This window comes from Colobus angolensis, unplaced genomic scaffold (assembly GCF_000951035.1).
Source record: "Colobus angolensis palliatus isolate OR3802 unplaced genomic scaffold, Cang.pa_1.0 Scaffold562, whole genome shotgun sequence".
Classification (NCBI taxonomy): Eukaryota; Metazoa; Chordata; class Mammalia; order Primates; family Cercopithecidae; genus Colobus; species Colobus angolensis.
In genome coordinates, this window is record NW_012119177.1 from 889944 (window position 1) to 1000546 (window position 110603).

The 110603-nt window shown below is 37.7% G+C and overlaps 2 protein-coding genes across 3 annotated transcripts; both read right to left on the bottom strand.

Moving 5' to 3' along the window:
* Nucleotides 1–7370: 7370 nt before the first annotated feature.
* KIAA0408 (KIAA0408 ortholog) lies at nt 7371–42747 on the bottom strand. Of its 2 annotated transcripts, none has more exons than XM_011961679.1 (6): nt 28346–28557; nt 23306–23560; nt 18941–19303; nt 18773–18852; nt 15344–16676; nt 7371–13237 (listed from the first exon to the last, which is right to left on the bottom strand). In XM_011961679.1, exons 2-6 carry the CDS (start codon nt 23438–23440, stop codon nt 13064–13066), a joined length of 2085 nt encoding a protein of 694 aa, XP_011817069.1. In that variant the 5' UTR covers nt 23441–23560; nt 28346–28557; the 3' UTR covers nt 7371–13063. The 2 variants fall into 2 exon arrangements, with proteins under 2 accessions (XP_011817069.1, XP_011817068.1); XM_011961678.1 differs by lacking the exon at nt 28346–28557 and adding an exon at nt 42503–42747 and having other exon boundaries at nt 10692–13237.
* SOGA3 (SOGA family member 3) lies at nt 42408–91645 on the bottom strand. Its single transcript, XM_011961677.1, has 7 exons — nt 90570–91645; nt 87475–88666; nt 86779–87003; nt 84533–84691; nt 52181–52252; nt 44722–45897; nt 42408–42814 (listed from the first exon to the last, which is right to left on the bottom strand). The coding sequence occupies exons 2-7, from the start codon at nt 88573–88575 to the stop codon at nt 42704–42706; spliced, it is 2844 nt and encodes a 947-aa protein (XP_011817067.1). The 5' UTR covers nt 88576–88666; nt 90570–91645; the 3' UTR covers nt 42408–42703.
* Between the last annotated feature and the right edge of the window lie 18958 nt (nt 91646–110603).

The following is a 110603-nucleotide window of genomic DNA, read 5'->3' on the forward strand; positions in this document are numbered from 1 at the left end:
CTTTCTCTCTCTCTCTCTCTCTCTCCTTCCTTCCTTCCTTCCTTCCTTCCTTCCTTCCTTCCTTCCTTCCTTCCTTCTTTCTTTTCTTTTTTTTTGAGATGGTGCCTCACTCTGTCACCCAAGCTGGAGTGCAGTGGTGCAATCTTGGCTGACTGCAACCTCTCGTGCCTCAGCTTCCTGAGTAGCTGAGATTACTGGCACCCACCACCACGCCTAGCTAATTTTTGTGTTTTCAGTAGAGATGGGGTTTCACCACGTTGACCAGGCTGGTCTTGAACTCCTGACCTCAAGTCATCTGTCCACCTCGGCCTCCCAATGTGCTGGAATTACAGGCATAAGCTGCCACACACAGCCAGATCAATTACTTTTTATCAATAATTCTGGGGATATTGTGTATCCACATCCAAAATCATGTAGTTAGACCTGTACCTCACACCATATACAAAATTAACTAAAAATGAATCCAGGCCTAAATGTAAGAGCTAAAACAACGAAATGCTTATAAGAAAGTATAGAAGCTAATCTTTATGACCTTACTTTAGGAAATAGATTTTTTAATATATGACATTAAATGCACAAGTGATAAAAGGAAAAAAAAATCCATCAATTGCACTTCTTTATAATTAAAAACTTTTGTGCTTCAAAGGACACAATAAAGAAAATGAAAAGACAGCATACAGAATGAGACATAATATTTGCAAATTATATATCTGATACAGGATTTATATCCAGCATATAAAATTTAAAAAGATAGGCTGGGCATGATGGCTCATGCCTGTAATCCCAGCACTTTGGGAGGCCAAGGTAGGTGGTCAGGAGGACAGGAGTTCAAGACAAGCCTGGCCAGCATGGCGAAACCCCATCTCTACTAAAAATACAAAAAATTAGCCAGGCATGGTGGCACATGCCTGTAGTCCCAGCTACTCGGGAAGCTGAGGCAAGAGAATTGCTTGAGCCTGGTAGGTGGAGGTTTCAGTGAGCTGGGATTGTGCCACTGCACTCCAGCCTGGGTGACAGAGCAAGACCCTGTCTCAAAAAAAGAAAAAAAAAAAAACCAAAAATGAAAAATACAGACTTAAAGTACTAACATATCAATAATTACTTTAAATGAAAATGATGAAATTACACCTATTAAAAGAGATTGGCAGTGTGGGTTTAAAAAATGAGCCAAGTTTATTGTTGGCTACAACAAACTAACTTCAGATAACCCACAATGTAAGTAGGTTGAAAGTAAACAGATGGAAAAGATATGTAAACATTAATTTAAAAAGAGCAGAAGTGGATATATTAATATGAGATAAACTAGAAGTCAGAGAAAAGAAAGTTACCAAGCACAAAGGGAGATTATATAATGATAAAAAGGTCAATACACCAAGGAGACATAGAAACTGACTTCAAAATACATGAAGCAAAAATTGATAGACTCTAATCCAAAATTATAGTTGAGGATGTTAATGCCACTCTCTCAACAGTTGGTAGCAGGACTAGATAGAAGATCATCAAGGTTATAGAAAACTGAACTACACAACTAACAAACAGGATCTAATAGAGATATACAGAACACTATACATCAAAAAGCAGAATACACATTCCTTTTTTTTTTTATTTGTGTTTTTTGAGACCGAGTTTTGCTCCTGTTGCCCAGGCTGGAGTGCAATGGCACGATCTCGGCTCACCACAACCTCTGCCTCCCAGGTTCAAACGATTCTCCTGCCTCAGCCTCCCTAGTAGCTGGGATTACAGGCATGTGCCACCACGCCCGGCTAATTTTGTATTTTTAGTAGAGACGGAGTTTCTCCATGTTAGTCAGGCTGCTCTCGAACTCCCGACCTCAGGTGATCCGCCTGCCTCGGCCTCCCAAAGTGCTGGGATTACAGGCATGAGCCACCGTGCCCGGCCACACATTCTTTTCAAGTGCGCATTAAACTTCCGTTGATACGGATTATATCCCAAGAAACTAGAAGAAAAATTAGCAAAATTGGCCCAAAGCAAATTGAAGAAAGGAAATAATAAAGGGCAGAGATCACTGGAATTGAAAACAGAAAGTAGAGAAAATCAATGAAACAAAAAGCTGGTTATTTGAAACGATCAACGAAATGAATAAACTTCTAGCAAGACTGATAAATATTAAAAAATAGAAGGCACAAATTAGGAATATCAAAAACAAAACAAGCAATATCTTTACACATTATGCAGCCATTAAAATGATATAAAGGAAGCACTATAAACAGCTCTGCATATACAAATACAGCAATTTAGATGAGCTGGACCAAATCCTCTGAAAAGTCAAACTACCAAACATCCAACCTGAGTGACATCACCTAATTAGTCTAACAATTCCAAAAAAATTGAATCTATAGTCTAAAAATATTTTAAAAAGACATCTCCAGGTTCAAATTATTCCACTGGAGAATATTACCAAATATTTAAGTGAGAATTAGTATTAATTTCAATTCTATGTAATCTCTTTGAGAAAACAGAAGTGGAGGAAACACTTCCCAACTCTTTTTTTTTTTTTTTTTTTGAGACAGGGTCTCACTCTGTTGCCCACTACTTATTCTGTTGCCCACTAAATATTCTGTTTTGTGTGTAGTTACCATTTTTTTCCATTTATACATTTAAAGTGTAATAATTTTAAAATTATATTTCCAATGGGAAACAGATATTGTGATTTAATACAGAAAGTTTGAATCATAAATTTGATATTGGGTAAAATAGGAAAGATAATTAAAAAATTTCAGTACAATCAGAAATCTGCAAAGATTGGAGAGATAAGGCTTTCCCAAAGAAATTGATGGTGAAAAATATCACAGACAATTTTCTTTACTACTGGTAGTAGGTGGATGCCATCTAAAAATAGTAGATATACTGAGAGGCATATTTAAAATAGCTTTAATATTGTGTAACTGCCAAAGGTTTGATACTTTATATCTTTCAGTGGATAAAATCCTGAGAATATTACGTAAATCTTCATTGTTTTTTGTGGGTAACATAAAAACAAACTATTCAAACAACCAGAAAACATTGTATTAACAAAAGAAAAAAATATTCACTAGGAATGAAAACCACAATTGAAAAGCCGAAATTACTTGATAATTAACTTAAAGTCTATTTACACTAACAACAACAACAAACCCCAATCAAGCAAAAACTTGGTAAATTCCACACTGAAGTTAAGGTCAAACTTGTGTAAAGCTTAACAGTAAACTGACAAAGGCAGGGTGTGGTGGCTCACACCTGTAACCCCAGCACTTTGGGAGGCTGAGAAGGGGCAGATCATGAGGTCAGGAGATTGAGACTATCCTGGCTAACACAGTGAAAACCTGTCTCTACTGAAAATACAAAAAAAAAAAAAAAAAAAAAAAAAAAAAAAAAAAATTAGCTGGGCATGGTGGCGGGGGCCTGTTGTCCCAGTTACTCAGAAGTTCAGGACCAGCCTGGCCGACACGGTGAAACCCCGTCTCTACTAAAAATACAAAAAATTAGTCAGATGTGGTGGTCGGAGCCTGTAATCCCAGTTATTCAGGAGGCTGAGGTGGAAGAATCACTTGAATCTGGGAGGTGGAGGTTGCAATGAACTGAAATCCAGCCACTGCACTACAGCCCGGGCAACAGAGCAAGACTCTGTCTCAAAAAAAAAAAAAAAAAAAAAAGAAAGAAGGAAATGGGAGATGAGTTTGAAAACTTGCTCTTTGACATATGTATTTGCTGGTTTAGGCAGAGAAAAACACAGATCAGATTTTCAATTACTGGAATTACTCTTTTAAAAGTGGAGAACTAAAAAACTTTCCATAACAATCCCTAAAACATAGGTTAAAATGCCTAATTATTGTTTTGCCTAATGGTAAACTGGTTCTCAAAGTTGGCTTACTCAGCCAAGACATTTTAAGGGTAACTTCTCTGTGAAAGCGAAATTGTGAAAGATTTCATTAGTGAATTACATTTCACTTTTAATTCTGTGCAATAAGATTGCAACAGAATTAAAGTGTGAGAGCTGTGAAGTTTTTATCAATAATAAAATTTTGAACACTTAATTCAACTACACAAAATTAAAGTCTATGTAATTTGTTATTTTTCCTCCTTTAAAAAGGCCCTTCAACTATTGTTTTCCTAAGACAATAGAAGAGACAGACTTATGATATTTCATATGTTGCAAGTCCTTTGGCCTTTCGTTATTAATTTAATAATAAAATTCATATTATTTTATTATTAATAAATATTAAATAGATATTTAACAAGATTAAAATCTTTAATTCTTCTTTAATTCTGTTAAATAACAGAATTTCTACCAGCAGTCATCTGAAATATTACAGTGTGCTATATCTTTAGTAGTATTCTGATCATCTTGTCTTAGTGATTATATTATAAAAATTTCAAAACAACAAGAAAACAGTTTCAATTTGTGTGCACATTTTTCAGTGGATTCGGGTTCTGAAAATATAGTGACACCAGAACAGAAATTACTCTACCATATATATTCAGGTCAGCTCAAGGTTTTGAAATAAGTAAATTTAGTGGAGCTAAAATCCTGCACTCTTAATCCAGCTGTGACTAAATGAAGAGTCAGAGAAGAAAAACAATTTTTTTTTTTTTTTTTGCTGATAACAAGTAATTAAAATATGTAAAAATTTCATTAATTCACTCTTCCCCTAAGTGGCCTGAGGTGATCTATGAAAATGGTTTGTTACTCACTTGACCCAGAAAACTCCACAAAATCATGCAAACCAAGACGTTCAAATCTTTGTGTTCATTTTAAGAACACTCATAAGTCTGCCCAGGCCATCAAGGGCATGCACATACAAAAAGCCACTAAATATGTCACTTTATAGAAACAGTGTTCACTATTCTGATGTTACAAGGGTGGAGCTGATAGCTGTGTCCAGGACAAACAGTGGGGTTGGACACAGGGTCAGTGGTCCAAAAAGAGTGCTGCATTTTTGCTGCACGTGCTTTAAAATGCAGAGTTATGCTAAGTGAACCTAAGATTGTAGCAGAGATTCTCTGGTCATCGAGCATATCTAGGTGAACAAAGCACTCAGGGTGCACCGTTGGACTTACAGAGCTCATGGTCTGATTAAATCCATGCATTAACTCCTCTGCCACACTGGGATGATCCTTACATAAAAGAAACAGATTGTTCCTAAACCAGAAGAGGAGGATCCACTGGAGAAAAAGATATCCCAGAAGAAACTGTAGCAGCAAAAACTTATGGTGTGAGAATAATAAAATACATGCAGACAAAAGTTAAAAAGAAAAAAAGAAATCTTGTTAATTTTTTTTTTTTTTTTTAGACAGTTTCAGGCTGGAGTGCAGTGGCGTGATCTCGGCTCATTGCAACCTCCCTCTCCCGGGTTCAAGTGATTCTCATGCCTCAACCTTCCGAGTAGCTGGGATTACAGGTGTGTGCCACCACACTTGGCTAATTTTTGTATTTTTAGCAGAGATGGGGATTCAGCATTTTGGCCAGGCTGGTCTCGAACTCCCGACTTCAAGTGATCCACCCACCTCTGCCTTCCAAAGTGCTCAGATTACAGAGGTAAGCCACCGTGCCTGGCTGAAATCTTAATTCATTCAACGTAATCTCTGCTGGCATTTTTCTAAGTGCTTGGCATAATCAGTGAATGAAGCAGATAGAATACTGGTTTGTTTATAAACATTTTCAAGTTAAAACCCTTCAAAGTTAAAGAATTTTCTCTTAACAATGGGCTGCTTTAGATACTATCAGAGACCTTTGGAGAAAAAACTTTCTGGAAACAGTCAAGAAACACTGATTTAGATGCTCTTTAATTTCTCTAAGGACCTAAGTAGTTAATCTGAGAATCAGAAGGCTCTTAGGATGAGTGTGAAAGAAGTCAGTTGATAGAATTGGGTGACCTCCAGGGATACCTGTCTGGCACAGATCCATCTGGAGGCATCTCCTCTTCCCACAACAGAAAGAAGTAGCCGTGTGGCAGAAAGTTTCTGTTCTCCGAGCCTAACCTTTCTCACTGGACAATAGTGGGTCAACACTGGATATTCTTGCTCTTGGGGTTCCTTTTCCTGTGCTGCATGCAGCCCATCAGCCCACCTGTAGCTGGAGCTCAGGATAGGTCGATTCCATTTCACTGCCTTTACTTATACTCACATGGCATTTCTTTCTCCATGAGACTGTATTTATTCTTACCAATGCAGTACAGGTGTTGCTATGCTAATCTACTTCATATTTATAGTGGCAATTTTGAGTAATTTTGTAAGTTATAAAAATGGCCCTACTCTTTAATTATGTGCCCATTTTTTATTTTAATTGAAGAAAAATATATTTTCTAATTTTTGTTTTTATTGTCAATTATATGAAAGTATAGATGGTTTATTTTATTATATTATCAGGTAAAATTTTAGGTTCTGGGGATAGAGTCACAAGAAAATGACAATAAATGGAAAGTGGAGAGAAAAGAGAGGATCAGTCCCCACCTCATCATCTTTGTATCTTTTCCAGTCTCTCACAGTGAGGCCTCTGATGGTTTCCTATAATTTTTTTTTCTGAAAATATCCCAGATGAGGGCTCAAGCTGCATGGAGCCTCCATTTATTTCAGCTTAGTGGTGATTACTCTCCTAGTTGCCTACAAGAGGGTCCTCATTTGCCACTGTAGTCTTTTTAGGTTCCAACTTAGATGTGATGTGCTGGTAAAGACCTCTCAATTCCTATCTCCAATGGGCCTGCCTCCATACCTCAGGCTGTATCTCTTTTCCTACATGCTGGTCCCTAGGACCGGGATTCTTGATCTTGGATCTTGCATTTGCCAATTTTCCTTTTTTTTCCCCCCCTGAACTCTTTATTTCTACCCTGGCCTCTGCAGAGTCAGGTCTCTGCTGTCTTAGGAAGAGATCTCCTTGAGGACAGACTGTGTGTCTGACCTTTGAGCGCTGTCCACCCTGGAGTCCTTGATGTAGTGCTCTTCCCAGCCCCTGAATCTGTCTGGGAAGCCTAGATGCTTGCTTTTGCTAAATAGGATACCTCATAAATTCATTTAGCTCTGGCTCCGTGGGCTACATGGCCACTATCTTTAACTAGGTGGCATGCCAGCTCTCAGTATCTCTCTCATTACCTCTGCTTTTCTAGGAAGAATCTTTATTCCCAATCATTTATCTCCTGATTTTTCATAGATGGAGACGTTTGCCCCCTACATGTAGCTTCCTCTAAAGAATATTGTGGGTGCTTCTCTGGCTTTCATTACAAATGAAGTATTTTACTACAGATATCATTAACTCAAAAAATCCTTTACTGGGTTAATTTTAAACATAAAATTTTAATAAAATATTTAAATCAGGTTAGACAATTTGGTATTGAGACTGATCAGCATTATGTAAGACAAAATCTGCAGATCCCAAATAGCTGGATGAAATTTGTTTAATGATTCTTCTAAAATTGCCATGAGTAAGTAATTGAAAAATAAAGCTTCAAAAAGAAACTGGCAGCAGAACACAATTACAGTCACATTGCTTAACAACAGGGATCTGATCTGAGAAACGTGTACTCAGGCGATTTCACCACTGAGCGAAAAACCTAGATGGTATAGCCCAGTACATACCTAGGCTTGATTGTGTTATCTATTGCTCCCAGGCTACAAACCTGTACAGCATGTTACTATACTGAATACTAAAGGCAATTGTAACACAATGGTATCTGTATATGTAAACATAGAAAAAGTATAGCAAAAATGTTGTATGATAATCTGATCATCATATATGTGCATTGAAATTGTTTTGTGCAGCATGTGACTATAATTTTGAGTGAGGTTTATATTGGAAATTACTGTATGCTTGCTATGGTTTGAATACATACCTCCAAAATTCATGTTGAAACTTAATCTCCAATATTTAGAAGTAGGGCCTTTAGGAGGTAATTGGATTATGAAGGCTCCTCGCTCAAGAATGGGATTTAAGGCCCTTATAAAAGAAGCATCACACAGCATTCAGCTGCTTCTTGCTATTCTGCTGTTTCTCCATTGTTGGCCCCTTCTGCCATAAAAAGACATAGCAATGAGGCACCACCTTGAAAGCACACAGCAGCCCTCACCAGACACTGAATCTGCTTGCAGCTTGATCTTGGACTTTCCAGCCTCCAAAACTGTAGAGAAATAAATTTTCGTTCTTTTACAAGTAACCCAGTCTCAGGTGTTTTGTTATAGCAGCACAAATGAGTCAAGATAATATTTCAAGCGAACTGCTCTCATTTATTCTGGAGTATATGTAACTTATGAAGTGTGAAACTATTCTCTGATTCTTTTGAAGATCGAGGTCAGGATTCAGATGATGCTATAGACGAATACTGCTTGGTTATTTATTGGTTTTAATTCAACATCATGTCCTACCTAAAAATTTATATAAAATCAGAGCATAGGCATTAAAAGTGGAAATATTTTGTTAAAGCCTTGTTCACAACTTCTTGAATTTCATAAAACCATTTAAGTCAGGGCTGATGACTTTTGATGATCATTGAAAGATGAAATCAACAGAAACTCTCAATGAGAGCAAGATAAACATTTGTGTCATGTATAAAATGAACAAAACAAAACTGACAAAGAGCTGGTCAATTGTTTTGTTTTGTTTTGTTTTGTTTCCTTGTCTTCTCTTCCTTGGGAAAAGAAGGCTGGAAAAAGAGCCTGAGCTAGGAGTCTGAAGAGAGATCTATTTAACTATTATCTTCAAAAATACTTATTCTAAATATTATCTTGACTACTTAATTTTTCCTTCTTACTTAGAAATCACAATGCCTGCCTTGAAGTTTGTTATAAGAAGCAGACAAGTCATGAAATATTAATGTGCTTTGCAAACAATAAAGTCATGGATGCACAGGGGACATCTATACAGGAGAGCAGAACATGAGTGAGCCCAGGCCTGGATCCTGTCCCTGTAACCTTGGCAGTCATGCAGACCTCTTTGAATCTCAAGTTTCCCACCTCGAAATGAACTTGTTCTGAGTTCGTAGGTCCCTCAAAATCTAGACTGTTACCTACTTTCTAGATTTCTCCATAGTTTCATATAAACAGATTTTTTTTCTCAGAATTTGTTAATTTAACCTATTGGATTAATAAGATCATTGAAATGTGTATCAGATTTTAAGTATCATGATTTTAATCCCACTAAAACAATTATTTTTTGTGATGAATATGCATACAGTAAAAATGATGAGAAATCATTTTTGATACTTGTCTGAAGAACCTCCCATACCCAGTTTTTGCCTTTTTTGCTTTGCAAAGCACATTTTCTTGTAGGAACATATTTTCAGGGTAAGATGAACAAGTCATAGTTATGAGTTCTTTTTTTTTTTTGAGACAGAGTCTCACTCCGTCACCCAGGCTGGAGTGCAGGGGCTTGATCTCGGCTCACCGCAAACTCTGCCTCCCAGTTTCACGCCATTCTTCTGCCCCAGCCTCCCGAGTAGCTGGGTCTACAGGCGCCTGCCACCATGCCTGGCTAATTTTTTTGTATTTTTAGCAGAGATGGGGTTTCACTGTGTTAGCCAGGATGGTCTCGATCTCCTGACCTCGTGATCCGCGCACCTTGGCCTCCCAAAGTGCTGGGATTACAAGCATGAGCCACCGCGCCCAGCCAGTTTTAACTTCTGATGCACATACTTGCCACTTAAGAAAAACATGCCGAATTTAAAGCAAATAGTACTATAATAAAAAAATCTGATTTTCCTGAAAATGATTTAATTTTATGATGTAAATGCAAATCTTAGAAGTGAAAACTTTTTTCAAAAAAGACTTTTATCAGACTCAACTAACAGTTAAATGGGTGCAGAGAGGATGTCAGTGTACAAGAAGCCATATGGAGTTTTGGGTGGCCAGGAGCAGGAAGTCAGGCAGGTTTGGCTTCAATTCTACTATCTAGAGATATTTTGGAAGAGGCTAGAGTGAACTGTGTACATATTTGAGTTTAGATTTCATAACACACTCAACTTTACTGGAGTTCACTGCAGAAAAGGAGATAGAGAAAAATGTTCTCGATGTATACAAATGCCACAGACACTTGTTTTTACGCCTACTTTATTTGATAGCTTCTAATGGCTGAAGATTTCAATATCAAGTAATTGTTTATCACAAATGTGCCTAAAAATAATTTTAAAGATCTTTGTAGGGAAGCAGAAACTCTTTGAAGTCCAGATGTTTTCTCAAGATAACTAAATCTGGTAAAATCACCTATGTAGAAGTAAATAATATTTTATGGCCACATCTGCAAAATGAAATATGATCATCTTCATTGTCGATATAAAAACAAATGAAAGTTTTGGGTAATTTTTGATAAAATGAATTACACAAAGCATCATTTATATTTTTATATTTGGCTTTGGGACATAAGGCAATATGGAGAACTTATGTGACACTGACACAAACACAAACACTCGCACACACACACACATACACACACAGAAACTCAAGTACTCCTCTCTGCCTCATTCTTACTCCTTTCCGAGATCAGCCCATAGTATCAGTAATCCTCTGCTGAACTAAAATAATATTTTTGCTCCAAAAGTCTGCTAGGGAAAACATCTATTAATATATGTTTTTAAATCAAATATTTCCAGAAATGCTTAGAAGTTCCTTTAAATCTAGCAATGATAGCATAATAAAGGGTATATTCTAAGGAAGAAAATGCCCACCTAAAGTAGAAAGTTACCAGTTAAAAATCACAAAACATCAAAAAATATTTTCAAAGATTATTTCCATTTACCCAATAGGTTTTTCTATTTAAAAATTATAAAATATTTAAAAAGAGAAAACAGAACATTCAAATAATCTTAATTCAGTTTTACAATCAATGAGTTGGACTAGATGCTATTTTTTTTTTCTCAGCTCTAACTATAACTTTAGTCAACATAAAAAGATGTTAAAATGTGTCCCACTGGTTCATTGAACTGTTAGTAGAAAAAACTGGCTTAAAATTGTGAAGTCTGAAAGTACAGCCGTTCTAATTTACAGACAACAAAGGCAAGTCCTAGGAAGAAAAGTGACCATCAAAGGGCATCCATCCATTCAGAGATCAATCATTATCACTGTTTTCAAATCTGCCTGATCATCAATATTTTGCTTTGTTTTATTTTATTAATGGTTCTGGAGTCCCCATCCCTACCCCTGGAAATTTTGCTTTAGTAATTATGGGGTGAGATCAGAAATTTCATTTTTTAAAAGAGATCCTCAATATCCTAAGGAAACACAGATCATACCAGACTACTTGGGAAACAGTGCTGGAGAGGAACAGATAGGTTGCACAGTCCTTGGGCAGGCTCTCCACTGTCACACAACAGCATTTTCCTAACACATCCGTCATTTTATGACCCAGGGTTCCACTTTCCTGGTGTTTTCTCCCCTCTAGCTGGAAAGCATATTATGAGAATGATATTACTTGGTGTCTAGTTTACTTTTCTTTGATAGCTTCCTGTGGAAAAGGATCTTCCTGAAGGAAATGAGAATTAAAAGAGTAGATTTATAGACCTTAGTTACCATCCAATCCAAATCACTCTAGACCTTTAATTCCACTTAAGTTCCGAAACTGTCCTTACAGTAAAGTATGAATCTAGACATCACCATGCTATAGTCTTGAACCTTTCCAGGAAGTCTGCAATTTGAAAATTATTTTCTTTACCTCAGGTCATGGGGTACAATGAAGTGAATTTCTCTAAATGGTTCGAATACATCATAAAGAGATGGCTCTTGGAATACGTTTGGCATAAGAATTTCTTAGTAAAAGAAAAGCTTAAATAGAATTAATATCTAATAACATAACATAATTGGTTTTACATAGTGACAGTAGAGAGCAAAATTCCTTCTAAAATCTTCCATTTAGAATTCCAAGCCTCTCAACATTCATATTTGTCAGTTTTCAATATAAATTTTATGTGTTCGCTGTATGCAAACTGTAGCCAAAATATACATTTCTATTCCTGATGCTACTGTGGATGTCAAGGTTTAGTTTAAGCCTTTTTTTGTAGCAAATTATGAGAAGTATAATTCAGCTCTCAATGAAATATTATTCCTGATCTTCCTTGTTAGTAAAAAAGTAAATTAGTTTGTTATCTATCAATTTTAAGGAAAAGGTTAGAAAAAAGAAGAAAATAATAAATGACTTACCTCTAAGTATGTATGACTCCATGTTAAAGCAGCTAAACTAAAAGCTTACCACAACTTTAAGAAAAACTAAAATTCATCATAATTCAGTTTCTTTTTGCATCTCATTTAGGATATGTTTGTTACTGAGGCTGACAAAATAAATTCATTATTTGATCATGTCATTTATAATGCAGTCTCATGATACTGTCTCTGAGGATCAAATATTCAGTTAAAGCCATACTAGACTACCAAATAATATACAAAAATTTATGAACATTTTATGCTTGCTTTACAAGGCTGATCTATTAAACTTGTGACATTTTTATTTAAAAAGAATAAACAAGGATATCAATGGTATTATTTTACCCTTATATGGTTTTATGTGTGCCATAATCTACCAATGTTAGATGTGTGCATAATTCTTCTTTTTCAATGTAGCTGGGGGCCAAGGAAGTGGTTAATTAATATTTGTACTGCAAATGCCTTAAGTGGATACCTATTAAAAGGTATACAAAATATAAACAGTACTGTATATTTTCAAAACTTTTAAATAAACACAAAGAATATATAGGTATACATGTTATAATTTCAAAGTCAACACTAGCACATAAGTTTTTCCTATCTAAATACATACTAGGATACTTCCTATTTCAACACATGCACCTACAAACACATGGCCATGCACATAACCTTACTTTCTGCCACTTGCAAGAAAGAATATACAATATTGTACATTGTTTCAACTTATATTGTATTGGAAAATTAATGAGGATGGTATTAAAAAATTCTGACCTAAGAAATCAAAATACAGGAAGATAATTATTCCTTAGATTAAAAACACTGAAGACTGATGGAAAGTTAAGATTTAAATTGCTTGTCGGAAGAGAACAGGTCTGCCTGTAAACACTCAGAATGCTCTGTTTGACAAGTGGACTAGAACTTCTGTAATATAGCAGTCCAGGCCAAAGACTTAAGCCATTGATACTTCGGATCGCAGAGAAATGGTGTAGTTGTGGGTAGATCTTCGCAAGGCAGGGGGTGCAGATGGAGATCTGGATGCCCATCTGGAGGGGAGACGACGATTTGCTGGTCTAGCAGGTCGGGAAAATCCTCTTCCATGTGAGGCGTTCACTGACATGGATTCCTAGGACGCAAGTGAAAACATTCCTCACTCTTTGACTACCAACAATAGGCTTCATATATGATGAGTTTCAACTATAAAATTAGTCTGTTAGTAAATTTACAAGAAAGAAAAAGTATTGAAAACTAAAGAAGGTACTTGTCTAATATTTGTGGTTTTGAATGTTTTCAAACAATTCAATTTTAATACGGAATATGACATTTGATAATCTTGTCCCTTTCCTCACACTGACAAATTTTAATACGGTTAATCTCTTTGTAGAACTAATGATGAGCTCAGGATTTAAAATTTCAAGTTATGTAACTTGAATATCATGGAAATACAGATGTTTCTTAGTGGGCGATGAGGATGTTACAGTGTTATTTAAAAATAAAAAGATAATTTATAGAAGAAACCATTCATGTCAAGTTACTGACACTTTTCGAGGTGATAAGCAAAAGGCACACAAACCAAATGATTAATCTGATGCTTTTTTTCACTTTTTTTCACTGGCACTATCAAAACCTCAAAATTATCATTAAAATACTTTTAAATACGTCTTCATTCTAATTACTAATACAAAATTCCTATCTCTTGGGCATATTCTGATGAGAGAAAACCTTTTCTTTCACTTTTCTTCTTTTTCTTTTATTTCCTTCCTTCTTTCCTTTTATTTTAATGGCAAAAAAAAGCCTTCCTTGGTCCTTAAAATTAAAACAAAAGTACAAAGCTTCTATGACAGACTTCATACACTTGATTCTTATTGATCCTTCTTAGACCCCACAAAGCCTGTGCTCTTTCATATGAGCTAGGCAGTGAGGATGGCCTCCTATTTCTACTATTTTAGCCATGGTCTGACAGTAACCTGCAGTTTCTTTTTCTTTTTGGAGACCTATTTTTTAGATTTGTTCCCACAGGGGGAAGAACAAAAAATGAAAACAAAAGCTGCTCCTAAGGATCTATAGTAGAGGACCTCCCTGCCAAACTCCCAAAGAATGCAAAAAGGGAAACCATTTAGTATTACTTCTTGTTAGTTAACGAGAATTTTGTTTGGTTATCGAACAGCTATATCTATTTCCCATCTTTAGCTACAGGACCTTGCAGGCATTGATGGGCTCAACTAAAAAGCAGAGAAATATAAAAGCAGGATACTTTTTGCACCTTATAAAGACAGGCAAGATTTCTCATAAGATGGATGATAACTGATATTTTTGCAGAGTTTGAAATCCACATAGCAATTTTTTACAACAGAAGGAAGCAACTTGCATAATAGTTTAAAACCATGCTGCATACCCACTGCATTCTATGAAACTAGGAGTTTTGAAGTATTGGTTAATAATAACAATATATCACCTTGTAACTTTTTGTTAGGTTCTTAAACATTATATGAGTAAAACAGAGTGTTGTATAACTCTTCTTTGTAAATACCAATTTCTTTGACTTCTTTTTCTCCTATAACTAATGAAGATTAAACTCTTTCATAAATAGACAAAAAAGATAACAGTTTACTTAAAATGTCCATTTGAGTGGGGTTTTTTTGGTCAATGTCTATGCTAAGAATACATAGAAATAAGAATGACCTTATTTATATATACTATCTTTTAGTTTCACAGATAAGAGGACTCTATTAGGTCCTGTTAAATGATGTGTATTTCCCATATTCATATTAATGTGACTAATCCTATGAGAAAGAACATGAGTCAAATGCTGAGAATGACTGAACCAATCATAGTTAATAACTGAAAAGTGAAAACGATTTTTAAAATATTTTCCATACACTTAAAAAGAACCTTTAAAAGAATGAAATTCTACAAATCAAGAAATGTCCATTCTGAATATTTTTTCAAGAAAGAACAAACATTTGATCTTCTTCAGTTTCCTAAATCCACTTACTGTATTTATGTTATCTCATTTCAGAATTTTTCAAAAGTTACAATGTACTATTCTCAGTCTTAAAAACTACACCTTCAAGGTTCATGTTGAGTTATATTTATTTACAAACAGGGTCAAGAGGCTAAGAAGAGTCCAAAACTTGTGCCCCCATTCTGTTTATATTAATGGGACATATAAACAGAATTCAGAGCCATTGCTAATATGGATGCTACCAAATTATGTTATTTGCTTTCTCACCTCTGTTATCTTTTTCCGATCTATTCCTTGCTTCACTTCCTGTTCCCCCCACACAGCTGTCTTTTGCTGAAACTCTTGTTCCATTTGGAGCATTTCTAAATGCTGACTTAATGTGGCACCACCACTGCCATCAGAATTACATTTGGTCCAGTTATCCCGGAAGCACTTAGAATTTTGCAGTGCAGACTCTGTTGCTGTCTCATAGGTTTTCAGCAGCTTTTCCACAACCCCATAATTTGACCTGGGATCAGCTGACCTTGGACGGCCAGACAAATTACTCGGTCTCCAGTCATGCTCGTGGAGCATATTCCGATAACTGCGAGGACTTAGGTGTCCCTGCATTTGTCTTACTAGGCCTATTGTGGATTTCTTGGTGGGATTATCAGGCACATTTTCCATGGGCACAGGCATGCGGGCATTGGTTTTCCAAATACCAGTCAGATCATTACTTTGTGATATGCTACCTGTGTGAGTAGATGAAGTATCACAGGGCTTGAGATCCTCCGATGATTTTGAGCAGCTTTGATTTGGCTGTATTGCCTGACAATTTCTATCTGTTCTAAATACAGTTCTGTTAAATTCATCAGTCTTTGCTGCCAGCTTCTCGTTCCTTGTAGTCCTTTCAAAGCCACAGCTGAAGTTTCTAAGTGGGCTACTGCTGTCTGCCACTGAGGAGTTACAGTCATTACTTACGTGAAGATCGGGATGAGATTTAGCAGGGTGATCTGGGATCACCATTTCATATTTTGGATTACTGGGGGTAGAGCAGGTTTTCTGAAACCATGAAGTAGAGGGGCTCCTTTTTGCACCTATCCCAATGTCATATGACCACATGCTAAGTCCAACATCCTCATTACTTGGAGGCTTGCTATCTATTTTGACTTCTGGTACCAAAGAGGAAAAGATGATACCATCTTTCAAAGTTTTCCCTTCATTTGGATACAAAATAGACATCTCATGTTGTCTCAAAGGGAAGTGAGGGTTGTAATTTCTTTCACTTTGACCCTCATGGGGCACCCAGCTGTTGTGGTCTAACCTTTCCTTCCATCTTTCATAGGCTTGTTCAGAATCCGAGCTGGGAATATTTCGAGAGGTGCTTCTTGGAGGAGGAATTGGTGGAGTTTCATTTCTTTTCAAATCGATTGTATCAATTCCACATTTTTTCGCAGAATTGCTCTGGAGCATATTGGTACAGCTCAGATTCTTCCTATTTTTCTGTTTTTCTTTTTCTAAACTATTTGGAAGAATGCACGGGTCATTGTTGATCGTGGGGTCCCCATGAGGTATATCAGTTACATTTGGCATTTCCTGGAGAAAAGAATCTGACTTCATCCTAAACAACAATAAAACATGGTGTATTAGCTATAACTTTATTTAGAATAAGCTCTCGAAAGCAACCATGGCTAAAGCAATGAGTTTCTGCTATAAGAAAATGATTCACAACTCCCTCATACATCATTTTTATATAAACCTCCCAGTTAAAAACTTCAAGTCCTTTTATGGTAGAATGAAGTCTACCTTTCAGTGTTATATTCAATGCTCTACATACTCTGACTCAAACTCTTTCCAAACTCCTCTCTCATTTTCACTATTACCTGAGACTTCACCTACCCTCAGATTAAACTATGTAGTCTCCTGGGTTTCTGCTACTGGCATTTCCTTTTCTGTAACTTTTATCTTGCCATTCCCTTACCTCCTCTCTGCCTGCTGAATTCTTATTCATTATGTAATGTGAGCTCAAGTTCTTCTCCTTGAATGTGAAATAACATTTTAAGTAGTCAGATAGAAATCTGAATAAAAGTGCAATGAGACATGAGTAATTCCAAATGGAAAGTGTCATTTAGGCTTGAAAAAAAAGTAAAATTTTTTTGGATGACTTGAGTAAAAAGCATATAGGATTAAAGTAAAAGGCAAAAGGAGTAAATGCTATGGCTATTCGAATTCGAAGGAAAATGAGTACTTTGATATGGATGAATTATAAAGCAGAGAGGGGAGGATAATGAAAAATGAGAGAGAAACATTAGGTCATGTCAAATTGTAATGTCTCTGAATTACAAATATCTTGAACTTTGTTCTAAAGTTCATGGGGTGACAATAAGAACTTTATATTAGGTGTGATTTGTAAAAGAAAATTGTTAAGTCTTTTCTGGGTTATATTAAATAAGCTAAATATCACAATTCAAATTTAATCACATTGATAAATATAAATCATATTTATACCTCTTCAAATTATAAAAGATTATGGTATAGCCTACAATAAAATGCAGATAAATACCTATTAACAGAGAATAGAAACAAAACTAAATGGGCAAATAGAGGACAAAGTTATGTTTAAAATAAGACTGGCTAAAAAAATCTACTGCAAGTCAGCACAAAAATTCTTTGAGCTTCCTAACAACTAATGAAAAATAAGGGAATGCATTTGTGTAGCTTTCTAAATGAAGCATACTGCCCCATGAGGAGAGATAAATGTTGATCCTAGAATAATCCATCTTTACTTAACTTGTAGAGAATTCCAATGTATTTGTTAATTTGGCTAAAACTTACTGTTATAAGTATATATTGTTTCCAAATGGAAACAGCATTTTTTGTGGCATGTGTACATGTGTACATGTTTATAATATGTTGTTCTGAAAAGTATGTAGGCCTCCATTATATAAATACTAATTCAAGTAAAATAAAGTGCTCTTAAGCATTAAATATTTTAGTAGAACATGATTATATAAGCAAAATGCCACACTTTTAAATCTGACATCGTTCAATGATACATTTAACTGAATTAGCCCAGTTGCACACTCTCATTGCTCAGATGCTCAGAATGAGTAAGAACTATTTTAGAGGTTACTTAACTGATTTTTTACAGAGGGTCTTCCCTAATTAAACAGCAAAAAGAGGAAAGTATTACTAATAGATTACAAAGGGAATTGGAAGATTGGCTTTAAGAATTAGTGAACAGAGAAATATACAATTACAGTTTCTGGCCTGGTGTAGTGGCTCATGCCTATAATCCCAGCACTTTGGGAGGCTGAGGCAGGGGGATTATTTGAGGTCAGGAGTTCGAGACCATGCTGGCCAACATGGTGAAATCCCATCTCTATTAAAAATACAAAAAACCTAGCTAGGCATGGTAGTGTGTGCCTGTAGTCCCAGCTACATGGGAGGCTGAGGTAGGGGAATCACTTGAACCTGGGAGGCAGAGGCTGCAGTAAGCTGAGACCACACCACTGCTCTCCAGCCTGGGAGACAGAGCGAGATTCCATCTCAAAAATAAGCAAAGAAAAAGAAATTAAAGTTTCTATCTTCCACCCTAGATAATACATTTTAATAACTCATTAATTCTTACATGTAAGGAGGAGGCAGTTTGGACTCATTAACTAAAAACAATATTTTTTATTTACCCATCTAAAATAATAATATGTACCAGCCTACCTTCTATGGTTAGACCGCTTTCGAATTTCCTCTTGAAAGCTGCATAATTCTTCACTAACCTTCGCAAGTTCTTCAAGAGCCTTTACATATATAAGCAACAGCCCGTTAGCACTTTGAAATGTAAATATTTCTTTAGAAACAGTTCTAGGCCAATCACGTCTTACTTACTGTATTGAGGGCGCCAGAACAGCTCTTACTCTCTTCCTCAGAAGTCCTCAGGACAGGCCAGGCCTCACATTCCTTTTGGTTGTCTGTAGCCAAAGCATCCAAAAACCCTACTTTTGATTTTTTTGTTGCTTTTTGTTCCTTACACATTTGATTTCCTCCACTGACTAAGCTCTGCTCTGTTTTATTTTCTTTTCTCAGACCATCTTCGTGATTTGTCCTTAGAAATTCACATTGTCCTAAATCGGGGTAATTTGGGGAAGATTCTATCATTTTGTCTGGAATGGTCTTCTCATGGTAAAGATCAATGATCTTAGCACGTTCATTCATATTGATTTTCCTCCGAAGCTTTACTTCCTGGCAAAGCTGTAAGAAAAAGAAAACAAAATTAAAACTTCTTTTCCCTTAATTCACTTTGTTAATATTCTTGATACTAAGCAAACCACTTTGAGTTCTCTTTGCCATATTAAAATATACTTCCTAGGTATTAATGCTTCGGCCTCTAAATAGTGCCTCTAAAATATGGATTAGCTGGAACAAGTTTGATGAAACATAAAGGCTACTTTTAGTAGGGCAACACATGGATGCTAATTCTTTCTGACTAGCAATCAATCATTCAAAAAATGAAATAAATCTGTATTTGTATATAAATACAGAAACACTGTCACAAAATTAGAATGACCTGAATCAATTACTAGCCATACTATATAATTGCTTTCAGAGAGAAGCAAGAATTTAACATTCAAGTCATAGTTTCCAAATGTCTGGTCCCACTTGTACATTAACATTTAATTGCCTAAATGCTTGACAATCACATATAGTAAGTCAACTTATTCTGTTCCTTAAATAGTCACTTGTCAGTCAAAGGATGCTTCCTTTGGTTGGTCAATTACATTGGTGAGGGCTAGATATTACTGAGATTTTAAAAAAATATCAAGGTGATCCACATTTTTAAAAAGTTTCTCATCCAGATTAAAACAAATATGACAATACCCTACGTGATACAATAGTACTGCAAGGCTTTGATCATCTATTAGTCTGTATTCAAGTAGAACCCAGATTACTTCTTTATGAGATCTTAGTTAAACCTGCACATACTCATTCAGTTCACTTCTGAACAGAGGAAAGAAATGGCGTTCTCTTTAGGCTTGAGTCATGTAAAAGCTTGTCAAACTTCAAAAGAGACTGTCAGATGACTATCAAAGCAAATGACTCTATATTTAACAGCCGCAATCAGTATCTACACTACATGTATTATTCAAGTAATATAACAGATTTATTGCTGCTTAATACATACCAGTAACTCAGTTGAGAGAAGCACTAGAGTTGATGCCTGAAATATATACAGTGCATTTATTTTTCTTATGCTTATAAATTTATTAGTACTTATTGTATGAAGTCAGGATAGCATCAAACTGCAGCCATGAATCGATTGTTTGGTCCCTGCCAAATTATTTGTACTGAACTTCTGTGGGCATTATGGTTTGAGCTGACAGAAGCCACCCTAAAAAGTACTTTTTTTTTTTTTTTTTTTTTTTTTGAGACGGAGTCTCGCTCTGTCGCCCAGGCTGGGATTTCAGCTCACTGCAAGCTCCACCTCCCGGGTTTATGCCATTCTCAGCCTCCCGAGTAGCTGGGACTACAGGGGCCCGCCACCTCGCCCGGCTAGTTTTTTTGTATTTTTTAGTAGAGACGGGGTTTCACCAGGTTAGCCAGGATGCTCTCAATCTCCTGACCTTGTGATCCGCCTGTCTCGGCCTCCCAAAGTGCTGGGATTACAGGCTTGAGCCACCGCACCCGGCCTAAAATGTGACATGTTAAATTTAAGGATGTTGTTGGTGAAACTGTCCCGGTTTTGAGAAGTCATGAGTGAAAACAAAATTGCTTTAGTTGCAAAAGCAGGGGAAAATGTGCTCTTCCTGGGAAATAAGTTTGCCTTATCATTTGAATTTGAAAGTATATGCACCTGATAATTTTTGTTAGTTACTAGAAAGACTCACTGGTACATTTCATATACGATCCTTCCTCCTGTCTTCAGCTCATCTTTCTATTTTTGTTTTTGCATATTTTATATTATACCTAATTTTATGCCATCTTAAATTTTCTTGGGGACTTACGTGAGGTATGAATAAACAAATAACAATGTTATTGATGGAAAACTATTTTGTACAAAAGTAATCTAAGTTACTTGGTACTCAGCCCTTGTCAATGGTTATCTATTTATTCTACCAACAGATACAGGCAGGAGACTACAGTGTGGGAAAAAAAAAAAGTCCCAGATGTCTGTAAGTTCTATCCAGAATTTCTATCTGGATTATTTCAAATTTCACATGATCCAAGTATGAACATCTTGGTTTTGCCATAGCAAATGCAGTGACTGTGGATAGTAGCTGAACAGTGAACTATGAGCATTTTAATAGCCAATACTATATTCTCTCATTAGATATTATCACTTAAAATCACTGAAGATATATGTGCAGACCTGGGAATCTACAAATCTCTAGTAGATGACTTAATAATTTACATCTGATCTAACATATAGAACTTTGTGATAAATGTTAAACAAATACAGTCTTTTATGCTTGAGGCATGAGATTATTTTTCCGAGTGCTGATTTCTTAATTTTAGTTTAAAAAATTATCTTGATTCTCTGTGCCCTGTGAAGAAACTTTCCTCTTGTTTTCCTTGATCTTTCTACCTCAGCTTTGAAGCCTGTAAGAAGGGACCTTTTATACATGTTTGGCAATATATATTAGTATGTAAGGGTAGCACAGTGCTGGTATTCAAGTCTTTATTGAAAAGCATCATCTGTAGGCATTAGGGGTAAGCACATTATCTAAACAAATTCCCAGCTATGGAGCTGTATAGCACAGGCAGCAAAACATAAACAGCAGTACAGCTACTCTCCAAGATAAAAAAAAAAATGACAGCCCTTCTGTCTCCCTGATACAGAAAGAGATGTTATCTCTATGAGGTATAATTTGATGTTTAAAACATATTTCATGCCTGCTAATTGATAAGGCTAATATTTAGCTTAGATGAACTCTATAGAATTGTCAGAATAATTATTGGACAGTAATAAATTTAATCAGTCAGCAGCTTCTTTTAACTACATGGCTTTAAAAATTGGCTAGACTAATCCTGCATCCCTTAGTTATTTCGCTTGGATGCTAGAATTGTCTGAGACTGTTACCAACTGAACTTCCCAAATATTTGGGAGGCAATGACCTAGGACTACCGGTCAGTTTCTGATTGAACTCGAGTTCTGAATTCTGATTTGACCAGGGAATCTCTTTGTTGATCCACTCTGAGTATGGGTAGAGGGGTTAAAGGAGCAAGTAGAACACATTTTCCAAACTATAGAGGGACAAGAAGTATATATTCTCCTATAATCCCTAATCATATACTACATGCCTGCCTTCTCAGCTCTATTTTAGAGGAAGGGCTTAATAATTACGTTTCTTCAGCTTTCTTCCTACTATGCCAATTCATATTTTATTCACAGTCAATTACACGGCTGTTAATAAGAAACATAACAGAACTATAAACACATAAAGCACTCACTTTGCCTGCAAAAAAGGTCAAGAAGTCTTAAAGTAACAACTTTGGTAACGTGCATAAAACCATATAAAGTCAATACTATGTATGCTACCAAAAGAAAGCAAGATAAGCATAAATTATTTCCAGTTGGTGCAAAAGCTTGAATATACATCAATGCAAATGCTTGAAGGAAATATTTCAGGGTCAACGGACTGAGGGAGGGTTAACGGAAACAAAATGATTGTGTCAGAGTCATGACATGTTATTTTTCATAACCCCTTTTCCAATAAATATGCCACTAAATGTGCACACCTTAAGAGAATAAATCTCATGTCTGCTGCCATTTTCTGTTTGATATATGATACTCCTTTTGATTATACTGAGATATCTAACATGTAATTTCCTTTAATAGACATTACTCATAAATCTTCTTAGGAAAGATCTATGTTCTAATGCCCAATTATAATTTTGCTGATCTATGTCCCACCAAGTATATCTTTCTTGCATTTTAGTCCTGGCGCTGGTATTTGAAAAATCATACAAAATACATACCTCACTTTCGATAAAAAAGCTCTCTAGTCAGAAAATAATAAGTTGAAACATTTTAGAGTGACATATCAAATGCTTAATTTTCATGCAATGATATAAAATAATCCTTACAATGCCACTGGATAAGATTATGCTATTTTTGTTCTAGTAAATATCACTGAGAAATGCACCTCTTAGGTGGAATAAGGAAAACAAAAGAGTTTCCAATACAAAACAGTCCACAGAATTTTCATCCTGCACTTCAACATTACAGTACATCCACAACAAATTAAAGTGTACCTCTTCTATTTTCTTCTGCATAATCTTCCATTGACTTTCCCATTCCTTTCTTTCATTGTCAAACTGGTCCAGTAATTCCATCTTTTCCTTATGCCAGTTAGTCTCTGTGTTCTCCCACTGCTTATGTAGGTCCATGGCAACAGTGTAAGTGTCGGTGAAGAAGTGTTTCTGCTCTTCTCTGCCTCCTCTTAACCGTTTCTTGGAAGCTTGAAGTTGTTTTATTTGAAGCAGTCTCACTTGCCTTTAAAATAAAGCCTAATATAAACATAACAAGAGAGAGTTCCAAATCCATGTGCTTTCTGGAAATATATTTATCATTTTGTCCAGCCATTCACATAAACAAACTATAGGAAAATTGGACTCAAAAGAAAAGAGATGACAACAGTCTACTTAAGAAGAAGAAACTAACACAGTCAATAAAGTAAAAAGTATCGTCCAAAGTTTTGTCCCTTTCTGAGACCAGACAGCAAAATTATAGTGGACGAGATGATTAAGTGCACATGTGAGATATAATCATCCCTTTAACCACTTACTCTAAAAGTAGATTTTTTCATGAATATCTAAGAGTAGAAGTATACAATTCAAATGTATGGTCACATCTACAGACTGTGACAGATTCTGCTGCAATAAAATTATTCTTTCTGTTCTGATGCAACCATACTCTTATGACTTAAATTCCTGAAACAGAGCTGGGTTGCAGTCTTCTATATTCAGAGATCAAGCCTGTGCCAAATGTCATTACTGTGTTACTTATTAAGACCCCAAAGTTGGTAGTCAACTTGGGACTGACGTATCATCCAGAAACTAATCTAAATTATAAAAAATATATTCATTATGGCACTTCATCAAGGAAAATCTAGAAGCATCAAAACTATCCTGTGAAATATATGTTAAAATTTATCCATGCTCTCTTTTCCTTTGAATAGACTATATACTATAAACTGCTTAGGATATCGAATACAGAGAATTGAAGAAAACATTTTGCTTGGTTTTCAGGGAATCCTCTAATACATTAAGTAGTGACTGAAATAATTAATTTTCTAGCCTTCGGGGATGTGCATTTAAGGTTTGAAGTCACAATTTAAAATATCAGCTATGTAACTCTGGTATAAGTCTAAAATTTCTGAGATTTAGTTTTTTGCATTAAAATGGGGATAGTCATAGAACTGTTAAAAAGATTAAATGGCATACTGAATGCAGAGTAGTTTGAGAAATTTAAGAAAGTTTTCTATTTTTGCTTTACAAAATTTCATTTTGACTTCAATTAAAAATACTTTTGTATTAAATAAGTCAGTGCCTTTTTAGGAGGTAGAAAAACATGTTTAAAATGTTTGAATCTCTGTTTAAGATAATTGTGCCTATAAGATGTCCTAACTCTTCAGTCACTAGGCCATTATCAAAATGCTATAACTTACTGGTGGCAGCTAATGCTAATTATGGACAAAGATCCCAACAATCAATAGCTTTGTGGGTGCTGGCACTGCCAAATTAAGCCCACATACCCAAGCAGCAAGTGCCAATTTTGTATTCACAGAAGATAATTGCATATTTCATAGCCTAAAAATAAGATAAATATCGAAGACTAATTTTATTTTTGTCAGACTGTTGTAAACATACATATCTGAGTGGTAATCAGTTTTGAACATATATTTTTTGAGTCACAATCAATGAATTAGAATAGAATAAGAATGAACAATGTTAGCTATACATGCAGGGTTCTGCCTTCAAAACACCCTAATAATTTAGGGATCTATATTGTTACTCTACTCTCAAACTATTTACTAAAGATACTTTGATAATTTTTTCCTATGTCTTTGGCAATAGTACTATTATGATTAATTCAGTCAAGAAAAATACATAATTTTAGATCTGGCTATTAAAGGTGCTATCATGTCTCGCTTATCTTGAAACTAGCAGACTGCTTTAAAACTATATGTAATTAACTGTGTGGTGAAACTACCTTGCTGACTAGAAAGTATTTGCCACTGTAATTTCTTAGGAAGAATGGTGTGGTCTGAGATAATAAGAGATAACTGCAGATTTAACCAAAGCAGCTAAAAAAGGATGCAGACTAATTTCAAGCTACCTGGAAAAGAGTAGCTATGAGAAATCCATGTTTTATCCCAACTCTCTTTAAACACTGGAAATGTTCCGAAATCACCATAAAGTCTTTTCTACAATTGTGTAGCAAATGGCTCCAATTTTTCCTTCTATTCCTAACTCTTCTCGAATCGTTTCCATACTACTGTTGAAAGATGCCAGGCCTTCCTCTTTTTAACCTACCAGAAGATCATTCAGGAATACCCTCAATCAGTCTTGCTCTTGATAACAAGACTGTATCTAAACCCAGGTAACAGTCCTGAAGCAGAATGAATCCTGCACCTATCTGCAAAGAGCCAAACTCATCGCTTAATATGGAGAAGGGCCAATGTATGGAGCTTTTCCTTTCCAGGCCCAGAGCAATTGCTAGTGCCAAAATATGTAATAGTTATGGATCAGAAACAAGCCTTTACAAGAACATTTCTATAGAGCAATATCTGTGCCAATTTTTTGTGGAAGGATTTGGCCTCCTTAGCATCTCAGTCTTGTCGTAAATATAATGTTAGATGTTAACGTAGCCAAACATATTGCTTCCACCTCTAAATATAAAGGGGAGGGGCATAAAATTGTTTTGGAGATTAAGTGAGCAAAAGGGAAAAATGCTTAAAAGAAGTGCCTAAACCCTGCTCTGGATCATAGCAAATGCCTGATAAATAGTTGCTTCTTGTTTTCTTCCTTCTGTCCCTTGTTCCCTCCCTTCCTCTTCTTGTCTTTCCTCCCTCCTTCCCTTTCTCCTTTCTTTTCTTCATCTATCCTTCTCCCTGTTGTTCTCTGGAAAAAAACCTGATTATTTTGATCTTTATTTAAAAACGAGATAGAAACAAGTGTAATTGTGTGAACTCTCATATTCTCCATGATCTTCTTTTGCCTTTTTTCAAGTATTTTAAAGATACATGTCAAGTATTTAAAGAAAAAGTTTTATTGTTAGTAAAAATGTGAACAAATCTTATGTAAAACTGCTTTTGTTATAAATCTGACTTAAATACTACAAAAAAAAGTCAAACTGAAGGGGCAACTTGGTAGAGACAGAATGTTTCGTAATGAGAAGTTATGGGGTAAAGTGGTTCAGCAGATTCAAAAACTCAATTTAAGTGCTCTCTACTGGGGCAAAAATAAAAGTTCTTTTTGTTCCTAGTTGTCATTCATTTTCTCCCACAGATACTGGCATCTATGTGGGAGAGAAGGAAGGATTTCTGCTGTCTGTGTCCCCTACCCCATATCTCTTTGGCTCTCCAGTTTATGTTGTTCCTTCTAGAATTCCATTTCAGAATAAAAATTTATTAGAGCAAATGTAAGAGGACAGAGTGAACTGCAGTACTTAGTCACACACCCCAACTCTAAACCAGCATTGCATAATCCCTTTTAACTTACTTCCCCTTTCCAGGGCTGAAAGCCAGAATTATAAAGAGTTGTGAGTGGGTTGCATAAGTATGGTGATGGGAGGCAAATAGTTTTGCTAGCCTTCCGGCCCTACCAGTAAGCAAAGTTTAAGAGTAACACACAAGTCTCACAAGAAATTTTCATTCCCCAAATTAGCCTCCGTCTGGTCATGGCAGCAATTCTTTCTCTGAGGGGTGCTCCATTCTTAGGAGACCTTGGTCACTACCCTTTCAACCTCCATCTTGCCCATTGAAAACTGGATTGCAGTCAAACAAACTAAACAGCGTTCCTTAGGGGCAGCTGCTCCATTTCTACTTCTCTCTTTTTAGATTATTGTTTAGAGTACTTGTTTCTTGCTCTCCTTATTTCCTTTTGCTAAACATATCACTTTTCATATAATTAAAGATTTTTCATTTATAAGAGGTTACATATTCCAATAGAAATGCCACACACAGTAGGTACTGCTAATCTCACAATTCCTAGAAGACTCATTTGGCCTGAAGATGCTTTGCTTCTGATTAACTTTGATGGATTAGGAATTCCCATGCTTATAACCTATCAGAGTAATGTACCATTTACCTCCTAAATTCTCTATCCCTTTCTCCAGGCTATTATAATCACTTGAATTATTTCAATGAATTAATAAATCTCATTCCTTTCTATTGTTCACTTGCAATTGAATCTTTCCAAAGACCACCGTGATTTGACTTTGTTACAGGGTAAAAGGGAAATTTTTTTCATTGCTGTTTATTGCTGTTTTAGCACATTCCTCATGCTCCAACAAGGTCAAAGAGACACTACCACAATTCCGAATGAATCAACTTTACAGTCTCATTCAATAATCTTCTTTCTGGTTTTCTTTACAGTTATTTACTCAAATTAGAAAACATCCAAGCTGTATGCACACTGATTTTACTTAACTCATAAAATGCAAACTTTAAAGCAAACATTTGGTTTGAGTAAACAATGTCTACAACTAACCATCGTGAACAAAAGACATAGTGGTAAGTTTCCCTCCTAACTGTAGATTATTCAATTATGAATGGCATAGACTTCAGCTCAAATTACAGAAACACTAACTCTACAGAGAGTCCACCACCACCTTAGATAAAACTAAAATTTATTTTTCACCACAATTTTCAAATACCAACAATCTCAAGGATTGTGAACTTTAATTTGCAAATGTTAAAAGTCTTTAGATGAATAAAAAAATCACATTTGAATAAATATACTTAGTGAAAATCAATGATGGGCAAAGTGCTTTTCAAACAACTGAGAAGCAGTGTTGGAAAAACAGTCTCAAAGAGCGGATGGTACTGTCAGTCCAGAGTTGGGAAATCTACCCTGAGCAGCTGAACAGCCTTTTTCCTAGGAGTCAGTACAATCTGTTATGCACCCCGCCCACTGTTTTTAAGCCCAGACACAGACAACAGCAGAGACAGATGTTGAAATTACACTTCACTTAAACAGTATCCACAGTTCAAAACATCTCACCAGCAGCCCCTCTGTAGCCTGCCATAATTAGTCACTTGCTTGTAAACTTGCCGGAAAGAAACATACCTTTCACACTGGGGAGAAATCCTATGGATGCTCGACCACTGGCCAGTCTAGCAGTGGAAGGAAGTGGATGGCTAGCTGTCTTAAAGAGAAAAGTCTCAACTTGGTGAATCTCAATTCTTTACAAGGGGATGCAAAATAAGTCCAACCATTCCACAGAGCAGTACTGACAAGTCCCTTTGAAACCTTCACCACTTTTACAAGTCAAAAAGCTGCTCAGCTTAGTGTCACAGCAGCAGCTGAGACTACAGTGACGTCAGTTACTTGGAGGCGGCCTTCAAGCCACCTCTTCCAACCAGAGCTCTGTAACTTTAGAGCAGCTCCTGCTCTGGGTAAACAACTCCAGGTCCAGGACATTTTTAGCTTTTATAATGGAGCCCAGGATTTTCAAACTCGCCAAAAGAGCTGGCTGTTAACATCATACGATGACAAGGGCCAATTTTAGCTTTATTTTATTAGGAAAGTAAACTCATTTTTTTTATAGGCAAGAATTATCTCGCTCCTTCCATACTTCCTTCTCCTTCCCAGCTGGTGGTAGGATGTACTCTGCTGTGCCTTTAGAAGTTTGCATCTGGATGTGGCAGAACACGTGTAGCATAATTATAAATACTACATACTCTCAAAAGATCTGTGAGAGTTATCAAACTTCTATCTTCAAATAAAATAGAAATGGGACATAAAGTCCAATCTCTTAGCTCTCTGTGATTCTGACAGTGTGTTGCTTTTATCTACAATAGTAGCGATGTCTTTATATTAGAGAAAATCAGAGCCCATGGGAAGGGATGAGATTTCTTACTGTGGGAGGACAACACACACACACACACACACACACACACACATACACACACCCCAAATATGAGATACTTATGGGCTTATTTTCCACTGAAGTGTGCTGCAGACATAGGAAAAGAAAGCAGCCTAAGTATATGGAAAAGTTCTCTAAATCATGATCAAATCAGCCTGTTCTGAAATGCTAGGAGATCTTGCCTCCCCAGCGACATTTCCAGGTTTATTGTGGCTTTGTACACACACCCATCTGATGACATTTGGTTTAATTTAGTCAAAAAAGTCTCTAGAGCAATTTTGTGCCTAACTTAGCAAATATACAAGTTTAAACAATAAGGTCTTCAGGTCTGAAGAGCGTCCCTGGTGTGGTCTTTAAAGTAATACATATTTACTGATATTATTTTCACCTGCTTCCAGATAAACATTTCATGAGGCGCTAAAGTTTAATAATAGTAACCTGCTCATAGTAGGACTTTAATACATGCAGGACAATCAAATGAAACCCTACTCTGTGTCTGGAAAGCCTGACATCAAAATCTCAATAGCAAAAACAACAACAACAGTGATAGTTACAGTAATAATAGTAATTATTCACTGAGGGGCAACTCTCTACAAGGTTCTGTGCTAAGTACTTTGAATAGACCTTTATCTGAATTCACCCTCATAGCAATTCTGTCTGTAGATACTGATCATCTGATCTTATTGATAAAACCCAAGGCTCATAGTGGTAAAGCATCCTGCAAAAGTTCATAGAAATGCACCCATGTGGAGGAAAAAGGGTTTGAAACTGTTTTTTTTTTTTTTTTTTTATTGCAAACCATGGAATTTTGTCATAGAAATCTAGGTTTCAGTTCTACTGCCACCACTTATCTGTGTGATCTTGTAGACCCTGATTCTTCCTTAAAGAGATAATTATATTTACTTTAAGAGGCCATAAGAATATGAAGGAATATATATAGCGCCAAGCACACAATAAAGGGTAGTTCATGTCTACCTCCATATTTATGAGGCTAGGAAGAAGATTCTTGGAGAGACGGAGAGGCAGGAGGGAGTTGCACAAAAACATCAATACAGAATTATCTTAACATTGTTTCAGGTCGGGCGCGGTTGCTCACGCCTGTAATCCTAGCACTTCTGGAGGCAGAGGCACGTGGATCACTCAAGGTCAGAAGCTCGAGACAAGCCTGGACAACATGGTGAAACCCTGTGTCTACTAAAACTAAAAAAATTAGCCAGGCATGGTGGCGCAGGCCTGTAATCCTAGCTACTAGTGAGGCTGAGGCAGAATTGTTCGAATCCGGGAGGCAGAGGTTGTAGTGAGCAGAGATGGCCTCACTGCACTCTAGCCTGGTTGACAGAACAAGACTCTGTCTCAGAAAAACAAAACAAAAAACATTGCTTCCTTTACCTTTTCTTCTACTCCAAACATCTTAACTTCTACGTATCACTTGTAAATCAAATTAAGACCATTTTCTAAATCCTATTGAAAATTCAGATAGTATGTGTCTAAGTTACAAGAGATGTTACGTTGGACTATACTTCCTAAGTGTCACTCAGTAGTACCCATTTCAATCTCTTTCTTCATGGATGTCCCAGTGTGATTGTCCCAGGGCAATCACAAATAATTGCCCTATGTTTTAGAAAGAATTACATCATTCATACCTGATGACATACTAATCTTATTTCAACGTATAACAGATTCAAGTGCTTCATCTGCTTCTTGTCACAGTAAAGCTCATCCTAAATTGTACACAGAATCAAATGCTAGTGAAAGTCTTTGACAAAAAGTTTACTCCAAGTTTCCCACTTTTTCTAGTATTTACCAACCTTTTCTGTTGAATTATATATATATGTAAAATTTATATTATATGTTACGTATAATACATAATTTCCATGCCATATTTCATACCCCAAAGACAGAAAGTAAGTCAATTAGCTGATACAGTGCAAAGTCAAGAAATGCTCAGCACAGCTTTTGAGATTTTCCCTTGAAAACTTTTTGTTTTTTAGGAAAACTTTTAAAAGAAAAGTTCTCACAATTATGTACATAAAATGAACAGATTTAAAAGTCTGACGCTGGCATACTCAGCCCTAACAGTTATATTCAGACATCTCAAACTGCCTGAGGTTTTCAAGCAGGTGTCAGAATGACTAAAAACCTTATGGAAAAAAAATGCAATTTGTTTTGTAATGCAGTTTATCTCTAAACCATTTGAACATTTAAATCTTCAAATATGAAATTCACAAATGATTGTCCTATGTTTTAGAATTACATCATTCATACCTGATGACATACTAATCTTATTTCAACATATAACAGATATGTAAAGAAACGTACATAATAACACTTAATGGAAATAAATGTAGAAACACCGCCTGCTGTCAAGAAACAAAAAAGAAAATTCTAAAAACAATAGGAAAAGATCTATATTAATAATAATATTAAGGCACAATCACAAACATTTTGAAAAGGGTAAAAGAGAAATAATGCGTGCATAAATGTCACTAGCAGGTGTTTCCAGACTTACAGAATTTTAGCGTCAGAAAAAACTTCTGAACTCATCTAGCTAACCTTCTCATTTTACAGTTGAGGGAAGAGGCCCTGAGGGTAACTCATCTGCTCAAGGTCACAAAGCCACTTACTGGCCATTCCAAGAATAGAATCCCGGTCTCCTCATTCCTGGTGGAGAGCCTTGAAGTTCAAAATTCCAAGAAGTGCAAGGGAAGAAAATTGAAATAAGAATGCTGGATATGAGAGGAGACTAAGAAGTTGACTTCTGGCTTTGGCAAATTTTAAATTCAGTTTTCTTCTATGTCCAAATGAGAGAGATGATACTCTGTCTTCCAAGTATGACATACGAATCATATCGCTGAGTATTTATTTATTTTTGAGATGGAGTCTCGCTCTCTCGTCCAGGCTGGAGTGCAGTGACGCGATCTCGGCTCACTGCAACCCCCGCCTCCCAGGTTCAAGTGATCCTTCTGCCTCAGCCTCCTGAGTAGCTGGAACTACAGGAGCACACCACCATGCCCAGCTAATTTTTGTATTTTTAGCAGAGACAGGGTGTCACCATATTGGCCAATCTGGTCTTGAACTCCTGACCTCATGATCCACCCGCCTCAGCGTCCCAAAGTGCTGGGATTACAGGCGTGAGCCACTGTGCCCCGCCAGCTGAGTATTTATTACTATCTAAAGAGGCTTGTGTCCTTAGCTAATTGTAAACACTGGGTCAAAATAAAAAGGCAAATGGATTTTAGCAGTTAAAAAGATCTGAAGATAAACACAGCAACATGGCCTTAAGCATGCCAGTACATATTTAATCTATAGTTTCGTTTGCAGAATGATCCTGAAGTATTACAAAGCAGTTACTCATTTGTTCTCTTTATGCTATGACAACCTGGTTGTTATGAGACTGGAGAGCTTCTGATTTCTTGCTTACATCATTTTTCCATTGCTTATTCTTTTACCCTTTAAACATATTTAACAATAAAAGGGGTACTGTGTTTCTATTTTCATTAGAAAGAAGATAGAAAAGATTTAAAAAACTAAACTTGTTATTTTTTGTTTGTTTTAGTTTTGTTTTTGAGATGGTCTTGTTCTGTTACCCAGGCTGGAGTGTAGTGGTATGATCATGGCTCACTACAACCTCAACTTCCAGGGCTCAAGCAATCTTCCAGCTTCAGACTCCTGAATAGGGGACCACAGGCACTTGCCACCATGCCCAGCTAATTGTTTGATTTTTTTTTTTTTTTTGAGATAAGGTCTTGTTATGTTGCCCAGGCTGGTCTTGAACTTCTGAGCTCAAATGATCCTCCCTCCTTGGCCTCCCAAAGTGCTGAGATTATAGGCCTGAAACACTACGCCCAGCCTAAACTCATTCTTGTGCATGTTAAAGTTCAAAGGCTACTATAAGGGATGTAGTTTAAGTAATTCTTTCTTCTTGAATAATGTCTTCCTCTTGCAATTTTGAAATTACTTTAAGATCATGAGATCTCGGTTGTTTAGCAGAACTCTTGAATCTCAAATTATCTTCAATTCCTAAGGTCTTGGGAACTTTAATTAACACTCCATTTAACAACTATTTGTGAATACCAATTCTATGCCTGGTTAGACCAAGAGAACTCAAAGAAGAGTAAGAAGTCCTTGTCTTCAACAGGTCTGGTCAGCTCTGAAGATTCCCTGAAATGTGACATGTAGCATGACTGTTTACATTCTGAGTAGCCCACTACACTGGTATAAATTCACAAATTTGGAGAGTCTCTCCTAGGAGTACCCACAGCATTCCACCGAGGAGATCACGGTTTAGTGTTACTCTCACTCAGCCCTAGCTGCACACTATAATCACACAGAGAATGAAAAAGAAAAATAGCCATGCTGGAACTCTCCCCAGACTTCTGACTCAGACCATCCAGTGGTGAGGTCCTGGCTTCAGACTTTTGATAAAGTTCCACAGCTGATTCTGTCAAATTTGGTCCTGTGTTATTTGAGTTCTAGAATGGCAATTTCAATTGTGTGTTAATAAATATAATTTTGATCCTCCTAAAGTACTGTTTTGGGATATAAAATTATGAGGATAACACACAGAATATTTACTATCCATAGAAGTTACATGTTTGGACTATTACTTGCCAGCTAATGCACTATTTTTCCAGTGGGAGATGTTTATCCTTAGAATCATGGGACACTGGCTTTCTCTTCTATTCTGAAGGCTGCACGTCAATAAGTTTTTTAGCCAAGCACATCCATCATGGGGCTTATGCACAGGCATTTCCAGATGACAGAAATATTCAAAAGACACACGTTTGAATGATCTGTTCTTTTCAAGTCGTGGTCCAAATTCTGAACCAAACAGTAACATATTTGAGAAATGTGGGCTATTTTAAAACTAGAAACAGAGCTTGCTCACATTTTTCAAATTTGCTTTTAGCATCTCATTGTATTATTTACAGATTCTTGACTTGGAGGATACTGATAATGATGAGAATAAAATCAAAATAATTAAAAGGACTGTTCGAGGGCTACCTTTTCTTTAGTGACCAGAAGAGTCCTGAGAATGCTTGTCCACCACAAGAGGGACACCCTGAGCCACTTCTCTCTGCTGCGCTGTTTCAGCAGTAATGCACGGCTCAGGCTTGGTGAGTGTAATTTGAAGGACACAGGAACTAATCCATATTCCCCCAGGGAGTAACTAATCCACCTATATCTTCTACGAGAAATGTTAGATTTATCACTACCAGGTGACAGCATTCTATTTCCAATAATTGCCTAGTAAAATACCACTGATAAAGGAAATAACTATTGGCTAGTCACACTTCGGCACAGAAAAGGAGAAGAGGTAGCACATACTAAGGACTAGAAAGAGTAAATCAATATGCGTAGGCTTTGATTAGAGGTTGGGAAAGCCATCTGTTTCATTCACAGGGCATGGAGTGGGGAAAGAGGTGGAAGATCTGAATGCGGAACAGCATGAGTAGGTGTTAGATTTTGAGCACTTGGAGTTCAGGTCAAAAGAAATGTGGCATCATGACATGAGAGGGATACGGTAAAGGATTTGGAGGTAAAATTACAGAAAGGGAGGCCTAAATTCACACTTCGGTGTAGCCCCCAGGCCCACTCTCATCAGATGATTTCTGCAGAACCAGCCAGACCCATTTTCCATGGCCAAGGTCCCTCAGTAAGTCCATATTAGCCTATAAGCACAATACCTTGATGGGAATTTGTCCATGAACATCTCAAAAATTCATAAAGGAAAGGGGTTTAGGAAAAGAGAGTTGCAAAATGGTAATATCATGTAGGGCAAAAGCTATTCAAATGCAGGAAGAAAGCAGTAGGTATTTAGTACATCCCCAAAAGCAGCTGTGTCTGACCTTTCCACTGTATTCTGTTGTTGTTGACGCCATCAATATATATTGCAAAATAAGATTTCTGTAACCTTTTTTTTTTTTGGAGACGGAGTTTCGCTCTTGTCGCCCAGGCTGGAGTACAATGTCATGATCTCAGCTCACTGCAACCTCCACCTCCCGGGTTCAAGTGATTCTCCTGCCTCAGTCACCCAAGTAGCTGGGATTACAGGCATCCGCCACCATGTCCAGCTAATTTCTGTATTTTTAGTAGAGACAGGGTTTTGCCATGTTGGCCGGACTGGTCTCGAACTCCCAACCTCAGGTAATCCACCCAACTTGGCCTCTCGAAGTTCTGGGATTACAGACATGAGCCACTGTGCCTGGCCAACCTCACCCTTTTTTATCCAACTCTTTTTAATCCCCGCTACTATTTTGAATCCAGTCACTTTCTACAAATATCAGGTATCTTCAAACTAATAGCTGCATCTGAATCAAGTACATTCCCTCTGAAGTAAGGAGGCTGAACAGAGGCTTCGGTTTCCCCTCTTGGACAGTTTTTCTACATCAAGATGAAGTCCAAGGCCAGGCAGTCCTCCTTTTCCTTGACTACCTCAACTAGCTTCACTGTGGCTTTTTCCACTAGATGTAATCTAAGCTTGTTCATAAATGCTAAGGCCCTCTATGCAGTGGCCCGACAGCCTCAGCAGGTACACATTTCCTTTCAGGCAAAGGCTCAGAAGATACACATTTCCTTTCCTGCTTGGATTCCCAGGAGTCACCCAATGCCAGGAAAAAAATTAATTTCAGTACCTTGTCATGCTGAAACCCAGTTATAAATGACTGATCTAGGCCAATATACAGGATGTTCTATTTAGATTTTGTCTGTTCAGGAGTCAGAGATACAAAAGGAGTAACAAAGAATGTGGAAAAAAACTGTTTATAAGAAAGAAGGAAGGGAGTTATAAACTACGAACTAAACTGAATGTTCTGACTTTAAGAAATAAGAGTATATAAGTCATTTCTTTAAAAAAGCTCTGCTGGGCGCGGTGGCTCAAGCCTGTAATCCCAGCACTTTGGGAGGCCGAGACGGGCGGATCATGAGGTCAGGAGTTCGAGACCATCCTGGCTAACACGGTGAAACCCCGTCTCTACTAAAAAATACAAAAAGCTAGCTGGGCGAGGTGGCGGGCGCCTGTAGTCCCAGCTACTCGGGAGGCTGAGGCAGGAGAATGGCGTAAACCCGGGAGGAGGAGCTTGCAGTGAGCTGAGATCCGGCCACTGCACTCCAGCCCGGGCGACAGAGCGAGACTCCGTCTCAAAAAAAAAAATTAAAAAAAATAAAAAAAAATAAAAAAGCTCTAAATTACCTTCCCTTACTAAATCACTTGAGGCAAGTAAGTAAACTGATGAGTTGCTCTCTGCCCCTCATACTCTCTTAATATTTGAATGCACAGGTTAAGGCAGGTACTTTTGACATAAACTTAAAGAGCTGGCTTTAAAGGTACATCGTGTTGGCAACCTCAAAAAGAAGCGATGCCGTTTCCCAGCCTTCAATAATCACTTATGCATCATGCTTGTTAACAGAAGCAGCTCAACTAAAAACATTCAGAAGAGACTACAGAAAATAAACGCATAAAGCACACTTTTTCAGAGTCAACAATTTCCACAGTTCCATATCTGGAGTATGCACGATATTGTAACTCTTCAAACAGTCAAGATATTGCACCACTCATGAATACCTCAGGGTGGTTTGCCATTTTCTTTTTTTTATTTTTTTTTTGAGACGGAGTCTCACACTGTCGCCCAGGCTGGAGTGCAGTGGCACGATCTCGGCTCACTGCAAGCTCCGCCTCCCAGGTTCATGCCATTCTCCTGCCTCAGTCTCCCAAGTAGCTGGGACTACAGGAGCTGCTACACCCAGCTAATTTTTCATATTTTTAGTAGAGATGGCGTTTCACTGTGTTAGCCAGGATGGTCTCGATCTCTTGACCTCATGATCCGCTCTCCCTGGCCTCCCAAAGTGCTGGGATTACAAGCGTGAGCCACCGCGCCCGGCCTGCAATTTTCTTAAGTGAGTTGGTGTTCTAAACTTTTCTGAAAAGTTCTAGTTTTTAAATTAGTGTAATGCTCTACACTGTTACTGTTTATTTAATGCTTATTTTCCTAAAAAACAAGTCACTTAAAATCATTTTTAAAATATATCTAAAACTTTACTGATAATTTAAATAAAAATCATCAAAACAAAGGCAAGTTTTTATTATCTGAGTTTAATATATGCTAAATAGGAATCTGGATTCAAAAACACTGAAAAACACCAAATATGCAGTCAATAAAATTTTATGAACATTATTGGAAAGGCTGCATAACTGCTAACAACCACTGATTATGTATTATCTTAAACTAAATGTTTGCAATTTTATCTTCAGATGTTGGGTTTTGTTGGTACCTTATTTTGAAAAATAGCTACAGAAAAACACGTTCAACTCCGAACTAAAAAAGTTTTATAATGGTAACAGTGAAATTGAAGAATCAGGAAATGTCAATAGACTTAAGTTTATTAATCATAAATATGTGGGATATAAAAAGATCAGATGGGGCTCTTTAGGACAACATGGCCTGGCTTAACAGTGAGCAGTGCAAGGCAGAGGTTTCTGAGGTTTCTCTTTACATCTAAAAACTGTTGTATTTGCTGCTCTTATTTTTTGATCAAGTGGTTTATAACAGTACTCTACTCAAAAGGTCCCCAGAAATATTTAAAATACTACCCACAACTTCACTAGGACAGACACAGGCTAGAACTGCCATTGAGTACAGAAAATACACCTTTAAGCAGGGAAGACATGGATGAAAATGTATTTAAGTTACATGGAAAGGACCTTTAGAGATTCTGTGATTTGCACACACTTTCAAAATGGCAAGCATGAAAAACAGCCACTACCACTTTCCCTTCTTTCAACTGATCAACACAAAAGTACAGTTTACAAGCATTTAAGATATTCCCACATTTATTACTGTAACTACAAAGGTGTTCTGCCATCTCCAGGCCATGAAATATTCTATTTTGTATGAGTTTTTATCTGAAATTCTACAAGTAGACTGCTGAGAATGTCAGGACCTACCCATGAAATGTGTTTCATCAAAATGTGAATGACATTACTTTACCTATCGAAAACCAGATCAAAATTAAAACCGCAGAAAGAAATCTATCTTTCATTAGACCTAATTGGTTTACAACTAGGGTTTAAGCAGTTATGTCTTCATGCATACTATGTTTTAACTGTACCATATCCCAGTAGTTTAATAAATGGTCGACTTTTCTTACTTTCTGGTACTATTCTCCACTACCTTCTCTTCAATCTCTACATTCACTTATGGTGTCTGACACAAAGTATGACTCTACTAGATGAACTGGACTGTAGTTCTATCAGAATGCAGTTACAAACACTGCATGAATATTTGGAATTAAGGCTGAGCTACCAAATTGACAGTCCAAACGTCGTTGGCAGCTAATTAAATAAGCATATCCCATTCTACCACACAAACTAAAGTTGAAGATTAGAGAATGCAGGCCAAAACACATTCCAGGCTCAGGACTGAATTTTCCTTTGTTTTATGAGTTTAGTTACTTATGCTTAAAAATAGCCAACTGAATTCCTTTTTTCTTAGATCTAGGCCAAATTAACAAGAAGACACTTCTTCCTATGGCCAAGAATGTGCATACAAGGGAATTTTCTAGAATAAGGCTTGCTCTGTTTAGTTTGGTATGATGTTTAAATAGCACAGCTTCAAAGGTCCAAACAAAAGATGACGCCTTGTCTTAATAATTGAGGGTCTTTTCTCTCTTGGTGAATCAAGAAGCGTGGTTGTTCCTCTTTCAGAAACAGCTTAATACAACAAAAATAATGCAAGCAACAGGATCAAAGGGGAAGACGCTGGAGATTCTCTTTCTGAGGTTTTGGGCACCATCTTTGTTAACTTATATTCCCAAGTTTATGTTCTATGCTTTAAGAGATAAGTGCATCCTGGATACTGGGTGCCCGCTGAACAGCTTTAAGTTACAGGGAAAAGACGGCAAGGAAAAAGGTCACTTCATGCCTACTGGCAATTTTCTGACCCCACCTTCCACCAACTGGTCCCCAGCATGTCCCCTAAGACAGAGGCAGGTCTGAATGCCCTGACCCTGCATGCATTTCTCATTATACACTGCAGTGTGATGGATCTGTGTGTGTACACACAGGCACCACTGGGAAGCTGGTCTATGCAGTGAGTGGGGCAGAGTGGAAAAGAGCCTCCCTGGAATTCAACTGTTCAGTAAAGTTGATTCACTAACTTCAGAGGAGCCGTTGGAATGATCCCATAGACCCCAGAATCTGTGAGCAGTAGTCAAGTCAGTCCTGCTTCAGCCTACTTTCCTCTCCCCAGTATTTCACAGGAGTTTCACATATGGAGGATCTGGATGAGATTCAAGAGTCTCATGAAATTCTATAAAATCACTGCCTGTATTAGTGTACTTTCACACTGCTATAAAGAGCTTCCCTGAGACTGGGTAATTAATAAAGGAAAGAGGTTTGACTCACAGTTCTATATAGTTAGGGAGGCCTCAGGAAACCTGCAATCACGGTGGAAGGGGAAGCAGGCACTTTCTTCACAAGGCGGCAGTGGACAGGAGTGAAGGAGGAACTTCTCAACATTTATAAAACCATCAAATCTTGTGAGGACTCACTTGTTATCATGAGAACAGCATGGGGAAAACCACCCCCATGGTCCAATCACCTGCCTCCCTCTACATGTGGAGATTACAGGTCCCTCCCTCAACCCATGGGGATTACAATTCAAGATGAGATTTGAGTGGGACACAGAGTCAAACCTTATCACTGTTTTAGGAATTCACAGGTAAGATTAATACCACTGTTGCCAGAAGGGCAACATAAGGAACACGACCACAGTTCCTAACATGAGATATATAGTTGAGGCTGGTGTTTTGGTTAGTCCAGACAGCTCTCCTTCCCTATTCAGGTCACAAGTTATCACTGAGGTGTTTGCACCACCCTTGCATATATTTATGGTGTCAGTCCACCTAAGAATGCCTAGGGATTTTGTTGTAATAACATGTTAGATCACTGTGGGGTCATCTTGAGTCTTGAATTCAGTGTGCACACGTGCCTGCGTCTCTCAGTGAGTGTGTGACGCTGTGCCCACACACTATTCACCTTGGTTCTCTTTTCTGTTAGGTATTATTCCTATTTACCTTTAATTTTGTGTTTTTGAGAACTTGTATTAATGCAAGCCAAGTTTTCTGGCACCACCACCAGTGCAGAAATATAACTGCTTTATCACTGGAGGTGATATCCCTTCTGGCAAAGGCTATACAACTAAGTGGAAATGCTCTAGAGAGAATTCAGACATCCACTGAGCAGCTGAAACTTTAAAGTCTACTCAAACCTAGACAACTAATGATCCTATATCTTAGTATCACATAGTTTACTGTAAGCTTTGTTGGGGCTATATCGAACATGTATTTTAGACAATTCAAATATCTAAAAGTAGTGGTTCTGGGGCATTTTAAAAAAATGCAGATGCCTAGCTCCATACATTTTATTTCAATTAGTATGGATTATGTCCCCAATTAAAAACTTCCCAGAAATTCTGATGTGCAGCTAGCATTGAGAACTACGATCTAGTTATTTCATTTTTGATTAATCTCATGATAAAACTAAAATCTAAAGCCAGTTTCTTAAAGTCACACATGGTAGTGAATATGCATGATGCTTCTGAAGTGAATGAGTGCATACCACATCACATTTATCTGCAAAGATAACATCAGCAGTTTGGACAAGACAATTCTTTGTGATGTGGGATTTCAGGGACCTTGAAGTTTTGATCCCTTCCTCCTAAATGCCACCAAACTTCCAGTCATTGCAATAACCTGCAACACTCCACACACTTCCAAATGCTCTGTAGGTGGCTGAGAGCCTTTTAACAGGTGTAACTGGCTCCAAAGACAATACATATTTCAGCTAAATTTCAGCTCTCAAACATTTACTTTCAGTTCCTGAAATGGTGGCCTGGAAACTTATCACGGATCTAACAGACAAACTTTAGGTTTTAAAGTGTTTGTTATCCCTGAGATGAAAAAATTTTAAAAAGTAAACACCTGAATTATATATAATTGATTAAACATGGTATTTATCTCATTTCATTCATTTTTGTAATGAAGTTTTACCTAGCTCTCTGAATCACTAAAATGAAAAGCCAGAAGTGCATACTGACAGATTCCAACCATTGGTTAACCACGCCTCACTCCAAGTCTCTCCTCCCCCTATCAAAAAACAAACAGAACCAAAAACCAAAACCAAACAAACCCTGTAGAGAGTAAGAGCAGTTATTCTAAAGTTTTAGATTATTGTGAAGGTTTTTGTTTGTTTGTTTGTTTAATACTCAAATGGATGTGTGGGAGGATGTGACGATAAATAAATCAGAGTCCCTTGAAAGTTAAATTCCTGGAGATTCCAAGGGCCATTACCAATAGCAACTTTTAGAACAAAGTTTTTCCACATATTCTTTTTGCAGACATGCAAGATACTTCACTTTCCACAGATTTTCATATCCATCAAACCAACCTGTGAGTATTTACAAGTATGTGACTTCAACAAGTGCAGAGATTGCTGACTCTTGGGTGGTACTGGATAAACTATCAATGAGATGGACAGAATAGGTCTTGTGGGTAGACGGAGTCCTACCCACATACCTATTGGGCAGGCCACTTTAGGTATGAGGAGAAAGGGGGATGCTCAGGTTTACTGAAGTTAGTTTATATCTCGAGAGCAACTCCCGCCAGACCTATGTTACCAGTCTTCGATTGTGGTCTAATGAATTTGAGAAAATGACCATATTTTAATGAAATTCTAGAGAATGACTGTATTTTTTCCCTATTCAAAACAATTCACATATCATATTTATAGAGCATTTCCTGCTTTGGAGGCATTCTATTATGGAGGATAGGACTCCAAGTATCCAAATTGAACTCCAAGTTCAATCAGCAATACATGACTTCAAGTATAAAAAGTAAAAGCAGGAATGGCAGGTTTGGTGGGAATCTGGTCAAACAGAGTAGGATGGAGATAACTGTTTCCTAAATGAACTAAGACCTAATCCAGTCTCATGCTTCCAAGCATATCTCTGTAGACAAAACACATTGGCATTACAACACATTACTTAGTTTCCATGAGGGTCACATTTATTTCCTGTATTTTTTTTCAGGTATTTATTGGATGTCAAAATTATCTTGCTAGTTTGATGTAACCTGGCAAAGGTACTTTACAAATGTATGTAGTTTTTGGAAATGTGACCAAATTGTGAATGTTCGTCCAGCTTTTGAATAATAATAGTGAGCTACTGAGAAATAATTATGAGACATGTAGTCCATTTTTATATTCAATATGCCAATTATTTATCAAGAGGGGACAAACAGGATGAAAAAAAGCAGCAAAATTAAAACAATTCATACAGAAAAATGTCACACTTTCTTACCTGAAATATTTTAGTGCTTGGGCTTCTTATTGAATTTGGTCGTGGTAAGATGAGTTGTGTCTTTTTAAAGAAATAAGCAGTCTTCAGTGTTTTTATAGCATTGGTTACTACAGAAATTATACTTCTTTTACTTCTTGTCTTGAAGGGTGAACAAAATAAACAAACTGAAAATACTACAATGAATGGTAGATGACGAAAAATTTACAGTACAAAAAACAGTGTAAAAAGGAAGACAAGTTTAAATATTGTTGTGTAAGAAAGTGATGAAAATAATACAAGAATGAGAATAAGTAAAATGATAGGCTGGAACATCTGGGAAGGTAAATGCAAAGACAAAGAGAAGAGTTAATTAATAATAATCTTTAAAACTTAAATTCACATCAACTAATTTAAGCATTCATTCAACTTAAGATACAAAAGAACCCCCACCCTCCCTTAAGCCTATATCTGTAAAATCTGAAAGCCTAATTTTATACACAGCACTTTCTCTCACTCTAATTTCTATTATTTTCCCTGAGGGTATAACTGAATACTTATCAAAATTCAACAAGTTTTATCATAAAACGGTATTTTTCATAGCAAAGCGGAGCAACATGCAAGATAAATAAGCGATAGGGTTGCAATTTTTCTAGCTGTACCAACAGGCAGTTAATCTAAAATCATGCTTCTGTACATAAACTGGCTTTTAAATGTCTTGCGTGTCTTAAAAGCCATGCATGCTGTTGTACTTCCGTGGATTCTCCAATGGATACAGGACACCAGGCTTGCCAGAGGAAACAGCATTGCCTGTTTTGTTTCATAAATTATCTTTCATGTGGTTAATTCTGATAAAATGCATTGGTCTTTAAATGGCCACCATACCTGGCCAAAGCAGCTCAGTCCAATTCATCCGGTGTGCCTCTACAAATCAGGATGGAGGAAAAATGCTGGTTTTCCCTGTTCTGGAATAGTTATTACTATTTCTCTGAATTAGTGTTGCCTTCAAGCTACCGTATAGACTCCTTCCCCAGTACTGAGATTCTCCACTATACAATGGAGAGTGATTTTTCTCTGGAAATAATGATCATATTATTTAAACTTATGGTAAAAAAAGTGGCTTTCATTTGTTCCTTTCCGGGGGCTGCAGACACAAAATCATGTCCCTTTACCACTGGTTTCTACATTTACCAATAGTTATCCATCAGTTCTGTTTTATTTAATTAAATTATTATTATTTTTTTATTGAGACAGAGTCTCCCTCTCTCACCGAGGCTAGAGTGCAGTGGTGCAATCTTGGCTCACTGCAACCTCCCTCTCCCGGGTTCAAGCGATTCTCCCGCTTCAGCCTTCCGAGTAGCTGGGATTACAGGAGCGCGCCACCACACCAGGCTAACTTTTGTATTTTTAGTATACACGGGGTTTCACCATGTTGGCCAGGCTGGTCTCCAACTTCTGACCTCCCGCCCTCCTCAGCCTCTGGGATTACAAGCATGAGCCACAGTGACCGGCCATCAATTCTGTTTTAGCTTTTTTCTTTCTTTTGAGACAAGGTTTCACTCTTGCCCAGGCTGGAGTGCAGTAGTGCAATCACCACTCACTGCAGTCTCCATCTGCCTGGGCTCAGGAGATCCTCCCACTTCAGCCTCCGGAGTAGCTTGGATTACAGGTGCATGCCACCACACCCGTCTAATTTTTCGTGTTTTGGAGAGACGAATCTCGCCTTGCTGACCAGACTGCACTCAAACTCCTGAGCTCAAGCGATCCGCCCTCCTCGGTCTACCAGTCTAGTCATTTTTTTAAAATCCTAAACTCAATATGGATCTTGACTCGAAAACCACAAATCAGCAGCTAAATATTCCTATTCAGGACCATCTTGCAGTTCATCTGCTAGCAGAGTAACAGAAAAATATTGACCTTCTAAAATAATAATGTGCCTCAAAATCTCAAAATCCTTTACTCTTTCCACAAAAATTGAGGGTAATGAATGGTGTTAAGTTTTCCTTTTAAACAAAACACAGGAAGAAATGATGACTACATGATGGAGTCACAAAAACTTCAGCCCTGCAGGACAGTGTGGAAGAACGGGTGGACCGGCGGGGGGTTTCAGGCCCCAGTGCGGCCCTGAGCCGGGGCTTCCCTCAAGCGGGGCCCGGCAGTCCGGGCGCCGAGACGCCCCCCTGGGACGCGGCTCCGCGGGCCAGCCTGGCCACCGCCGTGGCTCGCAATAGGCAGAACTGTACCTGACTCACGGAAATGGGCTCCTCGGCGCCGCGGTCGTCCGCAGACTTCGGCACCTCGAGACGGTCAATGAAGGTCTGCAGCTCCTTGCGGAAGGCCTTCATCTGCGCGTTGATACGGTAGAGCAGCTCGTGCTCGCGGATGCGGCTGCCGTCGTCCTCCTCGTCCATGAGTCCGAACAGGTCCCCGTTGGCCACGTAGATGCGCGCCTCGGTGATGATGGTGCTCGTGTCGGCGATGAGCCGGTCGATGGTCTTGCCCAGGCGCTCGGCCTCCGACCGGATGTCCTTCATCTGCTGCCGATCGGAGAAGCTCTTGGGCCAGGGCCCGGGCGCCGGGTAGAAGGAGCGCGTGGGCGTGAGGCAGCGGATGTTGCGCACCTCCTCCGAATCGCTCTCGCCACCGATGGGCCCTTCGCGCTTGCGGTGCGGCGGCCGCGAGTCGTCGTCGCTCTCCTTCTTGCCCGCGTCGCTCTCGGCGTCGCTGTCGCGGGGGCTGCCGCGGATACCCAGGTGCGAGGCCAGGTCGTAGCGCTGCATGTTGGACATAAGCACGCGATTCTCATACTGCAGCTGCATGACCTTGCCGCTGAGCTCGTTGATCTGCAGGCGCGCTGCCTTCAGCTCCTCCTGCAGGGCCTCCGTCTTCGCGTTGTCGTGGTGCCGCGCGCTGTCGTGACCGCCGGACTTGTACTTGTACTTGTTGAGCTCCGCAGTGATGCGCTTGTTCTGCTCCTCCAGGTCGGCCACGTTCCTCCGCAGCAGCTCCGTCTCGTCTTCCACCAGCTGCAGGTGCTGCCGCAGCTCCGACAGGGATTCGCTCTGCTCCCTCATGAGCGGGTTGGCCGAGCCGTTGAAATCATCACCCCTAAGGTCGTCCAGTTCCGCCTTCAGGCCTCTGTTCTCCACCTCCAGTTCGACGATTTTCCTGCCCAGGATGTTGGCTTCTTCCTCCACCAGCCTTAGCCGTAGCTTGAGCTCGGCCTCCCTGGTGCTGGGAGGGCCTCCAGCTTCTCCTTTGGGCAAAGGACTGTCCAGATCCCCATAAAAGGATCTGTACTTCTGAAGCTCGTGTTCAAATCTGTCCTTTTCTTTATCAATCTTGGCCATTTTCTTTCTCATCAAAGCGGCTTCTTCCTTAACGAACTGCAGCTGGCACTTCAGATCTTCATTGTCCTCCTCATTTGGGGGAAAAGAGGGACAAGGATAGGACATCATTTTTATGTAAATCAAGGAAACAACCAAAAGAGGACACCTGGAAAAATAATTTCTTTTTCTTGCAATACAGATTTAATGACAGAGAAACGGAAGCAGACACTGAGTATTTTCTTCAGATCACTTAAATTCTTTGGCAAATGAAAGATTAGAACAATGTTACATCCTGGAAGCAAAAAGGAAAAGGAATATGAAAAGAGACAAACTGTGGTTATCACTGTTCAGAGATTATTATATGTTGTAACTGCATACAACTGTTTGGTGATCATTTCAGCAGTGTTTCTTTTTTTGTTGTTTCATTATTGCAGTCATAAATATAAAATCTGTTCAAGGAGCATGTGGTTCCTTTGCATTCGCTGCCACTTTTTTGTCACTTACACTGAGCCAAGTGCTCAAAAGTGTTTTACAAATATGAACCTAATTTAATATTCAGAGTAAATTTAGGAGTAGGTATTAAAGTTCCTGATTTAAAGATGTTCAGTAACTCTTTGAAGGTTACACAGCTAATGAATAGCAAAGGACAAAGGTGAAATTTGAATCCAGTTCTGTCTGAAACTAATGCTCAGGCTCTTGATTTCTGTGTCACTTGGAAAATAATCTGTCCCCTGTTTTTTTATTCAAAGGAGAATTGTTTTAGAGGCCTGTAAGTCAGGAAAGTTTGACACTGGAATGGTCCATCCAAGGAGAAACTGTTAGTTTTTCCATCTAGATCACGTTTGAAATAGGATGTACTCCCATGAATCTGAAATGGATAAAGCTGGTGCAGCCTGGCGAAAGGATAGTGGAACTATAGAAGTTCTTCTCACACATTCTTATGACAGCCTCAGAGCCCAGTCATTAACTAAACTGAAAAGTACAAAAGGACTAGTGGAAATCTTTCTCTGAGGGATGTTACCGAAGCATGTTATTATGTCTACGGACATTTCTCCCAAGGACAATTTCTCAAAATTCTCTTTTAAGTATGTATTTTGAGCCAATCATGTAACTTCTGTGAACTTTGGTTTCTTCATTTAAAAAAATGAAAATAAAAATTCTTTCCTTACCTAGTACTTAGTCATCTGTGTTTGAGATGCATTCTGGTAAAAAAGGAGCAACCACTGGTGAGAAGGTGAGGAGAATAATGAGCTTCTGCCAGAGACGCTCAGTAAATACCAGACAGAGTCTTTGAGATGGAAGAGATGGAGAACAGGGCACAGATCTCCTGTCTTCCTGTCTACTAATGGGAATATGAAGGGTTTGAGAGCTGCTGGCTGTGCAGAACCTGAACATTACATTCCATATAGTATTGAATCCTTATATCAGCCCTTCAAGATAGGTATGCGATCTCCCCTTTACCGATGGGAGACATTTATTAACACTGCAATGCACAAGTTAATAAGTGACAGAGCACAGTCTATATTCTGGCTGAGTCCCAAACTCACATTCCTTCCACCGCACATGCTGCCTCTAGAAAAGAAGCATAAAAGGAAAAAAAAAAATAGAGCAATGTGGTAAAAGCAAAGAAATAAGATGTGTTGTCTTGTACACTTTCCTCTAGAAGAGGTTTAGAAGAAAGAAGAGAAGGACTACCAGAAGAGATGAGACAGCCTTAGTAGCATCCAGAGAGGAGGAGAAGAGGGTATGTCATGGAAAGCTTTGATGGAAGAACTCATTTCACAAGGGAAGAGAGAAGCTGCCTGCAATATATTATACTATGTGCTGGGACCCTCCCACTAATTTAGTGAGGATGAGACCAAGGATATGTTACAATGTTTTGGATCACATCAGCAGAGGAATCAAAGATGACCCTGAATTTTTAAGTTGAGGGGGTCTCATTGGATTGTATGGCCAATAGCAAGGATAGAGAATGAACAAAGAGGAGCATTCCATTTATATCACTTTTAAAATAGGATGTACTCCCATCAGTCTGAAATGGATAATGTTGGTTCTGCCTGCTGAAAGGATAGTGGAATGAAACTGACAAAAGTTCTTCTCATACATTCTCATGACATTCTCAGGACAACCTCAAGGCCCAGTCATTAACCAAATTGAAAAGTACAAAAGGAGAAATGGAAATGGTTTTGTGTGAAGAATGTGGGTTTAAGGTTTTAAGAATGCTGTCTGTGAGGTGTTCTGGTGGAGGGACACGGGGTGGAAACATCCATCAACAGTCATGTAGAATGTCAGGCTCGTGATTAGATTACTAAGATTACATCTTGGCACTTAGAGCTCAGGTCTAGAAGTGAGGACGTGTGGATGAGATGCATAGAGGTGATGGTTGAACCTGTCATAATGGTCACAGACACAACCAATGAGAAGAAGAAAAGAAAGGGATACAGATGGCTGGAGGCAGTGGCTCATGCCTCTAATCCCAGCACTTTGGGAGGCTGAGGTGGGTGGATCATGAGGTCAGGAGCTCGAGACCAGCCTGGCCAATATGGTGAAACCCCGTCTTTCTTAAAAATACAAAAATTAGCTGGGATAGTGGCATGCACCTGTAGTCCCAGCTGCTTGGGAGACTGAGGCAGGAGAATTGCTTAAACCCGGGAGGTGGAGGTTGCAGTAAGCTGAGATTGCACCACTGCACTCCAGCCTGGGTGATGGAGTGATAGAGCGAGACTCCATCTAAAAAAAAAATCTAAAAAAAAAAAAAAAGAAGGGAGACAGGTCAAAGGTTTGGGAGGGGAAATCTAAGGTCATGTAGGCCAATAATTAGAGCAATATTTGAACAGAAACGTGATCAACAATGTCAAATATGCTTTTATACAGGCTAGGTTTTATTTGACATGCAAGAGTAGATGAGACTGGGAAGCCAGGTAGGGTTGCATGTGTGGTGGAAGTCCTTGATTGCAAGGCAAGGCCTTTATTTGCTAGTATAGTTGGCATATACTGCAAATTGAGTCTAACCAAAACAGCAGTGGTTGTGATACAAGGCACAAACTGAAGCAGAATAACACTTCACTGGGTTATATTAACCAAATAAAAAAGAGAATATCTGATGAGTGTGTATGTAAGCTCTCCTGCCCAAAGGAATGAAAACAACAATTATTTTAACACTTGAACAAAGACTGCATGTAATAGAGGCATTAGGAGGGAAGGAATTGCATCAAGGGCTAATGGGCATGGTAATTATTTTATTTATTTAAAAATAAATCTTTTCAAGATACAAAATGTGCAGTTGCTGCAATGCCAAGAGTTTACAACCCTGTATGCCAATATGCCTTGCATCCTCATCTTGTAACCCAACTATTGTAGGGTTGCTGCATTGGAAACTTGGCATAGAAATATCATACATAATTATCGAAAAAGACAGGAGATTGCATGCAAAGTGCCTGGTCTACAGTAATTGAGCAGTAAATATTTGCTCCTATTTCCCACAGTGAACAGTAGGCAAGAAAAATTAAAATGCTCTGAGGTGTGAAGCAAGTTATTTGTTATTTTTGTGTATGTTAAAGACTCATTCAATTTAAGATGCAAATTACATGTGAAGAAGTGAACATAAAGATATGATGAAGGCCAGTAATAAATGAGCTAAGCCTGGCTTTGACTTTAAGAGCCACTGCTAGAAACTAAATTGCATTCTAATTGATTACATATATTAACTCGTTTAGTCTGTGCAACAACTCTCTACTATGATTCCCATTTTATACATGAGGAAATAGAGGCACAAAAAGAATAAGTAATGGGCCCAAGTTCATACAGTCGGTATATGCCATAGACTTCAACCTAGGCAACCTGGCCCTAGAGATACAGTTCTTAATTGCCGTGCAATATAAATTCTCTCTAAATAAAGTCACTGTGCTGCTGGAGGAACATGTGAGGAAGAGATCAAAGATGCTGAAGCAAATTAACAAAATGAAATACAAAGCTAAATGAATAACAGAGGTTTGGACCATATGCAATTGCCATTGTTGGCAATTTTGTGTGGTTTAACATAGAAAAAGGAGACACGGGAATATTTAAAAGCATGTATTGAACATGTGCAGAGTGCCAATCACTAGACACAGATGATTCAAAGCTGAATAAGATGAGTCCTGTCTACAAAAATGCCCTGGCTAAGTAAGAGAGATGAATGCATAAACAAGAATTACAATAGAATGGTATATTTTCAGTAATACAAATATGTGGATCGATGGCTTGCAATCTTGACTGAACATTGGAATCACGTTATAATTTTGTAAAAATGGACCATTTGATAATTGAGATATCCCATCGGAGACAGCCTGATCCATCTCCTGGGGTAGGTTTTTGAAAAGTGACAGGTCATAAGCTCTGAAAATAAATGTGTTGGAAATGATAGCAGAAACTTCAAATGCTGCACTATATATAAATAAGGAAGTTTTTGCCCATGAAAACTGGGTGAACTGGGCAAACTGGTGGATTGCATAGCATCCTGACTTTTGTAAGGTCCCAGGCCTCACTGAGAAACTGATTAAAGTTGTGGATGTTTTTGCAGAAAGTTGCCCACATGCATAGCGAGTGGAGGTCCATAAAGCCAAGACTAAACAGTTAAGAATTCCTGCATCAGAGACTATGGTTGAAAAGAATAAATAAACTTTTAACACAGAAAGTGTAAGAATAGGACAAATGTAGATACAGTGTCTACTCCATAAACAAGGTAGGAAAGAAGATTCATGGCAACACATGAAATGATTCACAACAAAATATTTAGAGTAAGTTGAATAAAGTGACAGCAAAGACAGAGTGGAAAAGCTGTAGTGACAGAGTATATTTGGACTTACTAAGGGAACAGAGAGGAAGGTACAAAAAAATGATATCATGGTCTTGGCTGTGAGACTCTCTGGGATTCTAAAAGTGCTGAGGTCTATACACATTCTGGTGCAAGTACCAGCAGAAAACAGAGCAGGAACAGAGGAGGTACAGAGAGGAAAAAAGAAAATAATATACAGTTAACATGTTATGCTTTAAAAAATGTCTGAGATCAACTTTTTCAAATTTTGAATATTTAAAATAACTTTAGTTAAATTATCTATCGAATGTGAAAAAAAACGTGTAATCATAAAAGTGTACTACAGTACCATAGAATCCAACGGACATAGTTTAAAGGTGAGTCGTAGTATCAAAGACATGTGACCCAGAACAACTACATCTTGAATAGGAGTTGGGTAAAATGAGGCTGAAACCTACTGGGTTGCATTCCCAGATGGTTAAGGATTCTGAGTCACAGGATGAGATATGAGGTCGCCACAAGATACAGGTCATAAAGACCTTGCCGATAAAACGCGTTCCACTAAAAACACCAGCTAAAACTCACCAAAACCAAGATGGCCACAAGAGTGACCTCTGGTCATCTTCACTGCTACAATCCCACCAGTGCCATGACAGTTTACAAATGCCATGACAACATCAGGAAGTTATCCTATATGGTCTAAAAAGGGGAGGCATGAATAATCCACCCTTGTTTAGCGTATCATCAAGAAATAACCATAAAATGGGTAACCAGCAGCAGCCCTCAGGGCTGCTCTGTCTATGGAGTAGCCATTCTTTTCTTCCTTTATTTTCCTAATAAACTTGTTTTCACTTTACTGTATGGGCTCGCCCTGAATTTTTTTCTTGCGTGAGATCTAAGAACCCTCTCTTGGGGTCTGGATCGGGATCCCTTTTCTTAACAATAGTGTCACTTTTATCCCACATGTTTCCCCTTCCATTTTAAAACTTCTTCATTACAACCATTGGCACCTCTTTTTACCTTGGAAGCAGAGCTAGTCTTTACTGTGGTTGTGTTTCTAAGGTTTTTAACAAGCCCATTTTGAGTACATCTTTCATTTTTATTCCTTTGTCTCCTTTATTTGGCTTCTCCAATCACTAGTATGGAGAATTACTTCATTCCAGGGCTCTCTAAAGATATAACGAGCCTTTCTCTCCCTTCTGACTTCCCTCTGCAACATTCCTTTCTTTACTTTCTCCTGACACTATAGGAACAGCCTTTCTACTGACCTTATTAATTATAAAAGGACAAGATTAGCATCATGAGTAGAGTTCTCAAATACAGCAGCGTATAAAGTACGAATGACATTTTTCTGTGTGCTTACAATGTAAAGCAATTATAATAGGGATGTTACAGCTGGCTTTATTAGTAAACATTCTGATTTATACTGCCTGTATCCACGACTACATAATTGATATGCAAATCTGACTTTGTTTTCCATAAGTTTATCTGGACATTATATCTATTTATAAATGTAGCTTATTATTATATACACTTAGAGGTACTTGATGTACTAGTTGAAATTTTATTTCCACATACCTCTGTGGGAGTCTGTTGAGCCTTTTTTTCAGATTTTGGCAAATCTTTGCTTCCTCTTCTTTTTAAGGATAACTGAAACAAAGCACGAATATATTTAGTTGGATAAACTATAATTTTAATTCAATTTTATGTTTTTAAGTATTCTAGTCTCAAATGACAAAACCAAGACAAATAAAAAGAATTAGTTCAGTAATCATAAAGGAGGAAAAGAATCCTAAACCAGATAGATTTAGATATATTTTTACTTTGGACTAGGATACACATTACAGTAGAATGTAGCTGGCAATTATTTAATTTGAGAAATACAAGAAACCTACTGTGAAAATGCAGAAAAACAACAGACAAAATTTAGATTGTTTACTCAATATGATATATAGTTCAAATGTAAACAAATGCTTGTTAGCATTCCACCTCACTGAAGGAAAAACGTAAGTTATTATCTACAATGTTGGGAGTTAGGTTGCTATACGCTTATGAATGCACACTTTCAGTGAATTTATGTAGAACTGGAAGAACTTCATTCTCCCCTCACCACACATCACCCCCCTGCCCCTCCCCGACATGTGCAAAATGATAGGGTATAGTAAGGGTTGTAGTGAAATGGAGAAGGCATGCCCCATCTCAAGAAGCAGGTGGACCAGCCACAGCTTCAGCTCATTGTGTGATACAGGAATGTGGGCTTTTACAAGAGAAGCTGGAAATCTGGATTCTTATGTAAAATCTCCCACATTTTACTGGCTGATCCTAATTAAAATTCAAACTAACACTTTGGAAGTCAAAGAATACACAGCTCGTGCCAAACTGTTTCAAGGACAAGCATTATATGATCTCTGGTGCTCAGTTCCATTTCTCACACCAGTATAATGAAGGGTCTCTGTAGGTCAATAATAATTATCCATAGATATGAATGTCTACCATATACTAGACATTGAGGGGGAGACTTAAAGTTCAATTAGATACTGCATCTACCATCAGGAGGCTGAAACTTAGCAGGGGAGGAGACAGAGAAGCAAACAATTACAGTGCAAGTGGATAAATGCTATGCTTTAGGTTCTGTGAAGCAGGGGTTTTGTTTTAGTGTGGCATCACCACCATAAAAATAGTGCTTGCCACATGGCAGGTGGTGAAAAAAATACTTGACGAACTAATAATGTATGAATACCAAATACGAGGTTCTGAGGTCAAAGGGGTATAGACTGACAGTAAAAATAGGAAAGGCTTTTCCAAAGAGGAGGCTTCATAAATTTGCAAAGAAATGAAAGTTAAATTCTTCACATGTTAATTTCTAACCCATATCCACTGTTAAGTAAAGGCATATGTTCAAGCACAGAAGGCAGGGGAATACTTTTATGCAACTGCTTTCATTCAGTATGAAACCGAAACTACAGAGACAAATGAATAGCCCACGTGGTTATTCATTTCTAGTTCTTTACAGGAAGAAGTTCTTTCTGTTGCTTGTATAATCTTCTTAGAAAGGAAAGCTTGGGGACTGACTCACCATAACCAAAAAGTAATTTAGGAAATAATCAACAAAACAGTCCCAAGAATACCAAGAATAAAGTGAGCTAAAAGGAGAAATCTGGAACATTCTAGGTAGGGGCTATCTACAAGAAGCATTAAATTTGTTTCACTAAATACTTATTGAATGCTTGTAATTTGAATTCACTCCATTGTATGTTTATTTACTGACTACTACTAACACACTTCATAAGACACCTGTGACACAATAATAATAAAACCAACCTTTGTTCTTTTGGGGGTTCTCAGCTTATTTGGCATGATCTGTCCGGTTTGGAATTCAACACAGTGTTAAGAAAGTAATGATAAAACAAAAACAATATTAACTGTCATTGAGCCCTAATTCATGTCAACCCCTTCACATACTAATTTTTAAACACTCCTTTTAGCCTCACTTTGCAGATGCTGAAACTAAAGTTTACAGCGGTAAACAAAAGTAGATGAATAAATTATCGAAAGCATCAGCTAATCAAACACTCTCAACTAATTTTTAAACACACCTTTTAGCCTCACTTTGCAGATGCTGAAACTAAAGTTTACAGGGGTAAACAAAAGTAGATGAATAAATCATCGAAAGCATCAGTTATCTCTGTGCTCCTCAGAACAGCATCATCAGTGTCACCCAGAAAGCTGTTGGAAAAGCACATTCTTGAGATTCATCCCAGACCCACTGATTCAGAGACTCTGAGGATGGGGCCCAGTGATCTATGATTTAATAAGCTAAAATTTGCAAATGTCTAAAATCTATGACTTAATAAGCTAAAATTTGCAAATGTCTAAAATTACTAGTAACAATAGCTTCAGATCTTGACCCAAGTCTTTCTGATATCTGTTAGCTGTTAGATCACTAAGGAGACAGAATTTATCTAATCTGGGGCTGGAGATGGTGTGGGAAGCTAGGGATAATTTCCAAAATGAGCAACATCTTATCTAGAATCTGGTGCATGAGTAGCCAGCCAATGGAAGATGAAGAGGAAGAAAAGGGAAAAACAAGGCATTCCACATAGAAAACCCATTTCTGGGACAGAAATTTCGTGTGGGTGTTACAGAGTGAGAGGAGAGGAGTGACATGAGATTTGCTGATGGCATAAGTCAGATCTTGAAGGACATTGAATAAAGATTGAATTTTATCTCATTCAGGTCAAATTATTGTCCTAGGGTCAACCTGGAGCAGTAAATGCTCCTAATTGAGCAAGAAATGTCACAATTAGACCGTCATAGAAGACATACAAAGAAGGGTGGCAGTACAAATGGCTGTGAGATAAAGAGATGACATGCAGGGATTTCGAGAAAAGTACATTCTAGTTCTGGAAATGTTTTTTGGTCTTTGTGTTTCATTCATTTCACAGGTATTTAGTTTCTGGTTTATATGCGGTACTGTATATATGCCAAACACATATGACTAAGAAATATTGTACTCTTTCCCCAAAGAGCTAACTGTTTATTATGATAAAAGGATGATAAACAGTGGGCAGAACTAACTCAGGGCAATAAATGAAGAACAAGGGACTGAGAGAGCAAAGGAAGAAGCTATAATTCCAGACCTGGGGAATCAGAGAAAATCATCCAAGAGAACTGACTTTTGAAGGATATGCAAAATTTCAACAGAAATAAAACTGAACAAACTGTTTTAGGAGTAAAGATACAGAGAAATGAGTGTGCCTTTCAGATGCACTAACTCCTGAAAAGAAGTGATGGAGGTAGGGCCACTGTAGACATGGGGTAGAAGAAGATGCAGAAACGATTGAGGTCAGCTTGTGCAGCTGAGAAATTTAGACTTTATCCTGTGGGCACTGTTAAAATGAGACCTCTAAATTAATATAAGAGAAATGCTGAAATTAGGGCATTCTTTCCTAAGAGGCATTTTCTATTTCACTTTTATTTAGATATCACTGAAGTGGGGTGTTAAGCTCAAATAAAGCTCTGAAGTAAAGCCTTCCCCTTGAATAAAGATACATTAGCTTTCCGGTGCCTTTAGGGCTGCTAGTACCTGTAAGTATCACATTTGCATTTTCAATAAATATTTCATCATATTTTCATATTCCAGTAAGTTTTTATTAGCTTTCTGAATCCTATGAAACAAAGATGAGACATTTCTATGGATACAGAAAGTTAGAGAAATAATGTGAGTCCAAGTAGTCCCTTTCCTGTGAGGATGAAACTGTGTAACCTCCCCCCTTGTCGTCCTCCCCCACCATCATCCACTAAATCTTGTAACCTCTGCTAGGGGAGCAGTTTGGGAGGCCACAATGAAATCTCAGATTTTCATCTTTGCTGGCAAAGCAGGCACCTCTCTAGATGGTTCTCTAGATAAATATGTTGAAAACATTTCTTGTCCACTTCTTAATTCTTTACATTCCCAGCCTCAGCTTGTCCAAAAGAGGCGGCTGTTCTTTTTGACCATGAGAAGGCCAGGAATTAGAGAGTTTTGCCAGTAATTATTTTTGCACAGCAATGATATAAAATGGGTTGTTTGTTTTCTAAAAATGTTTTGAGATTACCTTCCTTTTCTCAATTAAAATTTACTCCACTTAATATGAAGCAACTTTATGTTTTCAGCAATTAAACAACAGAGAAGAATGTGCCTAACATGCTACCAAAAGACGTATTATGCATATAGAAGTCTCCTATGCTGTTGATAAAATTAAAGAGAGATTCATTTGTGTGGTAATTAAATCAAGAAGGAAACTATAGACACATTAATATTTAGATTTTTTGAGCCCTAAATATGTGTCATGCACTTTTCTAAGCACTTTATATGTATCTACTCATTCAGACTGACAACAGCTTTATTGACACCATTGTCTGAAGCACACAATGGATTTGTCACTCAGCTAGCTAGTGTTAGAACCAGGATGCAAATTAGCCAGTTTCAGAGTTCCCACTCTGAACAACTACATTATACTGTTACTTCAAAGGATAAAAGGTGCAATTTAGATAGCAGACTTATATTATTTCTGAGCATATCTTTTATGGTAACAGAGCATGACTGCAAGGTTTGGGGTACTAGGTTACATATATGACGTATATGCAGGAGTTTTAATATTTTCAACTTAGGGATCAGCAGAAGTGACATACACCACTTACTGGTTCTTAAATCAATCTGTAAATACTGTGACTATAGGGTAACACTGGGAGGGAGACCCAGGGATTGCCTGCTGGAAGCAAACTGAAAAAGGTAAGAGCTCTGTCTCCAACTTGTCTTGGAAGGGGACAGGAGGGGCTCTTGTTCCTAGAAGTCTTCCTCTTTTCCTTCTATTACATCCTTGATACTTACCCAGACAGCCTGGCAGAGGCAGAACAGGTGAAGTGCCCAGAGAGCTTGCTTAGGTCACATTCACTCTCTTCCCTAAAAGGGTGAGGCAGGATCCCAAGCTTCATACTAAGGCATGATTGTAAGGTCCAGAGGGGAATGTGGGTGAGGAAGAGGCACATGCCAGGGTGATCAAGCTGTGTCATTCTGTGCAAAATCTTTCAGTGGCTTCCTCTCTCACTCAGAGTCAGAGCCATGCTTTACTAAGGTATACCAGACCCTGACTACACACTAGATTTATTCTGGTAACGTTTTATAAAGACTTGACCAGATTTCAACCCAGACCAATTAAAACGGATTTTGGGATTGGGCCCAGACATTTTTTCAAAGCTCCCAGAGTGACTAGAATGTGTAGCTGGCTCTGTCAACCACCAGCGCACTCTATGTGGTCACCCCACCTGCCAACTCCACATCCCAAACAAGCCCTTCAACCTCATCTCCCACCACACTCCTCACTGCTTTCTTTGCTGTAGTGTCACAGGCATCCTTGCAGTTCCTCAAACATGCCAAGCATGCCCCTGTTTGGGGCCTTTGGACTATGGCTTCCTCTGCCTGCAACATTCTTCCCTCATACACTCTCATGACCCACTTCCATAGTCTCTTCAGGTTCCCTAATCAGAGAGACCTTCCCAGGCCATTTCATATCAAAAAGCAAATCCTTCCCCCATTCTCTTCCTCTGCACATTCCTTGTCTTCCTAATTCTGCTTTTCTTTTTCCCCATAGCTCCTCTAATCTCACCAACTGACTTGTATATTTGTTTGTTTCATGTCTGTTTTCTCATTCTGCAATGTGAGCTCCACAAGAGCAGGCTCCTAGAATTGGTCTCTGTTAGAGCTCCTGCTCTTGGAAATATACCTGACACAAAGTAGGTGCTCAGTCTATGTCAGTCCAATGAGGAAACAGCTACTGTAGCTTTATTTCTTGCCTAGATTTGTTTTGGAAACAAATTTGTTTTGGAAGCATTACTAAAAGTTGATAAATGATAAAAATGAGTAAACAAATAAAAGCCCATTTGAAAAGATCAACTTTAAAAGTAGACCTTTAAAAAGCTGGAATATAAAATGGAAAGAAGCTGGAAAAATAAAAATGTCTTAGGCTTTTCAACAAAAAAACTAAAGAGTAAAAATTGTATGAGCTGAAAAGTATTTAAAACAGGACATATCACATATAGCTGACCCTCTGTATCTACAGGGTTCACATCTGTGGATTCAACCAACCATAGATTGAATTTTTTTTAAGTACAATAATAAAAAGTAATGCAAACTTAAAAATGATATAGTAAAACCACTATTCACATAACATTTATATTGTATTAGGTATCATCAGTAATCTAGAGTTGATATAGAGCACACGCATACCTTGATTTATTGAGCTTCACTGTATTGTACTTCACAGATACCACAATTTTTACAAATTTAAGGTTTGTGGAACCTGCATTGAGCAGGTCTATTGGTGCAATTTTTCTAAAAGCATGTGCTCATTTTGTGTCTCTGTTACATTCTGGTAATTCTCCCAATGTCTCAGACTTTCTCAGTATTATTATATCCATTATAATAATCTGTGATGAATGATCTTTGATGTTACTCTTGGAATTGTTTTGGGGCACAATGAACTGCGCTGATATAAACTGGCTAACTTAAATGTGTGTGTTCTATCTGCTCCACCAACTGGCTGTTCTCCCATCTCTCTCCCTCTCAGGCCTCTCTATTCCCTGAGACACAACAGTATTGAAATAAGGCCAATTAATAACCCTATAATGGCCTCTAAGTTTTCAAGTGAAAGTAAGAGTCATACGTCTCTCACTTTAAATCAAAAGCTAGAAATAATTAAGTTTGGTGAGGTAGGAATGTCCAAAGCTAAGATAAACCAAAAGCTAGGCCTCTTGTGACAAACACCTAGGCCTCTTAGCCAAGTTGTGAATGCAAATAAGAAGTTCTATAAATAAATTAAAAGTGCCACTCTAGTGAACACACAAATAATAAGAAAGCAAAACAGCCTTATTGCTGATATGCAAAAAGTTTTAGTGGTCTGGATAAAAGATCAAACAACCCACAACATCCCCCAGGGCAAGGCCCTAACTCTTCAGTTCTATGAGAGTGAAGGAAGGGAGGTGGGGAAGCTGCAGAAGAAATGTTAGAAGCTAGTGGACATTGGTACACAAGGTTTAAGAAAAGAAGCCACCTCCATAGCATAAAAGTGCAAGGTTCAGCAGCAAGTGCTGATATAGAAGCTGCAGATGCTCTTCAGAAGATCTAGGTAAGATGATTGGTGAAGGTGGCTACACTAAATAATAGATTTTCAATGCAGATAAAACAGGCTTCTATTGGAAGAAGATGCCATCTAGAACTTTCATAGCTAAAAAGGAGAAGTCAAGGCCTAACTTCAAAGCTTCAAAGACAGGCTCTCTTGTTGGGGGCCAATGTGGCTGATAACTTTAAGTTGAAACCAGTGCTCATTTACCATTCTGAAAATCCTAGGGTCATTAAGAATTATGTTAAAACTATTCTGCCTCTGTTCTATAAATGAAAGAACAAAGGCTTTATGATAGCATATCAATTTATAGCATACTTTTACCAAGTATTTTAAGCCCACTTTTGAGACCTACTGCTCAAAAGAAAGGATCCCTTTCAAAAGATTATTGCTCATTGATAATGCACTTGGTCAAACAGGAGCTCTGATGGAGATATGCAAGGAGACTAATGTTGTTTTCATGCCTGCTAACACAAAATCCATTCTGCAGCGCATAGATCAGGGAGTAACTTTAACTTTCAAGTCTTATTATTTTAAAAATGTATTTTGTAAGGCTATAGCTGCCAGGTAGTGATTCTTATGATAAATCTGGGCAAAGTAATTGAAAGTCTTCTGGAAAGAAATGGCATTCTAGATGCCATTAAGAATATTCATGATTGGGCCAGACGCCGTAGCTCACGCCTGTAATCCAAGCACTTTGGGAGACTGAGGCGGGCACATCATGAGGTCAAGAGATCGAGACAATCCTGGCCTACCTGGTGAAACCCTGTCTCTACTAAAAATACAAAAAATTAGCCTAGTGTGGTGGTGCGTGCCTGTAGTCCCAGCTACTCAGGAGGCTGAGGAAGGAGAATTGCTAGAACCCGGGAGGTGGAGGTTGCAGTGAGCTGAGATCATGCCACTATACTCCAGCCTGGGTGACAGAGCGAGACTCCATCTCAAACAAACAAACAAACAAACACACACACACAAAAATAATATTCATGATTGATTGGAGAAGGTAAAAACATTAACAGGAGTTTGGAAGAAGTTGATTCTAACCCTCAGGGGTGACTTGAGGGGTTCAAGACATCAGTTGAGGAAATAAATGCAAACGTGGTGACAATAGCAAGAGAACTACAAGTATAGCCTGACTGTGACTGACTTGCTGCAAGCTTGTGATAAAACTTCAATGGATGAGGAGCTGTTTCTTATGGATGAGCAAGTGATTTCTTGAAATGAACAGTATTCCTTGTGAAGATGCTATGAACTTTGTTGAAATGACAACAAAAGATTTAGAATATTCTATAAACTTCCTTCATAAAACAGTGACAAGGTTTGCAAGAATTTACTCCAATTTTGAAAGAGATTCTACTGTGGGTAAAATGCTGTCAAACAGCATTGCAGGCAATCTTTCATAAAAGGAGAGTCAACTGATGTGGCAAATAACATTGCTGCCTTATTTTAGGGAATTGTCATAGCCACCCTAACCTTTGGCAACCACTACCCTAGGCAGTCAGCAGCCATCAACATCCAGGGAAGACCTGCCACCCAACAAGATGATGACTCGCTGAAGGCTCAGATGATCCTTAGGATGTTTTAGCAATAAAGTATTTTAAAATTAAGGTACATACATTTTTTTTTATATATCATGCTATTGTACACTTAACAGACTACAGTATAGTATAAACATAACTTTTATATGTACTGGGAAATCAAACAATAGTGTGACTTGCTTTATTGCTGTGGTCTAGAACAGAGCCTGCAATATCTCTGAGGTATGCCTGTAAATGGGAATATGTGAATAAACCAGCCTGGGCAATACAGTGAGACTTTATCTCTACAAAAATTTTAAAAAAGTTAGCCAGTCATGGTGGCATGCAGCTAGTCCTAGCTACTTGGGAAGCTGAACCAGGAGGATAGCTTGAGCCCAGGAGTTTCAGGCTGTGGTAAACTATAAACCTACCACATACTCCAACCTAGGTGATGCTAGACTCCAGCAAGACCCTGTCTAAAAAAAAAAAAAAAAGGTGGAGTCTACTTCTGTACCTCTTCTAACTGAGCTGGCCTCGTGACTTGCTTTGACCTGTAAAATGTGGTGGCAGAAATGGCATGCTGGTTCTGAGTCTATCCTTGAGAGATTATACAATTCTGCTCACTCTCTTTTGGAAATCTGCTACCCTGTGTTTTAAGTCTGGGCTGGCCTGCTCCATGAAAAGTCATGTGGCCCAGTTGCTTCTATTGCCCTAGTGAACAGCCAGTTAATCCCCAATGCAGAGCCTTCTAGCTGTTAGCTGACCATAAATACATGCATGGACCTACCTGAGACCAGAATGGACCACAGAATTATGAGCCACATAAATATTGCTTTAAGCCACAAAGTTTTGGGATGGTTTGCTAACAGCAAAAAACCACTGACACATCTACCAAACATTTTTCACCACTGGGATTAAAAAATACATTAAGCTAATGAATTTAGTTCATATTTATAAAAAAATTCCTTACTCAAATTCCATAAAAGCAAAAAAAAGAATGTAAAAGGCTAAGAGGAAGAGTTGAGAAGGTTATCAAACATAAAAAAAGAAGCTTAATGTATTTTCCTTGTTTCTATTTCTCCCCTGCCTTTGCCACTATTTTGATTCCAGAAAAAAATTTTAATGAAACTGAGCTTAAAGAAATTATTTTTAGGCAGGGCGCGGTTGCTCATGCCTGTAATCCCAGCACTTTAGGAGGCTGAGGCAGGTAGTTCACAAGGTCAGGAGATTCAGACTATCCTGGCTAATACAGTGAAACTCCATCTCTACTAAAAAATACAAAAAATTAGCTGGACGCAGTGGTGGCCGCCTGTAGTCCCAGCTACTGGGGAGGCTGAGGCAGGAGAATGGCGTGAACCCAGGAGGCGGAGCTTGCAGTGAGCCGAGATCCTGCTGCACTCCAGCCGGGGCAACAGAGCAAGACTCTGTCTCAAAAAAAAAGGAATTATTATTATTATTATTATTTGAGAAGGAGTCTCGCCCTGTCGCCCAGGCTGGAGTGCAGTGGCGTGATCTCAGGTCACTGCAAGCTCCGCCTCCCGGGTTCACGCCATTCTCTTGCCTCAGCCTCCCGAGTAGCTGGGACTACAGGCGCCCGCCACCTCGCCCGGCTAGTTTTTTGTATTTTTTAGTAGAGACGGGGTTTCACCGCGTTAGCCAGGATGGTCTCGCTCTCCTGACCTCGTGATCCACCCGTCTCGGCCTCCCAAAGTGCTGGGATTACAGGCTTGAGCCACCGCGCCCGGCCAGAAATTATTTTTTAAAGTTCACTTTTCCAGTTCTAAATTGCAGATACTTCCCTTAATAATAGCAGGTGTTCAATTAGCACTAAAGGTATATATGAGTTAAAAGCTAATATATTTCATCCTAACATTTAAGCTTATCATTGGGTGTGAATCAGCACATTTTTGAAGTATTTCTTCTATTTGAACTTAGCTTTTATTCTTCATTTTTAGGAAGAAGTGATATATACATCTTCACAATGCCTTTATCTATGCTTCTGATTTATATTTGTCCATCCCACCCTTAGTTTTAGCAAATTTTATCATTCTGTTTCTATAGTTTTTCTAGGCAAGAGAAGAAAAATAACTTTAAATTTTCCAAAATTCCCTACTTATGTAAATTTATAGAGTTGAAGCACAAAGACAAATACAAAGGGAACTATACCCAGGAAATTCTCAATTTTAATTTAAGAATTAGATTTTCCAAACTTACAGTGATAGTTTAAAGAGCCAGACTTTAGAAAAGAGTAGAAGCTGGGAGTGGTGGCTCATGCCTGTAGTCCCAGCACTTTGGGAGGCCGAGGTGGGCGGATCACGAGGTCAAGAGATTGAGACTATCTTGGCTAATACAGTGAAACCCTGTCTCTACTAAAAATACAAAACATTAGCCAGGCATGGTGGCGGGCGCCTGTAGTCCCAGCTACTCAGGAGGCTGAGGCAGGAGAATGGCTCGAACGCGGGAGGTGGAGCTGATACTCCGTCTCAAAAAGAAAAAAAAAAAAGAATAGACAAAGGAAGAAAAGAAACATTATTAATTCATTGATTCTAATAAATAATATTGGAAGATATGGGAAGGAAAGTTGACTGGCAATTTAAATCTGGAAATTGTTTCCAGACATAATAATAAATTCTAAAAGTCCTGGATTTTTCACTCTGACTCCCTTTTAAAGATGATCATAGAGGCACATATCAGAGGTTAGGAGGTATATCTGGCACACAGATGTTTATGTCATGAAGGCAGAGATCTGAATTTGCCAATAAATCAACCAACCCTCTTCTGCTAGACAGCGAAACCCTTTCTCCATCTCGTAAGTCCAGATACCATTCCTATCTTCTGAGTTATGAGGCTGCCAAACTTATTTTATTCTACCTCCAGTGAATGCCTAAATAAAAGCAAATTTTAAAAGCTAAGAAAACTATTTTTCTGCTCTAAAAACTGATACAATGCCAAACTAAAATAGCTGTGATCATGGTATTATTATTATTTTTTCAAACTAAAGAATGCAATAAATTTTCCTTTTCTTAGTTCCTCTATTCTTTTCCCACGTGATAAAGTAGATATGTACAGCAGAGGTCAGATTGACGACAGAGTTATGTGAATTCTTGATTGTTAAGGAATATTAATGAGTCAATTTGTAAAGCATACCCTTGAATCAGGCTACAAATAAAAGAGAAAACTTTTAAGTCTCTTTCGGTGTGGGAATTAGAATTGTCTTCACAGGGTCAAATAGGTTTGAATGGCCCTTCAATTGCACAGTGTCTTTTTAAGCCATTCTTTGGTGCCAGTAATTACTTTAGAACATCTCTGCCCTTTTCCTAATGTATTATTTGGTAATAATGCTTAAATATCTTTAAACTGGAACCCATGTTTTGTAACTATTAGTGGCATTAAACATTAAAATGGCAAAACCACAATTACTTTTGCACCAACCTAAGAGTAGAGTGAAATTTAGGCACATCAGAAACTTAGAAAGTAAAATGCTGAACTTAACTCCAGAAAATCTAAGACAGCCTAAAAACCATGGGATATCAGAAAGAAGAAAAAAAAAATAGAGGCTTCTCTTGTTAATGGGATGTGGTTACAATAGAACTGGAGGAGATAGCATTGGTCAGAAACTGTAATAGTTGAGGCCTACAAGATCTTTGTGAAAACATACCCTTTAAAAGTCAGGTTAGAACTCAATATTGGCTGCCTTCCATTATGTAGTTCATATCATATGATGAAAACATTTCCTGGATCCTTAGGAAGAATTGGCCTCTGTGTTTACTAAGCTTCTCTGGGATTTGTCAAGGGACTCAAGGCTACCACTGAAATAGTCTATGATACAAGCAATCCTTTCATCATTGTAGAACCTTCTTTTGGAGCAGGGTATGTGTTATTAGAGGGTCTGTCAAACTGCCAATAATAAACTGATCACAAAGCAACACCACCTTGCTTTAAAAAATCAAAGCCAACATGCTAAGTGCTTCTTTAATATATCATGTATTACACTTGGATGGCACCATGCAAAAGCCTCAGAGAACTCCACCCAAGCAAATGGATTTAAGACTGGGATATTTCTCAGCTTACAGTTTAAAAAATCTGAGAACCTGGTGGTTCACACCTGTAATCCCAGCACTTTAGGAGGCCGAAGTGGGTGGATCATGAGGTCAGGAGATCAAGACCATCCTGGCTAACACAGTGAAACCCTGTTTCTACTAAAAATACAAAAATGTAGCCGGGCGTGGTGGTGGGCACCTGTAGACCCAGCTACTCGGGAGGCTGAGGCAGGAGAATGGCATGAACCCAGGAGGTGGAGCTTGCAGTGAGCCGAGATCAAGCCCCTGCACTCCAGCCTGGGCAATAGAGCAAGACTCCGTCTCAAAAAAAAAAAAAAATTATTTTATATCTTAGATCCACGGTAAAGATATGTTTATTAAACTATGGATGATAACAACAAATGCAGATATGTATTCTAATTCACTCTTGTTAATGGATTGGGTTCTAACCATTATTGCATTGAGTAATTAAAAGACATTTAGAAAATTATGTCTGGGTAGTGACCACAGTTCCTTAAGGCCTTTGCTTATAATTGAGGCAAAGAAAAAACTGTGGCCAACATGTATAAGGTGAAAGGATGAGCTGTCCAGTCTATTCTATACTGCATCTCAATCAGCTTCAAACTCATTAATGCAGTGAAATTAGCAACATTGTTCTATCAGGTTTAGAATCTTGTAAGAAATATGCTTGAATGTGCCGTTACAAGATGGCAGGACACTAACGGGTGGGCATTACGTGAGTGTTTAAAAATTGTTCTTTACACAATTATATAATTAAGATATTTCACAATACAAATTTAAAGGTCAGAGTATTCATTAATTTCCAAAATGCACTAAAAGGATGCAGAAGCAAGTTTCTGAGGGTAATTCCTGGACTAGGTTAAATGTGATAACCCACAATTATGTTTTAAAATTTTTGGAATTAGTTACCAAATTTAAAAATGTAAACCATTTACATTTGAAAAATCCAAATTTCCAGTTTCAATTGAAACATTTGAAGAACGGAATTTGGGTTGAGATTATGGCACGGCAACACTGGGTTAAAATTGAATATTAAGACATACACTCTCGGCTGGGCATGGTGGCTCATGCCTGTAATCCTAGCACTTTGGGAGGCTGAGGTGGGTAGACTGCCTGAGCTCAGGGGTTTGAGACCAGCCTGGACAACATGGTGAAATTCCGCCTCTACTAAAATACAAAAAAAATAGCTGGACAATGAGATCACTTGGACACAGGAAGGGGAACATCACATACCGGGGCCTATTGTGGGGAGGGGATTGGGGGAGGGATAGCATTAGGAGATATACCTAATGTAAATGATGAGTTAATGGGTACAACACACCAACATGGCACATGTATACATATGTAACAAACCTGCACATTGTGCACATGTACCCTAGAACTTAAAGTATAATTAAAAAAAAAAATAGCTGGGCGTGGTGGTGGACACTTGTAATCCCAGCTACTCGGGAGGCTGAGGTACGAGAACTACTTGAATCTGGGAGGTGGAGGTTGCAGTGAGCCAGGATCATGCCACTGCACTCCAGCCTAGGTGACAGAGTGAGATTCTGTCTCAAAAAAAAAAAGACACACACAACATACACTCTCCAGTTCGCCCCATCACTTCCAATGTAGACAGCTTCACTCATTCATATACACTGCTTGGCCCCTAGTGACACTGGAATGTTCAAACTCTGCCCTGGACTGCTAAGGTCATGTATGTGGAAAGAGTCCAAGAAACACAACCTTCCATATAGTGCCTTACAAGAATCTTTCCTACCCTACCTACACCCTACCTGTGTTTTCCTGGTAACCAGGAGCTTGCTTCTCTATGAGGCAGGTGATGCATTCCCTTTACAGATGGCTCTAATGAATAACAAAGTCTTTATTTTGATCACAAATCTACTTAAAGTTAAAAACTACTTAAAGTGATTTTAAAAATCTAATTTATCTTCTATACATGGTACATCTCTTCAAACACTGGAAGAGAGCAATCACATCTCAAATATTTTCTTCTTCAGGCCATAAACACTCCCCAGTTCTTTCAAACATTCCTTATATAATATGAATTAGTACCTAGTTTATGGTCAACTAAACTTCCTAAGCCTTTTTTTGTGTAAACACCTATGAATATATTTCACTCCTCCTGTATTTGTGTAAATTAAAAAAAAAAATCAAATTTCAAGACATTGCATTAATTCATATTAAATTTCATTTTGTAAATTCAGGTTTATCACTCTAGTATGTTGACAACATTTTGATTTTTTGTTCTATCCTTTCTCGTATGTTCCTTGGTTCCTAGTAAGAAGAATCCTGCCTAGATATTTCTAAATTAGCATTTAGTAGGTATTTACTAGGGACATAATTGAACTAAGCTGGAAAAAAAAATCACAAAAAGAAAGACTGAGTTAACTTTTTGTTACAAATGTATGAAAACATCATCAATAAAGCATGACAATCACAACTTCTGTAATCTCTATCCATGTACCATTAAGTAAAAATCATGAATAAAGTAAGATTACAGAATATTTTCTCTGCAATCTTAAATGGATTAAAAAAATTTTCTCTTCATGATTTGATTCTATGCTAATAAACTATTCTTGGGGATAGTTGATCTTCTTTGGCCTTTTCCTATGTTTATGATAAGTAAAGTAGAGACAGAAGTAATTAGCTTTATTTTAAAAATTGAGAGTACATTTAAAAGGGCAAAGAACAAAGCCCATCTTTTAAAAGCAAGTAACACATCCATGGAGTGTGTTTGCTTATGTGTACATTCATAGAGCAAATGTGCATGAGTGTATGTGCCTGTCTATGTGCATGTGTCTGCATGTGAAAATCGTATATGTATGCTGAAGCATGTATGTGTCTGTGAATGTATATATATGTATGTATTTTAGGTTCTGAAAAGAATTTCAGCGCACTTTAAAAACTGCTTAGCAAATTCTAAAACAAAAGGGCAATCAGAATCTCTGACACCTCTATCCATATACCAAACAGGTAATTTTGAAATGTATCACAAATATTAGAAGACATGCCCACTGAAATAAGTTATACTTTGATTTTACTTCATGTTAACAGGCATCTTGATATCCTCTGGAATTGTACTGGTATGTGTTCAAGTCAGTCGGCTCATTTCTAAGTTATTTTAGAATAAATGGACAATCACTAAGTTTCTGAAAATTTAACTTGAACAAAAATAAGTACCATATTCTAGGCTAAGGAAATTCCTTAGTCTCTTGATATAATGCTAAAGAATACACATACATGCACATGCATCTTTTTTAGACATGAGAGCAACTTAAGAACTACACATGTAGTAGTGCCTTAATAAATAATAAATAAGTACCTGGGGGAAATAAATGCATGTACACAAGAGCATGAGATATCACTGCCATAGCAATAAAATATTCCACATATTAATGAAGTTAAGGAAAGTAACCACAGATGAATCAGACTTATTTCCTAAAGTATTATTTTTTAAAGAAAATTTACCCCATTCATATTGTTACTCAAATTGACAGAATTCTGAGTTAACATACTATGAAGCTATCATTTCCTTCTGATTAAAATATATATGAAGGCAAAGACAAAAATGTAAACATAGTAATATCAAAAACTAAGGTGGCAATCAAGCATTAACCAGAATCAGAAAATTTTCTTTTAACAATAACATCAGTGGAATTCAAACGAGAAATATAAGCCATCTAATATATAGCCTTCAATGTCTGAAACAGAAGGATTGGCCATGCAGACCAATAAAAACTAGACATCCTGTTTCTTAAAAGGTTAAATGTAAATTTGCTATATAACCCAGCAATTCTAATCTTAGGTACATACCCAAGAGAAATAAAAACGTATATTCACAAAGGACTTGCACAGTACTATTCCTAGCAGCATTGTTCATAATAACCAAAAGTTGGAAACAACCCAAAATTCCATCTACTGGTGAATGAATAGATAAAATATGATATCTGTCCAGTGGAATATTATTGGGCAATTTACAAAAGGAATGAACTACTGATACATGATATGACACAGATTAACTTGAAAAACAGTATATTAAGTAAAAGAAGCCAAACCTAAGAGACCACATACAGTATAATTCCAGACATTATATGAAATGTCTAGAAAAGGTAAACTCATAGATAAAAGAAGTAGATTAGTAATTGCCTGGAGGTAGTCAAAGGGAAGGAAGAAATAGGAATTAACAGTAAATGGGCATGAAGAATCTTACTACTATGGTAATGAAAATGTACTAAAACTGATTTCTGGTCATTGTTGCATAACTTGGAAGTTTACTACAAAATCACTGAATTGTACCATTGGAATGGATTAATTATATTATATGTAAAATATGATTCAACAAAGTTATTTAAAAAATCAGGCAGCTAAAACGTCTGCATCCCAATCCTATTTTCCCCAATACATAAATAAGTATTGCACAGACAATTCTTAGCTCTCTGGTGGTTAAATATTCAAACAAGTAGGAATTAGGCAAGGAAAAAAAGCGAGGTGATTAGCTGTGTAATGAATCATGAAATATATTCTTTCCTTATCCAAACATTCAGGGGAAGAAACATAGGTAGAAAAGGCTTGGGAGCACCCATGTTGAGGTTTATTGTTTTTCATATATTAAAGGTAGGTAAAGAACAACTACAAACTGCTTCAAATATTTCTAAGATATGTCTCCCTCAGAGTCAGTGTACCTGAGTGCTGCAGTAGCAGCCTTTCCTACTTCAAACAGACCAGAACTAGCTGAATGTTTACAATCATCAGTAACTGAGTTGGAATTGTGCACATCAAGCTGTTCTATACCTTTGGCTCTGAGAAGGGACAACTAATAGCAAGTGGATAGTGAGAAGGACTAAGAAAGAAAGTCACATAGTGAGTATATAAAGCCAACATTGAATCTATAAAGAGTGTTTGACATTCAATGATGATATTTTCTAAGAGAAAGAAAAAGAGGAAAAAACAATTCAAAGAGGAAAGGATAGTCTTTCTGACAAACGGTGCTGGGGCAATTCGAGATCCACATGCAAAGGATGAATTTAGACCCCCAACTCACTCTATACATGAAAATGACTCAATTTGGATTGTAGATCTGAAAGTAAGAGCTAAATCCACAAAAGTCTTAGGAAAAATACATTGAAGTGAATTTTCCTGTAGGTTAGGCAAAGATATCTTAGATGTGACACCAAAAGCATAAGTGATAAAACAAAAAATATATAAATTGGACTTCATCAAAATTGAAAACTTTTGCACTTCAAAAGACATTATTAAGAAAGTAAAAAGACAAGCCTAGGAAGACAACATTTTCAAATCATGTATCTGATAAAAGACTTATATCCAAAATACAGATGGAGCTTAAATTGGAACTCAAAAATAAGTAGACAACCCAATTAAATATGGGCTAAACACTGTGAATACACATTGCACAAAATAAGAAATATGAGTGCACAATAAGCAGATGAAAAGATACTCAATATCATTAGGGAAACAAATTAAAACCACAATGATGTATCATTTGATACCAAGTAGACTAACAATAATAATAATAAAAAAGATATACAATCAGTATTGACAAGGGTGTGGATAAATTGGAACCGTCATCCATTGCTGGTGGGAATGTAAAATGGTGCAACCCCTTTGGAAAACAGTTGGCAGTTTCTTTAAAAAGTCAAACACAAATTCACCATATGACCCCCAAATTCTAATCTTAGCTATCTACCCAATAGAAATGAAAACATATATCCACACAAAAACTTGCATGTGTATGTTTATAACAGCATTATTTATAAAATTAGAAAGTATCCAATGTCCAAAAGCTGCTGAATGAATAAACAACATGTGGTATATATATACAATTGAATATTACTTGGAAATAAAAAGAAATGAATTACTGATACACGCTACAGGGATGAACCTCAAAAACACTGGTCTAGGTGAAAGAAGCCAGATACAAAATGTGACATATTTTATTATTGTAATTATATGAGATATTCAGAAAACAAAAGCTATAGATTCCAAAAATAGATTAGTAGCTGATTGGGGTTAGAGCTAAGAACAGAAGGTGACTACAATTGGACATGAAAGATCTTTACGAAGTGATGGAAATGTCCTAAATTTGTGTTATGGTGATGGTTGCATAACTCTGCATATGTACTAAAAAACCATTAAATTGTACAATTAAGTGAATTTATGGTACGTAAATCAAACTTCAAAGCTGTAAAAGTAAAATGCATCAGGATGACTTAAAAAGTCAGCTAAAAAAAGAAAAAGAGCCCCCAAATATTTCTGAAAACTATTTGCTATGAGAAACAGAAGACAGTTTTATAAAATATTGTATTCTTAAAAAGATAACAAAGATGGTCTCTATGAACTAACAAGAAAGTTATAAGAGGAGATTAAGCTCTAAAGACTAGGAAGGTGTCAGGAATAAGAAAACTCAAAAAGGTCACTAAAATTCAGCGCAAGAATGAAATTTTGCACTGACGTCTTTAAGGCGCACAACTGACATAGCAGAAAATTGATTCAATAATATTGAAAACAAACTTGAAAATTATCTAAGACCACAGAGGAAAAGGACTAAAAAATGAAAGGATGAGAAGGTAGTAAGGAATACAAAGCGAAGAAAATGCTATGAAGAAAAATAGAGCACATGATTATCAAATCTATAATACAAGAAAGCTTTTCTGAAATAATGAATAAACAAGTGTTAATTTTCTGTATGTTCTGGACATGTTATAAACAAAGACCATCACTTAGATATGCCCAGGTGGTATTTCTGAACTGGGTATTCTTTAGCTACTCAGATTCATGCTCGCTCCTTCTCTGCCCTGCTCTGTGCTCCAGAAGGCTGACTTCTGCAAACTTTACCCAGAATTTCTCCCCACCAGTTGACTCCTCCTTGGGTTTGGCCAATAGAAGGCACTGGCAGGCACGCTGAGGGATGGAAGGTGGGAGAAGAGATAGTTCAGAGTATTTCTCCTCACTTCCTTTCTTTTATAACACCACATTTTTAGGCAGCAGCTAAGTCCCCTTCAGGTGACAGATCCCACTGGGAGGACCCTACTCCACTGGCCTCTACAATACTATTTCCTTAGCTGTGTCTTCATTTCTCAGGGTGGTGATGGTTTCCAAGAGCAGCAAGCTTTTTCTGAATGCCTTGCCAGCCCTGGTTTGTTCCCATAATCCTGCCCACACCACTGTAACAATCTCTTTTCATTTGAACCATCTTGGGTGAATCCTGTTTCCCACTGGGGAACTCAGATTAATATAAATGATGAAGAAAAATATCCATAAATACGTAGAGAGAAAATAATCTGACCTACAAAGGAATACAAGTCAGACTGATCTCATACTTCTCCATTGCAAAATGAATGCCAGGGCTAATATATAATAAGACAGATTTTTTTGACTCAATAATTTTATTTTGCCATTCCTGTGTGAAATCAACCAAAGGCTATTTTCAAAAGTACAGAAGTTCAGAAAATATTTATAAGCTTTTTTCCTGAAAAATAATGTCAAGTATTATCTAATCAATGAAAGATTATTTAAAACTATGATCTCAGAATTGTAGAAGTTGTGGTTTAAAATCATTGATAGCATTGAATTGTTTGAATACCTATAATATTTTTTAAATTTTTTTTAACTTTTGTTTTAAGTTCAGTTGTACATACGCAGTTTTGTTACATAGGTAAACTTGTGTCATGGGGGTTTGTTGTAAAGATTATTTTATCACCCAGGTATTAATTATTTCTCCTGATCCTCTCCCTTCTCCCACCTTTTACCTTCCCACAGGCTTTAAAATGGAAAGTATATACTATAACAATGAAACATTTAGTATTAATAATTTTGTCTATAATCTCACATTAAATTAACAATGAACAGGCTGTAGTGTAAGGAGTTAAACTAACTGAAAGATTTCTTTTTTTTTTTGAGACTAAGTCTCACTCTGTCGCCAGGCCGGAGTGCAGTGGTGCAATCTTGGCTCACTGCAACCTCCACCTCCTGGGCTCAAGCAATTCTCCTGGGCTCAAGCAATTCTCCTGCCTCAGCCTCCCAAGTAGCTGGGATTACAGGTGCATGCCATCATGCCTGGCTAATTTTTTTGTATTTTTAGTAGAGACAGGGTTTCACCGTTTAGCCAGAATGGTCTCGATCTCCTGACCTCGTGATCTGCCCGCCTTGGCTTCCCAAAGTGTTGGGATTACAAGCATGAGCCACTTCTCCCAGCCAATAATTTTTTAAGTTTCATTTTTGATTTTAACAGTTGGGAAAATTGAGAATTGTATATGTATTACAGAATATAATTAACACTAGTAGAATTAAAAATAGGATAACTACTTTCAGAATGACTCTAGAACACAATTATTCTAATTTAAACTTAGCCACACCACTAAATGAATAAACCCAATAGCTATATTTTACCCTTGATGGATAATACTTTCCATATAACAGATATTCCTAAATACACACAAATGGATCACTTGATAAAGTTCTATGAAAATTTTTCTTTTCTTCATATGCAAAGAGGCAGTGGATACAACCACATACTAATGTATTAGTTGGTCATTATATACCTGAATAAGTAAGCAATTGGTCTAGTTATTTCTACTATTATTCAAGGTTCTTGGGTAATGTAATGGTAAGAAACTCTTACTTTGTGAAGGAAAGAGAAAATTAACAGTTAATTGTATTAACCACTTACCCCCATGATTAATTGGCTACACAAACTTAAATAACTGAGCTAGCCAACAGATCAAGTAGAAGACTCCGAATTTTTAATTTTAAGTGCTTCTAAGTTGAATCATGCTGAATATAAATGCTCCAATTAAGTGAAATATGTAAGTATAAAATAGAAAATGTCAGGAAAGGCTAAATGACAACTTCAAATGTCATCTTCAAATGTCATTTACCATCTGGATAAAGATCAATTTAACTGACCCTGAAATGTAAAAATGGAATCAGGACAGAAGCATCAAATAAATAATTGTATTTCCATCCAAATTCAGTCAAGTCTAAGGTCTTCAACATATAACTGAAATTTTAATTTGGAAAATACTTTCCAATATACACCAAAAGTGCACATTATATTTACTCAAAAGTAATACCACAAGTATTTGAAAACAAAAGAACTGAGTAAATTATAATTTAAGAAGCTAAAGATGAGCTCCTATGACAGTAATCTTATCTTTCTAAAGCTCTTCTCTTGCCCAAACTTTTATTGATAATTTTTATACTTATCACTGTGTGTGTATTTGAATTAAATAGAAATATAGTTCTTAAATTCAGAGAACATTAAATTTAGCTGTAGAGTCAATAAAAACTACAATGCAATCTAAATTATCTTGTGCTTGACCACTTTTGATCAAAGAACAGTTCTTCTTTCTCTGCTACTCTGCTTCTTTTCAGGAAGCATATTTATCTAGCAGTATGGTAGGAGAGAGCCATTTAATAGGACAAATCAACATAGTCAGCCCTGTTGCCCTGTTGATGAATGCAGTGGCAGGTAATGCAGCCAGATTATCTCCCTGTCCATCAAAACACTTGCAAATGGATCATGAAGCAGTAAGGACTAAATACAGGCCTAGTGGAAGAGGCAATGGATCCGATGGAAGAAGTTAGCATGGCTTTATAATGAAGTGAGATTTAAAGGAGAATTTCAGAGACTAATAGACATTCATGAAAAAATGGACAGCAAAAGCATTTCAAAGTTCTGTAGAAAAAAATGGGGTCCTAGATAGCTCCAAAATTTTATTCTGATAGACTTCAAAATTCTTTCTAGGAATTTTCTTAATCAGCCAACCTACAGCTACATGATAATAATAACAATAACATCTGATATGGTACTGTTCAATTTATAAAGCACCTTCACATATGTTATCTCATGTTACCCTTGTGAATAGACTTCATAGGAAAAATATTTATTTTCCTTTAAAAGGTGATTAAATTGAGAGTCAGCTATTACGTGGCTTCTCTGAAGTAACATAGCTATTACATTTGTAAAAAGTGAGATAGAATTGACAGACCTGAAAACATTTTTCTAGCCCTATGTTTCTAGTTTTTTCTCCAAAGATTCCCTTTCTGTAAGATAAAATAGAATTTTCCCTACAGCCACCCTGGAAGTCTTCTCTCAGTGTTTACTCAAAACATTCTCTGATAGACCCTAGAGTATTACAGAGGATTATAGATTCTAGGAGTATTGAGGTTCCCTAAAGAGGGTATGTTATTTGTGGGTCAGGAAGAACATGAAAGTGGCAGTGGAGGGGTAGCCTGAGTCCTTGCAGTGAGGCCACACAGCACTGACTACTGGAGACAACGCATTGGATGCAGACACACTTAGGTGTGGGCCTGGCCTACTAACTGGTGACATTAACCTCTCTGAGCCTTGGAGTCTTCATCTCTAAAATGAGGCTATTAGCAACATAATTATACATAAACTATCTAGTTCAGCCACTGGCATGTAATTAGCACTCAACACTGGTGGCTACTGAACCACTGCAGCCCTGGGGTAATTTTCCATATCTCTCCAGCCAAATTAGCTGCTAAATCAATTCTCTCAGACATTGAAGATATGAAGCAAATTCCAACGGATAGTCTTTGGGAGTGACAGGATCTGCAGTCTTCTCTCATTCCTTAAACTCGCATTTTACATTTTTTCACCAAAGCACAAAGAAGTTAAACTGCAGAGCTGATGCCCAAGATGTCAGAGTCGTCTTCTTGTTCTTGGGTTCCTGTCCTCATTCCCTTTCTCAAGAATCCAATGGTACCTTGTTTCAGGGAAGACCTGTTGTTTCTGGGGGATAAATGGAATCTGAGAGATGCAAAGTGAGTGCTAGAAGTTTCTAGAAGGTAGTAAGGTCTTGGGAGACTTCTACTTCTGGAAGTGGGGTGAGGCTGGAGTTACCCATCCACTTCGTTTTCATCATGTTTGGATTGCACTAAGCACCATGGAAACAGCCCTGGTTCACAGCCACCTTTTTTTTTTTTTCTTTCTGCAAAATCAGGCATGAACACCTTGCTTAATTACCATTTATTCTCTTTTCAAAATTACTTATTGTTTACCAACTTTGTGCCCTGTTCTCTTTTGGTTGTTATAGACACAATTAATAACATGGACTCAGTCTTTAGTCTCAAGGAGTTTACAGTCAAATGCAGGAAAAAAGTTATACACAAATCAAGTAAGAAATAATTATTGTAATATTATGGAAGAAGGTGGTCTCATTGCCTATATGCTGGGAACTGAACTAGATGCTGAGGGTGACACAGTGACCAATGCAAGAGGGGCTCTTGTCCTCTTAGAACTCACAGTCTGGTTGGTCTTGTGCGGACTTCATGAGAAGTATTTGGTACAGTAATGTATATGTGCAGCTATAGTCGAAGTACTTTAGCTGTCTTTCCTATTAGAAAATAATTAACTTGTGGGCAAGGACTACCCACCTGGTGACATTATCTGTTATTCCTTATACACATTACATATATGCTTCATAAATAGTTGCTAAGTGAAAGTCAGATCCAAGTTTATATGTTTTTATTTTTTTGTAAAAGGCTGAGACACAAATAAGATGTTATTTCTGCCACTAGTGGGAGCAATGTCATTCACAGGCAGCCAAGGGTGGCCACGGTAGAGGGGAGTGGTGGAGAATAGTGTCGTTTATTACTGCCCCAAAGCCTGAATGCACCACATGTACTATTTAAGTTACAACTGTGCCCTGAGAATCTCTTAAGGAAGGGATTGAGGTTGTTTAATTGATGTCTTTTCTGCATGAGGTTGATGTCTGTCACACATACAAAGGCCAAGTAATCTCAAAAAATTTTTTTATTATGCTCTTGAAAACATAAAGACTTGCATCTTCAAAAAACATCAGAGAAGTTATAGGGAATAAAAATAAATTTCAATGATAACAAAATACAAACATTTGGATGTTTAGCTGAGGATCAGCGCTGGTTAACGGCCACATTCTGTGGTTTGAGCCTGGCAGCCTTCCAGGGGCAGGAAGCATGGGCAGATTTCATCCTAAGAATCATATGGTTAAAAACCCCACCTCAAGACTTTCTGCAGAAATTAGAATGTTTAGGGGCCATCATTGAACACATTGGTTTATTTACTGGAATAGATGATGAATTCTTTGGTTACCACATGGTCTTTATAGCTTCCTAGAGTGTAGAGCCAAGGCCACATCAAAAGGCATGGCTAGATTATTAGAGAGGTTCAACTTGTACTCATTCCCACATATCACGTCTTCAGTTGTAATTTCTACAGCACTAGCACAGGCCCTGAATGCTGAGTAGCAACAGAGAGATAACTGTGTGTCTTACTTCCTGTGTTAAAAAATGGAATCAACCTAAATGCCTATCAATTATAGACTGGATAAAGAAAATGTGGTACATATATACCATGGAATACTATGCAGCCATAAAAAGAAACAGATCACATCCTTTGCAGGGACATGATTGGAGCCGGAGGCCGTTATCCTTAGCAAACTAATGCAGGAACAGAAAACCAAATACTGCATGTTCTCACTTACAAGTAGCACTAAATGATGAGAATACCTGGACACATGGAGAAGAACAACACTCATTGGGGCTTTTCAGAGGATGGAGGGTGGGAGGAGGCGGAGGATCAGGAAAAATAACTAATAGGCACTAGGCTTAATACCTGCATGATGAAATAATCTGTACAACAAACCCCCATGGCACAAGTTTACCTATGTAACAAACTTGCATTTGTACCCTTAAACTTAAAAGTTAAAAAAAAGACACATGTTCCTCAAATGTCCACTTTTTTCAATTAAAAAATGTGTTATCTGGAAAAAAAACTTTCAGTAGGGACCTTCAGTGGGTGCAAACTTGGAGTTTAATGCAACACTTTGCCATCTATATCTTTATATCCTCTGTGTTATCTACATGGCCACGCTACACCAGGCATTAAAAAAATAGCTGTTGACTGACTATATGCAAAAATAATTATAGTATTTAAATAATAGTAATGAAACTGAATTTTATAGCTGACTATGAAACGTTCAGGGAGAACAGAGATGGATAACTGACAAAGTAGAAAATGGTATATTTATAGGAAGCTTCGAGAGCACTCAGTTTAATTTCTGCATTTACATATTAAAAACTGAGGCCTATAAATTTTAAGTTGTTTCTTCAAGGTCATAGGGAATGACAGATGAGGTCTCAAAGCTAGTTTATAGACTCCATGATATGTGTACTTTCTAACAATCACACTCAAATTCATGGCTAATGAAAAACTGACTATTTTCTTTTCTGTAAAATTTTAACTCATAATTTGTTAATTCTATAGAAAAGACCTGTCAAGTATTTAGAAGGTTCATTTATCCATGATGGTTGCACGTAAAGTCTGTGTATAACTGCAACATTTTGTTGTACTATATTGATTTTCTTCATGATTGCACCAGAGGCTTCACATAAAACTCAGTGTTGCTTCTATATCTGGTCACAGCTAGGAAATGACTTCTTTCAATATTTGGTCCCCAGGCTTGAGTGATACTAAACTCAGAGCTGTTTCATAACAATGTACATCCCTTGGATTAAGTTTTTCTTCATCTTTCCAGCATTTTAACCTAATTTGAAAACCCTTATTTCAACAGTTTTATGGCTTTATTGCAAACCATTTCAAATTCCCCCCACTCCCCCGCCTTTATTTTACTTTATTTTATTTTATTTTTTGAGATGGAGTCTCGCTCTGTCCCCCAGGCTGGAGTGCAGTGGTGCAATCTCAGCTCACTGCAAGCTCCGCCTCCCGGGTTCATACCATTCTCCTACCTCATCCTCCTGAGTAGCTGGGACTACAGGCGCCCGCCACCATGCCTGGCTAAGTTTTTGTATTTTTAGTAGAGATGGGGTTTCACCGTGTTAGCCAGGATGGTCTCGATTTCCTGACTTTGTAATCCGCCCGCTTCAGCCTCCTAAAGTGCTGGGATTACAGGCGTGAGCCACCATGCCTGGCCTCAAATCCCCTTTTAAGGTAGGTTGGATATAGAAGTCAGAGAAATAAACAACACTTCAGTAACTATATAAGTAATATACTTCCATGGAGATACTTAACATGGATAAATTGCTAATCTCACAGAGGTGAGTCACTCAAAGTTCAGCCTTGAGCCCTTGGACCAAATTAAACTGGACTCTAAGAGTTCAGGGTTGGAGACTTAACTCTTATTAATATGCTTCATCAGCAAAAGCAACAAAAATTTAAATATACATGTATTAAACAATTTTTTTAGAAAGCCCATTACATTGCAAACATCCAAATCAATAGATATTTTAGATGCAAACTGGAAATGTACTCAATAGGAGATGCTTAATCAGGTAAAAGCCTGTATTTGTTCAGCATTTTACAGTTTCAACAATATGAAGTGCAAAATTTCAGCCGACAAAGGAACTGGAATCTGATCAACAATGTGGGGGTGTGTCATGCTGTCCTGTATTTTTATGTAAATAAGAAATTTGAAGTTTATAATAAAAGTTCATTATATTGTACAAAAATAATCCACCAATTTCTGATCTGTATACTACTTTGCTTCTGATGGGGGCTTGGCATCTGGGTAAAAGAGTCATTTACATGTGACTGAATATTAAAGATCACTTCAGAGTACATGGATCTGTATATCTAATTTCATTTAAAAATCCAATAAAATTTATAATGCCTACATAAATACATCTTTAAAATGCATTCATAACACATGGCAACTTCCTGGAAGACAAGCTTTTCTATGCTTACCTGACACACTCTTCCTTGTTTTTAATTTAGTCTCTTATTCCTGCCCATGTTATTCAACAAACTATTGGCTCTGAGAAGATATGACTAAAATAATAATGTTTAATTGATGCATCTAAATATATGTATGGCCATTTCATTTTAAAATATCAATGACTAATGTTTTATTTTAAAATGTTAAGTAAACTACCAGAACCAGGGGAAAATATTTGCAAGAAATGCCCTATTAAAGTGTCTCTTGAACTGCTTCTTCACTGATTTATCATTCAACATTTCTTTTCCACATTTTATTATTCAGGAAAACATACCCTATTAGAACCAAGTGTAGTTATGATCAGTTCTTTATTTTATATAAGAAAATAAACAGGTAATTATAAACATGTAGTACAGAATTTGCCTATTAAAGTTTTCCATTTGTAAAGACAATCTGGATATACAGATATACTCTCAAGGGACTCTAAAAAACAAAAAATCAGAGATGCTGTTAAATTTATAGTACTAATTACTTTTGTGTTTTAGAATGAAAGTTAATTGTAATAGATAAGATCTATTATACCAAGTACACAAAAAATAAAAGTCCAAGATAGATGGTGCTATTTCAGTAGGCCAGTTAAGAACCTTCTGGAGCACAGACTGAGAAAAGTTAAGAAAATTATTTTCTTTTAAGAATCTTGTGTATGGGTGAGGTATGAGACAATATAAGGAGTACAGATTCTGAAAAGAAAAAAGATCTGATAAACGGTTCTCATCATCATCATCTTACTCTTTCTTTTCTTTGCTCCTCTGTTGGTGATTCTTTGCTCAAATATCTGTTTGAGCAGCAGACCTTAAAAGTGACACAACATGACCCTTCTTCTGTTGATGATTACAAGGAGCTTCAAAGCTTTGAAAATAAAGTTCACTGCTACAGCAGCAGAACCTCATGACAGACAGTGATCCTCAATTTAACTAGAGCAAAAACTCACCTCTCACAGAGAATGCATTGTCTAAAGCCTCCTTCACAACCTCACTTTATCCTATTTGCACATGAACCCATTCTGGCATTCAAAGAGCTACTTGTTGTTTACATGACATAACTTTAACTAAAACCTCTGTCTCTTTGATCATTTCCAATGTTGAAAGATAGATTACCATTTGCTACAGGTTACAGAAAGGTAAAGGCATTCTTCTACAGTAAGAAAGCATACTGCTGGTAGCAATCAATGTTTTATAATTGGGATGAAAATGCTATTAAGATTCAAAGGCAGCATTTGAAGAGGTCCCTCCTATTTGTAGTTGGTCAAACATCAGCTATTTCAATACAAGCAATGAGATGCAACAGATGCCGCTAATTACCTCCATTCTGCCTCTACTCAATTCTTCTTACTCCCAGGTGCCTACTCCATCCTCTCAGGGGGAGAAGATAGGCAGATAGATGTGAGGAGTTGCACAGGACCTTGTGTAGCCACCAATCCTGAGAGCAATTGGTCAATACCTTTGAAGCTAGTTAAATTTTTAGTAAACAGTTCTAAACTCTAGCAGATGGTCTATTGGTCCCAGTGGTGCTGTTCAACATCTATATGACTCCATATAAAGATCTAAAATCTTGGAATTGGAGGACTGCTTCTCTCAAGTATATTCTACTTAATATTTTATGATTTTACTCTATAACTAGTGTCTTTTCTCTTAATGGAGAGCTTGGCCTGGTTCTACTTTTCTCCTTTAAAAGAATGACATGAAGGGATGACAATTCATCTCTGACCAAATTAACCAAGTTGGTTAACACTCACCAAGGGCTTGAATATGTTTTCATTTTACAACCAATGAAGCAGATGGTTAACTGAAGTTGTTGCAAGTCATCCAAGGAGAAACTTACAACCCTTATCTACAGAGTAAGCCAGTTATAATTGCAGCTCAGTTTTAATATTTATCTTCTTAGAGCATTATAAAAAGTACTATTGCAAAAATCTTATCTGAATGGAACATTTCTGATTTCTAAACATGTTGTTAAACTACTCTTTCTATTTCTGACATTTTTCTGAATACTATGAAGGTCAACCTCAAATGAGTAATTATAGAGCACTCCTACAAGAATATTATTTGGTTTTCCTTTATTATGTTTAGTATCCTCCAGATCTTTATCTTCCACTCTTTCACCCTTTCTCTGTTTTTTTTTTTTTTTTAATTTCTGTTCCCCACCACCTTCCATCTTCTCAAATCATGAATGCCATTTTCTTAATAAAAGATTACTTTAAAGGCTGATGTTCTGCATATATACTCCTAAATTATTTTTACTTTTATTGTTGTATTCCCTAATCAGGCATTGGCATTTGGTTTTTATAACTCTAAGGAGAATTAAATTTCCTCTTTAGTATGAACTTCTATACCTACATTGCTTGATGCTGGAATAGCATTTTCCCAACCCAGAATTAGAGCCCTGAAGGAAATAGTCACCGGGAAGAGTGTGAGCAAAAGAATCAAGGAAATGCATCCTTACAATCTCCTGAGGACATTCCCAAGTTCTACCCTTTCCTCCTGGTGGCCAGATTATCTTGGCTTTTATTTTAAGATGGGAGAGGTCCCATCGTTCTGGCTAACGGATAGACAGTCTACGCATATTTTCCCCTTTAATAGATGTAAAATGAAAATCAGAAAGCTCTTATGCCATTCTTAAGTACAATTTTCCAGGTATCCACTTAAAACATTCACATGACACCAAATTACAAGGCATTTCTTTTTTATCTCTGGTAATCAAGCAAAGTTTGTTTGTTCTTGAATGCTTTAAATTGTATAAACAAGGAATATGAGAGAGCACAGTAACGTATGAACAGGGAACGGCGCCCATGAGACTGATGATGAACTTTCTCTTTGCTTGCTCACAGGAAGCTATCAGATTGTTGCTGCTGTGGGTTGAATTCTGTTCTCTCCTTCTACACTCCCTGTCAAATTCATATATGGAAGTCCTAACCCCCGTTGCTCAGGATGAAATCTCATTTGGAGACAGGGTATTTAGAGGTAATCAAATTAAAATGAGGGTTGGGTGCCACGGCTCATGCCTGTAATCCCAGCTCTTAGGGAGGCAGAGGTGGGAGAATAGCTTGAGCCTAGGCAGGTCAAATGAAGTTCTTAGGGAGGACCCTCATCTAATATCACTGATATTCTTACAAAAAGGGGGAGTCTGGAAACTGAGAGCTACAAGGAGAAAGGCATGTGACCATGAAGATGGTCATCTACAAGCCATAGAGGGAGGCCTGGAACATATCCTGTCTTCACAGCCCTCAGAAAGGACCAACCCTACTAACATCTTGATTCCAGACTTCTAGACTACAGAACTGTGAGACAATTCATTTTTTCTGCTGTTTAAGCCACCCAGTTTTTGGTATTTTGTTACAGCTACCCTAGAGAACTAATACAGTTACCTACTTTACTTTTTTTTTCTATAAATGAAAGTCAATTTTTGACATATCTTCAACTGTACATTATTGTTGAAGAAATATATACTTATATCTGTATTAATTTCATATTTGATCTCTTAACTTCACAGAAAAATCTTTGCCATTCCTTAAATGGCAATGTTCTGAATTTCATGAGAAAAAGTCTTATATACCAGAAAAAACATGTTGAGAATCATCAAAAACAACCTTTCAGTGTAGAACTGGATAAAAGTAGACAAGTAGAAGTTACAGGTCTTTTAAAGTCATCCAGTTACTGGTGAAAATAGATCACACAGTTCCCAGTCTCCATATTTTTCTACGATAGCACAGAGCAACTCCTAGCTAGTAGCCAAGGATTTCATATCATTAAAAATTTTTTTTTACTATTTTGTTATGTTAAAAAATGTTTAAAGTCAGGATAATATAAGTAGACAGATGACAAAAAAATAGTTTACTCCACTGAAACTGTATTCTGCAAAGTCCTAACACATATTCTTAATCAGACTGTTGATATTTTCACTGCTACATGGTAGATATATTTTTGTACCATTTTGAGATAAGCACAGCAATGACAGGTGGGTCAATACCTCAGTCTGTGGAAAGATTAGAATTTTCTTTAGAATTCTGCTTATTCAAGCAGAGGAAATTTTTCAGAAGACAACTTGTGCATTTGCTAATTCTCAATGGTAGTTTTCACAAGTTGCATTGTACATGTTCAGGTAGCTATCAAAGAAAAGTATAATTTAATTCTAATTAAATTGCTATTTATCTTAAAGCTAATCGTTTCTTGATAGATGTTTCTGTCTCTTTTCTTCTCCATTTCTTTATCCTGATTCTATTCTTTTAGAAGACTCATGGTAAATACATTTGGAATCTTTGAATAGCTGACATGAAGGAGAACTTTGACTCTTCTGCCCTAAAGGGTATAACTAAGATGAACTGGCTAAAGTTACAATTAAATATATCTCATGTAAAAAAAGAAAAAAGGAAAATCTTTAAACAGAGCTATGATATGATACAGTTGGCTGCTGTGAAATATCTTCAGGGATAGTCCCTGGTGATATTCTAAGCATTAGAACATTGTGGGAAGGGGTGGCTTTGCTATAGACAGACTTCAAGCAATGACTGAATTAGATCAAATGGACCTTAGAGTCCTTTCCATCCTAAAAATTCATGGTTCTATGAACTCAATAGTAATCTTCTGGGGCTAATTATTCCCCTCAACTATCACAAGGCTCATTCCTTGACACTCTTGACACCTTTGCATTTAGTATGCTCTGGAATTTATTTAATTAACATACATTTAGAAGACACAGAGATGAAACACAGAGATCAGTCAAAGCTCGTACATGTCGAGTTAGATACAGTGTTTAGGTCAGAATCTTTTGTCGCTACTCATTTATTGGTATGAAATGATGTATTTTTTACTATTCGGGAAAGAGTAAAAAATTGTCCTGCAATCATAAAATAAATTTTTTAACAGTCATATTAGTCCTTGGGATTCTTTTCTAATGGGCTAAAAATACATAGTACACCATGAAATAATCAAATACTAACCTCTTTCATTTTTTCCAGTTCATTCTGTAAAGCTTGCTTTGCAATTTCAACTTCTATGAGCTGTTGCCTCAGTTTCTCATTTTCATCTTCTGTTGTTGTTCTCTTTTCTTCCACATTTTCTAATTCATGATGAAGTCTCACAGATACATCCTTTGCAACCTGAATTAAGGTGTTTGTAACAATAAAATATAATTAATTACTATATAATAAGGGCTAAACTTTTATTCCTATTGAAAGCATTACAACCCAATATTTATATAGTGCTTACCATGTGCCAGGCATTATTCTACAAACTATACATATAAGCCATTCGCATATATCAATCATTTAACCCTATAAAAATCCGATGAGATAGGTACTATTATTACTCCTATTTTGTAGATGAGGAAACTGAGTCTCAGAGAGGTCAAGGCCACACAGCTAACGAGTAGACACTGCGGGGCTAAGAAGCCTAGCAATCTGGCTCTACATTTTGTTCCCTTAACTTCTGCACTACCCTGTGGTAACAAATGTTGTACTGGATTTTATCACATGTAGAGAAATTTCACAAATCTCCTTTACTTCAACAAAAGTATAAGGTAGATGTTTCTATTATAATCTATGTTAAAGAATGAAAAATTGAAGCTTTTGCAAGTAGTGGGTTGGGCTTGAATTTCAATCTTACAACTAGAATTCCAGTTGCTTAATGTTAGGAAACATTTTAGTCCTTGCGATTATTACTTTTTGAATGACTGTGCATTTTTGCCTCATGTTTTGAGATTATCCTGGAAATTCTAGGGTTTGGAAGAAAAGTGGAGCAGCCTGGTACAGAGGCTTAGGACACAGGTTGTGATTTTGGACTGAGTGGAGAGTGAGCCTGGAACCTATTAGCTGTTTTCCAGGCCTGGCCACTTAACATCTGTGAAAGGTGTAGCTTCTGCAGCTGGAAAATGGTGACTTAATAATCCCTATATTGTAGGATTTTTTTCCCTTGAGAATTACATTAAATAATAATGTATGTAACAGTATTTGCCGCAGTGCTTGGTACATACTAAACACTCAACAAATGTTAAGAAAAAAGTGGCCGGGCGCGGTGGCTCAAGCCTGTAATCCCAGCACTTTGGGAGGCCGAGACGGGCGGATCACAAGGTCAGGAAATCGAGACCATCCCGGCTAACATGGTGAAACCCCGTCTCTACTAAAAAATGCAAAAAACTAGCGGGGCGAGGTGGCGGCCGCCTGTAGTCCCAGCTACTCGGGAGGCTGAGGCAGGAGAATGGCGTAAAAAACCCGGGAGGCGGAGCTGAGATCCGGCCACTGCAGTCCAGCCTGGGCGACAGAGCGAGACTCCGTCTCAAAGAAAAAAAAAAAGAAAAGAAAAAAGTAATACGTCTTTCATAAAATGTTTACACATAGCTTTCTTTAAAACAAAGAAAAATTACACGTGATCTTTAAATCTTGATGAAGTTCATGCAATGAACAGTATACTTATTTGGTGCAAGGAGATTAAGTTTGCATTGTCAATAAATCTGCCTACAGTCAGACTGAACTGGAGACCACACCTGTCTAGAAAATGCACTTGAAGGTTGAGATTTTTCCGCTGGAAGAAATTCTGAAGGAGCGACTTCACTTTAAAAAATGAAATTCTTTCATTTACCTCACACCAAACAGGCTGCAAGTTGGTTAGTTGGGGTTTTTTTTGTTTGTTTTTGTTGTTGTTTTTATTTTCTCAGGGAGTCACCTAAGTGGCAAGTGCGGAAAAGAAATAGTCCTGGAAGAAGGAGGTGGAGTGTCCACTTGCTGAAATAAATCTTAACTCTAGAATCTCCCTAGTGCAGTACCTATTTTGGGTTTCAACTCCCCCAGAGGAGTCCTTTTAGTGGCTCCTGACTGCCCGATTCCACCGGTATTCTCTCAGTAGACAGACTAGGGCAGATCAAAGGCTTGAGCCTGCGCTCTGCCACGCCCTTGCCTCTGCCCAGAAGGGAGCCTTCTTCTCATCACCTCTTGGAGAGCCACCGTTGCTCCCAGGAGAGCACACTTAGCTCGTCTGCTGCCAGGCCCTCCACACACACTCTGCACTCTTTAGAGCCACCTGTCAGTTCTCTCCCTTCTGAGACCCTAGTATTTCGTGGTTAGCGCTACGAAACTGTGTCCCTAAGACTCCTTGCCAGTCGCCAATGAAGACTTCTCAGCCTAAAGAGCCCTTGGCCAAAGTTCCCACCCGCCGCCCCTGCCGCGCGCCACTGAGCCCCCGCGCCGCAGACCTTGAGGTCCTGCTCCAGGCTGCGCAACAGCTCCCCGTCGATTTCCCCGGTCTGGGCGTAGCGGAGCCTTTTGCGCTCGGCTTTGCGGAGGCGGTACTGCAGGATCCGGCAGTTTTTGTTGGCTCTCTCCAACTCGTGGCGCATTTCCTGCAGTTGACAGGCATCCTCCTCGAAGAAAGTGTCCCTCATCTCATCCATCTCGGTTCTCAGCTCATCGATCTCGTTCTGAGGCGGTGACAGGCCGCGTGTCAAAATCAAACTCGCTTCCAGCCCTTTCGACACACACCATGCACACCCCATTCCAATTCCAAATTCTCAGCTTTAATTGCCCTCTCTCCACGAGACAGGAGTGACAAGGAGCTAAGTGTAGAAGAGGAAACTGGGGGAAAAGGCCCACTTTAGGCCCTCTCTCATTCTCTTACTCTCTCTCTCTCTCCAGGAAAAAGTGTGACAAACCATTATAATTAAAGAAACGGAGGCCCAGATTAGAATTTAAATGAAAACCTCGCGTTACTGAGAGCAGATTCAGTTTCAAATTTGGACAAGGCCTAGGAAACCCCCTCCCTCCTTTCTTATTCTCCTCCCTCTTCAAGGCTCTCTAACAGGTTAGGAGCCTCTCACCCCCGCCGGGACACGCCCTAATCCTCCCAGGCCCACTCTTCCCATCCCCCAGCCGGGTACCCCCACCCTCCTCACCTTCAGAGTCTCGTTTTCCTCTCGCAGCTTCTCCATCTCCTCCTGCATTTCTTCCTGCTCTTGGAGCTGCTGCGGGTGCGGCTGCGACGAAGGGGGCGCTGCCGCTTGCATGCCCCCGCCGCTCGCACTGCCCTCTGCGCTCTGCTGGGGGCCCTCCGCCGCCGCCGCCATTGGGGAGGCGGAGGGGACTGCCAGGGTCTCACAAATGGAAGGGGCACCAGAGACCGGGGAGCTGCGGCTACTGCTGCCGCCGCCGTTCTTAGCGTGCATCTGAGCCGCGGCCGCCGCCGCCGCTGCCCGCTCCTTCTTGAGATGGAACTGGATGAGCTCAGACTGCAGACATCCTTCCTTCCAGTAGCTCCCTCCACTACTGCTGCCGCCCCCCGCAACGCCGCTTCCGGAGTTTCTGCTGCCGGGTCCTGGGGTTTTGCCCGCAGAAGAGGAGGATGGCGAAGGGGAGGCCCCCTCCCCACCGCTGCCGCCCCTCTGCTGAGCGCGTACGCCTTTCCCTCGCCAGCCCCTGGGCGGCGGCGGCTGGGGAGCGCCCCCCTCCCTTTCCCCGGAGCCGCCGCCGGCTCCTCCTCCTTCCCCGCCCCCTCCTCCCCCTTCTCCTAGCGGAAGGGGTTCCCCGAGTTTCGAGGGCACGGACTCTAGCTCCCGAGGCGGCTCCTCGGGCGGTCCGGGCCTCTTGCCGCCCAAAGCGGCCAGGGTCGCGGCTGGGGCCGCTTCAGCACCAGCCACGGGCTGGACAGCTCCCTGAGCGGCCCCTTTGGGCGCCAGGGGCGTCGCCTTGTCGGCCCCGCCTCCGCCTCCTCGGACGCCTGCGGGCGGTCCCGTGCGGCTCCCGGTCTTGTTACCCTGCTGCTGCTGCTGCTGCAGCTGCTGCTGCCGAACAGAATTGAGTTTAGTGCCGGCCCCCACTGGGGACCTGGTGGCCGCGATTGTCTGTCGCAGCGAATTATCCCTCGGTCTAGCGGGTGACTGAGCTCGCTGCTGCTTTCTGCTGCTGCCCTCCGGGTGCAGACGAGCCTCAGTGGCTGCAGCGGCGGGAGGAGCTGCTGCTGTGGCAGGGGCAGCGCCCCCAGTCGGTGGCTGACTCATGGCTAAGAAGAACCTACCAGATGCGATTTGGAATAGCCCATTACTAGATCATCCTCTTCCCTCTTCACTGCCGCCAACCTTCCTTCCTAAGCTGGGACAGAAACAAAAGGAGAGAAGAACACAACATGTCTGCGTTGTTGCACAGCAAAGGGTGATATTGCTGTACAAGAGAAGCCCTCAGAAAACGATGAGATTTGGATGGCGCTTAGTAGAAGCTTTGACTTTAGGAACAGGACACAGGGCTGTCTTTAGGAATAGGATGCAGGTATGTAAATTCTCATTTTGCCCAGGGTGGCGCTGTCTCCATCTCACTCCACCTTAGCAAAATGACGGATCTGAAAGCAGCTGAACCTTACATTCTCATGGTAGCAGGCTTTGAAAAGGGTGAGGTACAGAGTCAGACAGGAATTGGTGGGAAGGGAGATATAAAAGAAAAGAGATAAAGTCGAAAAGGGGCTTCAGAAAGAAAAGATGTCCATATCTTAGAGTTGTCAAATCTCTGCTTTTACAACGTTGGCTTTCCTCACCATCAAATCCATATGTAAAGCCTAGTTTAGTGGAGAAAGTTTTCATTTAATTAGTATTCCCAAGTTCAATTAGAGGAAAAGAATTATGATGTAGGGCTCCTAGAGAAAATTTTCTACGGATAAATGACACTTTCCCCAGGCAGCTCCAACGTTGTTTTTGGGGAAATGCACCCAATTTCCTTTGTAATAGAACTAAAAGAAAATATAAATAATGAATGCCTTTAAATCAATCTCAGTTTCAAGAAAACAACAGCATTAAGAATTGTCTATATGGGTTAGTTATTAGCAACCCCAAAGCGTATCTTTTTCCTTTGGGGAAATAATTTTTAAAATACATTTGGAAAAGTTGATGGTCAGTTCTGCAGTTTCCTAAGTTTCTGGTGATGAATTTTCCTATGCTCATCCAATACTGTAGTCCTTATGAATCACTTTAGTTTTAAGTGTAATGGCTAGATAGAAAATATTTTCATTCTTAGCCATCTTCTTACATTGCATATCATAGGCAAAGTTGTACTTTTTAAAGTGCCCATTCCCTCCTATGTAGCCATATTCTGAGACAGAACCCAGAAAGCTGGTGCATCTTCCCTCATGGTGGTAAGATCAATTTCCAGGATGTATATTTCCAAGATAAATCCATCACTAGCTTCTTTAATATTAAAAACAGCAAGCTACTGCCTCATGGGTTCTTCTCCCTAGGGATCCAGGCAGCTAGTCAATTAGTTGCCTTTTCCTCAAAATTATTTCTGTCTAAAGCAGTGAAAGGGGCATGACTAGGCATAAATTTCTGCTTTAAAAATATTTGTCCTATACAGAGAGGAGGTTACCCTACTGCCAGTTATTTTACTTGCATAATTCTTGTTAACATCTATTTTTAGCATCACAACTTAGCATGCAGTAATTCCTCATTTTATAAAGAAATATTACCAGAGGATTCCTAATCCACCTCCCTTTCTGTTTCTGGCATCTCCTTCCAACTCACTTTGAAATATAAAGGTGAACAAAGAAGACATCAGGGGAGAAATTTGCCCATCAACTTATTTTCTACATCTTCTCTCCCAGCCACAATAATACTAGAACGTCTGGCCTAGTTTATCATCTTGGGTGACACTAACATGGGCTATCTAACTGATTTATATTGCCAATGCAAACTTATTTTTGTTTTTAATCAGGCAGAATAATTCCAGAACTGAGAAGCCAATGTTTAAACTCAGCCCCCAGGCAGCATTAACCCAGGTGAAAGCTTGTGTTCCAGTAACTGGGCTCCACAATCAAAGGTATCCGGCTGCTGTCACGTGGTTCCCACAAAGTGACAAGATGCTGCATCTCTTCAAGGCTTTCCCGGTGAAAAATTGCCACCCAACCAACCCTGGCACGACTTAGACCAACACTTTTAATCTAAGTTTTATCCGCCCGCTGACCCACCCCATCATTCATCCCCAACCCTTTAGAAATCCAGAACTTGCTCACTTCTCAGCAGAGGCGAGGTTTCCAAGTAGTTGAGCAAATCAACAGCACTTTCCTTCTGATATTCCGGGGATCTCAGGGTTTATTATTGTGCTTTTCTGCGCTGAGGGAAGTTCAACTTCATTTTATTGTATGCGACTTTCCGGGTGAGCATGACTTTGGGCTCGCTCGCCGCAGTTCCACACCCACTCGATTTCTCCAAACAATGGCGGTAACGTCGAGATTCAGCTGCCCCCAGAGCTGGTGACTTCCCGGAGGTCTGTGGCTGGGCTGGAGCTGCAGCTCTCAGCAGGCTAACACGCGAGGTACCAAGCTGGGCCAGACGCTCCCCAGGAAGTGCAGAGATACTCACCAGCTGACCTCACCGAACTGGGCAGGGGAGAGGGCGGGATTGCAAGGGACGATAGGGTAGAAGTAACCAAAGAGAGGTTACTTTCAAGAGGAAAGAGAAGGCGGCGGGGAGGGAGACGGGGTCCGGGGGTGGGGAGTGGCGTGATAAAGAGACAAAAAGGCCAGAGCCACGCCCGAGATGGAAAATTGGCAGCAGTGCTCCAAGTCCTTGCTCTATTCTCTTATCCCGTACTTGGCAGAGGATTCCAAAACCGCTCGAACACGGATGCACTGGTTTTCTGCAAAGCTTTGTCCTGGATTCCGTCAATCTCCATCAATTATTTACTTGAGCTCCTTTTCCAAGGAGGCGGACTCGAGCAGCTTTCCGGGCGTGACTGACGTCTCCTGATGCAGCTGCGAGACGCTGGCGGGCGGCTGCTGGGAGTTCTCTTTGTTCACTCACTTTAATTCTCAGTCGAGCTCTCCACGCGGTGCTCCCTCCCCACCCCCAGCCCAGGCGGAGTCAGCAGTTGTCGTTTCCACGAATAGATAATGGTTGCCATGATGGGACCCACCGTCCCACAGACAAAGGGTTCTTGCGAAGCCACGACTAATTTAGTGCAAACCGAAATAAATATCGGCCCACAGAGATCCTTTACAGACAGGTTTGCCCTCTGTACATTTTCCTGTTTCCTATTGAGTACCGGTTTCTACAGTGAAAATAAGGAGTAACTGCTGGAATCCATAATCTTTATAGTAGTGCATGCGAACAATAACAGAAAGCAGAAAGAATATATTATATCAGCGTAAAAGGGAATTCATTTAAAAAGGAGTTCAGAACATACTTGTCTTTACAATTTACACTAACCTATACTGTTTCACAGTAATAATATTTTTAAAAGTTAAGTGGAAATTTCTCTTTTTCTTTTCAATTTCTTTTTTGAGTGGGGGTGCGGGGGGCATGGGAGCCTCCCTTCTACCTCTAAGAATTCCTTTGTGAGCTTGAGTATGAGAATAAAAGTAAGTACTGCTTTTGAAGGAGAGTTTTACAATTTAATTTGTGTTACATTTATATGGTGATTTTGTAAGTAAAATGAAGAAGATATCTTGAAATAATAATAATTTTGGTGCTAACATGAATTTTAGCTTAAGAGATTCAATTTTCCAAGTGTTGATCTTGCATTAAAAGTGAAATAAAAACAATTTAGGAGTAGTTTGCATAAAAGCAATTATTACAGCAAAATAAAAACATGCTCAAGCTCTGGTGGTTGTTATCTTTAGAGACATATAAAACAATTATGATATCACGACAAAATCATTCATGTTCCAAAATAGGTATTAAAAGCCAATTTTGAGCCTGCCACTGTCCAAGGTGCTGGGATGCAAAGCTGAATCAAGAAATTCCCTGTGCTGGGGACACTCAAGCATACTGGTGAAAACTGATATAATTTCCTTATTTTCTTTCAAATACCTTTGGGAAAAGGAAAAGTGACATCTGTGATATTTATAATAAAAAACTCACACCTCGACTAGCATACCAAAAATAAAGGAAAAAAAAAGCAAGCAAATATGTAATCACAAGTTGATTTGAATTTATATTAGGAAATTTCTTACTATGTACCAAAACTTGAGCTGTAATACCCTTAAGAAATATCAAGATGCACATGTCTCATCCAATCAAAATGGATAAAGTAGATACAAATATTTTTCAGCTCAATCTTTACCAGTAAAATATTGATATTTAAACATAGTCTAAAGACACAAAACATACATAGTCCTGCTTCTCTAAGAATTTTTTACTCTGCTCAGGCATCTATGTTTTGATTTTTTTTTCCTAAAGCGATATCATTTATTTCAGTGCAAATAGTAACTTTAAAAAGTAAAAGAAAAACTAAAAATGGATTATTATGTATCCTTAAATCAATGTGTCTAAATATTTCGTTTTATAATTTAGTGTTATGCAATGTTAAGGCTTGAAACTGTAATAATACAGAATAATTATAAGCAATATTTAACATGCTTGTTTACCCATAAGTATGCCATAAGAAAAATAACTTTTGAATTGGAGATTTTTCTGATTTATTCCTTTATTGGTTGGTTAAAATTATATTGCTGCAATTAAGCAAAACCTAAAGATGATTATTCAAAGGCTTTTCCAAGATTTAGAAAGATTTCAGCAGTATTTTTACTGTGTTTCAGAAGCAGACCGGCCAATCAGCCTTCTAATGTTCGCTTATGATAAGGAGTTATCCACTTCATAGCACAGCAAAATGTGGGTCTTCAATCAAGGGAAGAAGGCTAAAGTCTCAACTTGGAAACCCTTAAGAAATATGTAGTTTAAAATCTCCAACCTTCCATTCTCGTGACTTTACATCACACTATCTTAATTTATATAGCTGTGTATTTTGCAAGGTCCTTTCATTTTGTGTGCTCAAAACAAAGTGTGTGAAGTAGACACTATCTTCTCCACTAAACACAGAATAACTGAGTTTCAGAGATGTTGTGACTTCCTCTAGTTAAATTTCATAATCACAACTTAAACTTGGTTCCACTTCTCCATCAGTTGTGCTTATTATATTGGTCTCAAGTGCCTCACCTCTTTTTCATAGCATGTTGTAAAACTCTGCATCTCAAAGCCAGATTTCGCACCTGTATCTTAGTTCAATCTTTTCACCAATGCATAGAATATCTACATTTGAAGATAACACTATCACCTCACTCATATAATTTTTTTTCTTTTTTCCACCTCTTAACTATTTCTATTTATCTTTTAGTAAAGTAAAACAATATATTCTATATCTATTTTTCTTTCAGTGAAACTATCATTTGATATACTTTCCCACTAAATATGGGCTTATTCATTGCTTTATCTTTTCCCTTCACTTCTATAATCATATTTTCTTTCAAAATATCTTATATTCATTATTTCTCCTTTATCTCCTTTGCAATCAACTATCAAAATGCAGACCCTCATAATTCTAGTTTAGACTTACAAATGCTTCCTATGTTGATGATAGATTTTTTTCTGTCAGATCTGCACTGCTTAATGCTGCCTGTTTACACCTTTATTAAACAACACTTTCCTCATGTCATTCTGTTTACAGTCATGTCTACATTGTTACATCATATCCAAAGTCTTCTTCCTAGACTGCAAGGAACTGTACTGTCCACATTCTATAAGATGTACTGTCTAATACCTCACTCCCTATCCTAGTCAGACTTACTGTCTCTTTTTCCCATTAACATCCAGGCTTATTCTGCTTCTGCACCTTTCCTTTTTCCAGTCCCCATACTTGGTATTTCCCTCTTCCTCTCTAGCCACAAATCTGCTCCTATTTTCAGATTTAGCTTAAGTTTCAAATCTTTCTGTCTCATGAACTTAGGCAAGTTATTTAAACTTTCCGAGCCCCAGTTTTTTTCACTTACTACTTCATTTGTTTATCATACATGTATGATATATTGTTGACTTTTCATCATTAATAATACCTAGTTTATGTGATTATTATTATGAAGTGGTGACATTAATTTTTATCACAGTACATGGAACATAGTAATCATAACTAATGGTAAGTGATGATTACCATGTGCCTGGCATTGTAGGCTATCAGTATGAAATAGCTATTATTGTAGTTATTAATTGTTATCATTAATTTAACCAAATTTTACCATTCCTGAATTTCTACAAAACTATGTCACACTATTTAAAAATACTTGGTTAGTCTTGGCTTATGTTACAATTTTTCATCCAGAGAGTAAATATTTTAAGACAATATTTCTGTTTTTCTCATTATCTCCAGCAGAGAATTGGACACATAGAAGCTAGTCAATACAAATTGATTAGTAGAGTCATAACTGGGAAAAGCTGATGTGTTTGGGTTCATCTTATTTTTAGAGAGTAACTTAGCTTGGAGATGTGCCATTGGCCTGACCTTTATTGATATATGTATGCAGTCACACACTGTATTTGTTTTCTGGATGACACTTTAGATAATCATCAATGAATCATAGAGTCCTCGAGCTATAAACATCATGATTCATCTTTTTATCAATAGGCAGGGTGCCCAAACCATATTATACATTGGTATTAGCCTAATTTCAACTATCTCAGTAAAGGCTATTCTACAATCTCTCTGAGTACATGTACACATGTTATGACTTAACTTTATGAGCAATAACTTATGGTTTAATTCATGTATTGGATTAAGGATGTTTTGTGAATGACAGAAATTGCTATTTTATCATGGCTGCCTTAGTTACTCATGCCTTTACTGTTGTATAAATTTGCAGTTAGGTTTTGAATAAACTTCTGTTCAAGACTGTTGAGTATTATTGAATAACTTCTGTTGCATGACATCTGTAAGTACTCTTGGTAATTCAACCCAATGTCTAGCCACTCATTATAGCTAACATATTGTTGGATTCCTGATTTCAATCTAAACTCATTCTCACTCTAGTCTTAATCTTAGTGAAAACTTTTAAAAACTCTAGTACTTACTATATAAATGCAATATACATATTTAGAATCACCATTAAACTTCCCCCAATATCTCTACTTTAATAACTCATAATCATTAAATTGTCTATATCTGCATTTTAATAATCTTTTATCTTACCTATTATGGATCCTCTTACTAGTTTCAGAATTCATCACTAATTATTATGCCTTAAAATGAGCACAGTAGATCAAGTTTCATTATGCCAGATCAACAAGGATGGCATCCTAAGTTACAAACTTTACCTTTCTAGTTCCTCTCTTCCCACGTGCTGTCTGGAAAAAAGTCAAATAGTCCTCTGCATAGACATAATCTAAGGAAGATCCTAGCAACTGTAAATGGATCTGACAGATATTTGTATTATTATATACTGAATATCTGTTAAGCAAACTTCAAATGTAAGGTCTTGATTTTCGGTTAATCGAGTTATGAAAATGTAAGCAAACTGCCACTTATATGTTATACTTTAATATCTTGCTTTTCTTGTTACTGTTCTTAAATATCAGTAGGATTTAAATTCAATTTGTAGTCGCTAAAGTTTTGGATATCATAACCTGCTATGCAAAATAAGAGTACTTTTTTTCTGACAGGATGCTAGATTGATTTGACTTGATTCATTCTTCACCCAGTGATATTTATTATACATAAGTAATTTTTAGGGTCCTTCAAGGAAATACATAGTGCATTCAATGTAAAATAATTTGAAAAAGGTTTATTTTACAAAGGGACTACTTCCAAGATGTGGATCAGATGTTGGAGAAACCACAATGGAGAGTTCAGTAAACTGGAGTTAAGTACTAGGATGGTGCTATCACCACACTTACACAGAAGAAGAAGACACTATTGACAATGGGATTAAAAAGAGGAGAGAACAGAGTGGTCACTGTACCCAGAAAAAGATGTGTAGCGCATACTACTTTGAGAAGGGTGATTTCCTATTCGATGACATAGCTAGTCCAAGATTATCTTGCTGTGCGGGATTCAGTGTTACAATTGTCATTACTGCAATTCTCATCCCTGTCTCTGGTGTCCTGCTGGAACTGTCCATTGCTTGGTCCCTTGAAGTCCAGAAGGCTATAGAACCATCTGATGTGGCCCATAAAGGCCACCTCCTGGTTTGAGATTAGATATTAAGATGTGAAATGTGAAATATTCAGCGCAATAAACAACAATATGATCGATAATGTAAAGTCTTTAAATTTACAATGTCCCTCACAAACTCATTTTTATATATGGTGGTGATCTAAAAACTTCAGTAAAAGGAGGCGTGATGAGTTATTTCTTATAATTCTGGTAATGAATTTTCTCTGTGGATATTTTCATTGGAACTGCACATTAATCAATGGGAGAATTACAATTTTATGGTATTAAATGTATCTATATATCCACATGATACGTCTTTTTATTTAATTAGGTTGTCTTTCCAAATATCAATATTTTTTCCCAAAGATCTGGCACATCCTTTGCTAGATTTGTTCCTAGGTGTTTGATATTTTTATGCTGTTGTCAAAGGTGTCTTTTAAAGCACGTTTGTTAATTATTTCTTGTTAGCATATAGAATCACAATGGACCTCTTTGCAATGATCTTATGTCCACTAATCTTGCTTTATTCCTTGATCATCTCTGGTAATTTTCCTGAAGATTAATTTTTAAGTAGATAATTATATCATGTGAAAATAATGACATCCATTTCCTCCTTTCCAAATTTTTTGTCTTAAATATGTGTTTCTTATTTTACGGTACTAGCTAGGATCTTTGGTACCATATGTATAGAAATAGTAGCAATTGTCTGTATTAGTCTGTTCTCATGCTGCTAATAAAGACACACCTGAGACTGGGTAATTTATAAAGGAAAGAGAGTTTCAATGGACTCACAGTTCCACATGGGCTGAGGAGGCCTCACAATCATGGTGGAAGGTGAAGGAGGAGCAAAAGCACGATCTACATTGCAGCAGGCAAGAGAAGTGCTGAGCAAAAGGGGGAAAAAGCCCCTTGTAAAACCATCAGATCTCATGAGAACTCACTCACTATCATAAGGACAGCATGAGGCTAACCGCCCCCATGATTTAGTTACTTCCCACCGGGTCTCTCCCATAACACGTGGGGATTATGAGAACTACAACTCAAGATGAAATTTGAGTGGGGATACAGCCAAACTATATCACTGGTTATTACTAAATTAAGAATACATGAGAACTTTCTTATCATAAAACAGTATATCCACTAAAAGTATCCAGAGTAAGCAGCATACTTTATGATTGATTAGAAACATGCAGCTTAAAATTAGAACCAAACATGGACACATACTGTCACTACTTTTATTCAATATTGTGCTGAAGGTTCTACAGGGAAACAATGAAAATAAAAGTTTAAGGATGGAAATGGAAACAAAATTGATTTTTATTTTAGATGCTATATTGGTATGATTAACTATCAAAAATCTTAAGGATCTGCAGATAAATTATGAACACTAGAGTAAGGAAATATTGTTATATAATAAAAAACCAACTTATAAGTCATGCCAATACACAGTAAGAAACAAAAATATGGTTTTAAAAGATATATTATCATAACTACAAAACAGTTAATGTATCTTTAAAAATCTCTAACAAGAAATGTATGTTTTTGAAGAAAAAAATAAACTCTTATTCAGAAAAGTTAAACAAGGCCCAAGTCAACTAAGAAATTGATGTGAATAGATGTTATTAAGAGAACTTGTTATCCAAAAGGTGTCCATTTTTTCCTAGTTGATTGATAGGTTCAAATAATACCAATCAAAATCTCACAGGTTTATTTTTTGAACTTTAGTATATGAGTATTAGTTTTGTACATAAGTCTCGAAGGCCAATGATAGCCATAACACAAAATGAGTTAACAGGCTGTACCAGACATTTATATTTAAACTGTAACACTTAGTATATGTATATGCCTCAGGGATAGAAAACCTAAAGAAATAGAGATGGTAAAGTAACATGGCACCTTAAAATCACCAGAGAAATGATGGATTATTCAATAAATAGTGCTAAGACAAATGGTTAAGTCTATGAAAAGGAAAGAAAAGAAATCGAGTCACTATGGTACATCATAAAATATTATTTGACAATGGATTTGTGGCTTAACATGAAGGACAAAACTTTAAAACAGTTAAAAGGAAGATCAGGAGAAAAATATTTTTTGGTCTCAAATAAAGAAGGAAGTTTTAAAAAATAAAATTCAAAAATTGTATAAGACAAATGGGGACATTAAACTATCAGACTTTACTAAATATAATTTATATTCATCAAAAGATAATTTTTTAAAAGTGCAAATATGGAAGGGTAGCTTTAAATTTGTAACAACAAAGGATTAATATCCAGAAAATCTCAGTGTTCCTACTAATCAATAAAAAATTAACAGCGTAACAAAAAATTATCAAAAGACATAAATAAGCAATGGATATCTCACAAAGATAGAAAATATTTTCAATCTTATTAGTAAAAAAGGAAATATTAATAAAAATACTTGAACTAACATATTCCCATCATATTTTCAAGATATTAAAAAGTCTGATAAAACTAAATGTTGAAATGGATATGGAGCAACATTAAGCCTTTGTATGGCTGGTAGGATTACATATTTGTGCAATCACTTTGGGAAATATTGTAATGTTATGCAGAAGTATTAAAGGCAATAGGTTCTTACAATCTGGGATCTTCAATCATAGGGATAGAATTTCTTCCACGTTTTCCAGTGTGTGTGTGTGTTCATGAAGACATTTGTAATATCAAAAACCCAGGAATTACATGAGTAATAAAATTGTGACATATTTATTCAATGGATTGCTATATAACAGTCAAAATGAATGAACTGTAGCTACAAACAATGTAAATAGTTCTCAATACTGCTAAGTAAAAGAAGTCATTCATAAAATACATGAACAAAACATTTACTCACACAATTTTAAAACATGCAAAATTAGGCTGAGTGCTATGGCTCAAGCCTGTAATCCCAGCACTTTGTGAGGCCGAGGCAGGCAGATCAGGAGGTCAGGAGATCGAGACCATCCTGGCTAACACAGTGAAACTCCGTCTCTACTAAAAATACAAAAAATTAGCCCAGCGCGGTGGCGGGCACCTGTAGTCCCAGCTACTTGGGAGGCTGAGGCAGGAGAATAGTGTGAACAGCGAAGCAGAGCTTGCAGTGAGCCGAGACTGCATCACTGTACTCCAGCCTGGGCAACAGAGCGAGACTCTTTCTCAAAAAAAAAAAAAAAAAAAAAAAAAGCAAAATTAAGCACTACTATTTAGGGATGCATGCATAGAAGTGAATCTAGAATGAAAAGCAAGGAAATAATAACAAAATTCAGAATAGTAGTTAACTCTGAGTGCAAGAAAAAAGTAGCTCCAAGGTAGAACTGGCTTTAGTGACACCTGATAAAGCTGAATTTCAGCATTCAAAGCACATCTTCAATTTGTCATTTTCCCCTGTATGTCTGCTTTCCTCTGTGTTGGCTTCAGTCTCAGACAGGCTCTTCATCTGTGGGGAAACACCCGCATTTCCAGGCTTATCAACCTCAGAAAAATAAGAACATCTGTTTTTTTTTTTTTCAGTTAGCTTTAGTGAAATTGCAGATACCACTCTCCTTGTTCCACGTTGGGTCTTAAGCTCACCCTCCAGTGGTCCTGGGAATGTGTAATTATCACTACTAGATCTAGACCATGTGTCGGATGCTTAAGCTAGGTTGTAGGGTAAATCTCATCAGTCCATATGGCAGGATGGAAGATTCAGGTCTTCCAAAGGAAAGTTAAGTCTTTGTTATCAAAGGAATGAGATACTGATGCTGAGATGCTCAAACAGTAGATATGTACTTCAGTCCCGAGGCAAACAATAACTGTCTCTGAATCAAGGGTAAAACAACCTTCAAATGGTGATTGATTATGTGGAGAGTCTCTAAGATGCCTAGTTGAGTTCTGACCAGAAATTAGCAGATGGGAGGAAAGAATATGTTTAAAAAGACACCATGCCACTGTGCAATACCCTCTGGAAAGTCTGATTCTTTTGGAGCAGCTTATGGGTAAAATTTGCACCAACTTGTTACTGAGGAAGCTGAGACTTCATTAAACATCCAAAGGACTACCCCAAATTCTCACCATTTATGTAGTTATTACTGTAAGAAAGGAAACCAGATTGGATGCTCTCAGATAACGGAACTAAATTATGGAGTCAGATTTGAGTTATAAATTCATGCTTGGAAAACTGGAGCTGATACAATCTCTACAAGTCGAATTCCTGATAAGCGTAGGCCCAAGGAGTGGACACTGCTAATAAGAAGGGTCCTGAGTGGAGACTTTCAGAGTGGGGGGTCTGGGACTCAGCCAGACAGCTGGGGCCACTTATACACACACTTCTAGCTTTCCCCATCTCTCTTATCCACATAGAGCAGGGATAGAAAAAAAAAACATTCAATATAATGTTTTAACTTTAAACCTGTTCATTGAAAATACCACATGCTGATTTGTTTTGGTTATGGTGGTGTGTGTGTGTGTGTATATACATATATATATATATAACTATCCCTGGGACTGCTTAACTCTGGAAATCTACAGGTAAAAAATACTCTAATGTATATAAAATATGTTTATATATTAGCATATTATATTAATATATTAGGTTATTCTATCATATATTAGTTATATTAATATATGAATATATAATTAAATATTAGTTATATTAATATGTTATATTAATACACACATTAATACATATTACATGTTAATATAACTAATATATTAATATATTAGTTAGATATGAATATGTATTTATTATATATTAATTTATTATATATTAAAGAAATACCTATTTTCTATTACTATATAACTAACAAATTAATATATACATATATAGTATGTTTATACACTACTATATAACAAATATATTAATATGTATTACGATATTTTTTACCTGTAGATTTCCAGAGCTAGGCAGTCTAGGGAAAATTTTATAGCTCAACAATGTTAAGGTTTTGATTCCCATTTTCTAATATTTCCTTGGCTTTACATCTTGAGGTAGTGGACCGTTGTCCTGGCTTAAAGTGTCATATCCTCATAGTACAAAATCTAAAAGGAAAGGAAGTGAGTTAAGGGTTCTTCAGTGGGTAGTCTATTATAAACGTATCATGTTAGTGGTACCAAGACACCTTCAGTGTAGTTATGAGACATCTCAACTAAATGCTTTTAAACAAGGGATTATACTACAACTTTGTATTTTCACACATTGGATTTCGAGTACAAAATGGGGCAAAGTTCAATTGTTCTGCATTATAGTTGGCAGAGGAGGGAGGTTAAAGCTCCTTGGGTGGTAGAAAATCTTAGAGAAATAGAAATCAGTGAGGCTGGGCATTCTGTGGTGTATTAGTTCATTTTCTGTTTCTTATTACGTAATACCTAATACTGGATAATTTATAAAGAAAAGGAATTTATTTCTCATAGTTATGAAAGCTGAGAAGCCTAAGGTTGAGTGAGTGCATCTGGTTGAGGGCCTTCTTGCTGGTACGGAGCCTTTGCAGAGTCCCAACGATGCACAAGGCATCACATGTCGAGGGAGTTGAGCTTGCTAGTTCGGGTCTCTCTTTTCTCATAAGGCCACTAGTCCCATTCCCATGATAACCCATGAATCTGTTAATCTATGAATGGATTAATTCATTCTTGAGGGCAGAACCCTTATGACTCAATCACTTCTCATGACTCAGTCACCTTTACGAGGTCCCACGTCTCGGGCCGGGTGCATGGTGGCTCACACCTGTATAATCCCAGCACTTTGGGAGGCCAAGGTGGGTGGATCACCTGAGGTCAGGAGTCCAAGACCAGCCCGACCAACATGGTGAAACTCTGAGGACTTAAGACCTTTATAAGTACATAGAAAAGTCCTTTTCCGAGCTTGAAAATGTTACCCATGTTGAATGAAGTAAAATACAATTTTCTAATACCAAAAAAAAAAAAAAAAAATACAAAAAATTAACTGGGCATGGTAGCGAGTGCCTGTAATCCCAGATACTCGGGAGACTGAGGCAGGAAAATCGCTTGAACCAGGGAGGTGGAGGTAGCAGTGAGCCGAGATCATGCCATTGTACTCCAGCCTGGGCAACAAGAGGGAAACTTTGTCTCAAAAAAAAAAAAAAAGAAAAAAGAAAAAGAGATCCCACGTCTCAATACTGCTACATTGGGGATTAAGCTTCAATATGAATTTTGGAGGGGACAAAAATTCAAACCATAGCAAAACATCATATAATCGACTGAAAAGGAGCCTCATGTGATAGGGGTGTCTACTATGGATTCTTTATTTTATTTACATAAGTGATGCCTACATATTTTACTGTGAAACATTTTTAAATAGAGAAATATAGATTAAAAACTGAAAGTCTACTTTCACATATCTCTTGTTTCATTATTCAACACAGAATTGATCATTGTTTAGAGTTTAGTGCATGCACTTGCTTGCCTTTCCTATGAATTTGTATTAGAAGTAAATGAATTAAATATAAAATGTGAGCATATCACTTGTATAGTCCTGCAATATGATTTCTTTTAACAATATGAGTTGGGTATCTTCTCCTATGAGTCATACTAATTTGCCTTATTCTCTAGTTGCTGCTTAGTACACCACACTAGAAATATTCCAATATATTTAAGACATTTATATTGTTTATGGCTTTTTATTGTACGTAAAAATATAAAAAGCCCACTTTGTACATATGCCCTTGTGCACCTCTGTTTTTCTGTAGAGTAGACATTCAGAAATTAATTACTGATTGAAGTATATGCTCCTTTAATATTTTAAGAATTTGCCCTTTTACTTTCTAGAGCATTATTAATGAATTTTCCTACTAACAGTGCATGGCAGGACTTGTTTTTCCTCTTTTTGTCAAAACTAGGTATCTTTTAAATAGTTTACAATATATTTGATCAAAAACTATACGTAGTGGGTGTGAAGCAAGGGGAGGGAGAGCATTAGTAAAAATACCTAATGCACGCAGGGCTTAAAACCTAGATGACAAGTTGATAGGTGCAGCAAACCACCATGGCACATGTATACCTATGTAACAAACCTGCACATTCTGCACATGCATCCCAGAACTTAAGATTAAGAAAAAGTAAAAAAAAAGCTATATATAATTTTTATTCAATATATGTTTTCCTGATTATTAGTGATATTGGGCATCTTTTTATATCTCAGTTGTAGTTGAATTGCTCTTCATCTCCTTTGCTTATTTTTTAATTAGATTCAAGTTTTCTTATTAATATTTAGGATTTTAAAAATACTCTAGATAATATACCTTTCTATAGTCTACTCATAATTTTTTCTCCAGACTCTCCTTTGCTCCTTGACTTTACAGTGTTTTGGATGAAATTTAAAATTCATATGCAAGCACTTTTCAAATCATTATATTTATAGTGCTTAAGTTTGCATCTAGCTTAGAAAGGTCTTCTCAATAAAAAAAAGAGCTTAATTTTATAAATGGGTAGATACTGTTATATCTCGTTTTTATAATATCAAAATTTAGGTTGAGATTAAATAATTTTTTCAAGGTGACACAGCCAATTAGTGTCAGGATTAAATTTGAACACAGGCACTCTGGCTCCATAATACATGCTCTTAACTGTATAGTAATTATTTAATATTCTAAATTCCAATATTAATACGAGTCTTTTTCATACTATTTAGTCTGTAGATTAATCTATTATTATGCTAACATATGGTATTCTAATTACTATGAATTCATACACCATGTTGATATCTGGTAGGGCATTCCCTCTTACTTCTTCAAATCTTTTCTTGTCTATTTTCATTTTATCTTACAAATGAACTTTAAAGTTGGTTGTCAAGTTTCATGAAAATCCTGCTGTGATTATCTGACTTTATACATTTGTTTAGGAAAATTCATGTCCTTAAAATATTAGAGTATTTTTGCTTAGGAATATAACCTATATATTGATTTTGGCTTTTAAAAAAATGGTCCTTAATAATGTTTCAGGTTTTTTTGTTATAGTGTTGCACTTTTCTTCTAGTTTTATGTCCAATATTCCAGAATGTTTGTTTAAATGATAAGCAACCTATTTTTCAGCTTTGTTTTCCAATTATTTATTGCTAAGTATGGAAACTAAAGCTAGTTGATTTTTGTCTCCATCACATAGCTGAATGCTTTTATAAATTCTAATTCTAATTATTTCATATATTATATTAAATTTCTTTTACAAATAAATAATATTAAAAGCCTTTTATACTTCCTTTAGAAATGAAGAATATAAAATTGTTACAAAAATGAATAAACAAAGGAAGAAGGCAAAGAGAACTATAATGTTCACTGAATCTACCCATCAAAGTAACTAACTACATTTTTTGTATTTTCAGCTATTTGATCTGTGTTTGAAGCAATTTCCTTCACTTCAATGTTTTTTCTCTTTGTTATCTTTTTTTGGCTTTCTCTTTTCCTTTTGCATAAAAAGTACTATAAAAATGATATGTCAATTTACATTATGGTAATCTCAAATATTGCTTAAGAAACTCAAGTGTGGCTGACAAATGGAAAACATCAGCATTGTGCAATAATTTCTTTCATCATGTTTTGTCAATCTTGGCATCTTTAAAAACAAAAACTTCATACTATGAATGTCACTGATGACCTGAGACAACTAAAGGATATTTTGTTTGAAATGCACACACACAATTCCTAAAGTGTGAGAAACAAAATCAGCAAAGTAACAAACTGCTGTCCGCCATTTTAGATAAATGCCCCATTTTGACCAAAAGCATCTTGCCAGAAGACAGAACTGGCATATTAGCAGGTTTTACTAGTAAACAAAAATATTCTACTTTTGTAGAATGCTTCATGATTGATAGTGTTTCCATAGATGGTTATTACTATTTTTAAAATTTTCATCACCATCTAGTGCTATGTGACATAGGCAGGGTTTAGTAGAGCTCTGTGTGATAGATAAGAGAGCAAATCTACTAGTCTGAGTTAACCAGGCATGCAGATGAATGAGCCACAGAGTTGGAACAAAATATAGATCTGACTTCACATCAACTGTAGTTTTCACTCCCACTGAAGAGGCTTAGAAAAATCAATCTTCAGTGGGAGTTTAAATTAAAAATATTTTAGAAGAAATTAATATAACTTGCAGTTCCTGATGAAAGGAATCTTTACATCACACATCTCACAATTGATTGAAATTGTACACAATATGTGAAAATAGTACCACTTCCTGGATTAAAATCTGACAACTAAAATTAGGGAATAAGTACTTGATGGATTCTCTCGAACATTGAGTGGATTCCTATCTTGGGCTGCAAAAGATATATATTCCAAAAGACGGAAGTTTTCTAAACTTTTGGAAAGACTCCCTATTCCTTCCCCCTTTTCCAAAAGCGATTTTAAGTAATGTAAAACATTTTGTAATATTCAAGTATGTGTTGTAACTTTTTCACAATATTTATTTAGCTTCTCTAAAGCTCAAAGGGAATTAAATAAGATGAAGCTCCTGCCATCAAATGGATATTCTAGAGCATAACTAATGTATACTTCTAAGCAAACATAAACAAAAGTGAAAATCAGACTGGTGCTGATTGTATGTAAGTATAGAGGAAATTTGCTGGAGAAGCATTTAGTTAGAGACAGCATCATGAAACAGTAAGATGCAAGCTGGTATTGCAGGAACTGCAGGTTTGACCTATTTATTTAATTCCCCTGGCTGACAATGATCTCTTCCCACTTTAGTTCTGGTGTTCCACTTTTTCATTTAATGCATTTTGAAAAACTGTTACATTTCAACCAGGAAACATGGATATCACTTATTGAACTTTCAGCATATGTGACAAACTTCTTAAGAGCAGTCATTTCTTGTTCATAGTTATATCCCTACTGTATGTCTGTGGCTATTCACTAATTTTTGCTCATAAAAGACTATTTATCCAGATAATTTTGCATATGTGAATTATATTTTTATATTATTACAGGTAAACATTATTTTTCTCACATAGATTCTTAGAAACTTGTGGAGTCGCATAATATATTTTGAAGTCCTTTTCAGTTTCTAATGCAGGGCTTTGAAAATTATGAGTGGCTTATAAATGTTCTTGATTGATTGAGAGTGTTGTGGGTGGGCAGATGAATTTTAGCAAAGGAAATGAGAGATGAAGAGTAAGTCCAGGAAGGAGGCCAAACTGAAACACATAGAATCTTTCTATTAAGGAATAGTTTGATATCTTCTGTAGTTCTCCAACGTCAGTTAGTGAAAACACCATCTTTCCAATTATTCAATTAAAAATGTCTGGCCTGTCTCTTTCTTTTCATATCCTACTTCAGTTATTCAGGAAATCTTGCCAGCCCTATATGCAAAATAATTCTCTAATAGAAGAGATTCTTTTTGCACCACTTTCACTGTTACCACCACAGTCCAAGGGGAAATCTTATGGTGCCTGTAAAAGTCACCCTGCTTCTAACTTTGCCCTCTTTCTCATATAAGTGAAGCTTATATGGTGACCAAAGTCATCTTTTCAAAGGTTAGTCAGATCATGTTGTTCATAACTCAACTTGTACAATGGCTTGGCATCTCTCCCATAGCAAACTCAAGGTATATATATTCCTCATAAAGCCCTCCACATTGGTATATATATTGCTCATTAAGCCCTACAAATTCTGGCCCCTGCGCTCTCTCTGACCTTCTCTGGTCTTCCTTCACAGTGACCTCCTTCCTGTTCCTCAAATACTAGATGCACATTCATGACTCAGGATTTTTGAAGCATCGTTTCCCATTTGATAGGAATTCTCTTTCCCCAAATAGTTGTTTGCTTCAACTTCACACTTCATTATGTTCTTTTTTCAAATGTCACCTTCTCTGATTGTCAGGATATAATCTTAATTCTTTACATACATTTCCACCCATTCAATAATCTCTATCTACCCTTCTTACATTGCTTTATATTTTTCCTCATAGCAGTAATCTCCACCTGACATACTGTTTCTTATCTGCTTCTTCACCTTACAGTGGGAACTCCATAATGGTGGAGTTTGGTTTTCTTCACTGCTGTATCCCTAAGACTTAGGATAGAGGATCTTAGTAAGCACTAAAAATGTTTTAACTTATTTGAATAAATGAATGCATCCATGAGTAAAGCATAAATATATGAATAAATAAAAAACATTGATGGAGATTTCAAATGCCAAAAGGAGTTTTATTTTGGTATGAAAATCAGCAAGAACACACTGCAGATACCCGAGGAAGGGAATAGAGATTATCTTCCATCAAAAAACTGCATAAATCTGAGGAAGACAAGAAAGAGTAAAGAAGGGACAGCTATAACCCAAACTGAGATCAAGTTTAAAGAAATAGTTACGGAAATGATGAAAATTTTATAATTTTCATGTGGGAGAAAATGTGAATTGGCCAGATTAACTATAGTGGGTGGATGAAAATGGTATTTCATTGACATTCCCAATACTGAGATCTTTGAGAACTGGAAAATGTGAGTCCACTCACAGCAAAGAGAACTTGGGAAGTTCCGTTTCTTTGGGGAAAATGACACTGTTGTGAATGGGAGTGGGGTGGGCAGCCATGGTTTATTGATAATTTCTTCTTTAATCATTTCAAACCCATAATATTCTTTATTTCAATGACTTAGTGAAGGGTGAATGGACACAATGGTAAAAGACTGCCCCTTTTAAACCATGTTCTTACTTTTTATACTTCAAATTTATCCTCCACATGTCAGGCAGCTGCCATTTGATCTGTATACTAGCTAGCAGAGGAGTGGCTCTGTTCAGATCCAAAATAGCTTAGGGTATGTTCTTGCTGGGTCTAAAGGAGTCATAAAACTAATAAATGAATCCTGAGGTTCTCTGTGGCCCTACCCTGCTAGCTGTGTCTCCATTTTAGGATTCTGCTTTCATAAGCAGCTCATTGACATAACAGACTCCAAAACCTAACATTTTTCCAGAGAGAGAGAGAGAAAAGACAGAGAGATAGAAACATTGAGAAAGAGAAAGAGGTAGAGAGAGGAAGGGAGAGAGAAGACAGACAGAGAAGGGGGAGAGGAAAAGAGAGAGAAAGAGGGGGAAGGAAGACAAAGAGATTGAGAGAGGTAGGAGTATCTCCAAATTGGCTTATTGCTTTGAGGTTCTGTACCGGTTTAGAACCCCTGGTAATTTTTGCTAGGTACTTTAGTCTTGGATTTCTGAAAATTTAGGTACCTGGGAAATATATGTTAACACTATCAGTTTATTCTATTTTTTAAAATGTTTAATTAACATAGTTTTAGTTTCATTATTATTATTTTTTGAGACAGAGTCTCATGCCACTGCACTCCAGATGCCTTGCCCAGGCTGGAGTACAGTGGCATGATCTTGGCTCACTGTAACCTCTGCCTCCCAGATTTAAATGATCTCCGTCTCCCGAGCAGCTGGGACCACAGGCGCATGCCACCACGCCAAGCTAATTTTTATATTTTTAGTAGAGACAGGGTTTTGCCATTTTGGCCAGACTGGTCTTGAAATCCTGGCTTCAAGTGATCTGCCTGCCTCAGCCTCTCAAATTGCTGGGATTACAGGCGTGAGCCACTGCACCCAGTCAACGATATCAGTTTATAATCATCAAATGAGGACCTCTATAAGTTAACAGAATAAAGTTATACCACCCACCTACCCTCCAAAACTGTTAAAACCCCCACTAGTAAAATGTCTGGAAGGACTGAAGTATCTAGATTTTTAGGATTGAAGTTATGGTCTTAAAAGGCAATACCCACTTGTAAAGTGCTTGAGTTTTCTGGGTCTCTCTCTCTCTCTCGGGAGTTTCGCTCTTGTCGCCTCAGCAAGAGTACAATGACGCGATCTCGGCTCACTGCAACCTCCTCCTCCTGGGTTCAAGAGATTCTCCTGCCTCAGACTCCTGAGTAGCTAGGAATATAGGCATGCGCCACCATGCCCAGCTAATTTTTGTGTTTTTCGTAGAGAGGGGGTTTCACCATGTTGGCCAGGCTGGTCTCCAACTCCTGATCTCAGGTGATCCGCCCGCCTTGGCCTCCCAAAGTACTGGGATTACAGGCGTGAATCACTGCACCCGGCCCGTGTATCTCTTTAAGATTCTCGCTCCTATAATCCCAGCACTTTGGGAGGCCAAAGCACGCGGATCACCTGAGGTCAGGAGTTGGAGACTACCTGGTCAACATGGCGAAACCCCATCTCTACTAAAAATACAAATACCCTTGGCGTGGTGGCGGGTGCTCTGTAATCCCAACTACTCAGGAGGCTGAGGCAGCAGAATCGCTGATGCCCAGAAATCAGAGGCTGCAGTGAACTGAGAGCTTGCCACTGCACTCTAGCCTGGGCGACAGAGCAAGACTCTGTCTCAGAAAAAAACAAAAACCAACCAAACAAACAAAAAGGTTCTAATTAGTTCTAATGAGCCGAAACTTTGAACTTCTCCTTATTTTATCTTCTACCTTCTTTGCATTTTTCCTCTTTTGGTGTTAAATGTATAGCTGGGAGTTAAACTTGAAATAGATCACGTGGGTAAGGACTTAAACAGCTCCACTATTCCTCAATAGACAGAATGAGTGAGCAGCTTCCATCAGCCCTTAGCTTGTCCTTGTGAATTAAACTGCTCCCATGCTGGCATTTGATACAGGAATGGGAAATTAAACTAATTTTTAAGAGCTACAATAGTATCTCTTTCTCACCTGGGGAAGAATTGGTAAGAATTGCATTGATTACAGTAACTAATCCTAGTCAAAGTAGCTGGGGCAAAAGTGAATATTTATTGGAGAAACACCTTATTATCAAGTTTGATTAAAGAAGTACAGGAATGTGGCCCCGCGCGGTGGCTCACACCTGTAATCTCAATACTTTGAAAGGCCAAGGCAGGTGGATCACCTGAGGCCAGCAGTTCAAGTCTAGCCTGGGCAATATGGTAAAACCCTGTCGCTACTAAAAATACAAAAATTATCTGGGTGTGGTGGCGCGTGGCTGTAATCCCAGCTACTCGGGAGTCTGAGGCAGGAGAATCGCTTGAGCCCAGGAGGCAGAGGTGCAGTGAGCCGAGATTTCACCATTGCACTCCAGCCTGGGCAACAGAGCGAGACTCCATCAGAGAGAGAGAGGAAGGAAGGAAGAAAGAAAGGAAGGAAGGAAGGAAGGAAGGAAGGAAGGAAGGAAGGAAGGAAGGAAGGAAAGAGGAAGGAAGGA

What these genes read in the sequence shown, in the direction of transcription:
- KIAA0408 (XM_011961679.1), bottom strand. Translation starts at nt 23,440, where the DNA reads ATGGACCTACATAAGCAGTGGGAGAACACAGAGACTAACTGGCATAAG. An exon ending in GTTCTGGCGCCCTCAATACA is followed by an intron (nt 18,853 to 18,940) that starts GTAAGTAAGACG and finishes ATATATGTAAAG; the next exon opens with GCTCTTGAAGAACTTGCGAA. An exon ending in ATCGGAAAAAGATAACAGAG is followed by an intron (nt 13,238 to 15,343) that starts GTGAGAAAGCAA and finishes CTTGCGTCCTAG; the next exon opens with GAATCCATGTCAGTGAACGC.
- SOGA3 (XM_011961677.1), bottom strand. Translation starts at nt 88,575, where the DNA reads ATGAGTCAGCCACCGACTGGGGGCGCTGCCCCTGCCACAGCAGCAGCT. An exon ending in GCCTGGAGCAGGACCTCAAG is followed by an intron (nt 84,692 to 86,778) that starts GTCTGCGGCGCG and finishes ACCTTAATTCAG; the next exon opens with GTTGCAAAGGATGTATCTGT. An exon ending in AACTGGAAAAAATGAAAGAG is followed by an intron (nt 52,253 to 84,532) that starts GTTAGTATTTGA and finishes GCTTTGTTTCAG; the next exon opens with TTATCCTTAAAAAGAAGAGG.